Below are 109,310 nucleotides of genomic sequence, written 5' to 3'. Positions count from 1 at the left end.
ATTTACAGATCAAATGACTCTAGACAAAGTCAACTGCTTTTATTCGTTTTGAAACTTAAATATGTCCAAACATCAGCTCATCATCATAATTGAGTTGACTGTATCCTCTCATCCTCAGTCATCGGCAGGATTTTGCCGGATTTCACTGTTCCTTTAGCAGTTCAGGACGTAATAAATTCCGACTAAAAGTTTAATTGCACAAACAAATAATACAAACGCTGAGAATATTTGAATGTTGATTGTAATACAATACAATTAACAAAATGTAGTTTTTAAACACGCATAATTGTAAGAGACAGATAAAATATTAAGATTAATAATACCATTAAACATTATATTTAAAAAAAAACCTTGTTGGGTTAAAAATAGTTTGACCGTGAACAGCTGAAGCTAAATTGTGCGTCTAACAGGAAGCTTGTTGCAGGTCAGTTGTTTAAATGAATTTTCTTCACAAAAATAATTACAACATCAAGAGATATGTGGATGAAATCTTGGAAAAAGTTGCGGTACATTGATAAATTGAAAAGGGTACTTACTTTGACGATCACTTTTACTCGATACTGACACCTGCCGGATTCTTAACGTTCTTGCATGAAAAGTATATTTTTATCTAAATTGACAAAATATTTAATATGATTAAAATGGAAGTAATGTTTGAATTGATCCAAATTTTTTACATATTAAAAAAGAAAAGTTGTTATTAATTTCAAAAGCTGGATCTTTTGCTTTTAAAAAAACGGCACAGAGTATGTTTTAGCATCACTTTAATGCTTGAATTTAATTAGAACTGTATTTCATAACTTGACAAAAACATGTATTTTGAGTATACTGTTTTTGTGGATACATCGTTTAATTTTTTGTAATTGTTATTTTAATGCTTGTCACAACAATAAATTCAGCATATATTCTGTAGAAGATAAGTAAGTAAGTAAGTAATTTAAATTTGTAGAGCGCTTTTCCAGACCAGGGTCACAAAGCGCTTAAACAATCAAAACAATATTCCATAAAATAAATACTTAAAAGGTCAAGACAACAACGAGACGAACACAGGAGTCTCAGAATATCAAGGAAATGTCTTCAGATGTTTTTTGATTTTCAATCACTATACGATATATTTTAAGCGGACACTGAGTGGGATTGGGAAAAAGTTCACCCACGGCCGGGGTTAGGAACCGGACAAAGAGTATTTTTGCCCGAGACAGGGATCCTGTAAATCTGGAGATGTAATGTCACCTTTCTGGTGAGATGAAAGTGATCTTTGTGGAGAGAGGCCTTTGAATGCCTCTGGACCCCCTGATAAAAGATATATGATGAAGCTGGAGAGAGAGGAAAGTCTGGGCCTCCTTTCTGAAGCTGCTGCCCCCGCGATGAAGAGAATGAAGATGTAGTAAAATGCCTCACCCCTCCACACGTGACAATATGTGTGTAAATGCAGCCAAAACATTTCCAAACTTGATAACCTCATACAAACGTGGTCTAGGGTGGGTTCTGAGTCTGATGCACCAGATGTGGGAATACAATGTTTATTCAGATATTAAATCAACTTTTTACTTATATTTTTTACAACAAGAATCTTAATGATAGTACTGTAGTAGTAGACATCTGTGATGAGATTTCTTCTCAAAATAAGCTCAGATCCAGTTGAAATTATTATTATTTTCGTTACTCGTTACTCGTTAACTTCATTAGACTAAACACATTTCACACACTGAGCTTCTGATGTCACAGTGTATTTTTATCAGAAATACATTTTTTTTCACAGATTCAAGAACGTTACCTTCTGAGAGTGCTTGGAAAAATGTACCAGTGACTTCAGAACCACATTGATCAGTGCAATATCAGTGCTGAACACAAGATGGCGTCAGACACCATTAAAAAAGAAAAACAACCAAGAGGTGTTTTCTCTAAAACAATCCGTTGTTTGTCTGCAATCCTACCAAGACGAAGGATTAGGATATAAAATAACGCATTATAATACATTGTATAAAACACGCAATGAATTTTGATTATTAACGATAAAAGTAATTTATTTTAAGGATTTCATTTTGTAAATATAAACTTTTCATTCTTTCCTGTGTAGAAATTATTTTTTAGTTATATCTAAGGTAAATATCCTCAAATGTTGGTATAAAATACCTATAATCAGCAGACACAGGAAGTTAAAGAGCCTTTTAATCTTTCCATGATTAAATCCCCAAAGATATATGGATATAGGAATGCACTGAAAATTCTGCCACAGAAACACTGTGACATTAAATTAAAAAACAAAGGATCTTAATCGATATTAAAGTTTTTCTAACTTTTTGTTCATTTTCAGCAACTAACTAAAATGATAAAAGCATCGATTGAAACGTGATATATTATATTATTCCTTTAACTTTAGTGCCAAACCCTCTTCTGAGCAAACTGAGGTGCAGACGTCTTTACATCAGCAGCTGAATGTATGCATGAGTGTGTGTGTGTGTGTGTGCATGTGCGTGTGCATGTGCGTGTGCACTCTCAAGGTTCTCCTGACAGTCCTACAGTACACCATTACTCATCATTCAGGCTCTAAAGAATAACATTTATTACAGAACTGATGACACACTCATTTATACAAAAGCATTAAAAATATATATATATATTCAAGGCCTGCATCAATATAATATAGTAATAACAGTTTTATTAGGCTGTTAGTGTAAAAGAGCCAACAGGAATAAATCATATAATATGCTTTTGTAAATACTGCAGAAGGCTTTTCAATACATTTTATTTGGTGTTTTTTTATTTTAACTGGTAACTATTGTCTACCTAAGATACTACTACTACTTACTTAAAATAAATAACTGCTTGATTAATAGAAAAAAAAACTATTCACAATAATATCAAGCTATATAAAACTCTATTATATATACTATAAAATAGAATAAATAGATTATCTTTAACAAGTTTTATGTTTTTTTAATCAAGGGAGAAAAAATACTAAAAGAAAACTTATAACTTAATACTTTTTGTTGCAATTTTCTTCTATATAATTTCTATTTGGAATGTAAAGACGGTCACATGACTAGAGGTATTCTGAGGCTGATTCACATGAATGGTCTGAACACTGAAGTAACAAGAATCTGGATCCACTGAACTGAACGAAAGAATAAAAAACCAAGTGTGTGTTTTAGTCGAAGTACTGCGAGAGCCAGCGGAATCCTTCACCGTAGCCTTGTTTCTTCACCACACTGCACATGAAGACCTCTAGAGGGCGACAGTCCAGCGACGGGTTTCCCTGCAGAAGACCCCAGAGGAAGAGAATTAACGTCAAGATCTGACAAGGTTTCATGTTCATCGATCACCTTCCCGGTCACTTGTCCTTCCAAAGCCAGCGCTCGGATCAACTGTCCTTCACTGATGGCCTCAGGACGGTCGATCTTGTTCCCCAGTATCAACACAGGAACGCTGTCGATGGTTTCGTCTCCTAGAAGAGCCTGAGAAGAGCCAAATTAACCACAGCTGACGTGGCAACCACAAGGAGGCGCTGCAACTGACGTCCAGCTCTGCTTTCGCCTCCAGGAGCCGGTCGTGATCCGAACAGTCCACCAGGAAGACCACGCCGTTCACAGCCGGTAGATAGTTCTTCCAAACTCTTCGAGCTTAAAAACAAAATCAACTTTGACCTTTTACGGAGTAAAGATGAACAAAATGTTCCAAAAAACTGATCTGGATTAATTAAAGTTTTCCTTGAAGTTTTCCCAAACATTTGATCACCTGGAGGTAAAACACGGAGTAACATTTGCTAAAAGATCATAGAAAACAAGTCAAATCCCATTTGAATCTGTTAAACCGAACTGACCTTGAACGTGACCTCCCAGGTCAAACGTGGTGAAGGTCATCCCTCCTATCGACAACTCCTCAGATGCTGCGAGAACACAAACACGTTGATAACATATTTAGGGTTTGAAACAGACTAGACTAGAGCAGAAGCACTCATGGCTCCATCAGGAGGAGTGGGTCGTACTAGGATGCAGCGTGGGGACATGTTGTCCCAGTCGATCGTCTTTCAACATGTGCAGCAGAGTCGTCTTCCCAGCATTGTCCAGGCCCAGAAACACCAACTTCCCAGACTTCTTGTACAAGCCTGGAAGGAGGAGAGAACAGTCTTACACTCTTGAGATCACAATACCTTGATGAACAAACTTGGTTATAGCGAATATTTAGAACCGTATTGTGTTTTTCTCCTTCCTAGTTACTCTCAATAAACACCGGGGGCCTCATGTACAAAAAAGTTTGTTAAACTTCTACTAAAAACAGTCGAACACTCAAATCTAGAAAATGGTGCAAGTACAAAAATATTCAGACGTATGAATCTGCATGTAGACACAAATACAAACACTTTTCCTTTGTACATACAAATCAACGTGGAATTAATCGCAGCTTATTTCGTCCCTTTCCTCGCCCTTATTTACATATTTAATCATAAATAAATCAAACAGAGTCCATGATTTTTCTCTCCGTGATCAGAAAAAAAACAAATGAAAACATGAATTTCAACTGGTTTACATTCCTTTATTCAAACATTTCTGACATGGATCACATACTTCAATTTAAATGAGTGCAGGCGAGCTCCGGTGTTAATGTTTATAATGTACATAACAGTTAATAACTTGAATACTTTATTTACAGAGATGATCAGGGGCTTATTTGATACATCTTAATATAGAGTTTAACAAGAATAAAATGTTAATCAGTTTCTTAATGAGTAGTGATGATGTTGTTAAGATTGTCTGATCGTCTGAGCTTCATTTGAATGTGTGGCACACCTGTGCAAACACATGCACGAATTCTCATTACATTTTAAAAATAAAGCGTTTTGTTTACAAACCACAAATAAACAAATCATGTGACAGTTTATTGATACAAGTGTGTTTTTCAAGGAGATCGCTCTGATCACATGATCACTTGAGTGTAACTTTAGCTGCTTTCATTCTGCAGCTTCACTTTGATCAAACGTGATGTTGTTCCACAAGAACGTCTGTGACTCTCGTAGAGAAAGACTTGAAGCATCAGACGCTGATCATTTTGTTTGTTATATTAGAAAAACAAGCTCATAATTCCTTTTCATTTTTTCTGAATAGCGTGAAATAGCGGATTAAAATATTTAGTATAAAACGATTGATGTTGTCTTAATAAATACAGATCATCCATTTGGTTAATGAGAACATATTGTTGTATAAGTTTGTGAATAATTTAATGTCCACTCGTGTAACTACAAACTTGTGTGTGTGTTAATTTCTGATCAATATTGATCGTTAATGTAACTCTGATGTGAACATCTCAACGTGACTAGTGAGGCTGACATGCATCTGAGTAAATAAGGACGTACGATACCTAAAAACGTGTGGGGAAGTCCGAGCTTTTTAACACTCTTTTCCATATTGATACAAATGGACTTTAATGTGGAAAATTCGGTCCATACGTTTTTTGTAAGTACGACCCCTTAGTACGTGAGGCCCCTGATCCTCTTTAACTCTGACTCTTCTAACTCTGTCTTTTTAGGTCAGAGATACTTTCCACTTCTTATACATCTTTACTCTTCCCTCAATATTTCCCTTATACACATGATCTCTCGCTCGATTCTATCAATTTAAACTCTTACCTTCCCCTCTTATAATGTCTCTACATATGTTAATGTTTTACTTACGATGGTCATAACGGTTCATAAATCTGAAATAAAGAAGTTAAAGTAAGCAAAGAAATACTATGAACACTCACCTAAAAACTGCAGAATGTTAGTGAATCCAGAGTAGATCCAGTCAAATAAAAATGACATTCTTTATGCCTTCATCTGAAAAAAGTATAGTTGTTGTTATATTTAATGAATGAACTCATATCTAACTTTATAGATCTTTGTAGTGATAAAATAAAAATAACAGAAAGACACGTTTTCAAATGAAAATTAAGCAACAGGTCTTGAAATAGACTAATAGTTTAATTGACTTTTAGTTTCTCCTTGTTTGGATTGTAAATATTTTCGGTCTACACGAACAACCACAATAAATTATTATTATTTTATATTGTTGTTGTTTTAGCTTTTAGTTCCGTGTCAACAGTTCCAGGAATATAAACATTTTAGCATTAGCATCTCTACAGTACGAGTTCAGCGATAATACTCACTGATCCAAACGTAGTGTTAAATCCACATATTAAATATATCTGAGGCATTTTAAATACATAATAAATGCGACTTACACGAGGAGACTTTACTGCAACACATTGACTCAAGCGTCTCCTTGGAAACAGTCGCTCGAGCTTCTTCTTCGTCTCATTAAAATTCCGTGTTTTAATAGCGCCACCTTCTTTCTGGAGAACGAACTTCAGTTTTATTTTCAAGAAGATGGTTCATTACAGTTTATTTGCCAAGGTTTGAATTATGTATTTTACAATGTTTAATAATGGGTTACAAACAGCGATCTGCAGTTTCTAGATTAAATTCAAACATACCCACTGCTTCTGCACACACAACAGAAAATGAAATGGTTCTACCTTCTGACACAGGAACCAACAAAAATAAAGAAAAAACAAAGGAAACACACTGATCGAATAAATATTATGAGAACTGTTTTCAGTGCACAACACTCTCACCCACTGATGAAAATAATTGGCATTACATGTCCAGTTCCCGTCAATCGACTAATAACTAGAATATAGTTGTATATCTAATGAACTCAAGTCAAGTCCAAGTCCAAGTTCAAGTTCAAGTCCTTTTATTGTCAAATATGCATGTATTAAGACATACAGCATACATTAAATTGTGGTCCTCTCTGACCCACGATGCAAAACATGAAAAACATGAATGCGGTTGAAAGGACTTAACAACAGACATAAAACACTTAAAACATTTAAAGACTTAACAATTAAAGACTTAAACAGACATTAATTAAGACATTCAATAATAAATAATAATATATAACCAACAAAAATAAATAAATAATCAACAAACTTAAAAAAAACAACTAATAAACAGAATATAAACAAAAAACAAAGTTAATGCACAGGTAGTACAAGTTTCATGATAACATAACGTTTATTAGATATATACAGTAAGTGTAACACGGCACCAGTATTAATGTAAGTATTATGTATGTGTGTTTTGTATATTGTAGATGAATCAGCTACTTAACAATTACATTTTATTTTATTTAATTAAGTGTCAAATCATAAATCTCAAGATACTTTACAGTTTAATTAAGACTATATTGGAGAAAAGAAAAACAGATCCAAGTGACTCAACAATGAGTGGATCACAGTGTGACAGTGGCAAGGGAAAACTTCCTTTTAGAGGCAGAAAGCTCAAGCAGAACCAGACTCAGTGTTGACATTGGGAAGGTTATGTCTTGGTCGTTGAGATCTTGATGACCACCTGATTTCCTCAGATTCTTCGTCATCTTCTTAAAACAAACCCACCTCGACTCTTTAAGTCAGAGCCGGCTTCGAAGTGATTTCTCTGAAACCGCTCCTGTAATTTTCTTTCTTCAGATCCTGAACATCTTCAATCTCTTTTGGGTTCATTCTATAACCAATGTTCAGCGCTGACATGCCACATCAAGGTCTATGCTGAAAACTTAAACATAGTCCAATAAGGTACACAGACCTCATCCCTAAGGTCTCCCAGACACACTTCCATATATCTTTGCAAAGCTGCAGGTGCCTTATTGAATTTAAATGGAATCCGGAGCCATTCATATAAACCCCATGTAGTGATGAAGGCCTTCACAATGCAGAGACGAGTTGAAGAGTATTTTTTTCCCCCTTGAAGTACGTCTTTGTGACAGGGATGTCATCCTTCAGACGGATTGTCACCACAGACAAAGACCTTCCTTCTTCAAAATGGTCCAAACCCCCTGCTGTTGCTCAGTTGTGAGGTAGGATATGTCACATTGCAGAAACTATAACTAACAATTTGGATTTCTAACTTCCCTTAATCGCTTCTCTTGTGGAAGGTTGACGTCACTACTACTCATGTTAGTAAGTAAGTCATTTTATTTGTAAAGCGCCTTTTCACAGACCAGGGTCACAAGGCACTTAAACAACAGAACAATACACAGTTGAAAATACTTACAAATTAAAAAACTTTAGAAGGTCATGACAACACAGTGACAAACACAGCAGCCCCAGGATAATTAAGAAAAAGCCTGATCAAATAAATAGGTCTTAAGATGCTGACGGAGCCAGTAGACTCTTAGTTTTCTTTGACACATTTTACAGCAACAACAGCATCAAGAAGCCCAGGACTGTTTTGTTGAACAGTATAATATCTTTATGTTGTTTTTATACCGGTTGTCTTTTCTTCAGATATATACCAGAATACTTTTAAAATATACAGTTGAAAATATGCAACAAGCAATACTTAAAGAATCCACGTGGTGGCGGCATAGTCCTACTTAAATGTCTGAGTCTAATCAGTAGTGATGGTCTGATGAAGCTTCATGAAGCAGTTTCATTATTGGCAGAGTCCACTAGATGGCGCTCTCTGAACAATAATAAGAATAATAACAACTGTTCTAATGAAACATCACATTATTTTTAAACTGATGGCGCCACCTACTGACCTCTAAACAACATAACAGTGCTTCATGAAGCTTCATCAGTCCATCACTAGTAATCAATATTTCATCAGAACCATCCAGAGGTTCAGACTTCAGTCCTTCTACGATGACGTACATTGTTTCTCGGCCTTAATCTAAACTCCAGTTGATCTGAGCTTGCTTTTGCAACCAGACAAGACACAGCGAGGTTTCTATAATTGATGCTGCCGTGAATTAGAGAATGTAAAATAGACAATATTGTTGATTTTTCAATAATTAATGAATTAATTCATATTAACTGAAATACTGTCAGTTCAAGAAAAAGTTCTCAGTTTGTGTTTAAGATATTTTTACTACCTTCGTATGATGTATGCTAGTTACACTACACTTTAAAACATCATTATAGTTTGTCTGTGTGTCCTGTGAGGGTTACATTAATAAATAACATGACATTTCTTTGTAGTGTGTAAATGATCTCTTGAATCATCTCAATATATAATTTTCTTTACTATAGTATTTGATTATCAAGTGACTGGTACTTACTTAAAGGGCAACTAATGTGAACTATCCTCAGTGACTCACATGTTTCAAATGTTGACTGACACTGTCTGGACGACAGCAGGGTTAAAATATTAAGACTCAAGATGGGGAATGAAGTTTGATGTTAGTCCTGCTGTGTGATGGCGTCAGAATTTAATTTAATTGAATGTTTTCTTGCACTTTAGACCCAAGATTTGAGTAAAATAAACACTTTATATGGTTCTATTTCAGTAAACAAGCAACATTCTTTCAGGAAACAACCTATGGCAATAGTGGAATAGGTTATTTAAAGGATTTATTTCATTTTTACTGTTATGTGTTTTTATTTTTTCATTTTCCTGTTCTGTTCTTTCTCTTTGATTATTCTTGACCGCAGGTGTCCACGGCTGGGATAATTCAATGATGTCTTGTTGTTGTTTGTCTCCAATAGAGCTCACCACCAGGAAGCAGCCGCCAGCTGATCGGGTCTCCTGACTAGGTTTGGTACATTATTCTGATCCGGTCCTTCTTTCTTCCTCCCTTTCAGTTTGCCAGTGTGAGGCCCGTCTCCAGCCGTGCCCCTCTGCTGTTCTTGTTTTTGGATCTTTTTGTTTCCTTGGCCTGATTAAGGGCTTGTTTTGAATTTTTACTTTTGTGGAATCTTTTCTTTAGTCAGTGACTTTTTGGATAATACTCAACTTTGTTTAGCTTGACTTAAATGGGACAATACACCATTACCGTCTGTGATATATATATATAGTAAGTAAGTAAGTAAGTAAGTAATATTTATTTATATAGCGCTTTTCGAGACCAGGGTCACAAAGCGCTTAAACAATTTTTATGGATATATAGTATATATATATAAAACGTGTTGTAAATTTGCAGTGGTAGTAACTACACTTAAAGTGACGTAATATTTTCCTTATTTTATCATTTCAATAGGAAGTATCCACATCCTGCCTATGCAGGGATCAGCAGGTTTCTTCACCCTAACTCTCAAAGCAAACCTCTCCTTTCTTAAATGTTGATTAGAGACCTCCAGACAGCCCCCTATACAAATCTCTTGTCGGCCCAAATCAACAACTTCCCTTAGTTCTTTTTTCACACTTAACTTAATTAGATTAGAGTCGGGGATTTCATGGTGGCACAGAATCATGCCCAGCTCACTGCTAGGATCCAGTTTTCTTTAAGTAGATCTTTTTTTAAAAAGCATACCTGAATTATAGTCATTGTTAATAACTGTATATTCAAATTTTTGAACAATAAATCAGAGAGTTCCACCAACAAAAACAACAACAAAGTAACTTCCAGTAAATTATTTCAATTTTTAAAAACAATTATAATAATAAATATAATTATTAACAATGATATATAACAAAGTATGAAAAAACATCGATATGTACATCTGACTGCACTCCAACATAATACAACATACTATTAAAACAATGTTTATCTTAACTGGATTAAAAAACATGATATTGCTTCTAAATTGATATGATATATATTGTATAAGAATACTGGGGGGTCAACAAGGGACAGGTGCTACTTATAGGTGGTTTATATCCATTGTGGTTTCTGTTCCGGCTGTAAAAGCACTTTAGCAAGTGTTGTGAAAATATTGATTTCATGAAACGACAATATAGCACAAAAAGGCAACAGTTTAAGTGCTTGAGCTGATGACATTGATTCCTGCTGGGCCCCCGACAAGACGAGTCCACTCAGCATGTTGTACTATAATGTTTTTTGTTTTTTTTTAAACTTTATTTTATGCTACCACTTGATTTTGTATACTAATATAAATATTAAATACGTCTATTTGTGTATAAAAAAGATCATGTTCTTCTTTACACCTACTGCTGTATTTACTTATATGTAGTAATATGTAGTAGAATAATAGAAATTAATCTACCACAGACAAAAGTCTGACGTTGAATAATTGCAAATTTAACATACATTATATAAAGATGATTTAAATATTATTTATAAAGATAATGAAGTACCTTCCATGTTATTTGCTGACATCAAAATCTCTAACAAATGTTACAACAAACCACCAACAGTAGAATATTCTGGTATATTCTCAGCATCCACTGATGGTCGCTATTTTAAAAATGCAGCTTTGTACAGAAGAGAAAAAGCTGGTGAACACTGTATAGTTGCTTTTAGCTGCAACAATGCTTAACTGGGTTCTAGTTTGTCGAACACTGCTGCGGCCATTGTTGCTGAAAACAGTGAAAATGCCCAGAAGCAGAGGAGGAGAGCAGGAGTGAACGGTAAGACAACATTTATTCTGTGGATATAATTCACCAATGGAATGTCTTAAAGGTTTAAATTGGTATTTATCTGGGATATAAATTCAGATTTCACTTTTAAAAAAACAAACTAATATGGTTAAACAAACAGAATTTAATAGACTGTGGAATATTTAAAGATTAATGCAATGCAGATTAATATTACTTTATCAACATATAATAAGCAAAACAACAAGGTTATTAGCTATAATAACAGTACTTACAATTAGCCAATGACCTGTCTTCAAAATACCTATGTGACGTTAACAGTCTTTTTTACATTTTTATTCAATTTACTGGGAATGGATAATAAAAGACAGCTCAAACATTAGCAATAATAATAATAATAATAACAGTGCAATGCCTAATCATACTAATAATAATTAAGGTCTGAAAATAAATTTTAAGAATCGATTATTTATTATTATTTATCCGCCTGCGTTTTACATACGCAGGATTGACTCACATAAACATGGTGCCGATCGGTTAGCTAAGTTGCTAAAAGATCATTTTAAATACTCGCACATTGTATTATATAGGACTTGCTATGTAAAAAGCGGTTTCTTTTAGTATTTGCTTTGCATTATAAGCGAAAACTACATTGTTGGGCTAAAAATAAACTCACCATATTTGTCAGCGAACAGCTGAAGCTAACGCGTGCAGCTAACAGGAAGCTTGTTGTGGGTGAGTTGTTTGAATGAACTTTCTGCTTAGAAAAATAAAACACATTTATATAATACCTTTGTGCACTAATAACAATCCGAGTGTGGATTATTTGCATTAAATATAATAGCAAGCTTCCAAGAAAAAGTAAATCAGGGTTCTTTGTTTACCTCTTAATGTAGATTCTAGATTTGAGCTGAATAAGTTGAAAACTAGCTAACACATAAAAATAGTAATAACGTCTTAATAACACGAATAACACAGTCGACACAAGACAATCCAAAGTAATGATTACAAAATAGAACAAAAACATAACAGACTGACACAATATTATAAACAAAACTGTTCATAACATCATCCTAAATCATCCTCGTCTCCTTTTTTTCTTTTTTACCTTGAAATGACAATTTCCACGAATAATAATAAATGATCCACAACTGTCACATTATCTGAAAAGATTGTTTCAAAAACTGTACACGCTTTTCAATCGATCTGTTGAAATGAAATGCTTGATATTATTTTTCCAGGTAGACCAGCAGGTACGAAATGGCTGAGGCTGTTGCTAAAGTGGCTCGAAGGATCAATGCAACTGTGGAGGAGGACAGAGACCATCTGGGTCAGTGGTCTTTACAGACCTTTACATGCATGGAATAAGCGTCTATGTGTACTTCGAAAAACACTATGGAAAACGTTTATTATTATTCTTAAACATTTTCATACAGATACTGGAATGTGTAAATGCAATGCTAACTAAGGGTGTTTCCACCTCTATGTGAAAACTTACACAAAAACCATATGGTAAAAAAAAATAGTCTAAGGGTTCTTCATAATTATTTAAAAAACATGTTTTATGCAAGAATTTTAATGATAGTAGTCATAGAGACTGAGTCACTCATATGTGATGAGATTTTTCATCAAACGTTGGTCAGATCCAGTTGAAGTTCTTCTGACTTTAACCAGAATCTTCTGATGGTTTCTCGCACACGGTTCAGGACCAGAGGAGAGAAATCCTTCCAGGCTGTTGCTCCTAAGCTTTGGAACAATCTTCCTCTCTCTCTGTGTTTGATGATCTACTGACTCCTTCAAGAAACATCTTAAGACGTTTTTATTTGTTCAGGCTTTTCCTTGATTTTCTGAGACTCCTGTTGTGTTATCAGTTTTATCTTGATCTTTAAAGCATATATTTTAGTGAGTATTATTTTGATTGTTTAAGCGCTTTGTGACCCTGGTCTGGAAAAGCGCTATATAAATACATATTACTTACTTACTTACTTACTAATAACTTCAGGTGTAATTCTTACTTTCACGGTGTCATTTCAGTGCTGACCACCAGATGGAGACACACGCCATAAAGGTGTCTTATCTGAACCATCCTTTGTCTGTCTGCAGATTTGTCAAACTGCCAGCTGATTTCATTCCCAGATGGTGTGTTCAAGGTCCTGAAGAATGTGTCAGAAAACATTCGCACCGTCACTCTGGCTGACAATGAAATGAAGGCCATCTCCGGCAAGTTCTTCTCCACCTTCACCCAACTCAGAGGTACAGAAGGCCTCGTTTTATAAGATCTGCTGCATGTGTGCGCCACACTCGTGTCCACAAAAATCCACAAAAATCCACTCTCTGTCACGTAGAGCTGGACCTGCATGGCAACAACCTCACCAAACTGCCGGACTCCGTGGAAGAAATGGGGAATTTAACCAGCATCAACTTGGCGAACAACAAGTTTTCCTCCTTTCCCGGTAAACTTACAGAAATAGCTTCACTGGAGAGGATTGACTTGGAAGGAAACAGCATCACAGGTAATAACATGTGTAGACATGTAAATAAAGATCAATATCAATCATTCTTTCTATGTGTACTTAGATATTCCGGTGGAGAAACTGTCCGCCATGCCGGCAATGAAGTGGCTGAACCTGAAGTCGAACCCTCTGACCCCGAACACTCAATCTGCCCTTGAATCTTTTCAGAACTTTGACATTTTGTCAACAATGGAGTCCTAAGAACTGATGCCTGCGTGACTCGTGCCTTTGATTTCTGAAGATAACCTGGAAATCAGAAAATATACTATAATGCATTTGATGAATACAAGTGGTGTATTTTAAGATTTATTTATTTATTTTGTGAATACAAACTTTTCATTCTTCATGGTGTTGTCATTTATTTCTTAGTTAAATCTAAAATAAATATCCAAAAATGTACTCAGTCAAGAATTACACTAGAAGTATCAGACACCCTCTGGATCCTTCAGGAATCTGTTGTAAAAAACTACAATTGAATACAATTATTAATAATTTACTATAATAAGAGCTAAATAGCCTTTTAACCACTGTGTTTTCTCAGGGTCAAGGTGACCCGGTGGCCCGGAAACAAATGTGTTTGTGGTATCCCTTGTGTTGTCTCTGGGTCTTTCATATGTTCAATTTGCCATGTTTTTAATTCCTTAATGAGTTCAAATCAACATGAATTTATCAAGTCTTTTTAAAATTATAATTTGAAAATCCAGGAATAATTTAACATTTTTCTATGCATTAAATTCCCCCAAAATCGTTATAAAAACTTAAATTACCAACACCTAAAATTCAATTAACAAACTAGATTACAGCCTAGTTTTAAAAGAAACTACTCAAGATGAATATTCATCATTATAGTTTAATAATCTAATTTATTTATTTTTATTTATTTAAACATAATATGACATTCCATACAAACAACTAGATTAAAAATATTGTTATATCCTTTATTTTCTGTTACATTTTTTTTGTTTTATTATTCATTATTTAATTTCATGACAATTACATGATAAAACGTACAATTTAATTTGAATGAATGTGGGATTAAGCAGGACTATGTTTTTTATTTTAATAAACCCTTACTGTACAAGGGAAAAAAGACAAGAAACACAAGAGCAGTAAACAAAGATCTGTGACTATCGTGTAGCAACAGAGCCGTCGGCAACAATTCATGTTTATCTCTGTCTTTAATGAAAGAAAACGTAAAATAACAAAAGGTAAAGTTTAAATATAAAATATATAAGATAAAAAAGATGTATTTTTAAATCTAAAAAAAATGAATTATTCAAACAGAAGCAGCAGAGCAGATTTTCTCGGCTGCATGTTGACAAAGTTTGTGCATGTTTTATTAATCACTGAGGAAACTGAAGGTACAATTAAAAATTGAAGCCCAGATGTGAAATGATGCGACAAAGCAAAGTAAATTAGACTTTTGTCTCCACGCTGTGATGGATCGAGTTCACTGATCCGAACAAACTTGATTTAAAAACAATTTCAATATGTTGAAAACAACATCAAAAAAATATATAGCCAGCAAATATATTTGTAACTATTTCCAGATAAAAATGAACATGCATAGATGTTTAAAATAGATACTTATACTATGACAAAAACATGAAAATATTTAGGGAAACGGTTTCATGACTAAAACGAGAAATGTTATATTTATATTGACCGAGAGATGAAAGGAAAAAAAAAAGTTATATATACATATATAATTGAGAGCCACTAACCAAATCAACAAAAACGTTTGTCTATAGACTCATAATAAGGAGGGTAAGAATATATATATATGGGAGAATATTCATCCATATATATATTCATAACATTTGTGTTTCGAAAAAAAAACAACAACATTAAATACATTTTCACCCCAAAACGGAGGACATCTGCCAATGACAACAAGGTTAACAGATTAAATAAAAACACAGATGAAAAAACAATAGAAAAATAAATGAATGCATTTATAAAAACCCACATTATTCACATCATTGACATGAACAAAAACAGTTACATCCACAAAAACATAAATTAACGATGAAGTAAATATTTTGTTGTGTGAAAGAGAAAAGATAAGAGGCGGAAATAATAATGTTGGTCTTTAATGTCAATAATATTGTATTATTATGGTAAAAAATGTACGTGATTTAATATAAGTCCAGCGTCCAGCTTTTTCTCAAAAATACTACTACTACTACTACTACTACTGATAATAATACTAATTATAGATCAAATGTATTGGCTCTAGTCCTCCACCTCTGCAGTGTTTCCAGACATGTGCTACATATGTGTTTTTAGAAGCAGTGGAATGAATAAAGACGGTAGTAGAAACAGGTCTAAAGATAGTGAGTATCTTATCAAATGGTAAGAGTGGAGGGAAGAGGTCACTTAATCCTGGCTGTAATAGGTTTACAGCTAACACGGCTCAGCTCCATCTGTTTTTGTCTGAAAAGAGCTTTCAAGAGCCACGAGAGGCTCGATAATCACCGTGGATGCAGCCGCAGTAGCAGGTCTGGACACCATGTGTTAGTGGATCAGAGGTTAGTAGATTCATAGAGTTCCTTGATTTTTCTTTTTCTTTCCTAAACCGTAAATGATGGGATTAGGATTCACTTGTGGAGCCTCATTGATCAGGTTTGTTGTCTCGGGGCGCATGTGTGCGTTTGTCCTCAGATACTCTCTTGTGTGTTAGTGCTCGGACCTCGGAGGGTCGGAGCGACGACGAGAAGATGAGCTTCAGCGTCGAGGAGCGAGGAAGAGCAAACACTGAGGAGCACAGAGTCTTCTTCAGTGAGTTTCCTCTCACGCTTTCAACCACTAATCCAGACAAATCCAGATTTATTTTAAACCCTAAAATTTGTCATTACATGTTTTATTAAATCAATGATTTAAAGGGATGTTTTCACAATAGTCCGGGTCATAATTGAACTATTCATGTGATAGAGAAACATCTTGGACCATCTCGTTGTGACATTTCAACATTACACTCATATCTGTGGAAACAAACCACAGACATGTCAGGAAAATACTTCTACGGAAGCAAATATTGTAAAACTAGTTTGAATATCTACAGGTTAATCTCCAGTTAATATGGCAAAAAAGATCTATATATATATACACTATATTTTCATTATTATTTAATTAAAATGATTATTTAAAAATCAACAACATTTGAAACACAATACTTTAAGTTTTTTAAATTGACAAAAACGCAGATTATGAGCATATACATACAGTACAAATACTATAACTCCATTATTCAATTATAAATCAATAGTTATTTAATATAATACAAGTCTCTTGCCTCTTGAACTAATTATAATTTAAAAAGAAATGTAATTTGGGGACTTTTTCTATCCAACCCATGTGTTATCACAGGGTCAAGATGACCCGGAGCCACAAAAAGTGTGTTTTTACAAGGAATACCAAAACAACATTGGTTTTTTGAGAGTTAAGGAATAAATACATCTTTACATGAAATACACCCAATTTTTCAGGAGACTCTTCAGGCAAGTTCATCTCTCCGTTCCATGACATCCCCATCTATGCTAATGAAGCAGAGGTGAGCATCATCATCTACTACTACTCGTGTCACAACACCATCTGGAGCATTTCTGTCTAGAAAACTACTGTAACAGTTTATTTTGGTGTCTAAACATGAAGGATCTGTCTCGCCTGCAGTTGATACAAATCTCTGCGAGAATTCTGACCTGCTCTAGTAGAAGAACTCACATTTCTCTGATCCTTAAAACTCTTCACTGGCTGCCAGTTTCTTTCAGGATCAATTTAAAAATTCTGGTTCTTACTTTCAGATCTATTCATGGTCAGACTCCTCCTTACATCAGTGATCTGATCCAGCCTTACACCCCAGCTCGGGCTCTGAGGTCTGTGGATCAGAATCTACTGATGGTTCCTGAACACGGTTCAGGACCAGAGGAGAGAAATCCTTCCAGGCTGTTGCTCCTAAGCTTTGGAACGATCTTCCTCTCTCTTTGCGCTTGATGGAGTCTACTGACTCCTTTAAGAAACATCTTAAGATGTTTTTATTTTTGCTTTTCCACTGATTCTCTGCTCTTGTTACTAACAAGAGCAGGTTCATGTTTTCCAACTAGAGAGACTAGTCAGGCACAAGGACTGCCTGATAAACACAACATTCTATTCTGGTAGTGGATGAGATGTGTTCACACTGAGCTTTCAATGAGGAACTACAACCTGGAATGTTCATGTCCCTCTGGAATGGTTTCCAAGTGCGAGGAGCTACAGAGACAAAACGTCTAAAAGTAGTTCTTGCTGCATCGAGAAGGTTTTGATATGGAAGCGACGTGTGTTGTTTCCACCGTGAGCGAGGGAATGTAAACCCACTTTGCAGAAAGATAAAAAACAACATTCTTGCTCCACAATGAAGCTGTAATTGATTCAGAATCTCCTCTCTTTAGTTCTGGAACTCCAGACAAACCAACTGACGAATGTTGGGATGGATAAGCGATGCTAGATAAATGATGGTGCGTTTAGGTGCTGTCAGGAAGGCAATTAGCTTCAGTGCTATACACAGCTCCGCACAGTGTGCTTGATAAATATTGAAGACTGAAATCTCCATTAAGATTTTCCATCACGTCCTTCTCTAATAACTACAAATGCAACCATGAACATAAATCTAGAAACTGTAAGTTCCTCATTAGTTTGATGAACAGCCATGTTTGAAATAGTGTTTGTTCATTTACTTGGATGGAGTATTTGTTGCAATGAATGCTCATTTGTCATTTCTTTTAATATTGTACTTCTGGTTGATCGCCACCTATAAAGATGTAATTACTTAATTTATTTAGCCTTAACTTAACTTAACTTGAAAATTGTGATGTCAAAAATAAACAAAAAAAACATGAGCAAATCCACAATTATTTCAATAATTGCATCTTACATATACGGAACACCACACAAGTCAAGTTCAAGTACAGTGAAAGGGCATAGCATTTATTCTTAGAACATGGGTTACTTCAGGTAACCAGAGAGAAGTTTTGCTGAGAAAAACGATGGATGGATGGGTGGGTGGATGGATGGATGGATGGATGGATGGATGGATGGATGGATGGATGGATGGATGGATGGATGGATGGATGGATGGATGGATGGATGGATGGATGGATGGATGGATGGATGGATGGATGGATGGATGGATGGATGGATGGATGGATGGATGGATGGATGGATGGATGGATGGACGGATGCATGGATGGATGGATTTTCCTTAAAGAACTATAAACTAGAATTTGCCAATATTTAGTCTAGAAAACTAATCCATGTTTCTCATCTTGTTTCAGAACATCTTCCATGCAGTTGTGGAGGTTCCAAGATGGACGAATGCAAAGATGGAGGTGCAGAAAGTTTCTTCCCTCATGAGATGAGAGGACGTAGATCTCAGTGTGCACTCGTGACGGGACAAGAGTCGTAAAGTTCTTCTTGATGTGCCTCAGATCGCCACCAAAGATCCCCTGAACCCTCTCAAACAAGACATGAAGAAGGGGAACCTTCGTTATGTTGCCAACGTGTTTCCTCACAAAGGTTACATCTGGAATTATGGCGCAATTCCTCAGGTATATGTGACCCATAGAGGGCAGTATACTTACTGAATAAATCATTTATTTATTGTTTCTTCAGAGAATTCAATGATGCATGAATAGATATCAAGTTATATATTTAAGCAGCACTTTGTAACATTGTTTTTTCATATTTTCTTTATCTAATTATTGATTTATTTCACCTAACTGCTTCACGGCGGTGGGTTGGGGCAGCAGTTGCATTCATTTCTAACTGCTGCCACTTTCAAGCTTCACGGATAAGAAGACCGAGAGAACCAGAAGCTACACAAGTGGACTGTGGCAGCAGTGTTGAAGGCCCTTGTTTTCACAACAACTGTTTTAAAAGTTCTGGGCGCCAGAAACAAGCATGTTCAATACCCTGTATTGCTGCTTAAATATACTAACTTCCGTAAAACATTTAGAAGACAACAATAAGGCTGCAATTCTTCTTATAATTTAATTTAAATTCTACTTTTTGTTTATTTTTAAGGATGGAAATAAATAGGGAATCAAGTCATTTATATTAATAATTCAATCATGGATAATGAACATGGTTTAGTAGAATTTGAAATTCTTGTTTCCAGCTTAATAGTTTTGTCTTGTGCTTGTCTCGTCTGTTCCTCCCCCAGACGTGGGAGGACCCCGACCACATAGACGGTGACACAGGCTGCGGTGGAGACAATGATCCCATTGATATCTGTGACATAGGAAACAAGGTAAGACACTGACGAGAGGAGCGAGAGATGGAGGAGGATTTCTAAACGTGTCTCAGGTCTGCTCTGGAGGGGAAGTCATCAAAGTCAAAGTTTTGGGAACTCTGGCGTTGATTGACGAGGGGGAGACAGACTGGAAAGTCATCGTGATCAACACCGAGGACCCCGAGGCCACGAGCTTCAACGGTAACCTGCAGGAGAAGATGCCTTTTTTGTTTGAACAAAAGTTCAAGTTCACCTTCGCTGTTGTTTTCCTGCAGGTATCGAGGATGTTCGAAGACTCAAACCGGGATACCTGGAGGCGACAGTGGACTGGTTCAGAAGATACAAAGTCCCAGATGGGAAACCTGAAAACCAGTTTGCCTTTAATGGAGAGTTCAAGGACAGGGTGAGACTGCAGCTGGAGGCGCTTTTACAAAAATCTCTGTGTATTTTTTCAGTTATTTTATTTATTAAGAGTCACGAATGCGTCCTTGTGGTTGTGATAATAACCAAGGCAAATGTTTCACAAGATTTTACATGTAACACTCTAACTTGAATATTCGAATACGTATTTAATAAGTGTTTTTCAGGACTTTGCCATCAAAACGGTGAAAAGCACACACCAGTTCTGGAAAGCTTTGATCTCTGGAAAGTCTGACGCTGGAGGGCTGAACAGGTGAGCGGATTATGTTCTTATCTCCACAGAATATTTCATCAGAAACTACACCCGGCTCATGACGGAACGGTGACGACCACGTTATCGAAGAATCTTGACATGAGTTTGTCACGTTCAATATTATTCAAGGCAGGTGCTCATGAAGGGAGGAATATAATCGTTTGTCTTCTTGGTCTCAGCATGAACACCAGCGTGACAGACAGTCCATTCTACGTCTCCGCAGGAGAAGCACAAGCGGTGGTGGAGTCTGTGAGTTGTTGTTTATCATATTCTCAGAGTAAAACTGAGTTCAATGCTTGTCTCCAACTGATATGAATCCGACAGAATCCACTTGTTACAGTCATATAAAATTACAATTAATTTTTTTATCTTACCATTTTCAACATTTTCTTGTTAATTTAAATGCCAACTAATGGTAATTTTAAAACGTAAATAAATAAAATATATAAATATAAGAAATATAGATCATAAGACTTTCATTTAATAACTGTTATCTGGACATTTTCCAGTCGTTTTCTTGATAATAACACTTGTGTTCACGTCAATAGTTATCACGTTGCACTAATAAAAACTGCTCTTTTATGCATTACATGTTTTCTTTTCTGTCTGTGAGTCTCATGATACACAGTTTATTGATAACCATTTTATTATTTATCATTTTTAAAACCAATGTCCATCAGTCTCTGGCTGCATTTAAATTGTCTTCACAACACTTTTGCATGTGTTCTCTCTCAGACGTGTTCTTTTGGTCCAGAGGATTCCATCCCATCTTCAGGTTGGTGTGTCAGAATTATAAATGTGAGGAATACATACTGATGACGTGTTGTGTTTTCTTCAAGTTGACAAATGGTTCTACTACGACAAATAAGAAGAATGTCGCCCTTGGCCCTTCCACTGGATTCAGTCATTTTTTTGGACAAGCGCTCAAAGGGATCGAGTCTGAACATTTATTTTTCATCAAGAATCAATAAAAGATGAACAACACTGTGTTTTGTTTTTTTGCTCCAGATGCTTTGATACCGTTAAAAGTATTTTCCTTCCCTTCATAAGGTCGATAAAAAGAGTAATTACTGAAAAAAATTGTATTCAAAGGACACTTTTTGACTCTAAGTGAGTGGTGGAGCCAGAGCTGAACAATGCCCGAGCAAACAGACGTCAAAAACAGGCACAATAAAAGAACAAATGCAAAGACCTTAGAATCAGACGAGTCAGAAAAGCTACAACATCACCTGATCTAGATTAACACATGACAGATAACACAGGAGCAAACCTAAAGAAAAAACATGAGGTGGTCACAAAGAACAGAACAAATGAAAGTCAACAAATTAATACACAAGAACGAAGTAAACAGGAGAAAATTATCTAAATAAGTGTAAGAATCTGAAGAGAAAAGTAAGTCCAACATTATTGAGAAGATTCAGGACGATCTGGCTCACAAGACTGGAACTGCAAAGAGTTCACGACGGCAGGAGAATTTTTTATAGATCACTTTTACCTGTGTGACCTGTGAAGCTCCCAGAGAGAGAGAGAGCGAGAAATTATTGTGATAGTATTTTTATTTTTTTGTCACTGGTGATTAAAAAAAACAAAAAAAATATACAAATAAATAAATAAATCCAAGGCGGTACACAATAGTTTTGTTAATTGAGTGTTTTATTTTACTTACACACTTCAAACTAGATCAAATAAAAACTAAAGAATCACCAAATTGAAAATGGATCTTATATCCGTTCGTCCTCCAGAAAGAAGATGGCGCTAACGGGACAGAGTGAAGTCATTTTGATGAGACGAAGAAGAAGCTCGAGCGACTGTTTCCAAGGAGACGCTTGAGTCAATGAATATGTTGCTGTAAAGTCTCCGCGTGTAAGTCTCATTTATTATGTATTTTAAATGTAACAGATATATTTGAGATGTGGAGCTAAAACTAAGTTTGGTTGTTTTCGGTGAACTCGTACTGGAGAGACGCTAATGCTAAAATGTTTCTATTCCTGTTGACACAGAACAACAAACAACAAAAAAACATGATAAAATGACTTTTATTGTGGTTGTTCATGTAGAGCGAAAATATATTGAATCCAAACAATGCATGTATTCTTCATTATCTAGGGGGTTATAGCTAAAGAAAAGAAGTTGTAATCCAATTAAACTATTAGACTATTACAGAACCTATAGAAACCTATACATTTTCATTTGAAAAACGTGTCTTTCTGTTATTTTTAAAATCACAACATATACATATATATAAATAATATATATAACTATATAGAAAGTTAGATATGAGTTCATACATTTAATATTACAATGAGGTATTCCTTTTTTCAGGTGACCATAACAAGAATGTCATTTTTATTTGACTGGATCTACTCTGGCTTCTCTAACGTTCTGCAGTTTTTAGGTGAGTGTTCATAGTATTTCTTTGCTTACTTTAACTTCTTTATTTCAGATTTATGAGCCGTTATGACCATCGTAAATAAAACATTTACACATGTAGCGACCTTATAAGAAGTTAGGGTAAGAAAAGTTAAATTTGATAGAATCAAGAGAGAGATCATGTGTATAAGGGAAATATTGAGGGAAGAGTAAAGATGTATAAGAAGTGGAAAGTATCTCTGACACAAAGACAGAGTTAGAAGAGTCAGAGTTAAAGATGATCAGGGGCCTCACATACTAAGGGGTCGTACGTACAAAAAACGTGCGGAACTAATTTTCCACATCAATGTCCATTTGTATCATTAAATTAAATTATTCACAAACTTATATAACAATATGTTCTCATTAACCAAACTGATGATCTGTATTTTTTAAGACAACATTGATCATTTTATACTGAATATTTGAATCCATTATATCAAGCTATTCAGAAAAAATGTAAAGGAATTATGAGCTTGTTTTTCTAATATAACAAACAAAATGATCAGCGTCTGATGCTTCAAGTCTTTCTCTACGAGAGTCACAGACGTTCTTGTGGAACAACATCACGTTTGATCAAAGTGAAGCTGCAGAATGATTTGTATGTACAAAGGAAGAGTGTTTGTATTTGTGTCTACATGCAGATTCATACGTCTGAATATTTTTGTACTTGCACCATTTTCTAGATTTGAGTGTTCGACTGTTTTTAGTAGAAGTTTAACAAACTTTTTTGTACATGAGGCCCCCGGTGTTTATTGAGAGTAACTAGGAAGGAGAAAAACACAATACGGTTCTAAATATTCGCTATAACCAAGTTTGTTCATCAAGGTATTGTGATCTCAAGAGTGTAGGACTGTTCTCTCCTCCTTCCAGGCTTGTACAAGAAGTCGGGGAAGTTGGTGTTTCTGGGCCTGGACAATGCTGGGAAGACGACTCTGCTGCACATGTTGAAAGACGATCGACTGGGACAACATGTCCCCACGCTGCATCCTAGTACGACCCACTCCTCCTGATGGAGCCATGAGTGCTTCTGCTCTAGTCTAGTCTGTTTCAAACCCTAAATATGTTCATTCATCAACGTGTTTGTGTTCTCGCAGCATCTGAGGAGTTGTTGATAGGAGGGATGACCTTCACCACGTTTGACCTGGGAGGTCACGTTCAAGGTCAGTTCGGTTTAACAGATTCAAATGGGATTTGACTTGTTTTCTATGATCTTTTAGCAAATGTGTCTCCGTGTTTTACCTCCAGGTGATCAAATGTTTGGGAAAACTTCAAGGAAAACTTTAATTTGATAAATCCAGATCAGTATTTTGGAACATTTTGTTCATCTTTACTCCGTAAAAGGTCAAAGTTGATTTTGTTTTTAAGCTCGAAGAGTTTGGAAGAACTATCTACCGGCTGTGAACGGCGTGGTCTTCCTGGTGGACTGTTCGGATCACGACCGGCTCCTGGAGGCGAAAGCAGAGCTGGACGTCAGTTGCAGCGCCTCCTTGTGGTTGCCCCGTCAGCTGTGGTTAATGTGGCTCTTCTCAGGCTCTTCTAGGAGACGAAACCATCGACAGCGTTCCTGTGTTGATACTGGGGAACAAGATCGACCGTCCTGAGGCCATCAGTGAAGGACAGTTGATCCGAGCGCTGGCTTTGGAAGGACAAGTGACCGGGAAGGTGATCGATAAACATGAAACCTTGTCAGATCTTGACGTTAATTCTCTTCCTCTGGGGTCTTCTGCAGGGAAACCCGTCACTGGACTGTCGCCCTCTAGAGGTCTTCATGTGCAGTGTGGTGAAGAAACAAGGCTACGGTGAAGGATTCCGCTGGCTCTCGCAGTACTTTGACTAAATCACACACTTTTTTATTCTTTCGTTCAGTTCAGTGGATCCAGATTCTTGTTACTTCAGTGTTCAGACCATTCATGTGAATCAGCCTCAGAATACCTCTAGTCATGTGACCGTCTTTACATTCCAAATAGATACGATATAGAAGAACATTTGCAACAAAAAGTTTTTATCTATAAATGTTCTGTTGAAGAAAATAGTTCCCAGGAGAATTCCCTGAAAATGATCAGTTAAATGTGATGAAAATCCTGCTGCAGTATTTATTAATATTATTTTATTTATTTATGTTTAACGCTTTAAAACTGTTAAGATACAATAATTATGCAGTCATTTGAGATGAAATGCTGAAATATATTAGTTTAAAAATGCTTTTTGTGTTAATGACCGAGTAGATCATTCATACTTTAATATATTCATCTGTGAATAGCACGGATGATGAGTCAGCATGTGGGCGTGGCCACGGTGCACTTCAGAACATGAGAGTGCACACTCACACACTTTTATCTCTGGAACGTATGAACGACAATATTCTCAGAAAGTGTGAAGTGATTGTATGAACAAAATGTTTCCACCACAATACTCTCTATTATCAATAAATCACAAGAATATGTTGAATTCTTTCAAATACAATCTATCATTTTGCACCAATTTACTTTAATTATATTAATTTTGTTGTTACTTCATATGATCTTTTCACACATTTGTGACCAAAGACTTGCATTTTTTCATCATTATTGAGCTTCAATCCTACATCCTGTACTTTTTTTGGGTTATAATTATCAATATTTCATATATTTACTCACTCTGAAGTGAATGTTTTCAGTCTTGAACTATGTTTTCATTTGTTTATTACTTTTTTTTTTTAATATATAACCAGAGTAAAAAGGGTAAATTAGTTAAAATGTAAAAGTAAAGATGTTCCACTTGTATAGTGTTAGTAGGTTATACAATTAAATGAAGACAATTTAATCGTATTTTTCATTTCATCCTTCAACATCTGATTTAAAGGTGTATTATTGACCGGCTCAGGCAGAACCACAGGGTCTTTTTTTCAACCACAACGTGAAACAAAGCAGCCTGGACTCTGTTGGCTCCACTGCCTTTATTAGTAAAGTGCTCAGCTAGAACGACATTCCTCACATGCAAAACCAAAAACAACGTCAGCAGGAACGAAGATCTGGCCGCTACAAAGTTAACTTCAAGTTTTCACACGGAACTTCAAGTAACACACACTTTCTTAATAGAAACACAAAGTACACTTTTTTTTTCTCAGAGAAGCAGAGGAGGAACAGAGTAGCTGTACACGATGTTAGCATAGCGACTAGCAGCTGATGATCGTTTTTGTTACATTCGGACAACTTTTTTTTTCCATTCACGATAAGTAAGAACGTTTTAAGCTTAATGGCAGTTCATGAAGTACAGTTGAAAATGATGTTTTCAAATAAAGCGAGCTGGAGTTGATGTTAAAAACACAAATTGTAAAATGTAGCTGCTATGCTAAGATAGCATTAGCATTAGCAAAACAAGAGTTAGCATTAGCCTCTATAAAGAACAATAACTCCAAGTCACATTAGCTTTGAGTTTAATAACTCATATTTTTAAATCAAATCAAATAATTTTAAGAGATGAAGAAATTAGATGATATTTAACACAACTTAGCATCTAACTCTATTTACTAAACAATGAATCATTATTTATATAAAAAAAAGACGTTTTATTCAACCAAAATATAGTTTTGTTACAATAAAACAATTTATGGAAAATTCCTTCATTTTAGTTTTTTTTCCCCTACAGTACAATCTTCAAAAATACAAACAAACACACACATATTAATAAGAAATAAAGGTAGAATATTTTGATATCGCTCTTTATTCAATCTTTTATTTTGTATATATATATTTTTTAACTTTCCTCTCCGGGTGTAACTTCCATTTCTTTGAAGCTAAATATGCCTCCCACAATGGTTTAGGTCTTTTTTAAAGCGTCTTTATTTTATATTATGATTTTCTTTTTCTTTTTTACATATTGTCATTTGAAATGAATAAACCGACACATGATGCACTAAGTAATGAAGAAATAATGTTGAAATAATTTCTGACTGAATAATGATTATCGTAACCAATGTACTTTTATACGTATAAATATCATGAAGCAGATCCCACAATATTAAACCTTTATTTATTTCCTTTGTAAATCATTAGGTGTGTCCCAGTGTTACGTCATCACCGATGGTACCTGGTGACGTCGTGAGCAGTTGTTGTTGTCTTTGGTTCCAACTAAACGCACAAACATAAGCAGAATCTAAGTTGCGACTCAAGAGAAATCAACGACATTCCCGAGCGGTGATGTTCTGTCACGTGACCATCACGGCTCCATGCCTGCGTCGGATGTGGTGAGTGTGGAACAGAAAGACGAAGCAATGACCTATGACATCATCGCACCAGGACCACGGAGCAGAATTCCCTCCAGAAATCAGTCAAGACAAAGAGTCAGCCCGGTGTGTTTGTGTGAAGCCAGAATCACTTCTACCAGATGTAACCTCCGTCGTCAGCCTCGCCTTCCTCCTCCTCCTCCTCTTCCTCCTCCTCGGCCTCCCCCTCGTTCTCCTCCTTCTCCTCTTCATCCTCCCATCCAACACTGCTCCCAAAATCACCGGAGTATCCCTCCGCCTCGTCTACGGAGGAGAGAAGATGTTTGTGTAATTACACGTCATCATCGATTCATGTGCTTTCATGTCAATGGAGGGAAGATTAAAGTCTTGTTACATTGAATAAAACGACAAAGATGAGTAATTACCGTAACATACAGGAAGATTAACATGTCATTTCAGTACAAAAGATGGATTTTTCTTCTTCAGTTAAAATACATGAGATCTTAAGTAGAAGGTGTTACTACAGAAGTGTTACATAAATATAAGATGAATGCTTTATTATAATGAAGAAAGATGGATAATCATTGTATTACAGTGGAAAATATAGATGTGTTATAACAGTGTATTTTAAAATATAGACATGTTATAACAGTGTATTTTAGAAGATGAATATGTTATAACAGTGTATTTTAAAATATAGATGTGTTATAACAGTTTATTTTTAAATATAGATGTGTTATAACAGTTTATTTTAAAATATAGATGTGTTATAACAGTGTATTTTAAAATAAAGATGTGTTATAACAGTGTATTTTAAGGATAAATATGTTATAACAGTGAATTTTAAAATATAGATGTGTAATAACAGTGTATTTCAAAATATAGACGTGTTATAACAGTGTATTTTAGAAGATAAATGTGTTATAACAGTGCATTTTAGAAGATAGATGTGTTATAACAGTGTATTTTAGAAGATAAATTAGTTAACAGTGCATTTATAACTATATGAGTGATAACAGTGTCTCATAAATGATAGCCGTGTTATAACCATGTATCATAAAAGATAAATGTGTTATAACAGTGTATCATAAAAGATACATGTGTTATTACCGTGTATCATAAAAGATACATGCATTATTACCGTGTATCATAAAAGATAGATGTGTTACAAAAGTGTATTATAAAAGATACATGCGTTATTACCGTGTATCATAAAAGATAGATGTGTTATAACAGTGTATTATAAAAGATACATGTGTTATTACCGTGTATCATAAAAGATACATGTGTTATTACCGTGTATCATAAAAGATAGATGTGTTATAAAAGTGTATTATAAAAGATACATGCGTTATTACCGTGTATCATAAAAGATAGATGTGTTATAACAGTGTATCATAAAAGATACATGTGTTATTACCGTGTATCATAAAAGATAAATGTGTTATAACCATGTATCATAAAAGATACATGTGTTATTACCGTGTATCATAAAAGATACATGCATTATTACCGTGTATCATAAAAGATACATGCGTTATTACCGTGTATCATAAAAGATACATGCATTATTACCGTGTATCATAAAAGATACATGCATTATTACCGTGTATCATAAAAGATACATGCGTTATTACCGTGTATCATAAAAGATACATGCATTATTACCGTGTATCATAAAAGATACATGCGTTATTACCGTGTATCATAAAAGATAGATGTGTTATAACAGTGTATTATAAAAGATACATGTGTTATTACCGTGTATCATAAAAGATACATGTGTTATAACAGTGTATCATAAAAGATACATGTGTTATTACCGTGTATCATAAAAGATACATGCGTTATTACCGTGTATCATAAAAGATAGATTGTTATAAAAGTGTATTATAAAAGATACATGCGTTATTACCGTGTATCATAAAAGATAGATGTGTTATAACAGTGTATCATAAAAGATACATGTGTTATTACCGTGTATCATAAAAGATACATGTGTTATTACCGTGTATCATAAAAGATACATGCGTTATTACTGTGTATCATAAAAGATAGATGTGTTATAACAGTGTATTATAAAAGATACATGTGTTATTACCGTGTATCATAAAAGATAGATGTGTTATAACAGTGTATCATAATAGATGGATGTGTTATTACAGTAAACATCACGTGACAGAGTAGCCGCTCTCACCACAGTCAGGGTTGCCATGGATTCGAGTGCCGGGCATCTCTCCACCGAGGTGATCCACACACCAGCACTCTCCTCGACTCTGGTCACACTGCAGCCTCCTGTAGTAGCCGTCCTCGTCGCAGCTGGGGATGTAGATGCCTGCACACACACACACACACACACACACACACACACACACACACACACACACACACACACACACACACACACACACACACACACACACACACACACACACACACACACAGACACACACAGTTGCATTATTTAGATCCACCTGCACAAACACAAACAAGCTAAATGGGCTCGTGAGGAGGCTGTCAAAGCCACACCCGTGGAGCAGATTCATTCGTCATCATGTTTCTTTCTGGTGCTTACGAGCGAGGAAAGCTGCTCCTCCCTCCGGACCCTCTCGTCGCTAAAGTTTGACACTTTGCATCTCTGTGAAGCTACAAAACTCCTTCAGGAATATCTCTGCTTTCTCGAGGACAATTTCTCTAAAGATATATTTCGTTGGATTCAGAGGAAGATCTTTGAAGGTTTGTCGCTGAATCAACACTTCTAGAGAGAAAAGAGCTTTTTCAGCAATAATGAGCTGAGCCAGAAGGACACATCTGTGATGCGTCCATTGGCCTCACATGACTTCTTTCAAAGTACAACCAAATGATTAGTAGGTAAAATATCCTGTCTGCTCCTAGGACGAGGCAGAATGAAGACGATAAAAAAAAAGGAAAAGCAGCAGCAGCAGCGTCTTGAATCCACAGTCCAAGGATGACAAATGTGTTTACCGGGCTTCTTTTTCGCCGCCTCCTGCACTTGGATCCTCTCCAGCTCGGCGAGGCACGCCGGCTCTGTGGGGAGAAAGCAGGAAAAAGTGATGACAGGACGTCTACAAAGCCGCTCCTCTCCAAACTTCATCACGATCAATAAACTTCATAATCACACGGTTTGAACGCATCGATCGCTCGTGGAGACGTCATTGATCGTCACCTGCTCAGTCCAGCGCACACATGATGGAGGACTACACTGGAATTTATAGAACTAAGTTATTTTGTTAGTGTTTTTTTCTTTAATGTTGTTGAAGTGATTTCACCCAAAATTCATATTTTATTTTCTTCTCATCCTCATGATGACTAAGGGTCGGGATTATTTCCCGCAATATGTTCCTACGTAGAGTTACAGAAAGGTCTCCTTTCGACGGTCGCCAACGGCGCCCACTTTCCTTCTTTGAACTCGACAAAAAACACACAATATTACACAATATAATAACTATTAAACCATATATGATGATAGAGTTTTTCCTCTATCTATTCCATGCTACGTCTGTGTAGCATGTTAGCATTTTAGCTTCTACTATAAACAAGTTTAAAATATAGACTTGTTTAAATGTTTTCCGAACAATTGTGAAGGTTGTTTATCCTGTTGTCCATGAGGTAATTATGTTGTTATTACTATCAGTTTCGATTCTGATATTTATGTTGTGGTCAAAGTTGAAGTTGTTGTTTTGTTCCTATTTTTTTTTGTTCAAGATGATTACATTTTATCATCTGACAAAATACATTTTATTTACGTAAATAACCAGGTAGGTGGCTTACGAAATAAAGTTAGGACAAACATGGAATCATGATCATATTTGTGAACTTTTGTATATAATATTTATTTCAAAACTTCATGTTAAAAAGTGTTTTAATTAGCGATTAACTTGAAATAATCGATTAACTCGCTGCATTTTTTAAATGGAGCTGGAGTTTATTTGATTATATTCTAAATATTAAATCAGTAATTTACTATCACAGAGAAAACAGAAAGAGAAGGATGAGAAACAGCAGCAGTGAAGCACCACACGCTGACGCCGGTGTTAGAATCTTAGCTTCTGTCTGCTGCTGCACTGGGATTATTATTGGACTTTTGTTCTGGCCAGAACAAGACTTTTGAGTCAAAGGTGTCTTATAAATGGAGCTGGTAAGTGAAGCACTTAGGGGAAATACATCCTCCAGTCTTCGCCGGGGTTAATTGTCTGAGACATAAATCAGGTGAGGAGCAGGAGGAGAGCGTTTTTTCCGCAGCAGAACCAGGAGTCGGTCGAGATGTGGGCCGAGTTCAAGGAGCCGTTGATGAAGGACGCTCAATTAGACGGAGAGAGGTTCTGGTAATTTGCCAGATGAGTCATGAAAAAGATTTCTTCTTTTTTTTTTTTTGGTCCAGATTGTTCTCAGCATGGAGCCGGAGCAGCAGCTCGGCTCGGGAAAAAGGTTGTCTGAGCTAAAGGAAGAGTGAAACTACAGGAATGGACAAAGACGAAAATATAGATGACATTTGGAAACAGAACATTCACGCTGGTGTGACCGCGGGCTTTCATCCTGCTCCTCCAGAGATCCACGTCACAAGGTCAAATAACTCTTTTGAACGTTCTTATAATAGCATTTGAGACTTTGATTTTTCTCACTTCCCTCTCAATAGTAACTTTATTCGCAACGTTAGTCCGTGAAGACGACGCCGACTCACTTTCCCTCCAGAAGCAGAGGCACCACTCGGCCGTCGACACCTTCCCGTCCTTGTACGTGTCGCAGGAGTTGAAGAAAGGTCGGATGCAGATCTCGTACTTGTCCAGGTTGATGGCCGTCAGCTCGGCCTGGTCCAGGTTCAGGTCGTTGTTGGTGTCCAGCTTGGAGAACATCCAGCCGATGGAGTCTTTACAGCTGGCCGCCAGACTCCTGTCCAGCACTGCAGGCAGACATTTATTTTACAAGTTGAAAATGTAACCTTTTGGCTTCTATTATCTCTGGGTCAAGGTGACCCGAAGGCCTGAAAACAAATGTGTTTGTGGTATCCCTTGTGTTGTCTCTGGGTCAAGATGAACGACATCCACCATTGTATATGTATTTATTGAAGCCAGGGCGGGTGGTTCACCTTGACCCAGAGACAACACAAGGGATACCACAAACACATTTGTTTTCAGGCCTTCGGGTTATCTTGACCCTGAGATAACACAAGGGTTAACAAACATCCTCTTAATAACAGAACAACATTTTCATTATCGGTTTTAATCGTTTTTGTCAGAACTATTTCAACTTTAACCTTCAGAACCAATAATAATAATAATAATAATAATTATATTTAAATATATATATATAATACATTACGACCCTCAAAGCTGCATCACCTGAAGTTGCTGTCCCAGACTTGCCAGAGTTGTTCTGCTTCCCGTTGACATGAAGGAGTTGGAACCAGTCTCTGAGCCGGTCCCCGAGGTCCGCCAGGTCCTGGCCGGTGCAGCTGTCTGGGTCGGCACCAAGAGAATTCCAGTCATTGAGAAAGTTCAGTACACAAAAGCATCCAGACTCGTGTTGACTCCCACGACTCTGGACCTCCTCGTGAACCGACAATGCAAGAAACAATCTTCCAGCGATTCACTGAAATACACTTTCTACACACCAGTCCCACGAGCGAGAGACGGAAAACCGGAGCGACATTTCATTCTTCTGATCCGCTGGCGTTTCTGCCGAACTGATCAATAGTGTTTGGCCGCAATGATAGATTGTGTACACTCTAAATAATTAAACATGATTAAAAGAACCGTTTGACCACACAAGGGCTTTTTAGCTCCCAGTAATCTCTGGAATTGGAGCTTATTGATTGAAACACTGAGCAGTGGAATTGATATGTACGAGGAGAATCATTATGATGGACGTGATGACATTATTGTTAATTAATAAATACAATTATATATGCATAGCTAAATAAACAAAAGTATGTATAAAAAATATAAATAAATAAAAAATAATAAATAAATAAAATGATAAATTAAGTATAAATAAATGAATAGATTTATATCTAAATAAACAAAAGTATATTTAAAAGTATAAATAAATAAAAAAGTATACATAAATAAAACTATAAATAAGGTATGTATAAGATGAAAAATTAAGTATAAATGAAAGAATAAATGTATAGCTAAATAAAGAAAAGTATGTATAAAAAGTATAAATTAATAAAAAGTATAAATAAATAAATATAAATAAAAGTATTAATAAATAAATATATATAAAGAGTCGACTTCTAAATTAGTTTTCGGTGCTATACTATGTATATTTATTTATTTACACAATTAAACTTTTATTTACTTGTACATTTAATTTAATTATTTGTTATTTAATTATTATAATATTTATTTATTCATGCATTTACACAGTTGCTTTTTTTTAAATCATTTCCGCTTTTTTTCATTTCGTCTTTTCATTTTTTCCCTGACGTTTTTCGCCGTAAATAAATGTATACGTATAAACCGTATGTTTTTATGTATATATACAAATAAATCACAGAAACAAAGAAAGCACCGTTCTTCCATAAAAATAATATATGAAGTAATTTATTTATTTCGGCATGTTCATATTTATTCACACATTTATGTATTCATATGCTTGACTATGTATTAACATATTTATTCATTTATTTCATTTATTTATCATTCATCATCCTTCATGGAACATGTCCTGAAGGTGGCAGAAGTGAGTACTAGTTAGTAGCCATAGCTATAGTGAGTCGTAAGTAGTAACTGCTGTGTGTATCATGTGACCTGTGAACAGTAAAGAAAACACTGAATGACTAAAATCACTGTTTCTGTCAGTACAATGTCATAACTATTGATGTAAGAACTGTAAGAACCATCAAGAAAACATAAAAAAAAATGTCTAGATATCAGTTCTGACATTAAGCTATTATGATCTATCTTTCTTCTTATCATTATATTCGTACAAACAGATGAACCTAAACTGAAGAAAACCACATGCTAAAGATGGTATTAGTGAGAAGGACACTTGCCACGTCTGGTGTCAGTGCTGGAGGCACTAACAGGGGCAGTGGAACAGGGACAGAAGCCACTGCAGAGGACGCTGATGTCCTTCCCCGCGAGGCAGCCCTGCTGCTCCAGCTTACACTGCAGGACGAGGAGATGGAGGGAGAGAGAGGCGGGTCACATATTCACGGGGGTGACCGCAAGTAAAAGATTGTTCATTCAAATGAGAAGCTCAGAGACTGAGCAGTCAATTCCACCGGCGTGTGCGTGAGACAAGGTCAGAATTAAAAACCAAACATCAATCAATAACAGGTGCTGTCAGGTCCAGCGGTGCTGATCCGTCACGAGCAGTTGTCCTTCTGTGACGGGGATGAACTGCAGCGTCCTGCTGTGTCTACATGGATCGGCCACGACCCCCCCACACCCCGACTGTTAATAGGGCTCTGGTACCTGAGAGGCGTAGTTGTGTCCGTCGGAGCCGCACACCGGAGAGGACGCAGCCAGAGGACACGGTTTACAGCCGCCGTCACGCTCCTCCTCCGACTGCTTCACCCTGGAGATCATGAGAAACATGTTTGGAACAGAACCTCATTTTTATTATTAACTCCTGAACACACGCAGGCAAATTAGGCCCCGGGGGCCTCTGACTGCATTTATGTGGCCCTCATGAGGTTATTTAAGTTATTTAAGATCTGTTCAATGACTTTTATTTACATATTATTTATAATTTATATCAATATTACGCAATAAAATGACATTATAGCGTAACTACAATTCGTCATTTGCTGTTTATTCTTTTGCTTGATACAGAATAAGTGAAATTTTTCATTTTTTATTTCTTTATTTGAAGTTTTCACATCATAACTAAGCTCTTCTCATCCCTTCTTTCTTTAGGTGTTATGGCGCCTAACAACAGTCACAGTATAGGGAATCTAACTGACAACACTCTGAAAGAATTACACTATAGAAAAAACATCCAAATCAAAGTACTCATAATTAATTGAAGATATATTTGTCGCAATATTTTTTTTAAATTTATGTTAAAAGCGAATATATAAAAAAAATATTATTTGTAGAAGAATGTTGTACTCATAGTAATTATTATTTTTCATTTTCTTTACCAAATATTTCTATATTGCTATATGTTTTATTATCTATCTAATGAACATTAAGTTTTAAATCAAATTAAATCCTTTTTATTTTTCTGATGTTTGGACATTTCTCTAGTTTTTAGCTTTACCTCCACCAGGAGTTTTTTGTTTTGTTTTTGTCTTTTAGTAAAATCCTCTTCATATATTATAATTAAATGTTGATACTGGCACATAGAATTGTTAACTACATTATCGTGTATCCTTGTATGTACACATACCTTCTAAGTGCTGCTAGTAAGAACTACAGCAGCACTGAAGGGCCAAAACCTGAACATCAACATTACATCGCAGCATATAATCCATCACTAAAATAAGTAAACTTCCACGTGACTATGGAGTTCTTCGTGTGATTTTATTCATTTTAATTCATTTATTTTTGATAAAGACGTGTAAAATGCTTCCGTTGGCAGGGGTATGCACTGTCGAGGCGCTATTCTTGTTGAACTTTGCCTCATATTGTGAATTGATCTACTCGTGCCAGCTGTGGATCTGCCTTCTAGTCGGCTAGTTAGTTAGTAGTTATTGATTTAAATTTGATCTCATTTATTTCTAACTCATGCTACTTCTAAAATAACTGTAAATGGTGAGGATGAGACCGTTGAGTACCGCCTCTATAAAGACTCAAGCCTTTGTGTCCCCCTGTCTCTCGCCCTGTGTAACTAGCACCCCCAAGTTTAAAAATCTTACTTCCTGGGTTCCGGCCCGACCCACCTGTGAGCGGCTTTGTTGCGGCTCACACACATGGCCCTCTGGTAGCCCTGGGCGACGCACACCTTGTGGCGGCTGCACTTGACGTTGGCGCAGGGGTCCTTGGTGGTGTCTGCGGCTGAGAGAAAAAAACAAAGAACGGAAATGTTTCGTTTTATTTCTCGCCGATTTTCAACCTCGCCGTTGAGGCGGAAGGATGCAGTTTTTTTTGTTGTTGTGTGTCTCTGTGCTTGACAAGGCTGCCACACAGCTGTGCTCGACGACATGATGAAAAGAGGAGAAATCCAGCTTCTGTGCATGAAAGAGCTCATTGATTCCCGGAGAAAACCTGGAGCCCGAGCAGTCATTAGCGAAGGCAAGGAAAACCTGACAGCACTGACTGAGCGTCTCTTTCTCTCGGCTCGTCACGTCTCACTTCCCCCCCTGTCAACTTATTACAGTGACTCCCCAGCATGTCTTTTCTTTCCTCCTCGCACAAACACACACTTCATCTCCACCACCCCCCCCCCGCCTCACTGGGTTGAATAGTTCAGTGCCACGCTGATAGAACCGGGGGATGGAAATAGCCATGTGTCCTCCACCTTCCTCGGCCAGAGGTCGGAGTCGTCCGCCTTGACACTCGGCTCGGTGTGAGGACTTGAAAAAACTCGCAGCAGTGGAGTGAGAAATTGAGGCTGTGAAAAAAACCCTGACTCAGCAATAAGAGCCGCCGCTTTGAAGCAGAGGTGGCCGCCCGCCAGATCGCCTCCGATGCATCGAGCGAGCGCCGGAGCCGAGTCTCCGGGGCTATACCTGTTCACGCTCGCTGACTCAAAGTTCAACCACTTCAGAAGCACATTTGTTTGGGACTTCAGAGACACTTTGAACAACTTTCTGTCCAAATATCTTACAAACTCGGGTGTGAATTCGCAAGAATCTGGTGATACAATACAGAAACAACGGCATAATGTATTGCAATACTGGAGGAACAACCAAGATTGAATATATTTGTAGTATTGTCGATTGTACTTGACTCTGGTGTTGCAGAATTTACACAGACCACATGACTCTTGACGAAGTCGTAACTGCTTACATTTGTTTTGAAACCAAAATATGTCCAAACATCAGCTTTAAAAAGCTGCTGGAGTCACTGTATCCTCTCAGCCTCAGTCGTCGCCACTGGTCCTCGCTGGTTTTTATGTTCCTTTAGCTGCAGAGGATGTACTGACTGCTGCCATCTAGCGGCGGGTTTTTAAATTGGAACACAAAAATGAACAAACGCTGTGAATATTTGCATGTTTATTGGAAAGTGAAACCTAATTGTTTTATTTTAAACATACTAGATTGAAATAGAACAGTAGGTAGAACTTTATTAGGTAGAACTTTATTGATCCCTCAGGAGGTCTCCTTCGGGTAATTGTTTAGTAAAACAATAATAAAACACAATGTTAAAAATAATATTATTTAAAATAAAAACAATTTAAGAAAACGTTTTGAAATAGATTCGGGGCCCTGAGCAGATTTAATGTGTTATTATAATCCGTCTGATTCAACCAGGTAAAGTGAAAAGTTTAAATACACAACTTTTAAAAGACACATTATGAGAAGATAAAGTAATTTCGAAGTATTGGACGTATACTGTCTGTCCGTGAAGAAGTGGTTGAAGATGTAGAAATTTTAAAACCAACAATTTACTTTTATTGCTTGTTTTTTCACTCCCTTATATATTTTTAAACTATTTGCACGATGAGCAACGAGAAGAATCCGACTCAATCAATCCGACAGAATCTGAGCTATAGTTACGCTTGTTAGTGATTACCAGTCAATATTTCATCAGCTGGACGCGTCAATCATGTCTGGTGTTTGTCTAGATAGCTGCGGAACAAACACTCGTGAAAAAGAGAAATCTCGTGGAGTTGCTAAGGGACGTCGTTTGTCGGAGATAAATACCAGAAAGTACCCATTTGACGACTCTAAGTGTTTTTAGTTTCCACTGGATCTGCAATTACTGTCATCTCGGCCGACACTTCACACATAATTGGCGACACGTCCTCGGCAGCCTGAAGCTTTTCGGCTCAACTTTGAAACCTTTTATGAGTAATTGCCAGCACCTATGTCCAGGTTTGATTCCGCTCCATTACACTGGCAGCCTCCAGCTGGAACACAGACGTAACTCTGGTTAAGACGACAAACTAAACAGACTTCCTGGCGATGCCTGAATCAAACGTGGATGTTTCTGGAGGTGCAGAGTCTACTTCAGGTTTCATCTCCGGATGAAAGGCAGCCGGGATGAGTGGATCCTTTGATTCGACTGTAATCACTGATGTCTTAATGAGCGAAGAACACGCAGCAGAACACACGTCTTGTGTATTCAAAGAAGTAAATCCCACTGCATTGGGAAAGATGTCCGCGCTAACAACTCCTCGCTGCTTTGAGCAGAGCTTGAAAGTGAAGCAACATCGGTTGAACTCCTGCAGCGCTGGGGATGGTTCTTGCAATTAAATCATCTAGCTGAAGATGAGCTTGGTTTGGTTTATTATTATTGTTTGATTTAAATTGAAAATGATTTGTTTAGAGATGAAAATGTTCTGATTACAGTTGAAAATGGTTTGATTACAGTTAAATAAAGGTTGATTATAGTTGAAAATTGTTTGATAACTTTTGAAATGAGTTTGATTATAGTTGAAAATTGTTTGATTATAGTTGAAAATTGTTTGATTATAGTTGAAAATGGTTTGATTATAGTTGAAAATTGTTTGATAACAGTAGAAAATTGTTTGATTATAGTTGAAAATTGTTTAATTATAGTTAATAATTGTTTGATTACAGTTAATAATAGTTGGATTATAGTTGAAAATAGTTTAATTATAGTTAATAATTGTTTGACTACAGTTAATAATAGTTTGATTATAGTTGAAAATAGTTTAATTATAGTTACTAATTGTTTGATTACAGTTAATAATAGTTTGATTATAGTTGAAAATAGTTTAATTATAGTTACTAATTGTTTGATTACAGTTAATAATAGTTTGATTATAGTTGAAAATAGTTTAATTATAGTTAATAATTGTTTGACTACAGTTAATAATAGTTTGATTATAGTTGAAAATAGTTTAATTATAGTTACTAATTGTTTGATTACAGTTAATAATAGTTTGATTATAGTTGAAAATAGTTTAATTATAGTTACTAATTGTTTGATTACAGTTAATAATAGTTTGATTATAGTTGAAAATAGTTTAATTATAGTTACTAATTGTTTGATTACAGTTAATAATAGTTTGATTATAGTTGAAAATAGTTTAATTATAGTTACTAATTGTTTGATTACAGTTAATAATAGTTTGATTATAGTTGAAAATAGTTTAATTATAGTTAATAATTGTTTGACTACAGTTAATAATAGTTTGATTATAGTTGAAAATAGTTTAATTATAGTTACTAATTGTTTGATTACAGTTAATAATAGTTTGATTATAGTTGAAAATAGTTTAATTATAGTTACTAATTGTTTGATTACAGTTAATAATAGTTTGATTATAGTTGAACATAGTTTAATTATAGTTACTAATTGTTTGATTACAGTTAATAATAGTTTGATTATAGTTGAACATAGTTTAATTATAGTTACTAATTGTTTGATTACAGTTAATAATAGTTTGATTATAGTTGAAAATAGTTTAATTATAGTTACTAATTGTTTGATTACAGTTAATAATAGTTTGATTATAGTTGAAAATAGTTTAATTATAGTTACTAATTGTTTGATTACAGTTAATAATAGTTTGATTATAGTTGAAAATAGTTTAATTATAGTTACTAATTGTTTGATTACAGTTAATAATAGTTTGATTATAGTTGAAAATAGTTTAATTATAGTTACTAATTGTTTGATTACAGTTAATAATAGTTTGATTATAGTTGAACATAGTTTAATTATAGTTACTAATTGTTATTACAGTTAAAATTGTTTGATTATAGTTAATAATTGTTTGATTACATTTAAAAATAGTTTGATTATAGTTAATAATTGTTTGATTAAATTTGAAATGTGTTTGATTATAGTTAATAATTGTTTGATTAAATTTGAAATTTGTTTGATTATAGTTAATAATTGTTTGATTACAGTTAAAATTGTTTGATTATCGTTAATAATTGTTTGATTACATTTGAAAATAGTTTGATTATAGATGTACGATGTGTACAAAACAACATCTTTGTATGAACTCAGGTGTACGATTGTATAACAAGAATAAACACGCTGTAAACCAACATAAAAGAACACCATGAGAAACAAAAACTCAAGTTTATATAAAAACACAAGCGAGAGACTGTCGATCACTCAGCTTAGCGCTCCACAGCTGATTCATCCGCTGGTGTTGGTCCAGCCTCGCGGGAGTTCTCACTCCAGCTCTCAGCAACAAAAGCAATTATCGTCACCTTTTCAAAGTAATGGCTCCGACCGAAGGCTCCCTGCTCACCTCATCACTCTGGACCTGCAGACCTGCACTTGTTCTGACACAGCTGGACCCGAGCAGGGTGACCTCGCAACCACTGACCCTCTCATCAGCAGCAGAGTCCGGCAAGAGTTGTTCAGCACATTAAAAGATGAAAACTCCACTTACTCTCGTCAGACGCCGGGCTCTCGTCGGTGCTTCTGATGTAGTCGTCCTGCGAAGAAAACAAATCTGCATTAATGGCGTTGAAAATGCATGTGCAGGCACAACACGGCGGAGGAGTTTGATGAATGAGGAGTTAGAGGAGCATCAATAATGGAGGAGGACAACGTGACGCCATGTGGAAATAACGTGGGAACTCTTCGCTTCTCCTTTTGAATGTGAGCAGATGCTTCATGTTACTTTCGTCACAATCCTCGTGATGACGACTGACACCCCCACAGCCTTCTGCTGAGTTATGTGACCCTGTTGTCACCTTATCTTAGATTATTATTTTAGTGTGCTCACTTTCTCTTTTTACTCTTCCTGTTTTCAGCTAACTCATTTATTGACACATCATATAACCTTCAGATGTATGAATATATACATTTATTAAATCTATTTTTTGTGGAAATTGCTCCTTTATTATCCACTAAAAAGTATCTTAACTCACCTGGGATCTATTTTGTCACAGCACATTCTGAATTTCTAGCTAAAAGAAACACATTAACTGGTCATTTATTTATTTTGTTTTTATTTTCTACTTTGTAATTATTTGGAAAGAATAAAATAAAGAAAAAAATGGTGATGGGTCCATATAAATCAGATGGTAGAGATTTTAAGAATGTATCTTTATCTTTAGACTTAGATTGTTTCATCTTGTTCTTTCTCTTTATTTCTCTTTGTTCTTGTTCTTATTTATATTTTTATGAATAATTGCTGTATTGCTGTGGCTAATTGGAAAAAAAACTATTTCATGAAGGAGACCTCCTGAGGGATCATTAAAGTTCTACCTACCTACCTAGAAATAGAAGAGAACGTTTTGCAATACATGAGAGAAATGAAAAAAGGGATTCATTTTTCAAAGTAAAATAAACAAAAGAAGTGAAACGGTTTGAAACAAGTTATGCATTTGCGAGCATTTAATTATAATTACTAAGACATTAACTCCCGAAACAACGAGACGCACAAAGTCTCTGAACTAATTAATAAATGGCGTCACTTAATTGAATTCAGCTTCATCATCAACTGTTGCCGTCATATCAATCACCCCAGGTGTTTGTTAAAGTGCAGTGAAACCTAATCACCGGCTGCTCCCTGAGGTTTCAATTAAATGGAATCCCGGATACGTGTCCTTGCGTGGACCCTGAACTTTAGAGAAAAGTTTCATCAATTCATGTTTTAAAACTTCATTAAAGAGTGGAGGCAGACTTAATTAAACATCTAACGTACATGACCATATTAACTGAACATGTTTTTTATTTATTCACCAGATTTGTGCTTCTAAAATTAGACAATAGCCGCAGTGCTACATGTGCTCAGCTCTGCTTCAGGGGGAATATCTGCAAACTAACTGGCTCGTCGTTTGAATCCCTAGCAGCGCTGCAATGCAATGATAATAAAAAATCCCGCCGCTGTATCTGTTCTGACCCATTTCTCTGAACGTGTGTCGGGCCGGAGAAGATAAAGTAACTCGGAGAAGACCCCGAGGATCCAGTCGGATCCGTTTAACTGGGTGTGATGGTGCTCAGGGGAGAGAGAGAGAGAGAGAGAGAGGAGGATAATTACAGATGGAGGGAGAGCAACAAGTCTGACGGGCTTCTGCTGATATCTTTTTTGGTTTTTAACCCTTGTGATGTCTCAGGGTCAAGGTGACCCGAAGGCCTGAAAACAAATGTAATTTTGTATACAGTGTTGAGATAACACAAGGGTTAAGGGAATGAAATAGGTTTTTTCAAATAAATGGAATGAATTATCATTTTTTGCCAAGGACTATGAAATCGTTTTGAATTTTATTCAGAAGTGGAAAAACAATTGTTTTATAGGATGAAAACAAGTATTAAATATATATATTTTAAATTCAGAAAGAAACACAAATGGGGCTCGAAAAACAGCTTCACATTTTTTCAATTAGTGTGGTCATTTATTTGCCATTACATGTCTTAAGGATTAAAACAAAATAGATTAAAGTTAATTAAACAATACAACCTTTGGAGATATCAATAGTATAGGCCACATGTTTAAGTTTTATTTTTGATGCCATCAGACTTTGCCTTGTGTGACTAGTTTAAGGGAATTTTAACAATTTTTATTTAAAATTTGTAGAATGAAACATTTTTATCCAAAATAAATCCCAATCCAGTACACATATCCTGTATAATATATCATTTATTTTAAAACATAGTCATTTTATGCTCTAAACCCTGAGCCTTGTAGAATGATGCGGCTAATCTAGGATTGTTATGGTTTAACAACCAACAGGGGGCGCTCTAGTAGCAAAACAGACATAATTGAAAGATGAAGTGATGCTGCTTTTAAGTTAGAGGTGATCAAACTGGCTGTTGAGGAAGGAAATAGAGACGATGCATGTACGCTTGGCCACTATGAATCGAATCTTGTACATTAGAGACGGCAGCGTAAAGAACTGCTTTCAGAAAATAAAGGCAGATTGCCCTTGGCTTTTATTCAGGTCTGCTCAATGGTGTGGAAGTGACGGTAATTATATCGATTCATTTCTACATGAAAGTATTTCCGTTTTTTGCATTTATTCCCCACATCTCCCCGTGAAATGTCACATGGTCGGCATACGTGAGAGGAAAGAGAGGATCTCACCTCAACTTCCTGCAGCGAGGACGAGCGGAGGTGCAGGGAGACAGAGAGAGAGACATGTTGTCAGAAATAAACAGTCAAACAGACTTGATTTTGAGCCCAGATGCACCCAGACTGCAAACACAGGCGAGGAGACGACATTTACAGAGGATTACAGGAGGAGGGGGGGGGCCTATTGGCTGAGGACGATCAGCTGCCACTTAGATCGGCTGGAGTCGAGGCGCCGGTCGATGAGACAAACTCTCCGGAGGACAAGGATGAGCCGTGACAAGCTACACCCGCCGATGAATTGCATTGTGGGGGAACCTTCTCCGAGGCCTCGGTGGTGTGTTTACTGGCCGACACAACCTTGAGTTTACAGAGGGAAGAGTTACTTTCATTCCATTCCACCGTCTCGGCTCCCAGCCAAGAGCATCACACATCAGACCCCCCCCCCCACCCACCAACACACACACACACACCTCTAAAAATCCTGCTACAACCCTAACTAACCCAGTGCACACACAACAGAAGCTCTTTCATGAACGGTGCAAGGACAAACCTCACAAGCCTCCCTACACTGCAGCCCTGCTCAGATGTTGTATCCAGGAAACCAATATTTTCTTCTCGTTCGCTCTGTCGGCTTTTTTCTGAAGCTGCATGCTAATGAGGGTGTGTTAGCGTTATGAGTGAGCATTCACTTCATTAAAAGCTTTTCTATAGGGAGCGCCAAGTGAACCTACAGCTGCACAGGAACTCCAGAGTCACGCTCGCGCTTTCTCAATAAATCATCTCATGAGCAGAAAAATAAAAAGTAGCTCACAACAGCTTCTCGTGATTAACTAGAAGATAAATAAAAATATATGTTGTTTGTGTTGTTTTTGTATTCAACACAAGCCAAGTTGTGGTTACATTATGACCCTCTACCTTCAAGTTGTCAGTAATTACTTCTATGGAAGACAGGAAGAGGCTCAAATAGATGCTGGAAAACTTATTTTCTTGGCCCTTGCTGTGGAAGACATTGATGGACACACTGGCAAGACACTGGCAAGACAAGTACATAAATAAATATTACTTACTTACTTACTTACTTACATGTCATTCTTTCATTTTCTGCAATAGAAGTTTCCACAAAACTGCAGTTACACTGGTCTGACGCTGGGTGGAGCCAGAAACAATGTTTCCAATCTTACCTACTGCTGCTTTAAGGGGCATTTACACCGAAGATGTATTGGTCTCAATTGTCATCTTAAAAAGTAAGTTAATCTTCTGGGGGTAAAAGCTTAAAGCTTATAGGAAAATGAAAATGGAGGAAAGGGGCGAGGCAGAATCGTAGCCTCATCTGTTGTAGAAGTATGAAAAAAGAAAGAAAAGCTTTGGTCTCTCCTCTTTTAAATCTAAAAATTTTAGATTTTTCTTCTTCAAGGTTTTACATCTGGGCTCTTATCGTAGCTGTCTGAGGTCAAGATTCTTCAAATGTGACGCTTAATATGACTGATGTCGCTCGAAAAATGATGCTACAAACGCATTAGTTGTATATAACAGAGACTTTAGATTGAGTTTATGTGTAAAACAGTTGCTTGCATTGGAGTGAACGTTCCTTTACAATCACAGTAATGGAACTACTGGACTCTACAGCGCCACCCCACCAGGGCGGGTAATTTATTATGGCTTTTTGTCGATGAATACACACGATATATAGTGTTTCCATCCACAGTAGTCCTGGTTTTACAGTCAACACTATCATAAGAGCTCAAAAGCAAAAGCGTCACTTTTGCTAAAAATGGCCAAATTATTATTATTTCCTCTTCTTTGAGTCTCTGCCAGGTGACTCTCTAGAAGTCTGTTCATCTTGGATGTGATTCATTGCCTCCATGGAAAAGAGCTAAAATCCTTAGAGAAGTAAATCCGCTTCAGAGTATTTTGTCGTGCTTCTAGCATAAATTTTTGTTTCTTGTCATTTAAATCAACCCAATCTATTTGAGTGGCAATTATTTGAGCTCTTGTCTCTCAAGTTTTCAGGATTAGACTGTGGCGTGTGTTTTATTGTGCTTTTGTTTTTGTATTAAAGGTCCAACTCGAATAGAATTCAGAATCAATTTTTTTTTTAACTGATATATTTGAATGAATCACAGTTTCTGTGAATAATTACAAGCCTTTCTGCAGAGACTCATAGGAAATGTGTTTGTTTATTACACACACGAAAAAAAAAGCACCTTCGCCTGGCATCTGATGTTGCAATTAATTAGCTCTTCTCTGGAATTAGACGACGAGCACCCGACGGGCGTCCTGCCGCCGGTGCTCCGGTGCTTATCTTGTTCCTGCAGCAGTGTGACAGCAAGGACACCCGGCGGTGGCTGCTGCGAGTCCTTCATCAAGGTCGCTGCTCTGCTGAAACTCCGCCAGGAAGCCAGCGCTGCTGCTGCTGCAACGTTACACGACCCCTAAACTCGAGGGGGGCCCGGCACGGGAGAGAGAGCCCGGGGAGCGGTACCGGGGGTCAGAGGTCTCCTGAGTTATGAGATTCCTCTCGCATGTACAACACCTGCTCGGCGCATTTGTCAACAAGCTTGTAGTGCAGAGGCCCGGAGGCTAATGGAGCTTGACTATCCAGATGCTTGCCGCGGCTCCTCGCGGACAAACGTTTGGCCTTCAGCCTGACTGGACTCCTGGGGGGTTAATGGCTCTCTCATCCCGCCCCGAGCTCGGTCCGCTGGTGACATGAATACCACTGATCACCGTGAAGCCGCCAAAACATCCACGCACACTAATGCCATCGCAGCACACACCAGAAACCCACCAGAGACTCCACTGAACCATCCAGTTTATGGGATGTTGGTAGCTGAATATTTGGGGCGTGTCACCAGCATCTTCCACCAGCTATTCTGGGAGAACACAGAGGTGTTACCAGGTCTAGGAAGGTCTCCCTGATGTGTCCCAGGTCGGGAGCATTGGTTCTACTTTGAGACTCTCCTAAATGAGTGAATGGAGGAAACTGATTTTGGTCTATTTATATGGCAATCTTTTGTTTTTAGTGACAAAGTAAGAGACCACAGATGACACATGAAACACAGACTGGTATCAGACGATACAGACCTCTTGACTGAGGACACATCTGTCCATCTCACACTCCATATTTCCCTCACTGGCGACGAGATCCCAAAATACCAAAATACCCCTTCAACCAGGACATTCCATCATATTCGGACTTAGGAACAATGGTGTCAGTTATATATTACAGGGATTTCGACAAGACTTTGACCTCATGAGAGCATCATAAATACAGTCAAAGGGCCATGCACTTTACATAGGTCTGGTCTTTGGGGTTGTCTTGGTTGTGGGTTCTCCATTTCTTGTTCCAGTCTAAGGCTCCACAAATGATCGCCACTCCTTTCAGCTCACTTCACAGAGATCAGTCAAATTCAATATATGATGCTAATGTTCTTCAACTTGAGCAAGTTCTTGTGCATCTTATGTTTTAGTCTCAGTCCTTATTTAGACAAGTCTTGGTCTTGAGGCTGAGACAGTCTTGACGAGTCTAGGATGGATCAACATTACATTGCAGTCATTGCAGCAGTTTTGGTCCAAACTAATACAAGATGCATTAGCAGTAACAGCACTTCTGGTTGTAATATGAGTCGAAGTTATTGTAATTATATTTCAGGATGGTATTTGAAGTTCTCTTTAAAGGGCAACTAATATGAAAACCATCTCTCCTCAATCAAATGTTTCAAATGTTAAAGTCTTCCTCTCCAAGATGCAGTAAGTCTCTCATCATGCCCATATTTTCATCTTATTATTTATTAAAGTTCTTCCCTGTCTGAAATCTCGACGAAGGAGAGGTTACAAGAGCGGAGTCCATTATGATGTATTGTAATAATGGTAGTTGTAGAGGGCAAAGTAGGAATAGTCATAATGTTATGCAAAAAGAAAGTTAATTTGGATAAATATTGATATGCTAGCATCAGCGGAAGCCCTGCTTAGTAGTTTTAACAGCCTCAACAGTGCTACAAAAACGTTTGACCCTTCCAGCAAGGTCCAACTGAAGAAACTGTCAGTAGCACCGGGAGTCGATATCAGCTCCACACAGATGCTGACAGGTTTTCTCCAGGCAGAAGTCAAAACCAGGAACAGAACTGTCGATACGTAAGAAGCAGTGGACGGTGATGTTTCTGTGCAGCCAATGCTCAGCTGACTTACAGACCAAGTATCTACTTGACAAGTGCAATAAAACAAATGATAATCATTCAGCAACATCGGGGCGAGGAAGCTGCAGAGGCCGGAAATCTCAGGAGGGAAATGTCACCGAGTAAATGTGTGTCTCCACAGACCGGATTCTAGAAGCTTCCTCTCAGCCTGGTGGAAGTGGTGGAGCCGTGTGGGAGACACTTGAACTTGAGATCCCACTCATGTCTCTCTGCAGCCAAGAGAAGCAGCGGAAGTTGATCCAGGAAAGTTTACTATCCGAGTTGCTAGATTATGGGAGGCTATTTTTCTATAAATAACACACGTCATGGGGGATGATGGTCGAGGTATAAACGAGTGTGAGCGGAACGGCAACAAAGCTTCACGACCGGCGGGATGTTAAAGCAGGGATGTTTGGCGATGATCTTTAATGATGCAAAAGTATTGTCTTCCTTAGCGTCATCCTTCTGGAGGAGCGCTTCAGAATTGCTTCTTATTGCGCTCATCCTTGCCTTCGCTAACGACTCCCAGATCCAGTTATGGCGTCCTCGTCTCCTCATCAACACACTCCCCGTCCCCCCAGCACCCCAACACTCCTTCCTTAATGCAGTTCTGAGGACGATATTACGACAGGGTGATAACACGAAATGATGATTTGGATCTTTTTTTTTTTCTTTTTTTCCCTCTCGTTTCCAGTTGTCATTTACTCAATTCCGCACAGACATTTACGCTGCTCTCGACGAGATAAATGCCAAGTGATGGATGGACCAGCCATCCAGGTTGCGTGGCAGGATATCGTCAGCTTGTCATTCTTGCTCTGCCGTGATTTGCACCGTAATGTCCTCCACCTGAGTAATGGCGTGGAATTAGCGTCATCTCCCCGCCTGCTTTGGTTCGCAGCTAAAGGGCACGCAGGCGGAGGACGCTGTAAATCTGCCGCCCGTCTCTCTAGTTACGGCGGAGAAGCGAGAGGGCATCTCGTCTTTTCCTGTGTCAGACATGGCGCCTCGATTCAGACGGCTGCTGAGTTAGTGCTGGAGCTCTGAACTTCAACCAGCACTGTTTACAATTCAACATATGAGGTAAGACCTTCTTGATTCATCTCCACATGAAGGTCCTTGATTCATTTACACATGAAGGTCTTTTGAGATCACCGTGAAGTCTTCAGCTTGTACAGAATATTCGATAAATATTTGATATGAAGTTTCGATTCAGTCCAATGTGGGGTAACAACTCTACTTTAACACATTGTAGGAATCATGGTAGTTTCACAATTCGGAGCAGCAAAGTGTGAAGGAAATGTATGGGGAGTTTCGAGAGAAAATGTGCTAAGTGAGAGCAGGGGAAATGTATAAGATAAGAGTGCAACCTCATCAATTAAAAATCAATTTTAGGTGCAAATTGAAACGGCTTGTATCTGCCACTTTCTTAGCAGTTGTTAATCATGGTGACATTGTTTCTATGAATGCCTGTGCCAGCTATCTACAGATGTTGGATGCTGTCTACCATGGAGCTCTGGGATCTATAACTGGCTGTAAAAACCTCACTCACCACTGTATTCTCTGGTCAGTTGGTCATCATTATCCACATGTAGACTTCTGCATTGTTACACCTTCATTTACAAATCAATCCTTGGACTCCTCCTACGTATCACGCAGACGGTGTAGTTATAGCCTGCACTCCCATGCCCTTATTACCTTCAGCTTTCCTTTCGTACATACAGAACTTGGCAAGAAGGCATTTTCATACTCACGCTCCTTCAGGCTGGAACACTTTACAACAGGATCTGATGTTGTCCAGATTGATTTTAATGAGGGATTTTATGACAATTTTGAGGGCACTTGAAAAATCTCTGAAAACATGTTCCTGTTTTTAACATTTCAATCTGCTTTGATTTTTACTGTGTTTGCCCTTTCTTTATATATTTTGTCTGTTTGTGACTAATGGTTGTTTGTTTTATTGTATGTTTGCCTGAAACAGGTCTCTCTTGAGAATGAGACCTCGTGTCTCAATGAGACTACCTGTATAAATAAAGTTTAAATAAAAAATAAAATAAAATAAAACAGGTATTCATGAGTCTTATTGCAGAGGGGAAGAAAGAAATTGTTGTGGCGGGAGGTTCTGGTCCTGATGGAACGCAGAGGTAAGAAGAGATGGGTTAAAGATGTCCATTAACACCAGAGTCAGCTCACTGACACAATGTTTCAGAGTGTACGGGGACATTTTGTCTGGTCCCGGAGTTTTCTGGGGGTTCATGAACTGCCTATAGACGTCCTTCTCCACGATTCGGAGGGCTGGGGTATCATGCATGCCTGCACTGTTGTTTGATGGAGTGGCCACAGCGGTGGTGGAGGAGGGGAAGATCAGAGAAGTGTCGGGGGATGACAGAGGTGTCGGAGGTGTTGAGTGCAGACGGACGGTCGAATCAAACATTGTTTTAAAAAAACAAGAATAACAAGGTAATACGTGTTGTCGTGTAAATTTGATAACGCACTCTGGTTCAGGAATTTTACATCAATATCACAGTCAGAATAACAAAATTACAAAGCTATCCCTCAAAAAGTAGGGAGCGAGTCTTTTAAAAAAGAAAAAAGAGGTTGGGTTTACTACAAAAACCTCTGAGGGTTCCTGGCAAACCCCATTTAGCCTAAGTTTTGAATCATTTTTAGCAACTTTTTCACGAAATTCTCATCTGTTAACTTTGACATGAACATACAACTTTCCATTCAAATGACGTACTTGGAGAATGATGATCAAAGGCCAATCCATTTTTTCATGTATCACACAAATGTGGTAAATCCACTTAACATGTGTTCCTCAGATCTTTCCAGCTGAATTATTGGACATTAAACATTTCTTCATCTCATTGTGTTTCCGTGCTGCAGCTGAAGGTGCAGCGAGCAGATGAAAGGTAGTCGCATTTTCCACGCTACACGGATCAAGTATGGAAAAAAAAGCGGGTGCTTTAGTTGTGGCAAAAAAACAGTGTTGTGGGTTTAAAGCAGGGCTGGATCAAATTGATGATCTGAGCTGGAGTGCTGCAGGCGGAGACGCACCGTGATCCAGCAGGTGGGACGAGCGTCTGCGGGGAAGTGGCGAGCACGAGTCCTGATCATTAAACTGCATGCTAGATATGATCTGGCAAAAAGGGGGAGTTTGAAAACATCTCTAACAAGAATTTTTTCTAAATTTCAGGAAGTTGCATCAGGAACATCAGGAACTATTTCTCCTGAATCCCTGCAGCTTGCAGGAGCCACATCAAACACCGCTAGACTCACTAGGCTGCAACACGCTCGAATCAAGGCGCTGCATGCTCTGAGAGATGCAGTAATTGGAGAGGAGGATGGAGGAAAATGGATTCTATTGGAGCTAGCAGCTGAGCCGAGCAGGACTTTCTATACGGTGAAGATGTCAGGACACTTCCAATATGCAAAACAAAACCACACAATGTGGACGTTCACATGAAATAAAGGATTCGATAAAACATTTGTCTACAAATGGAAAGATAATGCTAATAAAAGAAGGGTGCAATGGTGATAAATATCACAAATATTATTAAAGTCGATAAATCATGAGTAGTTTAAATACAACTAATCAAGAGGCCAATGAATAGAAAAATCACAAACACTCAGTTTTGTAAAACATTGCTACAAAATAAATGTATAATGTTTTTTGACTTGATTTATTATTGAATATGGGTTTCATTTATTCCCAGGTGAAAAAGAGTTGTTTAAAGCTGTCAAAGTAAGTAAGTAAGTAAATAAGTAATTTGTATTTATATAGCGCTTTTCCAGACCAGAGTCTCAAAGCGCTATATAAATATATAAATATATATAAAGTGAGCTCATCAGCGCGTTTTCCTGTTTTCCAAAAACCCCTTTACACCTCGATCACAGGTGTTTAAATGATCTAACATAATTTATATTGTTGTTGTTTTTTTTTTTTATCATATTGGTGTTACTTTTGTGCTGTTCTTAATTTACTGTGTCATTTAAAAATAAATTATGTTTAATTTCTGCTTTTGTTTAAAGCACTTTCCAACCAATGGATGTCAGAAAGGTGTTATTTTAATGCAATTATTATTATTTCTTGACAGATAATGGACGGTTCAAGGAACCAACTGTTTCTTGTTATGAAAGATTGCAGTTTATGTTTCTTATATTTAGCCTTGGAAAGTACATGTTTTTTTTCTATTTGTTAGAGGCTACATTGGCCTTTAATAATTAAAATAGAGACTGACAGCACATTCGGTATGAACTCCGACTCAGCCTTGTCTATTTGACAACTCTGCTTTATGAGTCTTTTATATTTGTGGGATTTTTCTATTTTCTATTCGTATTAATATGAGGTGAAATAAAATAATCTATGATCAAAGTCAGTCAGTACCTGGTCATATTTTCTCCTGTGTATTTGTGTTTGCTCTTTCACTAACTTTACCAACTTGCATCATTGAGCAGAATACCTGATTATTAAATAATATGTCTGCAGCTCTACAACTTATACCGTGTATAAATATATTCCTTCATGAATGTAAATTACCTGGACTGTGTGAGTCATGTCATTTCTTATGTAGCAGCAGAACAACAATAGTATTTTCTTATAAAACTGTAACAAAAGGGTTCAACTCAATATGGAATAAATAAGAAATTTAAACGGCTGATTTTGTTTTGATTAAATGGAAACTAATGTGTTGATTTAAGTGTGTCTTAATTAGATGTTCGACTCTATTGTTTCATCAGTATGTGTATGTTTGTACAAAACTCTATTTTCATTTAAATATTTACATTAGAAAATGTACTTAAGCCCCGCCCACTGACGATGAAATAACTTTTACCATAACCACGCCCCCTCTCTGCTATGATCGGTCAAACGTCTAGGTTTGTCACCATGCGTCATCAATCCTGGTAGTCTCCACCTCCAAGGGACTCATTGTATAAACAAAGCTGGGGGCGTGATTACATCTGGGTGAATGAGTGAAGCCATTATAACATCATAATGGACTTCACTCTTGTAACCTCTAGTTCGCCGAGATTACAGACGGGGGAGAACTTTATAAAGTAATAAGTTCAAAACATGGTCATGATGAGAGACTTACTGCATCTTGGAGAGGAAGACTTTAACATTTGACATATGACCAGAGCCACAACACCAGGGTCAGTCAAGGTGTGGGAGGTCCAATGCCGGGGACCACCGGTGGAATGAAAGAAATGCTTTTAAAATGACCGGCACTACCTCCCTGCACCCCGGAAACCAATTAACAGTCCTGATTCTGTCGACCCCGTTCCTTCAATCACAACCCACAGCTCACACCCTCAGGTGCGGCGAGGAATGACAATGAATAGCTCGGCCTACGTTCAAAAAATAAATTAAAGAAATGGATTTGGCAGCAGCAGCTTTCTCCTGCACGTGTTGACAAAGCAACAGCAGGGTTCTAAAGAGACAATAAGGATGACAAACGTCCTGGTCAGAGAGCCGAGGAAAGCTCACCGGGGGAGGCAAAGTTAAATATGCTGCCAGGGAAATGGGAACAAATTGGGTTGTTGTGGCAGCTGATGGTGTTAATCTCCTGCCGTGACAGTGTGATACGAGAGTAAAACAGGGAGATGTCACATTATCGCCTTCGGTAGAGACTATATCATTCATAAATGAGATTCTCTCAGCTTCTTTCAACTGAGGAAAAAGCTATTAGCGCCTTCTCCCAGCTTTCTCAGCCTGTTTGATTAAGGTCATTTGAAAATGACTCAGACGAGTGTGTGTTCCTCACACTCTCTCACACACACTGATACATCTATCTACCGCATGCCACGGCAACTATTTAAAGCGAAGACAGAAAGCCGGTCCCTCGCCAACATGCCCTTGATACCGCTTTTCCTCTTGGACGACAGACACTGACGTTTCTCTCCCAGATTGTCTGGTTCACAGAGTGGACGAAGTCTCCTCAGGCAAGAGCACGTCCTTAAAGTTCCCGCTGCCGCCCGTCCTCGTTGTATCACACGTGACTTTCCCTTTAACAAAAGACTGATTGCTGGCCTGAGGCAGATGACTTGTCTCACCTTGAGTTAGCTCTGGAACCGTTTGCTTTAATCTATTACTTAGTGCTCACTTAAGCATGAAACTCTTCTAAAACCGGCGTCTTAATGTGCCACTGAAAACAAATGCACTGACACAAATTGAAACGTGTCAATTACATCAAAGGTTGAAATGTATTCTCACAATAATAACCCTGTTCTTAACTTAACAATTATCTTGGTCTACTACACAACTGTCAGTGTAGATTGGTACAGTGACAGTGATGAATTCGTTGGTTTAGTTGCTTCTAAAGGTTTTGACGAATGCATCTTCATCTAAAAGGTGGTTAAATTCACATTTTTTTGCCACATAAGCAAGGACCAAATTTTGTTTTATTGAATTCTTCCAAACATGTTTGAGTACTTGGCAGAGGTATGTCCTTTCTTAGTGCTCTTGTAGCCAAAAGATGTATTGAGGTATTCAAGTATTGGTAATTGGGACAAATTCTTATTATCTTTATAATCATCCTCACTCTGAGAAATAATCCTTACACCAGGGGTGTGAAACTATATAAAACAAAATCATTTTTATGTTTTCATGTCATTTTTAAAATTTTTAATTAAGCTTTTTCTGTCGGGTTGAAATGAGAAAAATATAACACAAAAACCATTCTTTTACCACAAGAACCTTGCATTACAATTTTCTAGATACTTTTTTGCCATCGTAATCAATATCAACTTTCTGGAAACCACGAGCACCAGTATTGAACCTGAAACGTCCTCATATTTCAAATGTTAAAGTCTTCCTCTCCAAGATGCAGTAAGTCTCTCATCCTGACGAAGTTATAACTTTATAAAGTCCTCCCGTCTTAAGTCTTGGCGAACGAGAGGTTACTAGTGCGAAGGACATTATGATATAATAATGCCTCCACTCTTCCTCCAGCCAGCTGTTATCAAGCCCTGCTTTGTTTAAACGAGTCCCTCGGAGATGAAGACTACCGGGATTGATGACGCTCGGTGACAAAACCCAGACGCTTGACCAATCACAGCAGAGTGGGTGTGCTTATAATGAACAGGATTTAATTTCCAGAAAATGAAGTGATTAAAAAAAAATTCTAATGTCAATATTTAAATGAAAAGAGAGTTTTCTACAAACAGACAAATACTGATGAGTACAATAGAGGTCTATTTAAAAAACACTAAAAGCAACACATTAGTTGACCTTTAAGTTCTTTAAGCCACAAAAAAATATCTTGATATATCCTGAGTTGACTTAAATAAACGTCTTAATGAGCGAAAAGTACCTCGTGGTCATAGTCTTGATTAATAGAATAACATAAAACATGTTTAAATAGTTCTTATCTGAGTTTAAGTATTATTCTGAGGCTAAATAGTGTGGGTGTGTTTTAGGGGGGTTTGACAGGTGAGTTTGGATGCAGAGAATAACTGTCATGACAATATTTTCAGTTCTAGACAGAAATATGAATCAGGGAATATGACACCACAACCAAAAATTTATATTCCATCTGGTTACTTCTACCGTTTATGTCCGAACCTGTCCTGGTATCAGTAACAAACACACAGTGAGGTGAACTTGTAGAATAAATCACTTTATTTTGTTTAATCACTGAATTCTTCGAGATCAAAATCCTCTCACAATTCTCTACCATTAGGTGCGACTCAAAAGCTTCCAGTGCTTCCACTCCAAGCGAAAAACAATACATTTCAGCATTTATTAAAAAAGGCCGGATCATCATTTAAGTGTCAGCTGTGCCTCCACTAGGCCTTGAATGAAGACAGACAGGCAGAGTGGCAACATTTATCTCTCAGCCTGCAGCACACAGGAGCATCACCAGTACGCAGACGACTCTCAGGCAGATGCCAACATAAATAATGCATGAACAACAGAGCCTGAAAAAGAACCTTGGAAAGGCTAATTATTCAACCTGACATTTCACCAACTCGAAAGACAGCCATAGAAAAAAAGGGGGAAATTCAGTGTGTCAGTTCGACTAGAGTCAGGGCGACACTGATCAAGAGGGTCCTATCAGGAGTAATAATGCTACCTGTCCATCTGCATGTGAGGTCCTGAGGAGTTATGAAAAAACATTCTAGTTATGGAAATTAAATAATATAATAAGCATGATTTTCACATGTGATGACATTAACAAAAAGGTTATCTGCGTGGAACCATCAGTAGATTCTGATCCACAGACCTCAGAGACCGAGCTGGGGTGTAAGGCTGGATCAGATCAGTGATGTAAGGAGGAGCCTGACCATGAATAGATCTGAAAGTAAGAACCAGAATTTTAAAGTTGATCCTGAAAGAAACTGGAAGCCAGTGAAGAGTTTTAAGGATCGGAGAAATGTGAGTTCTTCTACTAGAGCGGGTCAGAATTCTCGCTGCAGAGTTCTGAATCAACTGCAGGTGAGACAGCTCCTTCTTGTTAAGACATGAAAATAAACTGTTGCAATAGTCCAGGCGAGAAGAAACAAACGCATGGATTACAAGCTCCAGATCATGTTGTGACAACACTTTCCTAAGTTGATAGATTTTTCTCAGTTGAAGGAAACAGCTATTTTATTGGTTATTTTATTCTAATATTTCTCTCCTTGATTTGCTCCACACACACGTACAGTATTTCATTTTCTTGAATGAATTTTTAAAAAGGATCTCATAAAAATGTGAATTTAATTAGCCTGATATTGTACAAAACAGAAATTTGTTTGGGTTGCTGTCAAAGCAAGAGCCAAAATATTTATAAGTTTAAAGGAACATCACGGTCCAAGGAGTCCTTCTACCCGCCTGCTGTCCTGATCGTTATGAATACTAATGTATATTAATAATGGCCTTCATATAAACAATAATCCATTGAAAAAACTGGTCTCAAAATCCATTGCAAAACTTTCCAAAATATAGCCAAAAGTTAAACTATTCCTATCACTGGAGTGGGACAAGCTAACAAAGATATTTTGTGCTAACATACTGACATTGGCCACCTTTAGAGCAGGAAACACCTTGAAAAGAAAATAAAGTGTATAAACAAAAACGACCCTTTCTTAAACAAAAACAGGATTCAACATGACAAAAACCCAAGGTAAATACTTCCTGATTCAATCAGATTAAAATCCACAATCAGCATTCATCCCTCTGCACAGAGAAAGTACCTTTACCTGGAAATAGACTCGCAAAACCGCCACTCAATTAAGTGCTGCCCACGCTTGAGTCGGAAAAGCTATCAAGCGCTCTTTTCTGCTGTGAATTCTATCTGGAGAGTCCAAGCTCTCCACACCTCCGGTACCAGACAAGATTGGAATTGACCACATAAAAGAAAGCTTCTTTTTTTTTATTGTAATGTTGTTAGTGAGCAACAAGCAGATTTCCACAGGTACTTTAGCCGCAGCTCCGGGGGAAACGCACACATCAAATTGCTCATTTTAGTGGTAATGTTAGCCCTCATTTTCATTTTGGGGAATGGGCCTCATCATTAGATTTTCTACAATCGCTTTCCACTCTGCATTTCTCTCATTTTTTACAGCCGTAATTACACTGGCTGTTAGCGGTGCTGGAGCGTGAATCCAGTGGGAGGCTAACGAACGGCTGGAGTTGATGACAAAAGGAGGCAAAAAAAAACCACCTCGCAGCTGGTGACGAGGATTTCAGACGGAGCTAATGTGGCGCTCAGGACTCAGGTAGACATGTTTTCGGCTATCTTTGGGGCGGATCACGGAGCCCGTGTTATCACAGAGCTCCTGTAGATGAGTCGGGGTTGTTCTGGGATCAGGGACAACCGAGGTGCCTATCAACCTCAGAAGCACAGCATTGTGGGTAATACCATTAATTATCTCTGGTAATAACAATGTCGAGAGATTCTAAGAGCTGTAGCTTGAGTTCTATTAGTTAATCTTAAAGAAATTGAAAAAAACGAGGCTGATGTACTCATTTTAATAGCTTTTTCTAAAATATGAGAGACCGAGATCTGCTGTTGCTTTCACGTAGGTGGTGGCATTTACTTGTTTTGCTTGCAGGAATGTGTGAAATGGAAAATATTGTTTCTACTTTTGTCGTGCATTCAAGGTTTGTCTCTGTGGTATTGGGTGTTTTTTGATGCTTTTGAATTGTATAGCATTGGTCAAGGTCACTTCTTGGGTAGGTTTCAGTTGTGATGTTCAATGTTGTGTTACTAGCGGCAACTGTTCACTTGATCGATCGCTGTAGTTTTGTGGTTAGTTGTCTAGATTATAATGGACTTCGATTCCGTGGAGACTATACTGGTTGATGAGTTGGTTGTTTTCCAGGATCTAAATCCCTAAACAAACAACACAATCACACTCCTAATTCTCCTAAAATTTCACTCATTTTCTTAATACCCACACGTCAACTAAGGGATGGCATTATATTTAGAGTAATCTGTTTCTTGTTAGAGTTATAGGCAAAAATGTATGTCCATATTAGGGTATTTTTCACTGGTATTTTCCACAACAAATACGCTTAAAGTATAGATTTATTTGACTTTTTTTTCAGAACAATAATAAATACAAGATGGACTTTACAGACCAGGAGTATGGAGTTATTTGGATGTTTTAAATGTCTTTTTTGTATGAGGAGGACGAAGCAGAAAAGTGAACGATTGTTGCCTATAACTTAGTCGACATGAGATGCAGCGAAAAATGAGTGAATATGGAATTTTGAGTGAAATATCACTTTAAACCACAATCACAAGAAACATCATTCAACAAATGCTCTCACTCTTTACCACACCTAACTCCTAAGCTGAGACCATAATTCCTATCAAAATAATTTCCATTGTAACCTTGAAAACATTCACAGGCTGTGGTTGTTGTGTTGCTACATTGATTATTGTGGGTCCAGCATTAGTTGTATGGATTAATGGGAAAGTTGCTTTATTGGTTGCTAGGCTAGTAGAGGTGGTTGGTTAGTGACGATTGAACAGATATTGGTTGTGGAGATGCTGTATTTACTGATGTATTAACAGAGCTAAATTTAAATGGTTTGTGTGGAAGACTATACTATAATAGTATAATAAAGTGCTTTGGAAAATATGGAAACATCATATGAATTATCAAAAAGGTGCTTGACTGAGCAATAAATGATTGTTTCTAGAAAAACAAGAAGATAAACAAAAGTATATTTCATTAAATGAGGCACTTATTAGCTCTGCCAAGGAGGTCATACTCTTCTGGATATTGTGGTTTCAAGTGCTCCGTAGATAAGTAGTAGTAATAGTAATAATAAAATAAGTTTTCAATTAATTCACTATAATAAATCTATTACCAAGTTCCAATGTCAGATGTTTTAAAACTCAATAAAATGTTTGTATAATACATGATACAATGCAAGAGAGAAATGTTAAAAAGAAACACATTTAATTAGCACATAGTTCTGATCCTGGCATTTATTCATGAATTATTTAGGATCCCTTATCTATTTTAAATGGTTTCCATCTCTGAGCTAATGACCACGGCTATTCTCAGCTCTGCTCACGTAAGTAGAAAAAATAGCTGAGAAAATAAAAATGATCAAAATTTGCACTCATTAAAAAGTAGCTGGTGCAGGTGCAGGGATCACACTCTTCCTCTGTGGTTGGCTGAGCAACCGCAGACTCATTAACAAGCTCCCTGTTTGCACTGAATGAATCCCAGTACTGTTCGCATGTACGGTGGCTTCAGACCCCCTCGAGACCCAAGCCTGCAACCCAAAACAAATTTCTCCATTTTCGGCTAAAATGGCCATAAGCAGGATTTATATAACTTGTGGTCGATCAGCATGAAAAATGATGGGGAAGTAGAAAATCAAACAAAAAACAACACACATGGTGTTTCTCTTAATTTTACCCAGGTTTAACCAGTAGATACAGCTGATGGTGGTAGACATATTAGAAGCTTAAAGAATACTCTGAGGGGTTGTTAGTGAAGAGGGGGAAAGAAAAAAGGTGAAAAATTGTCTTTACAATATCAAAACTTTAGAAAGATTTGTCGGTGTCTAATTTTGTTTTAATTTCTCCGGGGATTTTTGACAAGAGGGACCTATAAGGGAAAATAACTTAACTCTGTATTGGTTCAGAAGAAGAAATGTCTTTTGATGTCGACAACTGGCTTATTTTTACTTTCATTATCTTTAGTATTATTTTTACTGTGTAGTACATTTAGAGGCAATATGAAAATAAATAAACAATTGTACATAAATAACCTGGCCTCTTGTTGAAAATATGGATACAATTCTGCAACTTTTTACTTGTTATCTATACGTTATTTATACCTAGTAGCAAACTGTATACTGTATTTTGCTGAGATTTCTGCTAAATTATGGTGTGGGTATAGTAACTGAATGTGGCTAATACAAAGTAAAAAAAAATCCAAAAATATCGTGGCGCTGTAAGGCAAAACAGTATCGTTTATAACGTAGGTGTGAAGATTTTGCTGGTGCTAGCATTTTTTGCTTTTACACAGGATGGGTTTCATGTAATCACTGAATAAGAAATCAATATCTAATCTTCACAGAACAAGTTGGTGTGTATGAGCTACTCAATGAAAAGGTGACCCACATTTCCTGCCCTCACAACCTGATGTCTAGCAAATGGTTGGTTCGTAATGTGTAGTCTGTAAAAGATATTATATGAGCTGAGCCAGAAGTCAACACGACATACTTTCAAAATGGGTTTTGTTTGTTTCTCTGTGTATATTCATTATTGGGGAAAAAGGAGGACAAAAGTAGGAACTCAGAGTACTCAAAGGAAACCCACGCAAGCGCTGACTCAAGTCAAGCAGTACATTGAAAAAACAACAAAGCTTATGGACCAAGAAGAAGAAAAATATCTTGCAGTAAGAAATCCATTTTCACGCAAGCAAATATGATTAGAAATGTTTTTTAAATAGTCAATAATCACGAGTAAAGTTTATCATAATTAAACTTGTTGTTCCCGCAGCTGTTCCAAATCTCCCTCCTCATCCTAGATCTAAGCTGGACAACCATGTGGAGTCAGACTCGCACCAGGCTTTAGATCTTTTGATCTGTATGTAAAGTATTTTAGTCTTTTAGTCAGTAAACAAGTCCAGACCACCTTTCCGACAGCGAGTGGCCCGGCGTGGAACATCTGATAAAAGTCCTGTCCGTGCAGAGCCCAGTCGGCGATCGTGTGGTTCCTCCTCCTGTGCAGTGGTTCACCTTGACTTCCTGATGAAGAGAGTGAGGATTCTGACGCGGCTGCTCCGGGACGTTCAAGGGCAAAGTCACCCACCATGTTGGAACTACAAATCCTCTGATCACGTCACACAATAGAGCAGGAGCCTGAAGCTGAACCAGCAGGACGGACGAGCAGGGAATGGATTAACCACAGAATGAAATGTCTCTCATCATCATCATGTCCAGAGAAATAATGAGTCCTCAAATCAAGATGCTGGCGACGCCGCTCATGTTCAATAATCCTGGTTCAAATTTGCCAAAATCCTCATCGAAAACTACGACAAAGGAACAAAACATGGCCTCTAGAATGACTCGATATATCGTAGGAAAAGACCTGCTATGAATATCCAAATCTTTCTCGTCAAATCAATACACGTATACATTGAAACAACTGATTTAACTACTAATAAACATTAGTAACCATTGCTCATCCTTAAAAAAAAGACATTCAGTGACATAACACAACAGGTTTTTCTCTGAAAAAGAAAAATCTATTTCAATCAAAGCGTCAGGGATGAAATCAATGTAATGAGAGTTTCAAGGTAGTGACTGAAACATTTTATTTTCCTAACCTTCGTTAGAAGTCAATAGTAAATTATGAAGAGGAAAAGTTTGTATAACAGTACAGTCATGTAACAGACCTAGACATGTTTCATGTTTTCTTGATAATAACAGCTTAGTTCCTACATCAATAGATATGAAATTGTACTGACAAAAACAGTCCTTTTAGGCATTTCGTGTTTTCACATGACTGAATATGTATTTTTACATTTGATAATACAGTTAAATACTTATAACAAGCCATTATAAAATCCATTTTACAACAAACACTGGTTTTAATGGACTTTTTTTTGTAATTTATCAAACAATATATATATTAAAAACACAAGGCATTGGTTTGAATCAATAAGAATGTATATATATATATATATATATATATGTATGTCTGTATTCCATAAGATAGAATGTTAATGATTTTAATCACTGTAAACATTCTTTATTTAAATGGAGCTTCATATAGTCTTAAACATAGATTATTATTAAAATTATAATAATAAGTTAGTTACTGCCAAATGCCAAAAAAATGCTCCCAAATCCACGATAAATCTTTATCTTATAACAAAGGTATTTTTCTAAAGCAACTCTCTCCCCATAGGTGGTGAAATATTATAAGTACATTGATGAATATTTAGAGTTGAAGCTTCAACATAACACAGAAACCTTTTGGAATAAATCCTCCAGTTTGGATTCTCAAGCAGTGTTTCCAGATGATCCTTTCCTGAGATGCTGTTTTTGCTCTCGCCCTGTAAACCTCTTCACCGCCAGTGTGCAATATGGCAGATCAATGAATATTGATCGTTGACTTCTCGCACTGTTCATGCAGTTGCCGAGAAAAAGACACAGAGTTCAGAGTGAACGATAAATATTTCCCACTCTCAATGATTCTGCTGGTAGAGGGATAAAAACTCACTTTTCTCGACCACGTTTGAAAGGAAAACCGATTCAACCAGAAGCGTTAGTCAAGTAGTCTTGAAAAAAAAAGAAACTACTCACATCTCTGAACCGGTTCCAGTGCTTCATCTTCCGGCTGTACTGGGAGATAGTTGACAGCCACTGCTCGTCTTCCATGAAATTCCCAGCCTTTTGTACATCTTTCCCACTTTTCACGTCCACCTGCCGCGACAAGCCGACCAGCAGGAGGAGGCAGGCGAGGTTCCTCAACACGACCATGTTTGCTCAGTGGTTCTGGGATGGATCTGGCTGCTGAGGCTGCTCTCGCCACACTGATGCTGCTGCTGCCTCATCTGAGCGTGAGGAGGAGAGAGAGGGAGCGATAGAGCGGGAGGAGGGAGGAGATTAGATCCAAGTCAAGTCATTTATATCTGCTCACGTGGACCTTTTATTATTCCACTTTCATTTCAGCCCACGAGAGCTCCCAACACGGCACGGATCTCACCTCAGATAATCACATTCGATATCTTTAATTCATGCCACAACAACATCAGAGCGGCTTTATTATCGATTGTGAAAACATTTCTAACACATGATTAAACCGAGTTGCAATTTCTTGGAAGAGAGAGATCAAAGGACAAAGCTATAAGGGAAAACAGATAATTTTAAAATTACTATTGTTGGGAGAAACAGTGCCACTAAAAAAAGTGTATAATCACCCAAAAAGAAATAGTTATTATATAAAAAAGATATATATGAAAGAAATCATTAATGTGATCTAAATGAGTCAGAATTACAGTAAATAAAATCAAAATCCTTTGAAAAAATAAACAAAACTTAAGTCTGCATTATCATGTAAAGAATGAGATGCAGTTTGAAAAAATATTACATATTTAAAAGCATTCTATAGAAAAATAATATTTGAATTGTTGGAAATATCGCTCTCTATATATATATGTGTGTGTGTGTGTGTCTGTTACCATTTTTAATATAAAAAATATATAAATAAATTAACAAAAAATTTGACGAAGAAATGGCATGTAAAAGCTAAAATGTAGTTACAATTTAACATGTAAAATGCATAGTTAAAATTTGTAAAACCGAAAATATTTATATCATTCAATAGAAAATCAACATTTGATTTGTTGGAAAAATATATTATATACAGTATAGACTATATGTGAGCATGAGCATTGTTATGAAAACAAATACACAAAAAATAAAAGAATATCTTTGAAGGAGAGATTGAAGAAATTAAGGCTAAAATTCGGATACAATTCTAGGGTTAAAAAAGTTGTATTATGGATGGTAAAAATGCATTATTATAATTCATAGAACATAGAACATAGAAAATAAATATTTGATTTGTTAATAAACAACATGTATACAAGTATATGTGTGTGTGTTTTGTCATTCGAATGTAAGACATGCACAAATAATTTAAGAAAAAAGGAGAAGAAGAAATTGAATGTATATGGCGAAATTTAGATACAATTCTCGAGGTTAAAAGTTGTATTATGGAGGGGGAAAATGCATAGTTACATTTTTTAAGGCGAAAATGAACAAAACAATTAGTAAAAATAACTAAATTGATAAGTAAAATAAAGTAAGAAAGTCGATTAAGATGGATACCGTGAAAAAAGTCATCATCACCGAACAATAAATGTGTTGAAATAAGAAATGGTTGAAGATGTCAGTTCAGGCTAAGAGTTTATTCTCCTCATTTAATCTCCAAGTACTGGAGCATTTACTCCTGGCCCCAGCAGCCTCTCACTTAATCCCTGCCTGTGAATTAATTTAAAAGTTAAAAGAGATGCGAGGATAATCAGCATAAGAGAGGTGTTTTCCAAAGACGGCGAAGACTCCGGTGGGAGCTCCAAATGAGCCGTTTCTCCCCTAATTTGTTTATCAGTAGCCCTGGGAGTGAGAGTGCACAGTGTTACATGTAAATACTGTATTCCACTCTCAGTTTTCTACTTTCTGACCCTGAATGACTTGGCTAGTTTGACCCTTTTCTTCTTCTTTTTTTAGAAGAGTGTGTTTTTAAAACTTTCTTTATTTAGATTTGATCAAACAAAAAGGTTTTCATCAAGTTCTTAACACATGTTTTTGGAATTATTCGGCTTATTCTTTGGCTGAGATATTGCTGATACATGATACTTTGTTGGAAGAAAACAAGGCTGCTCTAAACAGTCTTTATATGGTTGTAGATAGACACACAAACACTTACACTCACATAGACACACTCATTTCTTTCGACACTTTGGACTTTTGATCATCAATGAACTTCTTTCCTATATCTTGACAAGCATGACGTAAACTGTACAGAAATAGTTTGCCTTAACCTGAAATTAAATTGACCATAATGCAAATAACTAAATTCTTTTTATTAAACATCTTTCAAATATATGTACAAAACACTACAAAATAATACACAGTACAACAAATTGCAAAAAAATAAAAATAAAAGAAAAGGAAAACAAACAAAATTATTGAATTATATATAGTATAGTATAGTATATAGTATGAAAAAGACAGATTATACTGTTTTTATATATATAGTATAATTCTGGTGATCGCAGATGCAACACTAATAGACTCAGGGACTCATTCATTCCTTGTGCTATTAGGCTGTTCAATTCTGAGTTTTGGGGCAGGAGTTAAGCGAAAAGATGATTCTATTCTATGTTAATCTTTGTATCTTTTTCTTTGATCTATGTTCTTTATTTTAAGATTTAGATTGTGTCATCTTGCACTTTCGCGTCATCTGTGTTGCTGTATGATGGAAAAACTATTTCCCGAAGGAGGCCTCCAGAGTGATCAATAAAGTTATCTATCTATCTATCTATCTTTCTATCTATCTGTAAATCTAAACAAAGGGGAGGTCCAAATGCTGTCAACCCACAGTTCAAATTTCCCTAACCAAAAATTAACTACTCCTCACTGTATATCTAACCAGGGGAAAGTGGAGCCCAGGGGCCATATCTGTCCCATTGATTGTATTCATGTGGCCCTTATGAAGTCAAAGTAAAACTACAAAACTGATTACTAACAGCTAGAAATGTTAATTTGTAATTTGTTAAAAGACTAAGTCTATTTATATCAAAATACTTTATTTCAGCTTAGGTTTATCCTTTTGTAAACATTTTATAATGCAAGTTTTTAATTTAATGTTTAGCTTCTTTTTCGTTTTGTAAGTTTGACCTGACGGCCCCTCACAGCTGTCCAAGTATAAAAATGTGGCCCTCTTGGAAAATAATGTTTACCACATGTAAATGGATTCAAGAATCACAGAAGCTTTTCAAACACATCCATTCTATAGTTGTTAGATTTTGTTCAATCACGCACTTCTAAGGACATATTTGATCATGTATTAGATAACGGAGGTGCTGCAGATTTCTATTAGAATAATATTAGACGCCTCGGTGTGTAGAAAAGGGAACGGACTGAGATTATCTGGTAGATAATGTTGTCGCGGGATGAGAGATACCAGAGATATCCATCTCATTTGTTCACAACAAATAGCGGATTAATGATGAACTCGCCCCCCAAAAAAAGACATGAATGTATGATCATTTCTTGACGTTATTGAGATCTGACTAAACTATGATGTGCAGGGTTGAGTCAGAGGATTTAGACACTTCATCCCAGATTAGAATCAGCCATGTCATGATGGAGATGATTAATGGCCCCACAGACGGACCGGGTCACCCCGGGAATATTAACACCCTGTGTTCTGATTTGCTTCATTAGCAAAGGAGGAGGATCGTCCCAGAGCCCGAGTAATAATTGAGAGCCTTCTCTCTGGACCGAGGCGTCTCCGGGGAAGGACTCCTACGGTCCCTGCACAAGTGGGACAAGCGGCAAATGGAAGTGTTGATGAGGAAGACCTGCAGATGATTGAAGAAAATGATGGATGCTCGTCTGAAACCTCCCCCACAAACCCATGGAAAGTTGACTTAAATAAAGGTTTCACACAACAAACCGGTGGTCCAGCGGTTATGTGATGTTTTATCTTTTCGTTTCTGGTGAAAATGAAAGATCCAGCGGTTTAATCTGGGGTGTTAGTTACCACGACGACAGAACTCAATTTAGACTCGACTCTCGCTCGGTGAACCCGGGATAACGGCACAGAGAGTGAAGGTTTATGAGTCGCCCTGGTGGGAAAGGTTTTTAAATGTCAACGTGTGGATGTTGTACAGTCGGGAGGAACAATTCTAAACATTGAGTTGCACGAGAGCGTCATACGACATATGTTGTGTTAAGATGAAGGTTGGTTCTGTGGAGGAATACCAGCAACAATATATTTCTGGATCGAAACAGAAAAATACGACAGAGAAGATCACCGGTTGGTTAAAGACCTCAGAAAAATGTATGTCGCGATCACGGCAACATATCTGATTGGTAACAAAAGAGTTAAAAACAAATGAGCAGTTATTTTTTTTACCATCCAGCTTAATAAATCTGGCCCATGGGCAAAATGTGGCCTTTGATCAAATTACAAAACAGACACAGACCACATATTTAATGTGGTAAAAGTTTTTAACTAGGGCACTTAAACTACAGTTTTAAACAGTTACATTTTGATAGTAAACATCAAAGCTCTTGGGAAATACACAAACATTAAATAACCTATAAATATATCTGGAAACCTTTGATATATTTTTAGATTACAACCATTTCTTCAGAATTAAAACTGAGTCCCAATATAGTTTTATGACATCTGATCAGAAATTGATGCTTTACTTGCTTTTTATTTACAAATATACATTCAGGATAATGTATATATTGATAGATGGATAGACTTTATCGATCCCCCTGGAGATCTCCTTCGGGAAATTGTTTTCATAATGTAAAAATAATCATCATAGGTAATCATAGAAGAAACCGCTTCAAACATCATATTTCATTACTAACAACAAACTAAAGAAAAATAAATTATTAGGGGGGGGTTTCCAGGTTTTATTGACAATAGTGCTGTTTGTCATTTTCTCAGGACTTCATTGGTCTCCCTCATCATCTGAAGGCTGGTACTTGAACCTGAAACACAAAATGAAACACAAAAATGTTTTGAATTGAAAGTTAGATTCCGCTTCAATTTGGAATATGATGACTCTTCAAAACATACCACGGAAACATTACTAACTATGTATTAAGAATTAAAGAGTGTTGAAACACAAGACAGAGGACTGAATTAAAAGTATCATGGTCGGGAAACATCACATGATGCTAACAATGGCTGAAAGGATTTAGGATATAGAAGAAGAAGCGCAATAAGAAAATAAACTCAACCTTTTTTTCCGATCACCCATATCTTTACCTTTAGTTATAATAGATATTCAGATTCAACAAGGTAGAGATGAGAACAAGTTTGCTTTAACTTTCTTTACATGAGCATGTGTAGAATGTTTTTAATTTCAAATGTAAATAGATACAAAAGTATATACGAATATATCCACCGACAAAATTCAATAAATAGCTTCACCTTTAGCTCCTCTTTTCTATCGCCAGTGGCAGCTCTGGAACTGATGCAGTAAAGTAGTTGCAGCCTTGAAGGAGGATTCCTAGACTCCTCTCAGCAACGCAGGAGAGAATAATCCACATTTAATAAGACGTCTCCAGTGACTTACAGCTGTAAGTGGATCTACTAGAAATGTAGATTTTATTCAATTGGACGGGAAAGTAGGTCGCTTTGCTATTAAAAGAGCAAAGTTGGTGCAGAGCAGTTTCTGGATCTGGACGCGCTTTGAGCCGATGGTGGAAAGTAGCGCAAATATCAGAAGTTAAAGATAAAAACTGTCATATTTCATTAAATTCACTTCATATAGCGAGAGAAAAGAGCTCATCCCATTAATTCGTGCCAATCCCATGATACTATAGACGACAAAATTAGGAGATTTAGATTAAATAGAACATTATTGGAAGACTATACGAAGTAATTGTTGTCTTTGATATACAACCCCTGATGTTTTCAGTACCAAGTTCAGATCACATCCAACCCTTAAAGTAATTATTAATTAATGAATCCTTATGTGTTCCTGGAAGGCGCTTCCCAATATCTATTAATAATAATTGCTAAGCACTACCACCATCCATGCTACAGGTCCGATAATGCACCGCCTATTACTTTAATAATTCATGTCATAATAATGTTATTACTGCTTGGTGATGTTTATTGCCTCCATATATAGTATTTAGTTCAGATTTTTTAAATATTATGTTGCCTTTTCTGACATTCGACTCCTAAAGAAGGCAGCTAATGGGACCATGCGTTAAGGTGGTCTCTCTTTTGAAAATGTCGTTTGTGAAGCAGAATCCCTTTATTTCAGGTGAGGGTGGTCTATCCAAGGGCGATGATGCTTTTCCAGTGATGACAAAGAGAAGGTGATGTGGAGTCACAGCACTCGAAGCTCTCGGTGAGCGGAGTGCACATGAAGTCAACAGGGGCTCTGAATAGACGCCTGCTGTTCAAACACTCTGCGCTTTGTCGTCTCGGTGCAGCAGTAAACACGCCGGACAGATGCAGGCTGCTTCACACTCTGCTCCCTGCATGATAATAAAGAGCGGCGGAAGCACAGACCGACTCGCCCCGAGACACACATGACTCATTTTAACTATCTGAAGAGGCCGATGCCGCCTGTTGGAGTCGGAGCGATTAGTGCCGACACAGAAGACAAGATTCTTTATTTACCACTGACAATATCTAATTTGAAGGACTCGTCGTCTTTGAGGTTCACATCAAGACTCATGGTCACAAGGGTTATGCAGTTAATAATTGATTCATGCTTCAGACATAAAACATGTCACAGGAAGTACAAAATACTTCTTCTGAGGTGCATCGGTTTCCAGGAGGTTAGAATTTTCTAAACGCTAATGACCCCACCGTGTAAAATCATCTATCACATATTAAAAAAAGAAAAAAAAAGATGGATCTAAGATAACAGATGGTTCATAAGCATAAAATTAATAATGGATGAAAGAATAATATGGTTGTAAAACAAGAGAGCTGGCTCATGTTCAGATCGTCAAACACAATATTATCAATACGGTAATATTTTTTACACTGATATATATATATTTTTTACAGTAATGTAATGATGGTCAACAGCACTCTCTACGTTTTTATTTTTGTTCTCAAATTAAATGACATTTTATCATTTTTATTTCAATAAGGTGTTTCTAAAATAAACTAAATCGATATTTTCAATTACAATTAAAATGCAATAAATGTTTTCTTATTCTGACATGATGACGAAATCTGCAGCATAAATTAAATGTACAACTGACACAATAATTGTGTAATAATCTGTGAATATGTATGCTGAGGCAAAAAACTTGAAAAAGGATTGCTTGTAGAAACAAATAGAAAAATCAACGATTACAGTAAATATTTTTTATGCTGTTACCTATTGAAGAATTTAAATTATGAACCAATATAATGCATTTTTGAATTTGTGAACTGATATTTTAACTAGTTTACGTAGAAAGTTAACTTTCCCAACAAGGCCTGGCGATGACTGAGGACGAGAGGATAGTACAGAGCCGTCTCCAGCTGTTTTTAAAGCTGACGTTTGAACATATTTTGGCTCTCAAATCTATAAATTCAACCAAAAGAGAGTGTAACAATCACCACATTCTACTAAAATTCAGTTTCCCCTCAAATCCCTCAGAAGATTATTGAAGTGTGTTGAAATATATCGTATCGAATTGTATTGTAAGAAGTGTTTTCGCTACAGTCCTTGTTTGTGGTGCTCACAAGCTACTACAAAAGGGAACATAAACACAATGGACATCAACGAAAACATCAATTAAATGAAGTCAATATTTGGATGATTGAAAAAAGAAAAGGTATAATAAAAGGCAGAAATAATAACAATGTTATTCTCTGCACTCTTTTAATCTTCTTGCAGAATTAAAGTAGAAAATTGGTACGATTTCATATAAACCACAGATACATTTAAATTCCAGATTGGTCTGTTAACATGTCAATTCCAATTATGGTTAAGAAATGAGAAAAAGCGGCAAATTTCTATCCACCAAAAAACGTAAGACGAAAACTTCTGCTTGATGACATTCTCTGGCATCTGTTCCAACACCCTCATAACATATGCATCCTTAGTCACACATGAGGAATCAGTCTGGGAGAATTTCAACAACTTCTGCTGTGTACTTTCTATATTTGCCGCCGTCTGTCTGTGCGTTATCAGCTTCGACAGCCCCGGCGAGTATTCACTGTACCCGAGTGTGCTCCTGCAGAGGTGCTGGACTCCTGACCCGCTAACAAGACCCCCCCTCAGGAGAATAATCAGTGTCTGAGGAGGCGTAAATAAGGGCTGTATGGTGGCATCATTTGCAAGTATCTAGAGCAGCTGAACTCAGATACTGTCACTGCCGAGACGGGGAAGCTGACCAACATAAAAACGACCTCAGTTCGCACCAACCCTCTGAGCTGCTGCATGTTAAGCAGAGCTGGAGGAGAGGGAACACAAGTTTGACAGCGGGAGAAGTGACCAGCGCTGTCTTCACGCTGGTCAATTACGCAAGAGGCAAAAACTCTGGTTCTCAGTTGAGACTTTAATGAGGCGACCGGCTGAAGAGAGTGACCGGAAAAATGCTTCAAGCATCAGTCAAGCCGCAACTTACGAGATCAGTCAAAGGAAGCGTCATGACCTGCTTTGACAAAAAGTGGAGCAGTTGAGATGAGGAGTGACCTGGACATGGTAACAGTCTATTTTAGTGCGGGTCCTTGACTATTAAGACCATGTCAGGGACACTTGTCATGTGACCTCATGCTGCTTGAAACATTATTAGAAGTAGTACTGTCCAAAATGTTACACTTGTGTGTGTCACAATGGTATGCTTTAAGATTTCATCAACTTAAAACGACCATTTCATAATGTACGAAAATGTGACAATATTTTGAATGACGACCTACACACAAAAATGTCCCTGTCGTCCTCCATCAGTATGTCACTGAATAAGCCTCTCTGCCAAACACTGCTGCAGGTTAAACAGCTCAAAGTATGACTTCCAAAATCCAGATGAATTTAGAACATCACATTTTTGTTTCTCAGTGTCCAGATAGGGCTGGAAAATCAATTCTTCTTCCATCTCTGAACAAAATGGTATTCAAAGAATAATTAACCTGCAATCTGTACTTTTAACCTCTTGTCAAAATCACTTATTTTTGGTAATTTTCATATTTTGGGTGCATTAAAAACATAAAAGTGCGACAGTTATTGCAAAGAGAGTACGCATGAGCTTAATGGATGTTTGGTTTGAAAACAACAATCATAACTTCATGTTGGTGCTGCACATAACAACATAAAGATTTGATATTCTGTGGTGACTTTTCCCTGCAGTCAACCAAACCAAACAATATTTGCTTCAGCATAGAGCGGTCTGAAAATAATGATGCATACACATTGCCATCTTGTGGACCCAAGCGGCTACTGCAGCTGATAGATCATTGCCATGACTGTCTAATTTGGTGGTTTCATTTCATTTTCAGCCAATTTCTCACCTTGACAAAAGCTGAGTAGAGATGTTTTAAGAGAAATTGATGCTCCCTGAAGAGGAGTAGTATCCGGTACAGTCAGCAGAGTATCTCTGGGATAGAAGGAGACTTTTCAGCTCAAATTCCCCAAAGTGGTAATCACCAAACGTCTGTAACAGAAACACCGACATTAGCAACATTTTCAACTGATAGAATTTCATTAAAGGAAAAAAAAAGGTTTTTGGTTATTATTCTCTTTTATTTAAAATGAGTAAATCAACCCAAAAGAGTTAAGTATTAATATAATATGCATAGTATAATGTACAAGATCATATAATGTTGTTTTTGGTTCATAATACAATATAACAACTTTGGTCTTTGAGATGTGTTTTTCTTCTTAGTAAGGATTGTAAAAAAACATGTATAATAGTTTTCATTATTTCAGATTTTTTTTAATAACAGTACCACCCAATATTTAAACTTAAACATACCTCTTGGTCATTTATTGTCACTTTTTAAGTGGTACGATTTTCTCATCCTGAAACCTGAGTCATGGTTTTCATATTTGACTAAACATCTCATCATCACCATGTTTAGAAAATATTGAACAGAATCAGAGATTCTGTTTTGCAGGCAGCTGGCAGATAACATCAGTGCATCTGATCCATGCGAGTGTTGAAGAAACATTTCCGTGTGATAGTGAGAGATTACTCGATAAGTGTTTCGATGTCTGTAACAAATAGATTAGTCAGCAAATCTTTCTGCTGTGGAAATTGCTCCAAACAATTGCATGCATTTGTTTTTCTCCAATAAGCTTCATATTACACATTAGCAGAATTGTTAACACACTGATATGGTGTTGGGTCCATCAATTTGGATGTTCATTAGTCTGCTCGGTTCACAGCTGACAGCTGGGTTTGACTGTTAAATGACATATTAACAAGATCTGCTTGTACCGAGTTGTGCGAGGAAAGCATTAAGAAAGGGATAATCTGTACTTCGGTCAGATTAGTTAGGGAAGCTGATCAATTATTCTCTCTTCTCACTCCATCTCTTCCCAAACCTTTCTGAGGTTGGTATCCTGGATGACTTTCTCTTGCTCTTCTTTTTATGAGTCTACATTTTGTCGTTTAATCATGCGTGTAATATATATATTCATAATTTTCTCAAACTCAAGCAACTCAAAATTAAGTTCATTGACACTATTTATGATATTGACATTATTATTACTTAGAAAATGTTTATTTATCCATTATTTTTATTGAAACTATATATATACACATTATTCATATATTATAAGGAATTTGTATAAAGGTATTGCAATGTATTGGCTTGACTATGTATTTTGTTAAATCAATATGTTGCACAAGAGCAATCTTAAACTTCTTAACCTTCATCTTTACATTGATACTTTGCGTCGTGACTACAGCTGTATTTTGTGTGTGAACTCATTTTTTCAAATGTATTCCAACCTTCAAAATGTTTCTGGCATCAAAAGCCTCTCTGCCACTCATCTGTCTTCCGGAGCCGCCGGAATCTTCGGCTGATAAAACACAGATCGGATGAGAGTCAATATCACAGAAAAGTGGACGCACAGAGAGCAGCTTTGTTATCTGCTTATCTAATAAACATGTTTACTTGCTGCAGCAGCAACACGACCATCAAGATCGTTCCATTTGTGAAAACATGGTCGACAGACCAACAACTGTGACTTTTTTTTTTTCAAATTCTTCAGGCTGGTAAACATGGTCAGCCGTGGCAGAGTTGTTGATCAGCCCTGAACATATTTGAGCAGCAGATCTGGGTAGCATCCAGAGTCCAAGTGAAAGAAGCCATTGTCAGAGTACTTAGAAATCATGCTGCACGTAAACAGAGCGGCAGCCAAACACGGAGTGAGCTGCCACATGCCTCCTATTCGGAATGTGTCCACACAGTTGTTAAACAGTCTCATTGTCCATCCTGCTGACGTACGAGGCTGTTGGCCAACATGTTGACGGACAGCTACAAACAGACCCAGAGAGCATCGCTGTGCTCGTTTTTTACCTGTCGAGTCCTTTCTAAAGAGCGTGTTCATCACGGTGCCATGCAGCTTCACTCTGTCCCACTCTCGGACCATTTGTCCCACGGAGACAAAATACTCCACAAGCCGGTCAGCAATCGCTTGCAACCTGCAGGGAAACATTAAGTATACAGATCATGGCAGAACATCAACACATTCTTAAGCAACATCATAGAGTAGAATTGTTTCACATACAAACTGTTTCAACAAAAAAAACAAGAATCTCCTCCCTTGCAAACATGAAACGGGCCTTGAGTCTGTCACTTTCTGAACATCTTACAGTTGAATTATCGTTTCCAGGACCTTCAGCGATTGTTTCAGATTTAAAGCGAGCAATGAAGGGGCAATGAAGAAGAGAAGAAATGTTATTTTCAGTGATACTTTTTAAAAAGGTCATCACAGAACAATGTGAGTCATGGGAAAAGACAAAATTGCCATTTGGGGAAAAATGTTCCTTTGCTATTCTTCTCTGATGTCAATTTTCCTTTAGGTAATGGATGACCTTACAAGCATTGACTTATTGTCCTCAGACAATCTTTTTATTTTACATCTTATGGTTAGGACGCAAGTCAATATTTTGAACATTGAGACATATGAAACATTGAGAGAAAAGTGAAGATGTTTCAAAAAATTTGAAAAAACAGAGCAAAATATTTACACTTACTTATCTGAACCATCTTTTACGTTGACCTTGGCATACAAAACATCGACCATGCCTGGGTCGTCGTTCATGTACTCGATCCCTGACACCTTCACCGACAGAGGCTTTCCGCCCGATAACTCCCTGGATGGAGCAATAATTACAATATAAATACAGTGTTTTTCTAACATCCTCAACACATCAATAAATACAGACATTATTAGACATCATGATCATATGCAGTCATGGAAGAAATTATGAAAACATATTTTGATTTCTTTTTTATTTTCATGTCTGGTACCACTAAAGGTAAACCTGTGACTTGTGAAAAGAAAACATGTGTTTAAACACTTTTTTTTCTAAGCATTTACCTTTCTTTCAGTACAATACCATAGCTATTGATGTAAGAACATAAGTAGATATGAAGAAAACATGGAAGATTTCTAAATATTTACTCTTAAACTAACATCTGATGATTTATTTTTCTTCTCATTGTTTTATTTGTATAAACAAATGCATTAATTTAATTTTAATTTAAAAATAATAATAGGACTATTTTTGGGAAAAATAAATAACAGAAGAAAAAATTATTACTAGAAATAAATAATACCAAATTAAAGGGAATTTAATTTTATTCATGAATATGAATTTTTATTATACCAGTACAACATAATTAAAAGGTTCAATGCCTTTAAAGTGCAGGAAAAAAATTGAAAGAGATGTTTAAAAGACACATAACGTATATACTGTATGTAAAAAAAACACAGTACTGGCATATTTATTGGCATAAAGAAATGGTGAAGAAATCAAAAGGATCAGTGGTCACCGGCCCCTGGTCCAAGACCAATACAGGTCATTTGTTACCAGGCCTTACAAAAACGAAAATGTATTTCTGTTCTATTGATACTAAAAATATCTAAAAATTTGTTTAGTTATTTTGTATTTATAATTAGTTTTTTGTATACGATGGTATTTTCCCTAAAGTATATTAGCCTCTGACTCTTGTTTCTGTCAAGTTCAGTGTAAAAAAAAAAACTTTTAAAGTAGTGAAAACGAGTGAACAGATTGGACAAGGAATTAATATTAATGAATTGGAAACATTTATTTGTGGTGCAGGGATAAATAATCTAAATACATATATACAGTATGAAGTTATGTATTACAAAGTTAGAAGCATTAAACATAATCATTTAGAAGATATTGAACTATAAAACAAAAGAAATGTGTGGAAAATAAATGATATGAATACCTGATAAAACTTTGGCAGTTCTCCAGGTGCTCACATGCTCTCCTGACTTCTGTGTCATTGAGGAGCGTCAGTGTGCCGATGGTGAGGTGGAGCTTTGCTGGGTTCTGAAAGATGCTAGCATCCACTCCATGATCCTAAACACCAGAAAAAGAGTTGCTTGACTTAAGGTAAAAAATATTAAAGCAAACATATTCATGGAGGGTACCTGTGAATATTGCTTTAATACATCATCCTTAAACCTTAAGAATCCTTCTTGCACTTTGGCATCGTTCAGGGGAAGTGACAGGAAGTGCGTAAATGGTTGCTTTTTCCGAAAACTTTCCACAAGAAGCTCGATCCGAGTGGCAGCAGAAGACACAGCACCTCTGTGTTGACCTACGATCACTGCAAGACACAAGACGATTCAATGATTTATGTCACTGGTTTGCAGTGAATGAAGGAACTCACCGATTTGACCCTCCACTCCTGGTTTGGGGATGTTGATGGATGTTTTGGTATCGGACTCCAAACGTCGCCGTGTTTCTCCTTTTTTCCCGATGATGTATCTTGTTGGAATAAAGCAGGTTCACTTAAGTCCTTCACCATCAATAGTTCAATAAACTAACTTTAAAAGTTCAACTCACTTGTACAAGACACTTGGCACATCTATGGCAGAGCGAAAGCCCTTTTCTGTCTCTTCGATGCAGTAGCTGTCACAGGCCTCATCCGTTGGAAACTCTTCACTCTCTAAATTAAATATGTTGTATAAAGATGAAGAAATATTTTAGCAGTGAATCTTGCAGCACATTGGCGAATGACATACATGACTTGTTTCATTGTTTATCAAAAATATTATAGTGTTTCAAAAATACTGATAACATTTTAATTAAAATACAATTATTATTATTCATATTAATTCCTGTATTGTTTTGGTAAACAAGATACTTATACGTGTAATATAATTGCCTTTTATGCATGTTTTCACTTACCTTGTGTACCCATATAAGAATAGTCTTCTTCCTCGTAGCTGTCTTCCGTTGTTATATTCCTTCGGTATATTCGTCCATTTATATTGATAAGAGTTGGTCGTAACACGTCCATGATATAAACTTTAATAAAAACGCTAAATTTCTTGAAATGAGTTTATATTTTTGGTAGCGTGTGCGGTTTCCTGCTTTGACGCGCAGGCGCAAAAGCTTGAGATAAAATGTAGAACTACAAACTACCTAATGGGTGACGTTGACCAATTCATCTACTCAGAATGCCCATCCGTATGCGTTTATATCTATTAACAAGGGTTCTCACTGCTTCCTCCTCAAACGTAAAATACAAATTCTGTCGTAAAACCTGAGTGTCGTAAAGTAGGATTTAAAATACAAACAAACACCAGCCTTTGTGGAAACGTCGCCTTTTGAGATTCGATTAAGGTGAACTTTCTTCTTAGTATTAGTGCAACGTTTATTACTTAGTTACCGGATCTGATTCAAAAGTTTCGCTGGTGTGTTAAATGGCTGTGTGATGGTCCGTGTTTACACAGGACATGGCAGCTTCTTCTTCGTCCTCTTCTGCTGGAGGAGGCAGCGGCAGCTCAGTGACCGGGTCTGGATTCAGTGCCTCAGAACTCATCCCCCCTAGAAAAGTCCTCTACACGTATCCTAAAGGTGCCGGAGAAATGATGGAAGGTGCGTATCTCTTGTAGTTTCAAACCCACATTCTTTATATGTGAAGGTTAAATGCTCATCTTTTCTCACGTATCACTAGATCTAGTGTTTTACTCTTAAATATAATGACATTATCTGCACTTGGTTGTTTCTCAACATAACTTACACAAACTACCTTGTCACCCTATAACATTGTTGTCCTTGCAGTTTATTATCTCTACCATGACATGGAGTTCTTGGAATAAGCAGATTTACAACACATTGACAGATCAGTTTAAGATAACACTATTTTTCTTAAGGTTACTGTCCCAGTGGTTATTGAAACAATATATTTATTTTCTTATCTATATGAACAAGTAAAACGCACTAGTGTACTTCATATGGTTTGTAAGTAAGCGCTTTTCTAGACCAGGGTCACAAAGCGCTTAAACAATCAAAACAATATTCAATAAAGTATATATTTTAAAGATCAAGATAAAACTGCTAACACAACAAGGAGTTCCAGAAAATCAAGGAAAAGCCTGAACAAATAAAAACGTCTTAAGATGTTTCTTAAAGGAGTCAGTAGACTCCATCAAGCTTAAAGAGAGAGGAAGAAAAACGCACTAGTGTACTTTATATGGTTTGTAAGTAAGCGCTTTTCTAGACCAGGGTCACAAAGCGCTTAAACAATCAAAACAATATTCAATAAAGTATATATTTTAAAGATCAAGATAAAACTGCTAACACAACAAGGAGTTCCAGAAAATCAAGGAAAAGCCTGAACAAATAAAAACGTCTTAAGATGTTTCTTAAAGGAGTCAGTAGACTCCATCAAGCTTAAAGAGAGAGGAAGATCGTTCCAAAGCTTAGGAGCAACAGCCTGAAAAGATTTCTCTCCTCTGGTCCTGAGCCGTGTGCGAGGAACCATCAGTAGATTCTGATCCACAGACCTCAGAGCCCGAGCTGGAGTGTAAGGCTGGATCAGATCAGTCATGTAAGGAGGAGCCTGACCATGAATAGCTCTGAAAGTAAGAACCAGAATTTTAAAGTTGATCCTGAGAGAAACTGGAAGCCAGTGAAGAGTTTTAAGGATCGGAGAAATGTGAGTTCTTCTACTAGAGCAGGTTAGAATTATCGCTGCAGAGTTCTGAATCAACTGCAGACGTGACAGCTCCTTCTTGTTATGACAATTGTCTGTCTAACCCCAATTTGTCACCAATTTGGTTTGCTTTGGGAGTTTTTATACAAATGAACTTTTACGGCCAAACATCTCTAGGTTGGACCAAAACCTGCTTGATCAGCAATTTAAGTGCAAGAAAGTATTCAAATGACCGTGTTTCCCGGGGCATTCATTGACAGATGAACACTTGAAAAACAATCAAATATACATGACAAACAAAAAAAGTAATCAGAGGTTACAGAATGGTTCATTTTCTACCCATAATTAAATTTTCGCCCACATTTATCTCCAATGAGATGGTTTGTTGCAGGTCGAAACAAGTTGAACAAGCAACAGCAACTAATTTTGTTGCTACAGGCACGTTAGAGATGTTTTCATGGTTTAATTAGAATCCTCATGGCGATTATAGTTTGGGATAATTTTCAGAGTAATCTGTTAGTTTTAAGAGTTATAGACTAAAAATGTATGTTCATTTTAATGTAGTGACTGATGCTCAGTCGTCTTCGTCTTCATCCAAAAAAACTTAAAAACATCCAAATACCTCCATATTGCTCGTCTGTAATGACCATATTGTATTGAAGCTATAACATGAGAAATGGTTCTGGTAAAACTTGTATAAGTCTATCTTTGTTTTTAGCGAAAGCTCCAGGTCTCTCAGGTTCAGCTACAAGTTTATCCTCATTCAAAACCATTGCAAGTGTCAGTTTTAGGATGATAGCCTGGCAGCATCCCCCTGTAACAACAAACTTAAAACCAGAAACATCTGTTGCCAGTGTTGTAAACCCAACATGGGATTGTATGTGTTGTCAGTATAGAATAAAATGATCAAATAAGATAACATACAAAATAAGCAATATAAAAAATAGCCTAACACTAAAGCGGCATAGACTTGATTTTGAATTGAAATTTCTTTTTGGAACGATTGCTGAGGCTTCAATACAAGATGGATATTACAGATGAGATTCACAGAGCTATTTGTATGTTTTTAAGTGTGTTATTTTGGATGAAGATAAAGACGAAGACAACTGAGCATCAGTCTCTACATTAAAATGAACATGTTTTGTCTATAACTCTAAAAAGGAACAGATTACTCTGAAAATAATCCAAACCCTTAGTCGACGTGAAGGTGAGTAGAGAATTAAACTGAAATGACGCTTGAGTCACTTTTTTTGGGAACAGCAAGTTGGCAAAATCTTTGAAATTACACTTCATCCAACTGACAAACACCACCAAAATTGAATCATCTTCTCATTGTCCCATTATATTCTCTAAATGTTTTTTTGATTTCTGATCACAACTCTTAATTATACTAAATCAATATAAAAGGAGCGTTAAGGGGAAAAGGGGGAACTAAAAGGTGATATCTTTCTTGCTAAACGACTTTTTCACTTCTGCTTTCTTTAACGGCTGCATCTTTAACAACAGCAACAAACGGAGTCTCTTGCCTCTACGTGATTCTGTTATCTGTACATGACTTAACAGAAGTCATTTTGGTTCGATCCTTTGCTTAAATATAACAAACATTATGTGTGTGTCCTGTTGTAGAGTAAGCAGTTCAGTAGCAGTATTCATAAAGGATGTGCTATTATAATTTTGATTTATTATTGGTTTTCTGCTCCGGGTGTGTGTTTCCCTGAGACACTAAAACCCTGATAAGTGCCTAATGATTCATATGTTATATGGAACTACTGTTATATGCAGACTTTCTAATGCAGCTAATGCTTCATTTTATCTTCACAGATGGCTCTGATAGGTTTTTATGTGAGTCTGTATTCAGCTACCAAGTTGCCTCGACGCTGAAACAGGTGAAACATGGTAAGCGTGTAACCAGGCAGACCCGTCTACTCTTGGACTGTGTTACTAACCTCGGTTAATTTGCACCGTGATTTTTAGATCAGCAAGTATCCCGAATGGAGAAGCTTGCCAGTCTCGTGGAGGAGCTGGAAGCGGACGAATGGCGGTACAAACCAATCGAACAGCTGCTGGGATTTACGTCGTCTTAAATAGAAACAAGATGCCTTCGATTGTAAATCCCTAACATTGAAGGCTTATGTTTGTCTTTGTTAATGAACATGGTCACTTTCCCGTAGTTTTTTTTTAATTGAATTGAAACATCGAATGCTATTCGCATAGTTTGAATTCAGGATTAAACAAGTTGTTAAACAGTTTTGTAACATTGAGGGCAATAAACAGGTTGTGCTTATGTTTTACACAGATTTGTAATTCCAACCACCTCCTTGCCGTGAATTCAAAACCCCCTCAGCCTCTTGGTTGCTGCAGAACAATAGAGCGAAGAGATTGTAAATAAAGTCACCCTTTGGAAGTTCTTGAGTCAGTTTTGTTTTTGTTGTCTTCCTTGTTCTACTTGGCACATTTTTTAAGTAGGGTAATGATTTGTCAACACATAAAATGTGAAGAAACTCTGCATGTTTTCCTCCTACAGAAAGTGTTTTCACACAAATAAGGGCTGGCGTGTACAGAACGTACTGTTCAGAGTGTAAATATCCAAGGCCGGCCCTGGACATAATAAGACACGCCTCCAGCCGAGGGCTTGTATTTCATTTAAGGGATTGTTTTTCAAGACCCCTTGCACACTTTCTAGGAACTAATGTGTTGTTACAACACTTGTTTACGTTCATACATTATAGAAATTGACACTTACATTGCCATCTTCAGTGGCTCAGAACACAAGTTTCCTGCACGTGAGTTGGCTGTTTCTGCCTCCAGAGCACAGGCCAGCACACGCCCACTCACATGCAGAAACCCAGCATACACTTGGCAAACTCTCAAGTGTGGAGTTCGGATTGTGGTCACGTCTCAGAAACTAAATAGAACAACTTTGTTTGCTTTTCTCTCTTAATATCAGAACTCCAAAATGCATTCAGGGACAATCATTATTGAATCTGGTGATGTCATTTATGTTTTATTCACGGTAATAGTGTAAACCAAACCACTTCTTTGTCAGTGAAAGGAGAATCTCTTAAAGATAACAAGAAAACATTTAAAAAAATCAAGCAAAAGCAAAATATGTATAAGAAACGTAGGATAAAGGATAAGAAATACACACGTATATGCATATATCTTTTGATGATAATTACCACATATACAGTATATCCACAGGAATAACACACTTGTAGCAACTCTCTGGTTTTGCTAAGATCGGGCAGTCGTGATGAAAATCAGCTCCAAGACCATTGTTCTCAGTTGAAATGGATAGAAATGGAAATGTCAAATAAATGGTTGAGGTCTTGAGTTTCATCCTTTTTCATTTAATTATGTACTGGTGATTTGTTTTGTGATCTGTTTTTTTTTTGTTCTATCCATAAGTCATGTTGTTTGCTGTGACATTTATGTTGTTTACTCTGATCTCTCTGGTTGTTTACTATATTATTTACTTTGCATATTTTACCTTATGTACACACTTAATGCTGTCAACTATTTGTAGAGACATATTGTTGTTGTTGTTTTTCTTACCTTAAAGATAGGCTGGGGGTTGGGACACTTTTCCAATATGTACATTGCTGTTTGCAGGGACAACGTTTGATCCTTTCTTCTAGTCTGTGAATGTTTTTGTCCTTTTTTTAACTCAATAAAAACATTAGTGAAATGTCCATTTGTAGCTTTTAATGTCCTCCCACAGTAGCACATGTACCCTCTGACAACTATTCAATTATTATATAAAACATATATTTAAAGCATATCAATGTTTTTTTTTAATATGTGCTTTTTGCATTTCAGCAAATAATATCAGATGCTTGAAGATGCTTTTGAAGGACGAGCACAGTGTTCTGTTGTGCAGCACAGTGGCTGCTGTTTACGTCTCTGTGCAGCAGAAGAAAATACTGATGTAATGCTTCAGCAAAAACAGGTGACGTCATGTTAACTGCAACACCGAACCAACGCTCTTCCGCACTTTTTGCACCGACTTCTCTGCTGTACGTGCGCAGGCGTCGATGTGTTTTTTCTCTTTTTTTTGTTGTTGCTGCACGTAGTGAGTTTTTTGAACAAAGGCGATCCAACTTGCCCTGACAAGCCTCGGTACATTTCCATCGCACTCGCACAAACAGGCTTCTCCTCTTTCTTCTCGGCTGGCATGTTACCAGGCAAGAAACAGCCTGGACGGCGTGCCTCCGTTTTTGATTGGCCGGCAGAGGCTCGGGGGGCGTGGCCTCTCGGCCTGGTATAAAACCATTGTTGCAGGCTTCACCGCAGACTTCGACAGCTGCTCTGTCAACGGTCTGGACTTACGACGCTCAACTTTTCCCCGGACACTTGTTTTTTTGCAGACAATAGCTGCAAAAACAACCGTCTGCAACATCGAAAAAAAGGGACTTAACGCAACGTTTTCTCACAGAACTGTAAGTATTTATTCCTTCTTGTTGGATTTTAGTGACTTAAAAAAAAAAGCTTTTGTTAAACGGATTTTTGAGTTTCATTTAAAAAAAAAAACCATCTTGAACATTTACTCGCTTTGGTGTTTTCCTATGCTTAAGGCTCAAAAGTGTGTTTTTATGAAATGATTTTCATAGTTTTCTATTGTTGTTTTTCCTGACACAGCGAGAAGATGCCAGCTCTATCAGCACCCATTGATATCTGCAGCTCACCTCCATCGCTGGTGGACGGTAGTCCCAGAAGGATGTCCTGGGGAAAACTGGTGCAAAGACTGGCCGACTTCAGCACCCCTGGCAACACCGGCAGCATCGAGTCCAAGTCCAACAACAGCAGCAGGAGTGACCTCTCAGACTCTGGTAAGCAACGTTGCAACTGGACCAGTACCCTGAAGCCCCAGAAGTTCCTCTTCTGATCCCACCTTTTGTCTCCTCCAACAGTGTCGGACTTCGAACCCGGCGAGCTGTCTGCCTGCAGCGACGACCTGTTCTACGACCCGATGGAGGAGACCATCCTGAAGGAAGCCGTGGAGCTCATCGCGAGGAGCCTGCGAGAAGCCAAAGATTCCGACTGTGCCTTGCGATGTGCCAAGCTGCTGATCCCGGAGAAACTCCTGGAGCACATCGGGCAGGAGCTGCTCCACCTGGCCGCCAGCGAGCCCTGCGGTCTGAGGGGGGCCCTCATAGACCTCTGCGTGGAGCAGGGGGACACCTGCCAGAGCGTGGAGCAGATCTCCGTAGACCCTTACCTCGTCCCCACCTTTCAGCTCACGCTGGTGCTGAGGTTAGAGTCGGGAGGATTGTGGCCAAAAATCCAAGGACTGTTCAGCACCAGGTCTCCCTCCACACCGGTCGTGAGACAAGCCATCAAACTCAGCACCGGCTTCCGCGTGATTAAGAAGAAACTGTATTGTTCTGGAGCACTTCTGATCGAGGAATGTTGAGACCTCTATGAAGAGTCTGTGAACTTGTTATGAAGCCTTATCAAGTATATTATATCTAGCCTTTTTTGTTCCCGATGTAAGGGAACCAACGTAAATGGTACCTGGAGCTGATGTCCATCCATCGCATTTCTAAACCATCAACATCTGTGTTGCAAGTGTACCTCAGTTTCTATTGAAACCATGAAGTGGCAGCTAGCTATAGTCGTTTTAAAAAACAATTATGATTTCTTTTTTTTTTGTATTCACAGAGAACTTTTGGGGACATTGATGAGCGCTTCAAATGGGATGTCATTCCATTTCTGTGTAAATCTGTCCTGCTTTCAACATTATTTATTTGATATTCAAATATCCATGATCGCACTTTGTTTTTGTACTTCCACCACCGCAATAAATTATTTTTTTAAGAACTGCTGTTGTCGATTCCTTGAAACATGACACAACTGGAATAAAATCTGTTTATTATATACAGAAATAAAAGTTTTATAAGAAAGAAATATATGATTATTAGGTCTGGAAAGTCAAAGTGTAGAAAGTTAAAATACTGCAGATCTTTTTATTTTTTTAAAATATAAAAACAAAAACTGAGATCAAACTTACATTTGCATGAAATCATGTAAGAAGAATAAGGGTATGAGATTTTATGTTCAAGTTGATTAAGTGTAGAGTTATTTTTTTTTAAAATCATGATAAAAGATATTCTAAAAACATGACAATAAAATGTTCATTTTACTATTTATATTGTATTATTTATTATCATTAGTTATTATAGGTATATCTTGTACTTTAAAATATTTATTTTGTTTTTACCTTTTCTAAGTGTACTCTATGTCTTTATATATAATGTGTACTTCATATCATATATCCATTTTATTTGTCAATCTCTTAACATGTAGAGGAGATAAAAAGGAATACAGATTACGTTTCTCACTGTTCCTGCGGTGCAGACAGAGAGGACATTTTAACTAAAGTGCACAGACATTACAATGATACAATACAAACAAAAACGAAGTAAATATGATAACAATAATACATATAATTTATAATATATTGCATGGTTTTTACTTTACTTATGGTTAATGTTTTCTTGCGACAACTTACATTTCCCCAATGTGGGAAGAATAATGGTATATTTGATCTCTTGTTTAAAACATATAATGAAGAAAAATAATGTAGTTTAGTAAAATAAATTCACTTTAAAAGTTAAGTTAATAACTTAATATGACAAAAAAAGAAATGTATGTCAAACTACCCGCAGATAAATAACATTCAAAGAACTGGTCTCAAAGAGGTGACTCATCACTTTCTTGTATCTCCATTTTCGGATCAAATCCTATTTCACTGGGTGTTCTTTTAGTTAGTGTGTCAAGGCAAGGACGGACATCCTGTGCCATTGTCTTTTCACAGGCGTTCCTCTGGCTCAGTGCTGAGGTCTTTTTCTGTAACCTTCACCACACCCTCCAAACATAGTGTTTCCTTAAAATCCATGTGAGTGTGCCGTTTTTTTAACACATGTTTTTTTTCAGTCACGTTTACTAAAAAAACAAGGCGGCAAACAAGCTATAATAAGTAAAACATTAACTCTATTTGGAACATCCTGTTACAGTGAAACCAGCCCATGGCTCCTGCTGATTCAGCATTATAGTGAGACCTTGTTTTTATCCACTTAATGTTTGTTTTTTTACCCCCCGGTTGGGCTACTTTATATTCTGCCGTTTTTAATTGAAGGCCGACCTGTACAATAATTGCAGATGTTAAACTGGTCCGTCATGTGAAAGAGATTGGGGACCCCTGTTTTAAAAAGACCTTTAGAAAGTTGAATGAATCCTGACTTGTTTAAATGGAAACTTGTGTGTCCTCTGAACTGAGGCTTGATGTTACCGACACAACAGATCTCCTGGATAAGGTGCTAATGTGAACTGAGGTAACCTTTCTTAGACAAACCCTGAAACGGACCCAACTATTGACAATAGTGTGTAATAGGCGTGTTGGTCTGACAGCATGAGAGCAGATGCTCCCCGCTGCTGAAACCACAATCAGATGACTGAATAGTCGGTCAGAGAATGTGACACAGCAGTTCCTGCCAGGCACATTCTGCACGTCCACCCTAAAATGTACGTGCGGAAAACTACAGTTCTAATCCTGACACACAAGTGAAAGGAAACCAGTCAGCAGTTTGAAACCAACTCTGAAGTATCGTTTTTATTTCTGTAGGGGAGTAAAAACAAGGTAAAAAACAGCTTTTCACAGTCTCAGTGTTGCACAAATTATAGAAGTAACACAAAGAAGGATTGCACGGCTCTTACTCCCTCAGTGTCGAAGACTAAAAAGAGACAAACAGGACACACTCGGACTCTTTCATCACGACTGCATAGTTTTCAAAAGGTTAAAATGTGCAATTAAACTCCTCCATGACCTCGCAGCCAAAACTCAAGAGGAATCATTCAGTGTTGCATCGATCAGCACCAGAACTTAAGGAAAAGCTACTAACATGGCTTATATATTTGAGAATCAAATATCAAAGGCTACGTCCACATTTCTGCTGCTTAGCTAATCCACTGTAATAACGTTGTAATTAATATCACAGGTTTTACCTTTAAGTTTATAAAGTTATTTTCCCACCGCTTATCTGGGGTTTGGTTGCACAGCCAGTAGCCTCAACAAGGAATGATCCCAGGCCAGTTTGTTCAGCGTTCCCAAAACCAGCTGAGAGACTAGTTCGGCCTTAGATATATAGGGTCAAGTCCATCCGGGAGAGGCTCGGAGTAGAGCCACTGCTACTCTTAGTTGAGAGGAATCAGATGAGGTGGCTCAGGCATCTGATCAGGATGGCTCTCGAATGTCTCGCTGGAGTGTTCAGGGAACGTCCCAACAGTAGGAGACCATGGAGAAGAATCTGGTGGACAGAATCTATCTCTCAGCTGGCGTGGGAATGCCTCGGGGAGCTAACTGGTCAAACTGTCAGATAGATTCAGGGTGTAACTGAATGTCATGCTCCAGTAGAAAACCAAATAGAGAAATTGTTCAAACATTTGAACAGAGAAAAGTGTTTCAAAATAAAAGCGTTACAATGTGGAAGCAGCCTTTTGACACTGATGTGTGACGATGTTTTCCTGCTGTTTAATAATTCAATCTTTAAAGCGAAATGGCGGTGACCTGTTGTACACCTTTTGTCGTCGATTTTTAAAATATTTCTAGCTCGATTGTGAGAGTTTCATCAACCGTGTAACGACGCGATCATCTCGGACAGTTTGGCACAGCTCGGGGTACGGGCCCTCTGCGCCCTTTGGTAGAGGTCACTGTCTCCGAAATAGCGGGCTCTGTACAGCATACCCTCCTCTGCAAGAGACCACACAAAACATGGTGTAAAATAGACGTTATGACAGGAGAGACAAATGTCTGTTTACTTTGCTGTTTCTCTTTCAAGCAGTTGCTGCGGAGGTTTGAGATGAACTCCTCCTCCACCGAGCGCTCCAGGTGCTGCAGATTGGCCCCGGTGTACTCGGAGGAGAACTGATCTCCCACGTAGTACGGAATCTTTAGCTTCTCAGTCAGGCGCTTCTGAGAGTAGCCTGCTGACCTGTGGTCGGACAAGACGTCAAGGTAAGGAGATCTTGTGACTGGATTCAGGGCAAGAATGGCAGATATGCGCCATCTGTCTCGGATCAAGTGACGAGCGCCTCGTGATGAGGAGGACTGGGCTCAGCAAAATAAACAAGGCAGTGGAAAAGGATTTGTTTACACTGGCGACTTGTCAACAGGATGTTGTCAAAACAAATCTAAATTACACGTGACTTTCGATTCATATCATATTGTCTTTAATGACACAAGTTCTGGCCAAGAAACTTTATTAACAGTAATCCTAGTATTTGAGTAGCTTTTATTTTTTTAGTGGGTATTTGATGTTGCTCTAGCTTAAGCTATTATTGGCTGTTTCTTAGAATGGAAATTTAAACAACTAGTTACTGTCTGACATTATGCCCTTATTATATCCTCCTGGTGCATGTAGATACTTTTCTTGGGTTGACAAAGTGGAATCTTCATATATTGATAACTTTTTTAAATATTATATGTCCACAATTTTATGTTCCTTAAGTACTGACAAATGAATATACTCAGTGAGTACAAATACAATATCACAGCTATTGATGAAAGTGGTTCTTACGAAAAAAAGATGGGAAATGTCTAGATATGACTAAATAAATAATCATTTTTATTACTTCCATTACTATTATACAACCTTGTACAGGCAGTAGGTTTCATTTTATGACACTATGTGTTATGTACCCCTTACCTCTTCCCCTATTTTCATATCTGTTGATAAAATAAAGCACCTTTTGGTTTAGTTTTTCTCTCAAATAAAAAAAAACATAATGCTAAATAAGCACTACAGTCTTAGACCCAGTGTTATTAGATTTACAATCAGTTCTTTTTTGCTTAACATAGTCACCCAGAAGATAAGGTTCTCAGCTAGAATTATATTTAAACAATGTTAAGCAAAAACTAATAATTGGAGAAAAAAAAAGAGATTCATTTTTCATTACGTAGTCATTGTTCACACAAATCAAAAATGAGACTATGAGTCATACTCACGGCCTGTAGTTGAGGCTATAGGGGGCGTTGTTGACCATAATCTGACTGAGTGCTGAAACGATTACCAGGATGAGGATAGGAATCACCTGCACAAACAGAGCGAGACCTCCCTGCAACAACAACAACAAAACATATTTAGAAACAAGAGTTACGACCGTCACTGTAACACATGCTTACATCTTGTCGCCGCTCTCTTCTCTCTCGCCTCGGCTGACGCATCCTCCCATTCGCGTACATGTGCTGGGTACCTATGTTATTATTGAAAATATCACTAGAACAGAACGGATTTGTAACGTAGTGGGTTAAGAGGGACACTTACTGGAAGGGTAACCACCTCCAAAGAACATATTAAATAGGTCTTCTGGGGAGATATCCGACTCAAAGTTGTTATTATTGGAGCTATGACTTGAAGGATGCTTCGTCTCCTCTCCACACTTGTCATACATCTGTCTTTTCTTGACGTTGCTGAGAACAGCGTAGGCGTTTCCAATGGCTGCGCACAGAAGCCAGGATATCGAGTTGTTAGTAACACTTACAGCAACATTGTTTAAGTTCAAATGACCTTTAAACGCTTCAGTAGCACCGGGAGCGTGGTTCTTGTCCGGATGAAACCTCAAAGCGAGCTTTCTATACGAACGCTTTAGCTCTTCTTCATTGGTGTCTTTCTGCACGCCCAGGATTTCATAAAAGGTTTTGCATTGTTTTATTCTGTGTAGATAGACATGTTAGGTGTGCAGCAGGTGAATGTAAAAATTGTCTTGTATTAAACATTAAAAAACAAAGCACCTTTTCACAGCATCCAGCTGTTCAGCAGTGTATGGTTTTGGGGTGTCTGAGGATTTATCTTCTGAGCTGGCGGACCCAGAGGTGGTCTGCCGCTGCCGAGGCCCAGACATTCCACCAAAGTCCGAGCCATCTTGTCTGGGTGAAAATCCATTTTTGGCTATGAGTTCCAGCAGTGCTAAAGGAATGATATAAAATATGTACAAATATTTCACATTAATTTTCCTGGCGTCAGTAGTTTACTTTAAAAACTTGATACAACAAGCAGGGCCGGGTCTAGACAGGCATGTATGAGGGCCAGCCACAAATCTTGAGGGGGCATTGTGCTGTTACTTACTTACTTACATGTAAGTTTGAGGGGGCACAACATTTATTTGAGGGGGCCAGGCCCCCTCTTGCCCCAGCCTAGACCCGGCCCTGACAACAAGACATATTGATATATATGGAAGTAAATGTTTGCAATATGACTTTTTTTAAACACTGAATTGCATAAAAAAAACGTCACATTTCCAGCACAGTTCTATGCTTTTTCAATGCATAAATACATTCAATATATAATGTAATGGTAAAAGAGATTCAATGTAAATAAATTAAGTGCAAGAAATCTGGTCAGTGCTAACATTCAGGCCATGGCGTCCAACAAACATGATGGTTGTTACTTCTAAACATGATGGTGTTCCGGATGTTAATTTCTTTTTTTTTTACACCAAATTTCTTTCAATTAATGTTTTACATTACTTTTTTTTTATTATTATTAAATCGTTTACACTGAATATATAATTTACATTGATTTTATTTTTAGGCATTGAATTTTACACTGAATATATTCATGCATCGATGAAAAAATAAATCGCAAAAAATAACTAATGAATCATTTTCAACAAATTCATATTCAAAGTCTGATGCCGCACATTTACTTCCATGGAAATACATTCAGAAATATTGAAGTAAAACTAACAATCAAACTGGACTCAAAGTTGACTCTGGAAACTACACCAGATTTACCAATGAACCATCAAGTGTGTCATAAAGATTTATTACTGACTAACAATCTTTAAAAGGCGTTCATTAGATTTCACATGTGTTTTATCAAGATAACATTGACACAAACTAGTGATGGATCAACACTATCAATAATGACAATGCTGCCAACTCAACATGAAATTTGTATTTATGTATGTATAGAATTCATAAACATTTGCGAAATGTTCTGCTTTCCATTTTGATGATATAAACCAAATGGTAAGGTTTAACTTTCGAGGATACCATAGTGGATGTTGCTTAAATATATTCCCTGCAATATTGCTCGTGCATTCAAGTGTATTTTCTCAGTTATGGCATCAAATAGAATCTGAATATACAGTACATCCATGGGTGATGAGATGTAAAAATGTTGGATGCTAACGCAGGCCCAGGATGAGAGCCCTGCAGCTGGTGATGCTGCAGATGATGCGGCTGCAGCTGCGCCTCCTCTGGACGACGGAGCAGCCGCCATCATCTCTCCATCCTCACGTCTCACCTCCGGCTTTCTCGGTGGGGAACAGTCTCTGGGCCTTCTCCAGGAACCTCCGCGCTTTCTCCGACTCCCCACTACCCAGTGCCGCAGTGGCGATATCGATGCAACGCTCCGCTTCGTCCCTGTTTACTTCCATCGCAGCCACGACCCGGACCGGAAGTAAATAAAGACGCCGGGTGACGTAAGGCGGATGTAGCCTTTACGGTGTAGTTCGTATTTATTCCTCCTCAAATAATGTATGTAAAATTAATGAAACTCCCTTTAATAATTATTTTTAAATTATCACAATTATTTAATGTGACAATAAAGATTTTCCAATGGCATTTATTCAAGAACAAGGGGCTTTGAGTTTGGAGTGTTTTGTACAGTGTAAGAAATGAATAGTGACTGGAAGACCATCGTACCTTAGGTGGAAAAAAAATTATGTTTGAATAACACAAAACAAGCCCTTTATTAAATATTGACATCATGTCATCATCCCACGTGACAAGCTACGCATGCTGCGTATCTATGTGCTATATACAAAATATACAATAAAAACACTCGCATCCCTGAAGGTAAAAAAGTATTCTGTTAAGGATTTGTTTCCTCTGGTGCTTGTTTATAGATTTTGCAGCTCAAAGGTGAAGTGTTGAACAGATACATGAAAGAAAACGTAAATAAACCCCCCCAATAAAACAGTTGCTTATCTCTTATGTTCATTTCAATCATGTAACGACAAAAGAACCAGAGAACCCCTTTTTTAAGAAAAATTATATTGAAATTGAACAAAAATATTTGTTATTGTTTTGTTCTGTATATATTACATCCAGGGTTACATAATGTACAGTTCATGATTTATACTGATTTAATCACATTTTGGACCCACGAAAGGAAAGCCTTGGTCAAAATACATGAATGCTGATGTTGATACAGTGAAATATATACTGTAAAGGTGTTTCAAATAAGATAATAAACAGATGTTAGCAATTATAATGAAACTTCCAATCACGTGATGTGGGAAGGAAGGAATTGAATAAATAATAATCTTAAATCCTGGCATTAAGGCGCTCGTAAAGAAGAAAAAGAAAGCATTTAAGTCAGGTGACCAAGAGGAGCTGAAGAAGGCTGTCCAGAGGGAGCTGAGAAGAAAAATCAGGGAGGGGAAGGACTGCTAAAGGAGGGTAGTTTGGGAAGTTTGGCTGCGATTAGAAACCATGTCTGGTCACCAGAAATGTAACTCTCAGGCAGCAGGAGACCAAACATGGGCAGATAAACTTAATATCTACTTCCGCAGGTTTGAGGATGTATCTGCCCAGCCCCCTGCTGCTCCACCACTCTATTCAACCTACCTTCACCTCCCCCACCACCAAGTGATGTCTCCGCCTACCCTCGGACATCACAGGAAACACTGCCCCCCTACTTCAACTTGACCCCCACACCTCTCCAGGTGAGAAACCAACTGAGGAGAACAAAGAACAGGAAGTCAGCAGGACCAGACGGCTGCTTAGGACATGTTCTGACCAGTTGAGTGGAATCATAGGACATCTGTTCAGCCTGAAACTGGGAAGAGTGCCACTCGTCTGGAGGAAGACCTGTGTTGTACCGTTGCCAAAGACCCAGCACCTGTTACAGATCGATGGCCTTAACATCCCACCTTATGAAGGCCTTGGAGCAGCTGGTCCTCAATCACCTGCGTCCTCTTCCATGGACCTGTTTCAGTTTACGTACCAGCTGGAGTCCCCTGGAAGCCCTGTTAGGATCTAAGCAATGCTTTCAACACCATCAGGTCGGACATCCTGAAGGACAAGCTGGAGCTGCCTGGAGTAGACCCACACCTCACAGGCTGGATCGTGGACTTCCTCACCAACCGTCCACAGTACGTGAGGACCCAGGAATATGTGTCAAAGACTGACTCCTGCAAAAGTTCTCGGGCGACTCCGCCATCGTCGGCCTCATCAAAGACGGGGACGGCCAGTCGTATCGAGGACTTGTCCAGGACTCTGTGGGCTGGTGCCAGGAAAAACAACCCCCAGCAACACAGACAATAGATTTATGAAACAAGAACCAGAACAAAGTGCAATAAAAGAACAAAAATACAAATGACAAAAATCCAAGTATAAAGAACATGGATCAAAGAGAAATAACACAAAGAAAAGGATACAATGATTAACATAGAATATAAATATATTTTCACTCTGCTCCTGCCCCTAAACTCAGAACTATAAAGCCTAATAGTACGAGGAGCGTATGAGTCCCTGAGTCTATTAGTGTTGCATCTGGGGAGGAGCATTCATGCACTCACACTTGGGGGAGCAGCATCACAGAAGAAAGCTGGACAGATTCACAAGGAAGGCCAGCTATGTCCTGGGGTGCCTCCTGGAGTCCGTGGAGGAGGTGTCTGTATGCAGGATACCATCCAAGCTGGCCTCCATGTGGAAACACGTCTCTCACCCTCTCCAAACCACACTCACTGCACTGAAGAGCTCCATCAACGACAGGATGATCCACCCCAGGTGTGTGATGGAGATGATCGCAGGTCCTTCTTCCCTGCTGCTGTGAGACTCCACAACAAAAACTGCACCAGAAAATAACATATATTTTGTAAATATTGTACATTTTGTATATACTGTATACTTGTGAATTAGTAGTTAAAGTATTTTATTCAATATTTTTGTGTGTGCTCTTGCTTGTTGTATTTTTCCCACCTGATGCCGCTGTTAACTAAAGTTTCCCCTTGTGGGGCTAATAAAGATTTTAGACTTTATTTTTATTGTCATTGCACAGAAAACACAGCAGTAAAACTGGAAAGAAAATGTCGTTGCTTGGCAACCGTTAAAAAACACAGCAGAGTGAATGTATATATAAAAAGTATAAACATTAATATTAATAAGTTAAAAATAGTTCAATATAGTATAAACAGAATAAATAAATAACGTTTTAAATATTGCATATAATAATTAATGTATATCAAAGTATAAATATAAATGAGTTAAATAATAATAATGAATAAAGGAAATCTAATCTAATAGAAAATGGATGTTTTTTTGTTATGATATGTTTTCATGGTATCGTGTTTTCTAATAAATAAACACCACGATGTGAGGGCAGATTTAGCCCCCAAAATATAAAACGTTTTCACGTATTGAGCTTCATGTTTGCTATTAAGATAAATTATTATACATGGTTTGGTAAACATTCAATGGCGCTCAATCTCCTTATAAACCAACTTCTTAACCATTCGTCCACCAGATGGAGACACTGTTCTTACATTGAGTTTAATACGTGGAGCTATTAACCGAAGTCCAGAATAATGTAATCTTTATGGCTTCATTTGCAACCGACTCGCTCCAATCTCATTTAAATTAAATGTTTTTGGTTTAATTTAAAGTTATTTTTCAAGTATTTTTAACTTCGCTTGAAAGACTGTTGGAATTTGGCACGTATATGATGAAACAAGGCTTCTATTCCTGACGTTGGTGACGAAATGATGACACATACCTGCTTTGTGACACTGTTTTCTAAAGGAATTGCTTTGTGCATAGCGGTCCAACACATTCACCTCAGTGCAATAGTCATGAACATAAACGTAATCTGCACGTGTATTGACTCAGACATTTAGTAGAACAATTAAAGCAGGCAATTACAATACAAAAAATGACCTTATCTCATATTGTGACACTTCATTTATGCTTGTGGTTTTATTTAGTGATGCAATGTCAGATTAAAAAGCAAAAATCAAGATTAAAATAGGACGATTTACGTTTTTAAGTGTTGTTCACCATTGGATAAAAATATGATCCATGGAACTAATCTAAAGAACTTTCATATGCTGGCCCACAATGATTTTTTATTTTTTAAAGATGTGGATGCTAAACAACAAGATAGAAGATGTAAATTGTAAAATAAAAGTTCTCAACAAAGAGACAACATAAATCCAACTCTGTGTTCAGACTTGATACAGAAATTGCCTCAGGCCTCGGTATCCACCCTGAGGAATTACATAATCCAACAGAAAACTCATAACTCGATCTAGTAACGTGATCGTTTCTTTTTTCATTGTGACTGGTTAGATCAGGAAATCAAATCAAACCCAACATGTTTTTGTGGGTGAACATCTGAGCCCTTCACCACATCCATTAGGGCAGAGACCAGCCAACGATCTCAGTTTCGAACCTACCTTCTGCATTTTCTGCCATTTCTTCTGGCTTTTAAAGTGGGCATGAGTGAGTGTTGTTTTGTAATGCAAGCAGTTCTAATATTGTCAGAAAGTAGTTTTGCATCCAAATCACAAGCTACCTGTGCTTGTTTGCAAAACTGTTTCTTAAAAAAAAAAAAAAAAGGAAAAATGTTTTATAATTGTAGCTGCAATACGGGAAGTTTTGAATCATAAAACGATAAGTAAGTAAATCATTGATATAATAAAGTGGCTAAATAAATCATTGTAACCATTATTACTAGTATTAATATTACAAAATGAAAGGGGCACCCTATACACGTTTCTATTGTTAGTAAGTAAGTAATTTTTATTTATAGAGCTCTTTTCCAGGTCACAAAGCGCTTTAAAACAACCCACCATAAAATATATACTTAAAAGATCAAGATAACTCTGAGAACAACACATTGTCTTGTCATAAAACAGATGTGCAAAAAAGGAGAAAAGATTAAGGACAGATAAGTTAAGCCCACATTACACAACAGATTCACACTTTAAAGTAAGATTAATTTAGAGAGATTTGGTCATTTACTGACCGGTATTCACAGAAAGTGACCAAAACTATATCAAAACTATATACCATTTGGAACTATTGGTTTGTTCGCACTTTTGACATGGAGTAAACCTGAAACTTAGGGTAATTTTTGGTCAACGACAGAATCGCACCACCAGTGCTATTGCAAAAAAAAATGGCTCGATTCCTGACCAAAAAATATTGAAACTTGATCGAGTCTAGACAGCGGCTCGGAGGTAAATATACATCTGGCACGTCGCATAGAAAAGGTGAACAGCAGATAAAGATTGAACCAATCAGACGCGACCAAGTGGGCGGTATCTTCGCAGCGATTGGTCCGCCGCTGGTTCAGGCACCTCTAGTTCCAGCTCTCATTGATGCGTTGATGCGGACTGTCACTCTCTCTTTTCCGCTCACTGTAGTTTTGGGTTTGGCTTGAGTCGCTGCATCGTAGCGCCGACACCTCTTTTCAAAACTACCAGTCACCGGTGAGGTAAGTTCCCTTTTTAAATCTCTTTTTTTTTAAATAAAACATCTTCGTTACGCAACGCCGCGAATGTCAGCTAGAAGTCAAGCATCACCGTTTTTTTTTTCACCATCTTCCTCGTCCATGCTAGCTAGCTATAGCCGCGGCGCAACCAAAAAATGAATCATTTTAACAAATTCATTTCTAAAAAAAAATGGCTGACTTCTTTTTTTCTCCCCCCCTTGTTTTTCCACCACAGCATCCCCGCATATTTTTGCTAGCATGACGGAGGCGGAGGAGCAGAAGCAACACAAGCAGCCCGCGAATGGGACTGTTCTTCCGGAGGCCCCCAGAGAAGATGTGTTCGATCACACGTACAAGGCGAAAGAGGGCCCCCAACCCGCCAAGAGCATCGTGTGGAAGAACGTCATATTGATGTCCGTCCTGCATATAGGAGCCGCGTACGGCGCCTGCCTCATCCCGACAGCATCTCCCCTGACCTGGCTGTGGTGTAAGTTCATCTACCTGTTAACATGGCGGTCCACTGTTGCACACCATCAGTCAAAAGACGTGCGTGAGAAGCACATACAAATACTGCTCTGTTCGCGTTGAGTGCGTGGGGTTCTCTTTTTTTTTTATCGCTTATACAACATTGAATTAACATTGCAAAAGATCGCGGTTTAAAAACGATATATTTTTTTAATAGACACACAAAAAGTAATATTTCGAATATCACAAAAATCGTACCATTTGCAAATGTTTTTATTAATATAATTTTTTTTATAACTGCGTGGCACGGTGAACTTTAGAAAGTACGTATCGTTTAAGGTCAACAATTGGAACGTTCTTGTTTGTGAGCGATAACAAAGTGAGATCAAAGAAGCAAACCTCATCTATAAAGACGAGTTACGAGTCACTTTGATCTTAGTGACGTCATAGTCACGGTTGTTTTGCCAATAACATCAACTCGAGATGCATTTTAATTCAAGTTAAATCCGTGTATTTTTTTGACTCGCATGTCAAGTTCAATATTCTAGACTAATCTAATCCAACGATTTAGAATGTTGTGTCTTATTTAATGAATAATTTCCTAAACTGGGAAACTACGGTGTGTCAAAGGTACACAGTACAAGCCGGCTGCATAAAAACAGAGGATAATGTTAAACAAAGTCGGCTTGTAAATAGAGTTTAAAACATACATGTTGTTCTAGAACAGTTACCGAGTGTTGCATAACCATTATTCTGGACAGTGTCTTTGTATATTCTTTCTTTTTTGATTTCACCATCAGACCTGCAAGTTTAAATAAGAATAAGTCTGGTTAGATAGATAAACTTTCAGTCCTGTGTGTGATAAAGTCAGGATCGTTCATGATGGAAATGTTTAAAAAAGAAAATTATTATATTGGATGGTACAATATGATCCACTGTCATGAAGGGAACGACTCAAGTAGTATTTCTGGTTAACAAGTCTTGTTTGCCTTGAGACTTATTTTATTGCTCTTGCCTTCAATCTTTTAAACATGAGCTGGATTCTATTATAAACTAGTTTTGCAGGTTAGTGTTTTAACACGTTTAAACCAGGGGGGAATGAAGTGTGTTTTTTACACAACCTTCTTCTTAACCACTACATTTTATTTAAATTTTTCCATTTGAGAATTGTTCCCAGAGTTTTAGTTTTGGCTCTTCTTATCCTACTCTAGGCCCTAAGACATGCTTTATTTGCTTACAAATGACATCATAGTATAATGACTTGATAAACAGTTGAGTTTCTCATGATGTAACTCGTAATATTGTGTCACTCAATGACATAAATCAAGTAGAAATATGAAGACTATTGAAGTGTATAATTATCTATCTTGTGACTTGTATGTTACAGGGCTTTCCACGAACATTAAAAAAAGGTATCTTAGACGAGCCCTTTGGCAAAATCAGTTGAACATTCATGTTATGAATATTTTGGGTTTAAATCTTCCAGACCTTTTTCTGTATGTTAATGCTAATTTGACCTCAATACAGTTGAGATTTGAGAGTAAGGATTAAATAAATGTACCACCATTTAACTTCTGATTTGAATACTGTGCCCACCACTGCGACTGAGTGACGAGAGCCTGATCCTCCCAGTTGTTGCCATGGACGGGGATTATAGATCAGCCAGTGTGTCATTTAGAGATTTAATGTCCCTGCATGCATTGTCAAAGGGAAAAGTGTTCACTGCTCGCCTGGTGGGGAAATCTAAAAAAGGAAAAATGGCCGTGCGATACTGTAAAATGTATCAAGTCACTCCACACCCAGGATCAGAGAGGTGGCACATGTTTGGTGGAGAACTTGTGATCTAACATCATCGCGTCGTGTGATGATTGTCACGGTTTTGTGTAACTCATGTTAAATAGGTTTAATCGCACTAGAGCATGTTTTATCTCTCGGAATAACACTTGTGTGGTTGCAATATTTTTTTGCAATTTTCATTATCTTATATTTTATCTTTTGATCTTATCTGTTTCTCCACAGCCATTTTCTGTTTTTTGATAAGTGCTTTAGGAATCACCGCAGGTGCTCACCGTCTGTGGAGTCACAGGTCCTACAAGGCCTCGTTACCCCTACGGATCTTCCTGGGTGTCGCGAACTCCATGGCTTTTCAGGTGATGACGCATCCATCTATCGTGATGAGATTAGATGTGATTTAACTGATTGTACTGCTTGAAATGTAGATGATGCACTTCTTTAGTGACGGGTCCAAATGTACAAAATCACAATCTTTACAGCTCAGAGATGAAGTGAATTGTTTGTGCAAAGAAAGCACTTTTCAAATGCATTAGTGCCGTTAATACTTCTGTACAATTACGATCATGTTGTTGAGCTCCCACAAAACGGATACACAAAACACCACTCAATGGAAGCAAATCTTTTATTTTTCCATTCTGCGTTTCAACTTGCTTAAACACATACGCATTTATGCAGGCACAAACACACACATGGTAGACAATGAAAACAACCAAAAGTGATGACTCAGCTCTCACATGACTATAAACTGGTGACATGAATTAGGAGAGGTCTACGGTGTCATTACAACAGGTTTGATGCTTTAGTTGTGTAGACGTGAGAACAACTTGTTCATCTTGTAACCATTGTGTAGGGAAAAAATTAGGTAATTCATTTAAAGGGCAACTAATCCAAAATCCAACTCTCCTGACTTTCTCGTGTTTCAAATAGAGTCCAAGATCTATTTAAGACACACTTAAATCAACACATTAGTTGAACTTTAAGATATTTTCAACAGCTTTGTGTGTATTGTTTGGGGTTCTTTTGGAAAAGGAAACATCTGTGGTTGATTAATAGTACACCATATATAAATATTTAAACTCTTTTGTGAATTTCATTCTCTCGCAGGAGTGCTGCCTTTTCTTACTGGTAAACTGTAGTATTATGTAACGAGGAACTATTGGTCCTTTTTAAAAAGCAATGTTTTCATCATAAGAAGCAGAAATGCTCTTGTTTTCCACACCTGTTGCTCCGACTTCGGTGTCTTATCTCTGTCTCCGTTGGATCCCACAGAACGACATCTTCGAGTGGGCCAGAGACCACAGGGTGCACCACAAATACTCAGAGACCGACGCGGACCCTCACAACGCCGTGCGTGGCTTTTTCTTCTCTCACATCGGTTGGCTGCTCGTGCGCAAACACCCCGAGGTCATCGAGAAGGGTCGCAAGCTGGAACTGGCTGACCTGCAGAGTGACAAAGTTGTAATGTTTCAGAGGAAGTAAGTAATCCACACACTTTGTTCGGAGTCTATGTGACGACCTGAACTTTAGATTTCTGTGCAGAGTCGACCACATGTTTACGTCATACTTTGTCAATCTGATTAAATGAATGATTCAAGATAAGATTTTGGCTCCGGTTCATCTGGTGAACAGGTGTGTCTTGCTGGTTGACTGAATTGGTGTCACTTGTTACTCACTTTGGTGGAAATAAATAATATTTCTTCTTTTCTAATCTCTTTGGTTAGTAATATTTGCTCCAAGATAATACTAACACAAGAATCTTTTGTTTAACAAAAAAAACTAATTTTGCTTGCTTACTTTTCAATGTTTGTGTAATAATCTGTACATTTACTTAAAAAAATACATGGGAAATGTACATGGACATGAAAAGAAAGTCAAATGAGATTTTCCTTTTCTTTAAAAATAATAAAATAACCATGTGAACAGAAAAAAAAAATCAAACGAAGGAAGAAACGGATGACAATGGATTTTTTTCATAGTACATGGAGTTCACATTATTTATTGCAAAAACAAAAGGACAGTCTATGAGGATTTTACATACGTTTTAAATTTAGCTATGATGAATTGTGAAAAGGTTTCGGTGTATTGTGTTGTACATAATGTGTAAATTCTACCAAAACTACAAACTGTGTTTTGTCTGTGCGTCTCTTGTCAAGAGACAGAGGAAAAGCAAGTCACCCCTCGATCAAACAAACCCCTGTTTGAAAGGGCAAGTCGCAGCTAACAAATGATTCAACTGTAGGGCCCACAGTGACTAAGCTCTAGTTTATTAAAAGCCACACTTTCATCCGATGCATCTCTGACTCCCTCTCTCCTTCTCCTCAGATACTACAAGATGACCGTGCTGCTCATGTGCTTCTTCGTCCCGATGTCTGTGCCTTGGTACTTCTGGGGCGAGTCTCTGTGGGTGGCTTACTTTGTCCCGACCGTCCTGAGGTACACGCTGGTGCTCAACGCCACCTGGCTGGTCAACAGCGCCGCCCACATGTGGGGGAACCGACCCTATGACTCTGGCATCAACCCGCGAGAGAACAAGTTTGTCACCTTCAGTGCGATAGGTAAGAAGAATGAGACACGAAGCAGACGAGACGAGCGATTAGATTCCAGATTCTTGAATGCATGTTGTCATCTGATAAAAACAGTCCTTTTGGCATATTCTCTTAAAGGGATAGTTCACCCAAACTTCACTCGTTTTCTACTCGGTGTCGGGTCGACTGAGGGTCGGGAACAGTTTCAGAGGAATCCTTTTCCTTTTTAGAGCTGCGAGCAGCAAGCTGGGGCTCACTTTGGTTGGCCCAAGAGACAAACATGGAAATACTTCCATACCTTTCGTCTGTCATGTCACTCTTGTATTTAAGCCCCAGCATGACCAATATTTTAAGTAGCTTCCTATACAAACAAGCTTGAAATATAGACTTACTAGCTGAAAACAAACAAAAAAACATTTTTAATTAAAGATGCAAAGGCCATGTTGTTAAGCTAAAATATCTTATCGTGACTTTCCCATGCTTACATTACCTTTTAAAAGGGTGCCAGCATCGTCCCAGGCTTTCACTTGCTTAATATTGTATAATTTAGTTTATGCCCGTACTTGGAATGAGACAAAGAACAGACAGTGGCTTTTATAGATGTAGATTTAATTTATTTCTAAGCACGTTCTCATGTTGGAGCTTCAATACATGATGGACAGTATAGACGTACAGTACGGAGGTATATGGATGTTATTGTGTCTTTTGGGATGTTTGCTGTCCTGATAAGGACACTCATTATTGCCGGCGACTCCAAAAACACACAGATTACTCAGAAACCCAACCCTTAGTGGATAGCAGGGGGATTAGAAAATGAGAATTGAAAGAAGTTTTTTTGAACTATCACAGGCTTCTACAAATATTTGCCTTTTTAATTCCCCATTTTCTTTCCTATTGCTTTCTTGTTTTATTGCACTGTTGTTATTGTACCATTATATGTTGCTTATTTTTCATTCATGATCATTGTCTTGTGATGAAAGTCACATTCTCTGCTGCAAAGCATGTTCCGCTGCAACACTGTTGGAGAAGAAAATATTAATTTCTCTATCCACACTTGAAGAAATAATTCAGTTTGCTAGACTGAGAGCCATGCCCTCAATCTCTGAGATCCTCATCCTTGACACTTCACACTGAGGAGTCAAATGACAGAGAGTTTTAAATCCAGCTTCCTCTTAATTCATTTAAGATTATTCTTTATCTAGACAAGATAAAACATGGACAGGAAATCCTACCGCTTATCATGAAGTATATGATTTATTTATAAACCGTTGAAACTATCGCCGACGATCATCACTGAGACGGTTGAATGAGAACCGCAGCAAAGGATGGAATTTCTTTTGTTATTTTCTTACCTTTAATACCTTAACCAAGCAAAATCTGGGCCGGACCACCATCCGCTGACCTCCACTGTGTTCTGCAGGCGAAGGCTTCCACAACTACCACCACACGTTCCCCTTCGACTACGCCACCAGCGAGTTCGGCTGTAAGCTCAACTTCACCACCTGCTTCATCGACACCATGTGCTACCTGGGTCTGGCCACGGACCGCAAGAAAGTGTCCCGCGAGCTAGCCATGGCCCGAGCGAAGCGCACCGGCGACGGCAGCCACCAGAGTGGCTAAGGCGACCGACGACAACCCCGCAGGCGAAACAGACGGAATCTGAAAGCGACGCCTCACGGTCTTACGACAGCTATACGTTTTTCATCCTGGGAGGATCCGAGCGGGAGCCTCGACCACATTTTGCTTGTTTTTGTGGGTTTTTTTGTAGCTGTAACTTGTCCAAGATGGGTTTCAAATAACCACATGTTTTGCTCTAGGCCTTCAGATGCAGAAGGTTTTCGCAAAGATGTTTTCTAGATTTGAAGTAGATTTCATTTTCGAAAAGTCAACTTCATTCTCAGATGTTTGGCCACATTGGTGTGAATTTTCCATGCGAGTTGTAGCCAAATCTTTTTTTTTCTTTTCTGTACAAGTAGACTATTATTCCGAAGACGTGGAGCGCTTGACGATTGGAGAGACTGGTGCCTGAATTTGCAGTTTACAGAGAGAGACTTCTGATATAAATTAACAAATCAATGTTTTTGGAGATTAATGAGACGATGCACTCGATGGCGTGCGAGGGAAGCTGGACCTTTACGACTGCCGTGCGACACCAAATATGTGCCGGAAGTTAAAAAAGAAAAAGAGATCATATGTTGAAGGCGCTTTCACAGGTTGTAGTTCGTAGCCAAACCTGGAATTATATTGAACCACAAATGTGTCAAATCGTGTGAAGTTAAACTAATAAGCTACTTAGACCAAAAAGAAAAAACGACTTCAAGACCAAAAGGTAGATTGTTAAAATAATGCGAGAGAATTCATTGGCTCTTGAGTGTTGGTTGATAATATTGAAACATTCCCTGTTATTTATTGTGTCCTCAACATGCTTCTGTAATCTACACCAGTTGATTATAATGTGGCCTTTGAGAATAAAACAGTAGATGCAGACCTGCTTCTTATCTCTTACCTAATGATGGAATTATTGTGACTACATGTTGCTCTCAATGATGTTCACCATATTGAAAGTGAAGGATCGTGTCGACACCAGCTGACTTTTGAGGCACATGTATCGAAATGACATCATCTTGAGCGACTATTTCCAAGTGTAGTTTGACTCCTATGACCTTGTGAAAGCGCCCGCACTTTCTTGAGCAAGCTTTTTCTCAAAGATGAACAACTGCCAAATTATTATGCTTTCCACCCTAAAAGAAAAAAAGAAGAGTACATACGACTGGTGCAGCAGCGAGTCATCTGATGATACAACATCCAAGAATGATTTGTGTTGTAGGTGTGAAGTGTTGCATCTATTTTTGTGCGCCGGCAGAGCTGTTGCTGTGGCAATACAAGGTCTCGCTCCCTTCCACGTGTCGTGCCCATCAGTGTGTACTTGTTTTAATTTGTGTGTGGAATGCTTAAATTATTTATGTATTTATCTCTTATTATTGAACTCGAAAAAACAGAGGAGCTCTAAACCAGAAGCCGTTTTTCTACAATCTTGGCCGACTATTAATCGTTTTATCCCGGGGAGACAAAAAAAAGTCAGGATCCTACCTAATGCCTTATGACTTGCATCCATTCCGGATCCTCAACCTTCTTATCAGTTTAGACACAAAAAAAAAAGAAAAAGGTTCAAGTCCCCCGACTTCACAAATCCGGCCGAAAAAAAAAAAAGTCCATGTTTACAAACCCGAAAAGCACTCGACGTAGTAATTATGCATTTTGCAGGTAGTAGCACGAGGCTCGGAACACGAGTCTCGTATCAGGTGCCAACTGTCAAACAACGGTGCCGTCACGAGGAAGGTCCGCCGTGACAAGAAAAGAGCCAAAGTCCACCCGGTTTTTCTCCCGACTGAAGCAGGAGCAGAATGTTGTCGCTCTGAATTTTATGTCGAATCTTTAACAGCTCAAATAATCTCTAATAAAAAAATCACACTATTTTCAACACAGATTTTCGATGAAGACTTGTACCGCTTGTACCACTGTACCATGTCTCGGTTGCTGACACCACACTGTACCGCTGCTTTTTTCATGTGTATGGACAAACGTTTAAAAAAAGATTAATTGGACTCTTGCTTTCAACTTCATTTCTAGGTGGCTCGGTGTGTTTGTTAGTCACAATCACACTCTTTGAATCAGAACATAGTCTTCTTACCAGAGAATAAGCGCGATAGATGTTTAACTTCAAGATGCATAGTTAAGGTGTGGCCAACAGAGAATCTGACGAATGCAGATAAGTCTGCTTTTCATGCCGCCTTGAAGAAAATTGTGGATCTGAGATGTTTGTCAAAGGTCATGCATTTTAAACTTTAGATAATTTGATCCAATCAGCCTGAGATGGGCGTAACATTCTCTTGGTAGGTTTTGTTATTTTTCCTCTAGAGTTATAGAGAATGTCTCGAAACTGATTTGCTGACAAGATTTTTTATAACCAGCATCTCCTGGTGTTGCTGCTGGATAACAAGTCTGCGAACTGGTTTGCGATGATTACTAGACACATGTTATGATGAGAAACCAAGACTTAATCTTTCAACACCTCGAACATTGTAAAGAACCCACTACACACGTTTTTAACAGCAAGGTAAAGAAAAACTAGGAAGGGCACAACAAGAAAAACAACACTGTCAGCAGAAAAATGATGTACAGGTACATCTCATTTTTTGTCACTCATTTCATGATGAATGTGAAACCCATACATTATATAGATTCATTACACGTAAACAACAAACTACAAGTGAAACATTTCAAACATTTATTTCTTAAAATGTGGATGATTGTGGCTTATAGATGATGAAAACCCTAAATTCAGTGTCTCAGAAAATCTGAATATTACATAAGTGAAAATGAAAACAAGGATATTTTAAACAGAAATGTAAGGGTTTTTGGGTTTTCATTATTTATAAGCCACAATCATCAACATTTCAAGGAATAAATGTTGGAAATGTTTTACTCTATGTGTAATGAAACTATATCATATATATGAGTTTCACATTCTGAAATGAGTAACAAAAAATATTGAACTTTTTCTTGATATTCTCATTTTTCAAGATGTACCTGTATATATAAAAAGGAATGCCCAAAAAAACGTGATGTTCTTTACATCTTCTTAGAAAGAAAAACGCCTACGTATTTCCTGTAGTTATAGGTTGTTGTCAATATCAGCTCTTTCTAATTGAAACGATGCACAATCCAAAAGTTTTTAAAAAGCTTCTCCAGTGTACATTGACTTTCAAGTTGTTGCTAAAAGTAAAACTACAAGAATGAAGTCTTCTCTAAGAGTAGAAACACTGCTTGATAATCTTCTGGAGACGACTCCATGAAACCATCGGTGAAATGTTCCGGGCTGGAATCATAAGAAGAACCCACATGAGACCTGTAAGTAAATACATGAGAACATACTGGATTATTTATGTAAAGAAAATGTTTCAGACTTTCAAGTTCTCATAGAATATCCTGGGTTGCTTGATTAAAGTTCTTATTTTTTCTGCTGAGTTATATAATAATATAATGTACTGAATAGACTTTAACCCCCCAAATCATCTCATATTCTTAAGGTATTTGCTCAATTGAATCTTATAGGCCTTATATTTGCACAAGTGTGTACATTATTAAAACTTTTGTTGGATATTCATTTAAATGAAGATAAGAAAGTCCTTAAATTGCACTTTTACAATATTTACATTTTTCTTCCTTTGTGAAATGTGGCTTAACAAGTGTTGTATGAGGCAGTTTGGAAATTAAACCATCTTCCAGGTGACACTTCACAAGGTGACTAGTGTGTTACATTATTTAAGGAGATGACAGAGAGTCAGATTAAACAAAAATTATATATAATTGTGTTGCTTGTTTCACAAATGTGCTTGAAATAGGCTTCGCTGGAGTCAATTTCTACTTGCAAGAGGTGGAGGTTTGATGCGAGACACGGCTTTACTTTTGGCTTCTTGCATTGATTTTGTCAACCATCTCCCAAGTGGGCGTCATAAAATGTTGACCCTGCATTTCATCATCACCGCCCCCCCGAGGTTTCTGAGGAGAGGGAAGTGTTCTCTGCTTTGATGGTGCTGCTGCTCCATCCAACATTGTCTGAGGATTTAAAAAAATGGATGGAAGGATGGATGGATGGATGGATGGATGGATGGATGGATGGATGGATGGATGGATGGATGGATGGATGGATGGATGGATGGATGGATGGATGGATGGATGGATGGCAGGATGCTAAATGGATGCTGGATGTATGGATGGATATTTAGATGGATGCAGGGTGCTAGATGATGGATGGTAGATGCTGTTTGTATGGATGGATGGATAGATGGATGCTGAATGGATGGAAGTGTGGATGGATGGATGGAAGGATGGATGGATGCTGTATGGATGGATGGATGGATGGATGGATGGATGGATGGATGGATGGATGGATGCTGTATAGATGGATGGATAGATACTGGATGGATGGATAGATGGAAGGATAGATGGATGGATGGATGCTGTATGGATGGATGCTATATGGGAGGATGGGTGAATGGATGGATGGATGGATGGATGGTTGGATGGATGGATGCTGTATAGATGGATGGATAGATACTGGATGGATGGATAGATGGAAGGATAGATGGATGGATGGATGCTGTATGGATGGATGCTATATGGGAGGATGGGTGGATGGATGGATGGATGGATGGATGGATGGATGTGTGGATGGATGGATGGAAGGATGGATGGATGCTGTATGGGAGGATGGGTGGGTGGATAGATTGATTCTGTATGGATGTATGTTGTATGGGAGGATGGATGGATGGATGGATGGATGGATGGATGGATGGATGGATGGATGGATGGATGGTTGGATGGATGGATGCTGTATAGATGGATGGATAGATACTGGATTGATGGTTGCTGTATGGGAGGATGGATGGATGGATAGATGGATGGATGGATGGATGGATGGATGAATAAATGATGGATGAGTGAATGATGTATAGATGAACAGCTAGATTAATAGATGGATGGATGGATAAATGGATGGATGGATGGATGGATATCTCTGTCGATCACAAGATGGTTTAACTAGTATTTACAAATACTACTATATATATTTCATACATTCAAAGCTGTGAGTCACCAGTGGTTTATCAGCTGATAATAACCATGTGCAGCGACAACATCTTTACACTGTTTTCCCCCTGATTTGAGCGAGTATTTGCTCATCCCTCTGATAACAGTGACCTGCTGATAGCGGCGGCTGCTGATAAGAGACTGTAAATAAATAAAGGTCAATAAGTGGAAGTGTCCCGTGAACCAGCCATTAACGCACGACTCATCGATTCATTGCGTACAAATGTGGAAACACACAAATATATCTTAACACACACACACCAATTTAAAACCGTAACGTTATTGTCACAAAAGGTTGAGCAGCAATAATAATAATTATAAATACATTTAAAAAAAAGGTTGATTAACAAAATTAAAACGAGTAAAGCAATGAGTTAAAATAATACTTTTTAATAGAATTTTGTCATAAACGTGCATCAAAGTTTACTAAAGTTTGCTCGGGTTTACTGTAGTTCAGTGACGTCACTGTTTGCTCATCTGTTGGACGCGTGATCGTAAGCAGGCCATGAGACGTGTCATCGCGCGCGCTCGCCCGGGGTTACCCGGGTTCAAGTTCACCCCCTCCCCGAAAAATATAAAAGTGATGAGTTGCGTCCGCCGCAGCGTGTGACCGGGGCTCGACCAATCAGCAGGCGAGGCCCTTGACTTCTGATCCGCCTCGACCAATCACAGGAGGGCGGGAGGCGAGCAGACGCGGGACCGCTCGTCATCCGCGACCACCTGCAGCTGTCCTGGACCTGGACTGAAGGGATCGCTTGCGAAACTCCTGCCAGGGTGAGTCCACGTTTGGTTGAGAGAGAGAGAAAAAATCCCCGAAACACACGGTTCATCTGTTTGAGCAGGAAAAGTACAGGTTGCACAAGACTCGCCATCTTGATAATACAAAGCCAGTAGTTCACACGGAGCAGGTCACATGTTACATGTTGTGGGTTTTTTTCTGTCCGATTATACGTGTAACTTAAAGTCTAAATATGAAAGCTGCCTTGTTATCTGCTGCTGGTTCTACACCCAAGGCGTTGATGCGGATCAGCTACCCTGAATTCTAACTAAACTACTGTTCAATAAAATAGATAATGTGTCATAACCTCCTGCTCAACATCTCTCTGGGTTCTAGAAGGTATTTGTTTTTATTTCTAGGACGTAGACAAGTAACTTTAAAGTAGGGCTGTTTGTTGGCAATAATCTGGATACTATACGTATGCGATGTATTGCTTTACTGAAAGGAACAAGGATATTTTTGTTGTACTTTACGAGTACTTGACTTTGTTGTAGAATTTACAGACTGATTATTTTTTCATTTGTTTTGAAACCAAAATATGTCCAAACATCAGCTTTAGAAACTTTTGGAGTCGACTGCATCCTCTCGTCCTCAGTCATAGCCTGGATCTCGTGGGATTTCATTCTTTCTTTAGCTTCGGAAGAAGTGGTGACTGCCATCCAGCGGCTGAACATAAAAATGAACAAATATTCGCATGTAAATTGTTAAAAAAAGAAATAGTTCCCCTTCAGGGAAATTAAACACCCACAAAAAAAAAGAAAGAAAATTAAAGTAAATCTGACATTGATCTCAGAATCGTTTTAAATAATAAAAATACAATCTGACAACTCTGTATAACAGCATTTTGAGGAAGAAAAAAAATTAAATAAAGTAAAACCTTTGAAATAAAACAAGTTGAGACAATGTTCAATACTGTAATTCAAACTTAATTTATCTCTTCAACAACATTGTTTTTCTCTTGTTTCAATTCATAGAACGCCATGTGTTTTCTGTGTATTCGTTTGTTCATTGAAGTGAATACCGTTCAGGTTTTCGGTTTTATTGCGTTCAGTTATAAAGTGTCTTACGCTCTTGAACCCGTCAATCCCGATGTCTTTGAATGCATCACGTGTCGCGACTCTCATTCT

At 37.6% G+C, this 109,310-nt stretch overlaps 10 protein-coding genes across 11 annotated transcripts; 6 read left to right on the top strand and 4 right to left on the bottom strand.

The window, feature by feature from the left end:
• Positions 1-2,542: 2,542 nt before the first annotated feature.
• Positions 2,543-6,268, bottom strand: LOC148086121 (small COPII coat GTPase SAR1B-like). Its single transcript, XM_087782863.1, has 7 exons — positions 6,220-6,268; positions 5,743-5,815; positions 3,989-4,108; positions 3,824-3,889; positions 3,520-3,623; positions 3,327-3,458; positions 2,543-3,259 (listed from the first exon to the last, which is right to left on the bottom strand). The coding sequence occupies exons 2-7, from the start codon at positions 5,798-5,800 to the stop codon at positions 3,152-3,154; spliced, it is 588 nt and encodes a 195-aa protein (XP_087638989.1). The 5' UTR covers positions 5,801-5,815; positions 6,220-6,268; the 3' UTR covers positions 2,543-3,151.
• A 5,607-nt stretch (positions 6,269-11,875) lies between these two features.
• lrrc20 (leucine rich repeat containing 20) lies at positions 11,876-14,050 on the top strand. The gene is made up of 5 exons (XM_087782862.1): positions 11,876-12,049; positions 12,556-12,644; positions 13,418-13,567; positions 13,660-13,827; positions 13,892-14,050. The coding sequence occupies exons 2-5, from the start codon at positions 12,575-12,577 to the stop codon at positions 14,026-14,028; spliced, it is 525 nt and encodes a 174-aa protein (XP_087638988.1). The 5' UTR covers positions 11,876-12,049; positions 12,556-12,574; the 3' UTR covers positions 14,029-14,050.
• A 2,476-nt stretch (positions 14,051-16,526) lies between these two features.
• ppa1a (inorganic pyrophosphatase 1a) lies at positions 16,527-21,633 on the top strand. Its single transcript, XM_087782860.1, has 11 exons — positions 16,527-16,608; positions 17,316-17,380; positions 19,137-19,190; positions 19,290-19,409; positions 20,024-20,110; positions 20,167-20,293; positions 20,368-20,495; positions 20,680-20,765; positions 20,945-21,014; positions 21,501-21,540; positions 21,605-21,633. The coding sequence occupies exons 1-11, from the start codon at positions 16,548-16,550 to the stop codon at positions 21,631-21,633; spliced, it is 867 nt and encodes a 288-aa protein (XP_087638986.1). The 5' UTR covers positions 16,527-16,547.
• A 947-nt stretch (positions 21,634-22,580) lies between these two features.
• LOC148086118 (small COPII coat GTPase SAR1B-like) lies at positions 22,581-25,625 on the top strand. The gene is made up of 7 exons (XM_087782859.1): positions 22,581-22,628; positions 23,088-23,160; positions 24,048-24,167; positions 24,272-24,337; positions 24,543-24,646; positions 24,708-24,839; positions 24,907-25,625. Exons 2-7 carry the CDS (start codon positions 23,103-23,105, stop codon positions 25,012-25,014), a joined length of 588 nt encoding a protein of 195 aa, XP_087638985.1. The 5' UTR covers positions 22,581-22,628; positions 23,088-23,102; the 3' UTR covers positions 25,015-25,625.
• A 472-nt stretch (positions 25,626-26,097) lies between these two features.
• On the bottom strand, positions 26,098-62,605 carry LOC148086117 (testican-2). The gene is made up of 10 exons (XM_087784286.1): positions 62,407-62,605; positions 40,837-40,882; positions 36,236-36,350; positions 34,824-34,926; positions 34,396-34,514; positions 32,742-32,854; positions 32,084-32,302; positions 30,367-30,429; positions 29,579-29,716; positions 26,098-27,684 (listed from the first exon to the last, which is right to left on the bottom strand). The coding sequence occupies exons 1-10, from the start codon at positions 62,581-62,583 to the stop codon at positions 27,536-27,538; spliced, it is 1,242 nt and encodes a 413-aa protein (XP_087640412.1). The 5' UTR covers positions 62,584-62,605; the 3' UTR covers positions 26,098-27,535.
• Positions 62,557-76,938, bottom strand: ascc1 (activating signal cointegrator 1 complex subunit 1). Of its 2 annotated transcripts, none has more exons than XM_087784288.1 (10): positions 76,717-76,938; positions 76,372-76,474; positions 76,196-76,293; positions 75,954-76,132; positions 75,749-75,882; positions 74,524-74,643; positions 73,844-73,968; positions 73,273-73,343; positions 71,828-71,970; positions 62,557-62,657 (listed from the first exon to the last, which is right to left on the bottom strand). In XM_087784288.1, the coding sequence occupies exons 1-9, from the start codon at positions 76,826-76,828 to the stop codon at positions 71,854-71,856; spliced, it is 1,059 nt and encodes a 352-aa protein (XP_087640414.1). In that variant the 5' UTR covers positions 76,829-76,938; the 3' UTR covers positions 62,557-62,657; positions 71,828-71,853. The 2 variants fall into 2 exon arrangements, with proteins under 2 accessions (XP_087640414.1, XP_087640413.1); XM_087784287.1 differs by lacking the exon at positions 62,557-62,657 and adding an exon at positions 64,945-67,344 and having other exon boundaries at positions 76,717-76,937.
• A 129-nt stretch (positions 76,939-77,067) lies between these two features.
• Positions 77,068-80,877, top strand: anapc16 (anaphase promoting complex subunit 16). Its single transcript, XM_087784291.1, has 4 exons — positions 77,068-77,154; positions 77,265-77,409; positions 80,291-80,365; positions 80,444-80,877. The coding sequence occupies exons 2-4, from the start codon at positions 77,268-77,270 to the stop codon at positions 80,551-80,553; spliced, it is 327 nt and encodes a 108-aa protein (XP_087640417.1). The 5' UTR covers positions 77,068-77,154; positions 77,265-77,267; the 3' UTR covers positions 80,554-80,877.
• Positions 80,878-82,767: 1,890 nt separating this feature from the next.
• ddit4 (DNA-damage-inducible transcript 4) lies at positions 82,768-84,289 on the top strand. The gene is made up of 3 exons (XM_087784290.1): positions 82,768-82,908; positions 83,108-83,298; positions 83,380-84,289. Exons 2-3 carry the CDS (start codon positions 83,115-83,117, stop codon positions 83,880-83,882), a joined length of 687 nt encoding a protein of 228 aa, XP_087640416.1. The 5' UTR covers positions 82,768-82,908; positions 83,108-83,114; the 3' UTR covers positions 83,883-84,289.
• A 1,796-nt stretch (positions 84,290-86,085) lies between these two features.
• Positions 86,086-91,124, bottom strand: dnajb12b (DnaJ heat shock protein family (Hsp40) member B12b). Its single transcript, XM_087782858.1, has 8 exons — positions 90,775-91,124; positions 89,259-89,433; positions 89,035-89,180; positions 88,792-88,965; positions 88,650-88,720; positions 88,473-88,582; positions 87,287-87,459; positions 86,086-87,218 (listed from the first exon to the last, which is right to left on the bottom strand). Exons 1-8 carry the CDS (start codon positions 90,905-90,907, stop codon positions 87,097-87,099), a joined length of 1,104 nt encoding a protein of 367 aa, XP_087638984.1. The 5' UTR covers positions 90,908-91,124; the 3' UTR covers positions 86,086-87,096.
• A 4,407-nt stretch (positions 91,125-95,531) lies between these two features.
• scd (stearoyl-CoA desaturase (delta-9-desaturase)) lies at positions 95,532-104,359 on the top strand. Its single transcript, XM_087784285.1, has 6 exons — positions 95,532-95,973; positions 96,206-96,457; positions 98,455-98,585; positions 99,499-99,704; positions 100,552-100,784; positions 102,175-104,359. The coding sequence occupies exons 2-6, from the start codon at positions 96,229-96,231 to the stop codon at positions 102,372-102,374; spliced, it is 999 nt and encodes a 332-aa protein (XP_087640411.1). The 5' UTR covers positions 95,532-95,973; positions 96,206-96,228; the 3' UTR covers positions 102,375-104,359.
• Positions 104,360-109,310: the final 4,951 nt, after the last annotated feature.

The sequence above is a fragment of the Callionymus lyra genome, chromosome 2 (assembly GCF_982586985.1).
Source record: "Callionymus lyra chromosome 2, fCalLyr1.hap1.1, whole genome shotgun sequence".
Classification (NCBI taxonomy): domain Eukaryota; kingdom Metazoa; phylum Chordata; class Actinopteri; order Syngnathiformes; family Callionymidae; genus Callionymus; species Callionymus lyra.
The sequence above is the reverse complement of the archived record's forward strand: the minus strand, read 5'-3'. Positions and strand labels throughout refer to the sequence as shown.

What these genes read in the sequence shown, in the direction of transcription:
- LOC148086121 (XM_087782863.1), bottom strand. Translation starts at nt 5,800, where the DNA reads ATGTCATTTTTATTTGACTGGATCTACTCTGGATTCACTAACATTCTG. An exon ending in CCTGGGAGGTCACGTTCAAG is followed by an intron (nt 3,624 to 3,823) that starts GTCAGTTCGGTT and finishes TTTGTTTTTAAG; the next exon opens with CTCGAAGAGTTTGGAAGAAC. An exon ending in AAGGACAAGTGACCGGGAAG is followed by an intron (nt 3,260 to 3,326) that starts GTGATCGATGAA and finishes GGTCTTCTGCAG; the next exon opens with GGAAACCCGTCGCTGGACTG.
- lrrc20 (XM_087782862.1), top strand. Translation starts at nt 12,575, where the DNA reads ATGGCTGAGGCTGTTGCTAAAGTGGCTCGAAGGATCAATGCAACTGTG. An exon ending in GGAGGACAGAGACCATCTGG is followed by an intron (nt 12,645 to 13,417) that starts GTCAGTGGTCTT and finishes GTCTGTCTGCAG; the next exon opens with ATTTGTCAAACTGCCAGCTG. An exon ending in GGAAGGAAACAGCATCACAG is followed by an intron (nt 13,828 to 13,891) that starts GTAATAACATGT and finishes ATGTGTACTTAG; the next exon opens with ATATTCCGGTGGAGAAACTG.
- ppa1a (XM_087782860.1), top strand. Translation starts at nt 16,548, where the DNA reads ATGAGCTTCAGCGTCGAGGAGCGAGGAAGAGCAAACACTGAGGAGCAC. An exon ending in GGACGAATGCAAAGATGGAG is followed by an intron (nt 19,191 to 19,289) that starts GTGCAGAAAGTT and finishes GATGTGCCTCAG; the next exon opens with ATCGCCACCAAAGATCCCCT. An exon ending in GGATTCCATCCCATCTTCAG is followed by an intron (nt 21,541 to 21,604) that starts GTTGGTGTGTCA and finishes GTTTTCTTCAAG; the next exon opens with TTGACAAATGGTTCTACTAC.
- LOC148086118 (XM_087782859.1), top strand. Translation starts at nt 23,103, where the DNA reads ATGTCATTTTTATTTGACTGGATCTACTCTGGCTTCTCTAACGTTCTG. An exon ending in TGTCCCCACGCTGCATCCTA is followed by an intron (nt 24,168 to 24,271) that starts GTACGACCCACT and finishes GTGTTCTCGCAG; the next exon opens with CATCTGAGGAGTTGTTGATA. An exon ending in AGGCGAAAGCAGAGCTGGAC is followed by an intron (nt 24,647 to 24,707) that starts GTCAGTTGCAGC and finishes GGCTCTTCTCAG; the next exon opens with GCTCTTCTAGGAGACGAAAC.
- LOC148086117 (XM_087784286.1), bottom strand. Translation starts at nt 62,583, where the DNA reads ATGGTCGTGTTGAGGAACCTCGCCTGCCTCCTCCTGCTGGTCGGCTTG. An exon ending in GACACAACTACGCCTCTCAG is followed by an intron (nt 34,515 to 34,823) that starts GTACCAGAGCCC and finishes CTCGTCCTGCAG; the next exon opens with TGTAAGCTGGAGCAGCAGGG. An exon ending in GGCGGCGAAAAAGAAGCCCG is followed by an intron (nt 29,717 to 30,366) that starts GTAAACACATTT and finishes GTGTGTGTGCAG; the next exon opens with GCATCTACATCCCCAGCTGC.
- ascc1 (XM_087784288.1), bottom strand. Translation starts at nt 76,828, where the DNA reads ATGGACGTGTTACGACCAACTCTTATCAATATAAATGGACGAATATAC. An exon ending in TTCTTATATGGGTACACAAG is followed by an intron (nt 76,475 to 76,716) that starts GTAAGTGAAAAC and finishes TATTTAATTTAG; the next exon opens with AGAGTGAAGAGTTTCCAACG. An exon ending in ATGCCAGAAACATTTTGAAG is followed by an intron (nt 71,971 to 73,272) that starts GTTGGAATACAT and finishes TTTCTGTTACAG; the next exon opens with ACGTTTGGTGATTACCACTT.
- anapc16 (XM_087784291.1), top strand. Translation starts at nt 77,268, where the DNA reads ATGGCAGCTTCTTCTTCGTCCTCTTCTGCTGGAGGAGGCAGCGGCAGC. An exon ending in TGCCGGAGAAATGATGGAAG is followed by an intron (nt 77,410 to 80,290) that starts GTGCGTATCTCT and finishes TTATCTTCACAG; the next exon opens with ATGGCTCTGATAGGTTTTTA. An exon ending in GCTGAAACAGGTGAAACATG is followed by an intron (nt 80,366 to 80,443) that starts GTAAGCGTGTAA and finishes CGTGATTTTTAG; the next exon opens with ATCAGCAAGTATCCCGAATG.
- ddit4 (XM_087784290.1), top strand. Translation starts at nt 83,115, where the DNA reads ATGCCAGCTCTATCAGCACCCATTGATATCTGCAGCTCACCTCCATCG. An exon ending in GAGTGACCTCTCAGACTCTG is followed by an intron (nt 83,299 to 83,379) that starts GTAAGCAACGTT and finishes CTCCTCCAACAG; the next exon opens with TGTCGGACTTCGAACCCGGC.
- dnajb12b (XM_087782858.1), bottom strand. Translation starts at nt 90,907, where the DNA reads ATGGAAGTAAACAGGGACGAAGCGGAGCGTTGCATCGATATCGCCACT. An exon ending in TGGAGGTGGTTACCCTTCCA is followed by an intron (nt 88,721 to 88,791) that starts GTAAGTGTCCCT and finishes ATAATAACATAG; the next exon opens with GTACCCAGCACATGTACGCG. An exon ending in CTTGAAAGAGAAACAGCAAA is followed by an intron (nt 87,219 to 87,286) that starts GTAAACAGACAT and finishes GGTCTCTTGCAG; the next exon opens with AGGAGGGTATGCTGTACAGA.
- scd (XM_087784285.1), top strand. Translation starts at nt 96,229, where the DNA reads ATGACGGAGGCGGAGGAGCAGAAGCAACACAAGCAGCCCGCGAATGGG. An exon ending in TCCCCTGACCTGGCTGTGGT is followed by an intron (nt 96,458 to 98,454) that starts GTAAGTTCATCT and finishes GTTTCTCCACAG; the next exon opens with CCATTTTCTGTTTTTTGATA. An exon ending in GTTGTAATGTTTCAGAGGAA is followed by an intron (nt 99,705 to 100,551) that starts GTAAGTAATCCA and finishes CCTTCTCCTCAG; the next exon opens with ATACTACAAGATGACCGTGC.